At 52.6% G+C, this 113,655-nt stretch overlaps 5 protein-coding genes and 1 non-coding gene across 10 annotated transcripts; 2 read left to right on the top strand and 4 right to left on the bottom strand.

The window, feature by feature from the left end:
* Positions 1–1,121: 1,121 nt before the first annotated feature.
* Positions 1,122–3,769, top strand: CYP21A2 (cytochrome P450 family 21 subfamily A member 2). The gene is made up of 10 exons (XM_012436727.3): positions 1,122–1,320; positions 1,420–1,509; positions 1,758–1,912; positions 2,019–2,120; positions 2,209–2,310; positions 2,392–2,478; positions 2,647–2,847; positions 3,054–3,232; positions 3,315–3,418; positions 3,516–3,769. Exons 1-10 carry the CDS (start codon positions 1,122–1,124, stop codon positions 3,767–3,769), a joined length of 1,473 nt encoding a protein of 490 aa, XP_012292150.1.
* A 26-nt stretch (positions 3,770–3,795) lies between these two features.
* On the bottom strand, positions 3,796–74,022 carry TNXB (tenascin XB). Its single transcript, XM_064361217.1, has 45 exons — positions 73,837–74,022; positions 62,697–63,107; positions 60,489–62,327; positions 59,960–60,075; positions 54,230–54,386; positions 53,791–54,054; positions 52,258–52,998; positions 50,753–51,121; positions 49,452–49,748; positions 47,101–47,391; positions 46,434–46,739; positions 44,438–44,770; positions 36,549–36,854; positions 34,622–34,930; positions 32,799–33,074; positions 32,225–32,533; positions 31,493–31,813; positions 31,062–31,379; positions 30,318–30,641; positions 27,336–27,632; positions 25,031–25,357; positions 24,287–24,610; positions 21,275–21,607; positions 19,847–20,170; positions 19,104–19,427; positions 16,667–16,990; positions 15,954–16,277; positions 13,010–13,333; positions 12,266–12,589; positions 11,070–11,357; positions 10,438–10,716; positions 8,881–9,168; positions 7,597–7,917; positions 6,976–7,311; positions 6,601–6,723; positions 6,342–6,485; positions 6,031–6,150; positions 5,767–5,910; positions 5,542–5,672; positions 5,296–5,428; positions 5,051–5,202; positions 4,862–4,958; positions 4,609–4,770; positions 4,368–4,531; positions 3,796–4,091 (listed from the first exon to the last, which is right to left on the bottom strand). The coding sequence occupies exons 2-45, from the start codon at positions 63,094–63,096 to the stop codon at positions 3,990–3,992; spliced, it is 13,485 nt and encodes a 4,494-aa protein (XP_064217287.1). The 5' UTR covers positions 63,097–63,107; positions 73,837–74,022; the 3' UTR covers positions 3,796–3,989.
* Positions 64,366–65,179, top strand: LOC135268393 (actin-related protein 2/3 complex subunit 3-like). Its single transcript, XM_064361216.1, has one exon. The coding sequence runs from the start codon at positions 64,402–64,404 to the stop codon at positions 64,936–64,938; it is 537 nt and encodes a 178-aa protein (XP_064217286.1). The 5' UTR covers positions 64,366–64,401; the 3' UTR covers positions 64,939–65,179.
* A 6,185-nt stretch (positions 74,023–80,207) lies between the features above and the next one.
* Positions 80,208–91,847, bottom strand: ATF6B (activating transcription factor 6 beta). Of its 4 annotated transcripts, none has more exons than XM_012436730.2 (18): positions 91,717–91,847; positions 91,267–91,346; positions 91,085–91,163; positions 90,746–90,837; positions 89,760–89,895; positions 85,905–85,990; positions 85,630–85,765; positions 85,412–85,543; positions 84,785–84,918; positions 83,605–83,790; positions 83,426–83,517; positions 82,762–82,935; positions 82,475–82,582; positions 82,214–82,295; positions 81,939–82,006; positions 81,612–81,723; positions 81,395–81,479; positions 80,208–80,903 (listed from the first exon to the last, which is right to left on the bottom strand). In XM_012436730.2, the coding sequence occupies exons 1-18, from the start codon at positions 91,805–91,807 to the stop codon at positions 80,674–80,676; spliced, it is 2,103 nt and encodes a 700-aa protein (XP_012292153.2). In that variant the 5' UTR covers positions 91,808–91,847; the 3' UTR covers positions 80,208–80,673. The 4 variants fall into 4 exon arrangements, with proteins under 4 accessions (XP_012292153.2, XP_012292155.2, XP_012292154.2 ...); XM_012436732.2 differs by having other exon boundaries at positions 91,726–91,847; XM_012436731.2 differs by having other exon boundaries at positions 81,939–82,003; positions 91,717–91,831.
* Positions 91,848–91,926: 79 nt separating this feature from the next.
* Positions 91,927–93,895, bottom strand: FKBPL (FKBP prolyl isomerase like). Of its 2 annotated transcripts, none has more exons than XM_012436733.2 (2): positions 93,685–93,895; positions 91,927–93,443 (listed from the first exon to the last, which is right to left on the bottom strand). In XM_012436733.2, exon 2 carries the CDS (start codon positions 93,367–93,369, stop codon positions 92,329–92,331), a length of 1,041 nt encoding a protein of 346 aa, XP_012292156.1. In that variant the 5' UTR covers positions 93,370–93,443; positions 93,685–93,895; the 3' UTR covers positions 91,927–92,328. The 2 variants fall into 2 exon arrangements, with proteins under 2 accessions (XP_012292156.1, XP_012292157.1); XM_012436734.2 differs by having other exon boundaries at positions 93,767–93,895.
* Positions 93,896–95,373: 1,478 nt separating this feature from the next.
* On the bottom strand, positions 95,374–95,480 carry LOC135268479 (U6 spliceosomal RNA). Its single transcript, XR_010336796.1, has one exon. It is a non-coding gene; the product is annotated as a U6 spliceosomal RNA (small nuclear RNA).
* Between the last annotated feature and the right edge of the window lie 18,175 nt (positions 95,481–113,655).

The raw sequence follows: 113,655 nt of genomic DNA, 5'->3' as shown, positions 1-113,655 counted from the left end.
GTAGCTATCCAGCTCCTTCCTGAGGACTTTGGAATTGAGGGGGGCATGCCTGGTTGTGCTGGGAATCCACACTCTCCCTGGCTGGACCTAGAACCTGTGGACTCTCGTCCTGAGGGCAGTCATGTTCCGCCTGCACCTGGTAACACAAGAAACTTGACTGCGGAGAGAAGAAAGAGGAGAGAGGAACAGAGCCAGGAAACTGCCTGTCTCCGGGGCTTTTTCTGTTCCCTATCCTTGGCTTTCTAAGGCCACAGTGAGGTCCCCTCCCCTGCTTTCCTGTTGCTGAGTTCTGTGAAATACCCCAATTCTTACTTTTTATCTCAAACCAGCTCAAGGTGGTCTCTTTCCCTTTCAACCAAAGAAAGGTGCTCCTAGTGGCTAAAGGTACATATTCTGCAGCTAGATTTCCAGGCCCGAATCCTGCCCTCCACAACATGTGGACAATACCCGTGTTGCATACAGAGCATGGCTGTGAATTGAGTTAGTGCAGGCAAAACGCTGTCCACAATGTCTGGTACGTGCTAAGTACTCCGCAACGGGAGACCACCTCCTTCTTGGTCTTCTGGGCACTTCTGCAAGTGAAAGGAGGCACTAATAACAATCATACTGGGATACCCGTGTATACTGGAATGTGAACCAGGCCTTATCCGTATTACTCCATCTGTAACTTAAACTAACAAAAATCCCGCACAAGTCACATTTTGTTCTTCAGGCTACCCAGGAAGGCATATTAGGCAGGGACTGCCGCTTTCTCTCTAAGACAAACATCATGCCAGTAAACTGGCCCATGGTGGGCAGAGGGAGAGGGCCCAGGAGGAGGCGGACACCCATGCCTGCGCAGTTGATGAGGAGCCAGAAGGCTGATTCTGGCTGCAGGAAAAAGGTCAGGGTTGCATTTTCCTTCTTTGCTTCTTGATGGATGATCAATATTTTGAAATATGACATCCCAAGGCCAATGAGACTCGTGCCACTCCAGAAAAGAGCCACTCTGTGGGCGGGATGGTGGGAAGGGACCTGAAGGTGGGGTCAAGGGAGGCCCCCAAACAGTCTACACAGCAGGAGGGATGGCCAGGGCTCAAGAGCTATAAGTGGCGTCTCAGGGCCCTGCCGGGCGTCTCGCCATGCTGTTCCTGGGGCTGCTGCTGCTGCCCCTGCTGGCGGGTGCCCGCCTGCTGTGGAACTGGTGGCAGCGCAGGAACCTCCACCTCCCGCCTCTTGCCCCGGGCTTCCTGCACCTGCTGCAGCCCAACCTCCCCATCTATCTGCTTGGCCTGACTCAGAAATTCGGGCCCATCTATAGGCTCCACCTTGGGCTGCAGGGTGAGAACCTATTCTCGCCCTGGCCCTCACCACAGGAGGATGGCGGAGGAGGGGAGGGGGTCCTCTCTCTCCGCTGACCCTGCTCTGGCTCTCCCCCAGATGTGGTGGTGCTGAACTCCAAGAGGACCATTGAGGAAGCCATGATCAAAAAGTGGGCAGACTTTGCTGGCAGACCTGAGCCACTTACCTGTAAGGGCTGGGGGCATTTTTTCTTTCTTAAAAAAAATTTTTAAGAGATGGGGTCTTGCTATGTTGCCCAGGCTGGTCTTGAATTCCTGGTCTCAGGTGATCCTCCCACCTCAGCCTCAAGTGGAAGCCACCTGCACCTGGTGGGGACATTTCTTGGGGGGAAGAAGCAGGGGTTGGGGAGGCAGAAGATCGGGCCCTTGGCTGACCTTGGTCAGTTCCTACCCTCCAGCCCCCTACTCCTCCTGCAGACAAGCTGGTGTCTAAGAACTACCCAGACCTGTCCCTGGGAGACTACTCTCTGCTCTGGAAAGCCCACAAGAAGCTCACCCGCTCAGCCCTGCTGCTGGGCCTCCGTGACTCCATGGAGTCCGTGGTGGAGCAGCTGACCCTGGACTTCTGTGAGGTAAGGCTGGGCTCCTGAGACCCCTCGGGTCAGCCTCGCCTCTCACAGTAGCCCCCGCCCTGCCTGCTGCACACCGGCCTGCTGAGCTCACGCTCCTCCTCCACAGCGCATGAGAGCCCAGGCCGGCACCCCTGTGGCCATCGAGGAGGAATTCTCTCTCCTCACCTGCAGCATCATCTGTTACCTCACCTTTGGAGACAAGATCAAGGTGCCTCGCAGCCCCTCCGGCCCACCCCCAGCCCCTCCCCGGGCCTCTCCTGGTCCTGAACTGAAAGCTCGTCCTCCTTTTCTGGCAGGAGGACAACTTGACGCCTGCCTGTTACAAATGTATCCAGGAGGTGTTAAAAACCTGGAGCCACTGGTCCATCCAAATTGTGGATGTGATTCCCTTTCTCAGGGTGAGGAGGTGGGTCCTGGGGCGAGGTGGGTGGAGGGAGAGGCTTCTTCCCGCAGCTGCACTCTCATGCTTCCTGTCGCAGTTCTTCCCCAATCCAGGTCTCCGGAGGCTGAAGAAGGCCATAGAGAAGAGGGACCATTTCGTGGAGAAGCAGCTGAGGCAGCATAAGGTGGGGCTGTGTGTGGACGGGCTCCCCTCGGCCCACAGCCAGGGACGCTACTGTCCGCAGCATCATTACGAGGCGGGTTCTCCTGCATCCCCCAGTTCTGGGCCTGTTGCCACTCCGTGCCCCTCTCCCCAGGCCGGGCGCTTAGCCTGCTCCTCCCACGCTCTGCAGGAGAGCCTGGTGGCAGGCCGGTGGAGGGGCATGATGGATTACATGCTCCAAGGACTGGCGCAGCCGAGCGTGGAAGAGGACTCTGGACAGCTCCTGGAAGGGCACGTGCACATGGCTGCGGTGGACCTCCTCATTGGTGGCACTGAGACCACGGCAGTCACCCTCTCCTGGGCCGTGGTGTTTTTGCTTCACCACCCTGAGGTGCGCCCTGGGGACAGGCAAAACGCTCCTTCCCAGCACCCCAGTCAGGGTGGTGGGCACCCTCGCTCAGCTCTCAGCGCTGTGCTTGCCCAGAGGGGCTGCTGTCTCTTCACCGGCACTCAGGCTCACTGGGTGGCTGAGGGAGTGGCTGGACTCTGGGCAGCTGTGGGCTGGCTGGGGCAGGACTCCACCTGATCATTCCCCAGATTCAGCAGCGACTGCAGGAGGAGCTAGACCACGAACTGGGCCCCAGTGCCTCCAGCTCCCGGGTGCCCTACAAGGACCGCGCACGGCTGCCCTTGCTCAACGCCACCATCGCCGAGGTGCTGCGCCTGCGGCCCGTTGTGCCCTTGGCCTTGCCCCACCGCACCACACGGCCCAGCAGGTGACTCCCCAGGGTTGGGATGAGTGAGGAAAGCCTGAGCCCAGCAAGGTCCTGGCCAGCCTCTAACTGCAGTCCCCTTCAGCATCTCTGGCTACGACATCCCCGAGGGCACAGTCATCATCCCCAACCTCCAAGGCGCCCACCTTGATGAGACACTCTGGGAGAGGCCGCATGAGTTCTGGCCTGGTATGTGGGGGGCCAGGGGCCTGCCGTGCAAAGGTGACAGAGGCTGGTCCCCGAAGCCGCTGAGTACCTCCCCACCGACCTGTCCACCCGCCCGCAGATCGCTTCCTGGAGCCAGGCAAGAACTCCAGAGCGCTGGCCTTCGGCTGCGGGGCGCGTGTGTGCCTGGGAGAGCCGCTGGCGCGCCTGGAGCTGTTTGTGGTGCTGGCCCGACTGCTGCAGGCCTTCACGCTGCTGCCCCCCGGGGATGCCCTGCCCTCCCTGCAGCCCCTGCCCTACTGCAGTGTCATCCTCAAGATGCAGCCTTTCCAAGTGCGGCTGCAGCCCCGGGGGATGGGGGCCCACAGCCAGTGAAGGGGCAGGACCAATTCCAGTAGGGTGCCTCAGTTTCTCCTTTATTGCTCCCCTATGAGCTCCTCCCCTCCCCCCTGTAAACATAGTGCTGTGAGGTCACTGGCAGAGAAGGAGAAGGCTTCCTCCAGTGGCCAGGTGGTGAAGGCCCCTGGCTCTTCTCTTGGGGCGACCCCTCAGTGCTCGGCAGTCATACTGGGGTGCGAGAGAGGTGGGCAGCAGCTCAGCCTCCCCATGCTGGGGACCGAAAGTTTCTTGGTCTCAGCTTCATTTCCGTGAAGGGCACCGAGAACTCAAAGCCCTTCCAGTAGTACCAGCTCACTCCCTGGGAAAGGGGTGTCAAGAGAGCGTCAAAGCCAGATGTCCCATCTGCTCCTCCCGTTCAGCCAACCGCCCCAAACAGCTCCCCTCCTGACCCTCCGGCTTCATCCTGAGCTGGCCCTTTCCAGCCAATAAATCACCTGCAGCTCCCTCTGTGTGGCTGGCATGATTGCTCCCTTTTACCCAGCGCTCAGTCCCTTGCCTGTTACACTGCAGGGCTGAAACCTAGACAGGCTGATCCCCAGCCACCCCCAGTTCTGTGCTGCCTCCCGCCCCTCACCTGATGGTCCACTGTGCTCCCGTAGAGCCCGTTGAGGTTGGCGTAGTGGCAGTTCCTGTACCACCAGGCCCCTCGGTAGGAGACAGCGCAGGAGATGAGCAAGTTGTTGGGGTCCCGATCACGGGCAGAGAAGACACTGCCGCTGTGGTAGCTCATGGAGTCCCCTGGGCAGGGTGGAGGAAGGAGCCATGAGGGCCTCCCCTCCCAGCCTCACTCTCCCAACCCCGTGGCCTGTGCCTACCTGCGGTGCCGTGGTAGCCCTCCAGGTGGAGGCGGTAGTACTCCGCAGCCGAGTCTACACGGAAGGAGTCGTACTGGGCAAACACAGCCTCGTCCCCAGCCCGCAAGTCCACGCGCATGGAGTAGTCACCGGCCTGTGTCAGGCTGTGCAGGGCCTCATTGCCTGGGGGTGGGAGACGTGCTGTCATCAGGGTCCTGGTGTCCACAGGGCCCCCATCCCCTCCATAGTTTCCCAATCCCTGTGAGGCACTGACCCAGCCAGAATTCTCCAGAGATGTTCCCAAAACCATGGGCATAGTCCTCCCAGTCCCTCCAGAAGTCTGTCTGTCCATCCATGCGGCGCTGGAACACCTGGGAAGCAGGTGGGGGCACCGTCAGCCTCTGGCCCCCGGGGCGACAGCTGCTGCACTGCACAGACCCCTGGGCTTCCCAATGCCACCCACCAGCCAGCCGCCCCCATCAGTCTCCATGTCGCAAAACACGTTCAGGGGCCGCTCGCGGTTGCCGTTGAGGAAGATGGTGGTGGTCCTGGAGGCAGCGGCTCCGTTCTGCATCTCCTCCCCGCAGTCCCTGGGGAAGGGGATTCGCAGCCCACCTGGGGAGAGGAGAGCAGGGACCAGTCCTTTTCCAAGCCTTAGGCCCTGGCTGCCCACCCAGCCCCTGGCTGCCAGCCCCTGCGTCCAGGTACCCGTGGTGAAAGAAGTGGACACGGGCGGCAGGAGGCTCTCGCCCCACATGGCCTGCAGCCGAGCACTGTAGGGGGTGGAGGGAAAGAGGCCGAGCAGCTGGTGAGATGTGACCCCTGCCGGGAGCAGGATCTCCTGTGGGACAGACAAGGGGGTGGGTCAAGGGAGAGGGAGGTGGAGACCCTCTGGGTGGGCCAGAGGCAGCACTCCTGGAATCACCCAAGGAGGGGAGTTGGTCAGTGGGGCACCTGGGTCTGTCCACCAGGGGTGTCGAAGCTCAGCAGGTAGCCTGTGGGCCGGACTTGGGGCTCAGTCCAAGTGAGCAGGGCTGTGCGGGGGGTCACTTCCTTGGCCTCCAAGTCCTGAGGGGCCTCTAGCCCTAGGAGGGAAAGAGGAAAGAGGAGATGGGGATGAGGCCCATCCTGGCTTCCTCTACCTCCTCTCCCACGTCCCATTCACCCTGCAGACCCTACCTGTGGTGAAGGTGATGCTGGCTGGGGAAGTGAGGTTGGGGCCCCGCAGGCCACGCACGGTGGCAGTGTAGTTGGTGTGGAGGACGAGGTCATGCAGGGGGTAGTCCACCGCGCTGCCTGGGGCCGCAGCCTGCAGGGGCGGGGCTGGGAGTGCAGGTTGGGGGGCATCAACGCCTGCCCCCTCCATCCCCAGCCAGAGTCCAGCCTCCCCGCTGCAATCCCCACCCTGCACAGGTCCCTTCCAGAGGCCTCAGCCCTGCTCACCTCCGGGGGCTGTGACCTGGACGTCATAGGTGTCCACAGGATTCTGGGGGGGCTTCCAGTGCAGCATGGCGAATCCCTCGGTCAAGTTCAGTGCACGCAACTGGGTGGGGCCATCAGGAACTAGGGGAAGCGGAGGGGCTCAGAGGTGTCCCCGATGCTCTCTCTACTCCAAGCCTCCCCAAACTCTACTGGGCTCCTGCCTGAAATCGGAGCCTCCACCACCTCCCTTCACCCTCCCCATCCCCTCCCAACTGCCACCCATGCCATTTTCATGGCTCCCACCTCTTGCCCTGGGTCCCAGTCCATTTCACCTGTGGTGAGGAAGCCTGTGAGAGGCTCACTCTCCTCAAAGCCTCGGACGGAGACCACGGTCACCTCGTAGCGAGCGCCTGGGATCAGCCCCTGGAGTTTCTGGGTCCGGGCCCGACCATCCACCTGCACACTTTGCGGTTCCCCTGGAAACATTGGGGACCAGGGGTTACCCAGGGAATCCCAGAGTGGCTGGAAGGTGGGCAGAGTACAGAGGGGAGGCTGACATGTGAGGCAATGAGCACATGGCAAAGGCACAACCTCCGTCCGCCAGCTGGTAGGAGACTTTGAAGCTGTCCACCCGGGATGGCGGGGGCATCCAGTTGACCCTGGCTGAGGTCTCCCTGATTTCGGTGAATTGGAGGTCACGGGGGCTCTCCAGCACTGCAGAGGGGGCAGGGAACAAAGGTGCAGGCAGGGGCAGGGAGGCTCCTCCCTACGATTCCCACCTCTCACCCCTGCTCTGGGACAGGCCACCACCCCTTTCCTCTAGACCCCAGGAATGGAAGTCGCTCTGTAGACCCCTCCAAGCCCACCACCAATTCACCCGCCCCTGCCTCTGAGTGAGGCACTAGGTACCCCCGCCCCCTCGAAGTACAAAGACCCTCACTTTGGGCAGTGTTTGTGAGGCATTACCTGGGCTGAGGGTGCGGGCAGTGCCCTGGATGCTGTCGGCCTTGTGGGGCCCTCGCAGTCCATACAGCGTTAGGCTGTACAGAGTCCCCGGACGCAGGTCCCGGAGCACGGCCGAGTGCCGCGTCCCCGGCACCATCAGCTCACGCTGCAGCAGAGGACGCGGATGGGGCTCCAGGGTGCTTGGGGATGGGACCCCGAAGCGGAGCAGGAAGGAGTCGAAGGCCCCAGGTGGGGCCTCCCAGTTGAGCCTCAGTGAACTGGTGGTCACATCGGTCACGGACAGCTGGGACAGGCGGGGCCCTGGCTCCCCTGAGGTCTGACCAGCAGGGGCCGGCCCTGCATGGAATGGGTGAGAGACAAGGGATTGGAGACAGAAGCACACCAGCTTGGTGACCCGGGGAACGTTCCTTCCACCCCCTCCCTCCCCGTTTCTCCATCTGTAACCAGGGCCTTGCAGCCACAGGGGATCCTGTGGGGCAGAGCTAAAGGCCACTCGCATCCAGCCCACCTGTCCTCTCTCCCTGGCACCCGCCTCATGCTCTTTCCCTGAGACCACCGCTTCCAGGCTCCCCTTTCCCCCTTCCCAGTCACAGACTAGAGGCCGGGGACGCCTGGTGGTACCTGTGGTGCCCTCAGCTGAGACGGGCCCCAGGCGCTTCCCTTCATGGAGGCCGTAGAGGAGGAACCCATAGGAGGTGCTGGGCTCCAGGCCTGAGATGAGGACCTTGCTCTGGTCGCCATCCACCAGCAAGGCCTGGGGCTGCCCTTTCGCGTCCTCATACTGGACCACGAAGGAATCAAAGGGGCCCTGGGCCACGCTCCATGAGAGTCGCATGGAGTCTGGGGTTGTGTCGGTCACGGTCAGCACCCCCAGGCGGGGCTCTTCAGGAGGTTCAGGGGCCTCTGGGGCTAACTCTGGGGCTGGTGTGTCCTCTTCTGGGGCTGCGTGGGAGAAGCCCAGGGGAGAATCTGAGTGGGGGATGCCACGAGGCCCTCCATTTTTATCTTTCTTCCCAAAGAGGGGATTCCAGGCTTGCCCAAGGTTGAGGTGGGAAGCTTACAGGTCCTGGCCGTGGCAGCCTGGTGGAGAGAAGGGAGGAGCCAGGCTCTGCCAGTACTTCCGTCCCTGACTCTGCCAATATCCCTGCTTTGGTGCTGACTCCTGCTCAGAACCCCCAGGGCTTCTGAGCCCCAGCACCGTGGCCTGCGCCCTGCTTGGGAAGTCACTGTGGCCTCGTGACTCCTTCGAGAGCCCCTCGCTGTCTGATTCAGGTGCTCAGCTCCCCTTCCACACCCAGTGTCCTATCGCGCCCACCTCAAGATAGCACAGGCTCTGCCCCCACTCGCTGAGCTTGAGGGGCGTGGCGTTCCCTGCTCCCTTCTGAGAGAAGCTGAGGGTGGGACCGGCCGCTGAAGGTGACGGGCAAATCCCAGCGGCCGTGCCCTGGTCAGGCCTGTCTGAGGTGGGCAACGGCGAGCTCTGGCAGAGGAGCCTGCACCATAAGTGCGGCCACTTCTGTTGGTTTCTGTGACTCCGCTCATTGTTTCCCAGTGATTTTCCTCTTAAGAAAATGCTCCTGACTCATCCAATGGCAGAGAGATTTGTCCCTGTCTGGACAAGGTCACCCTTTGGGGAGGTGACAGCTGCCCCAGTGAGTAATGGGGAGCAGCGGCAGTGATGGGGCAGAGAAGGGGCTGGGAGATTGTGGGGCCCCTGCCAGGGCCTTTCCCTCCCGCCTGGCCTGGCTCCTGCTCTTGACTCCTTGACGGATGTCGAAGCCCACAGGGCCGCAGACTCCTCCTTCCTGGGCACAGGCCAGGGCGCCCCACTCCCGTCTGCCCACTCCTGCGGTCATCTTCGTCTTCAGCCCAAAGGCACAAGGAAACCCAGGCAGGCAGCCTCACCTGTCATTCCCAGGGCGGAGACCGGGCCCAGGCGCTTTCCCCCGAGGAGCCCGTACAGCAGAAACTTGTATTTCCTGCCAGGCTCCAGGTCCTCTATGGTGACCATGCGCTGGTCTGCGGCCACAGGCACTGCCTTGGGCTGCCCATCCTTGTCCCTGTACTGGACCACGAAGGAGTCGAAGGGGCCCTGGGCCACCGTCCAGGACAGGTGCAGGGAATTGGAAGTCTCCTCGGCCACGGTCAGTTCCCCGAGGCGGGGAAGGGGCTGCAGCTCCTTCTCCAGGGGAGCTGTGCAGAAGGAGGAGGGAATGCTCTTAGGCACATGCTGCCTTTACCTCAGCCCTGGCAGCTTCCGGGAAGTGTGAGGTTCTGGGAAAGGGTCCCTCCAGTGTAGCCTCAGGGACAGCTCCTTGAGGCAACACACAGGCCTGCTCCTGCCACGTCCCTCAGGAATGAGTGAGAGCAGCTCCCTCCTCCTCTGGAGGCCGCTGCCCAAACTCCTTCCTGCCCCACTCCCTCCTGCTGTGATGAGGGTGCGGTAAATACATTAAAGATCATCAACCAAGGGAGGGTGGCGGGGGTGCAGGGAGGGCCTTTGTTTCCTGGACCCCCGGCCCCTGAGCTGGGATGAGGCCAGAGTTGAGGGGGACTCCCAGGAGGTCTCTGGGTTGTCAGGGAGACACCCCAAACATTGAGAGCTGGTCTGTGTAGCTGGCCAGTGCATGGCTCCCATCACTGCCGACCTGTGACCCCCCCTTGTTCCCTTGTGACCATCAGCCTGGCCATCCGCGCCTCCTGCTACCCACACTGACCCCACTGGCCCAGGGCAGCCAGGGTGGGGCGGGGAGAAGACAGGGGCAGAGCTGGGAAAAGAGAGGGCAGAGCAGAGGCTTGTCCGAGTGCGGCTGGGGCTGTTGGGTGAGGGGAGGGAGAGCCTGTACCCCGTCCCCACAGTGAGGGTTCGGGAAGAGAATTATGGAGTTCCAGGGACCCAGGCCCCGAGTGGCCAGCTGCTCTGTCTTCCTCTGGGCAGTGACTCACGGTCCTGGGAGTGGGGTGAGGGTCAGTGACCCACCACACCCCTTCCTTGAGGGGCTGAGTCACGGCCACAGTGACACCAGGTTTTTCCATAGTCTTTCCGTAGCCAAGCCCTCCCTTATTTTCCACCCCTCGCCTCTGAGTTAGGGAGGAGGGAGAGGGATGGGAACCGCTACTGAAAGCAGCGTCACTCCCAGCAATCATGCAGGTGAGGACACCGAGGTTCTGAGGATGAAGCGGCTTGGCCACGGTCACTCTGGCAAGGGCTGGGACTGAACTGGAACACAGATCTGCTGGCCCCAAGCCTGTGTCCCTTTTATTTCCTCGGCAGTCATCGAATGGAGAAAATAATGCATATTCCTCAGAACTGCACCAGGCACCTATAGGGACCCACTTTCGGAGTTAAAATGGTTGTGTCAGGGCTGACAGAGGCAATCTCACGGGAAGGCCATAGGGCCAGCTCTGAGGGCTCAGATGAGAGGCAGCTCTGGAAAAGGTGGAGGCCAGGCTGGGGCTCACCTGTGGTACCTTCAGCAGAGACAGGGCCCAGTCGCTTCCTGCCTGCCAGACCATAGAGCAGGAACTTGTATTTCCTACTGGGCTCCAGGCCGGGGACAGTGACCTCCCGCTGGTCGGCTGCCACTGGCACCACCTGGGGCTGCCCATCCCTGTCCTTGTACTGGACCACAAAGGAGTCGAATTCGCCCTCAGGAACGGTCCACGAGAGTCCCATGGAGTCAGGGGTCACGTCTGTCACAGTCAGCTCCCCCAGGCGGGGAGAGGGTTTCGTGTCTGGTGCTGGAAAAGACAGTGAGGTGCATGGAGAGTGACGGGGGCGGGGATGGAGGCAGAGGGGCCTCGGAGCTTCCTGGGCTGCTGTGGCTCTGTGAGCCAGTCCTGGGAATGGGAGGGTGACTGGGCCAGGAATAGGGATAAAAGAGGAGCCAGACAAGAAAGCAAGTGTCCCCTGGGATGCAGGGAAGGTAGGGAGAAGGATGGGCGTGAGGGGAAGAAAGGAGCTCAGGGCCTGGGTTTCCAGTAAATCAGTGGGTGGTGAGGATTGGAGTGTGGGGCACAGAAACATGAAATTCCAACTGGCGCCACAAGGGGGCGAAGGCTCTGGCTGCGGGAGGCCTCCAGCCCTCACTCACCGGTCCTGGCCTCCACAGGGACTGGGCCGTGGCGTTTCCCATTTTGGAGTCCAAAGAGCAGGAACTTGTACTTGCGGGCCGGATCCAGCCCCGAGACAGTGACCGCTCGGAGGTCTCCACTCACAGGCACTGCCTGGGGCTGCCCCTGAACGTCCCTGTACTGTACCAGGAAGGAGTCGAAGTGGCCCTGGGCCACCGACCAGGAGAGGCCCACCGAGTCCGAGGTCACGCCTGCCACCACCAGCTCCCCCAGGTGGGGCTCCATGGGCGGCAGTGTGGGCAGGGGCGCTGAAAAGAGCAGAGCAGGCCCATGGGTCAGGATGCAGGACCCTGCCCAAGGCAGGCAGCGCTCTCCCGGGAACGGAGGGGGCATTTTTTTTTTTTGAGACGGAGTCTCATTCTGTCACCCAGGCTGGACTGCAGTGGCACAATCTCAGCTCACTGCAACTTTCTCCTCCTCAGTTTAAGCGATTCTCCTGCCTCAGCCTCCCGAGTAGCTGGGATTACAGACATACACCACCACACCCAGCGAATTTTTAATATTTTTGGTAGAGATGGGGTTTCACCATGTTGGCCAGGCTGGTCTCAAACTCCTGACCTCAAGTGATCTGCCCACCTCGGCCTCCCAAGGTGCTGAGATTACAGACCTGAGCCACCATGCCCAGCTGGAGTGAGCACTTCTTAGTTGCCTTCTCTAAAGCACTTGCTTTAGAATCTGTGCCCTGCGTTGCTGTCAGCAGCTCACCAACAGTGGTGCACTTAACCCTCGCACAGCATGTGAAGCAGCTGCCATTATTATCACCCCAACTTTGCAAGTATCTGAAGCCCAAGGTTAGGAAGCGCCTGCAAGGCTGCACAGTCACTACACTGAAAGGCACATGCAGATCCGGGCAGCTGGATCTGAAGCACTTTCTGAGCCACTAAAACACTCCTTAAGGGAGCTGAAAACCGAACAAATGAGAACACGAGCAACCCGGGGCTCCAGATCACGATGGAAGGAAGGAAGATACAACAAACAGGGCATGGACCACCCACCCATCTGACTCCACAGTCTCCATGAATCCAAGGACCAGGCAGGATCATTAGCAACACGGGAGAACAGACAGAAACCTAGAGGCCCAGTTGTAAGGGGTGCCGAGATCCAAAGGAGAAACACAGAGATAAACCTGGGGATGAGTGCCTGTCCCCCCACTCACCCGTGATGCCCACGGCGGACACGGGGCCCACGCGCCGCCCCTCATGGAGGCCGTACAGGTGCATCTTGTACTTGCGCCCGGGCTCCAGGCCCCCCACGGTGACCTCGCTCTCCTCGCCCCCGACATGCACCACCTGGGGCCGTCCATCCCTGTCCTTGTACTGCACGGTGAAGGAGTCGAAGCGGCCCTGGGGGACGGTCCAGGAGAGGCTCAGCGAGTCAGGGGAGGCTCCTGTCACTGTCAGCTCCCCCAGGAGTGGCTCCTCGGGGGGCTCCGGGGCCTCTGTGCTGGGTTCTGTGGGGCTGGGGGTCTCTTCCTCTGCAGCTGAGAAAAGGGGACACAGAGAGAGTGAGGCAGGGTCCCTGGGGGATGCCCTTGGGACTTGGGGAAAAGGAAGGAGAAGCCAAGGCTGTGACTGGGGGACCTGAGGTCGGCTCAGAGAGGCCCATTCTTGGGGCTGGGGGGTCCTGCTCAGCTGACAGCTAACACACATGACAAGTTCCAGGGTCAGCTTGGGGGACCTGGGACAGCCGCCAGCACAGCAAAGCTCCCAACGGCCCCTCCCTGCTCAGGAGGAGCCAGGGGTCAACCTCACAGGAAGGCCCAAGGGGAGGCCCAGCCCCAGCCACAAGCAGGTCTGAGGTACCGACCACACCCTGCCACCATTCCCCACCAGTCATCACCAAAGAGCAAGAGGGTGACCCTCCCACGGCTCCCACCCTGGGGCTCCCACCGTCCACTCACCCGTCACCCCGATGGCAGACACGGGGCCCACGCGCTGGCCGTCGTGGAAGCCGTACAGGTTCATCTTGTACTTGTGGTCTGGCTCCAGGCCCGAGATGGTGACCCCGTCCTCGTGCCCCGGCACCCGCACCGCCTTGGGCTGCCCGTCCCCATTCCTGTACTGGACCAGGAAGTGGTCAAACTGGCCCTCGGGGACCGTCCAGGACAGGCTGAGGGAGTCGGGGGTGGCGTCCGTTATGGTCAGCTCCCCCAGGCGAGGCTTGATGGGGGGCTGAGGGGTTGTGGTGGGTGCCACTTGGGTGGTCTCGGCTTCATCCTCTGGAGCTGCACAGACATGTATGAAGGTAGTGAGGTCCCTGGGCCCTCAGTTCAGCACAGAAAGAATGTGTCTGGGCCGGCCACGGTGGCTCATGCCTGTAATCCCAGCACTTTGAGAGGCCAAGGTGGGCAAATCATATGATCAGGAGTTCGAGACCAGCCTGGCCAACATGGTGAAATCCTGTCTCTACTAAAAATACAAAAAAATTAGCTGGGCATAGTGGTAGGTACCAGTAATCCCAGCTACTCGGGAGGCTGAAGCAGGAGAATAGCTTGAACCCCGAGGTGGAGGTTCAAATGAGCTGTGATCAAGCAGTGAGCTGAGATCTCACCACCGTACTCCATCCAGCCTGGGGAACAGACTAAGATTCCGTCTCAAAAAAAGGAAAAAGGAAAAAAGCTGGATGGGGTTGGGAGGTCAGGAGTTCGAGACCAGCCTGATTAATATGGAGAAACCCAGTCTCTACTGAAAATACAAAATTAGCCGGGCGTGGTGGTGGGCGCCTGTAATCCCAGCTACTCAGGAGGCTGAGGCAGGAGAAAAGCTTGAGCCTGGAAGGTGGAGGTTGAGATGAGTCATAATCGCACCATTGTACTCCAGCCTGGGCAACAAGAGTGAAACTCTGTCTCAAAAAAACAAAAAAATAAAATAAAATAAAATAAAAATAAGAAAGGATGTGTCACAAAACACAAAGTGCCCAAGAGCAGGACGATGCTGCCCACAGCGGCTCCAGCACAGCTCTTCTTCCTCGTCCCTCCTGTGGCCTTTCCTACCCCTCACCCTGACCCCCTGACCTCAGCCCCCACCTTACCTCCACCTCCCAACACCCAGGCCACCTCCCCCTGTCCCTCCAGCACTGCTTCTCTTCTGAGCACAGCCCCACCCAGCCTCTGCACCCCGGGCCTCCCTACACTGGGCTCTCCTCACCATCTGTTGTTCACTGGCTTCTGTCTCTGCTCCCCAACAAGCTCAGCACACCCCTCCCCAGGCCAGAGCCTGGGCGTGTTCCTGGACCCGGCCCCTCACCAGCAGCCTCAGAGCCTCTCTCCCCAAGTTACCCTGGATACCTTCCCCCAACACCTCCAGCCCCCAGTCCTGGTTTGGGCCACTGTCACCTCTCACCAGGGCCACCAACTCCCTACTGGCCTCCCTGCCACCAGGCTCCCCACTACCCAAATCCCATCTTCGGCCCCCATGGATGAGCTTCACACTGGCACAGCTGCTTGAGTCATCTCACCACAGACCTGGGCAACCACCTCCTCATCCCTGGGAGATGCCAGGCCCGGTGAGCTGCCCCCTCCTCTGCTCCCACACTTCAGGACGATTTACCCACCCCGAAAGACACCCCACTCAATCCTCAGTGCCTCTCACATGCTATGCTCTTTCTGGCCTCTGGCCTTTGCACCAGCTGTAATGATCTGACACACTTCACCTCCTCTCTAAAGCTGTCACCAAGCTAAGGCCTGCCTGGCCTCAGGTCCTGACTGTCTCCTGAGTATCCACAGGTAGGGCAGCTTAGGTATTCTTGCCTGGCCCTGGGCTTCCTGTCACATGCTCACCACCTTTGCTTTATTGCTGGTCCACAACCTGTCCCCCATGACGTTAGCCCCATTGGGAGAGGAACTTACCCATTAGGATATGAACCCTAACTCTGAGCCTAACCTCTATGAGGATTGATGAATGCAAGAAAAATTTGCTTCAACAAATTCTAAGAGTTTCCAAATCTGTTACTGGGAGGAGCTTTACTTCAAAGGTGTTCTGTGATTTGCACATAAATATTCACAGCAGCATTATTCACGACAGCTAAGAGGTGGAAGCAACCCAAGTGGCCATCGGTGGATGAAAGGATGGGCAAAGCGTGCTCTATACGTATAAAGTGAACATTATTCAGCCTTCAAAGGAAGGGCATTCTGGCAAGGTGCAGTGGCTCTTGCCTATAATCCCAGCACTTTGGGAGGTCAAGGTGGGAGGATCACTTGAGGCCAGGAGTCTGAGACCAGCCTGGGCAACATAATAAGACCCCATCTTTAGAAAAAATAAAAAGGAAATTCTGACGGATGCTACAACATAGGTGAACCCTAAAGACGTATTTAATGAAATGAACCATTCAAAAAAGACAAATATTGTATGATTCCACTTATAAGAGCTACCTGGAGTTGAGTTCATAGAGACAGACAATAGGATGGTGTTGCCAGGCGCTGGGTGAGGGGAGGATGGGGAGTGGTGCCTAACGGGCAGGAAGTTTCAGTGTGGGAGGAGGAGCCCTGGAGGTGGGTGGTGACGGTGCGCAGCGATGTGCGTGTACCTGATGCCAGACTGTATACTGGAGAGCGATTAGAGTAGCCATTTATGTCATGCGTACTTTACTACAATAAAAAACAACAAAAAAGGTGTGTTCCTTGGACCAGCGGCACCAAGATCAAGGAGAATCTTGTGAGACACGCACTGCACTGTCTGACCCTAGGCCAAGCCTGCTGAATCCCAAATCTGCCTTTTAACAAAAATCTCCAGGCATTTGCATGTAAATGAAGGAATACTCTTGAGAATATGTTTTCACGAAGACTGTAGAGGCAGCAGCGTCTTCTAGGGCCGTCTCCCCCACCCTCCTCACTCACACTCACTCACCTGTCACACCCACGGCGGACACGGGGCCCACGCGCCGCCCCTCGTGGAGGCCGTACAGGTGCATCTTGTACTTGCGCCCGGGCTCCAGGCCCTCCACGGTGACCTCGCTCTCCTCACCCCCGACACGCACCACCTGGGGCCGCCCGTCCCTGTCCTTGTACTGCACGGTGAAGGAGTCGAAGCGGCCCTGGGGGACGGTCCAGGAGAGGCTCAGCGAGTCAGGGGAGGCTCCTGTCACTGTCAGCTCCCCCAAGAGTGGCTCCTCAGGGGGCTCCGGGGCCTCCGTGCTGGGTTCTGTGGGGGCAGGAGTTTCTTCCCCTGCAGCTGAGAAGACGGGACAGAGAAGGTGAGCAGCTTCCCTGGGGGTGTCCTTGGGTCTTGCGGGGAAAGAGAGTGAAGCTGGGGCCATGAGTGGGGGTCCTGAGGTCAGCTCAGAGAGGCCCATCTTTGGAGCTGGGTGGTCCTGCTCAGCTTACGGTCAACACACACGACAAGCTCTGAGGTCAGTGGTGGGGAACTTGGGACAGCCACCAACAGGGCTCACAGGGCCCTCTCCACCCAGGAAGACCTGCCAGTCCTCAAGGAGGTGGGGAAAGGTGCAAAGGTATCATGGCTCAGGCAAGAGCCGAGGGGCTTCCTGGGCCAGTTCACCCATCACCAGAGAGAGAGGGACCCCCCAGAGGCCCACCCTGGGGCTCCCACCGTCCACTCACCCGTCACCCCGATGGCAGACACGGGGCCCACGCGCTGGCCGTCGTGGAAGCCGTACAGGTTCATCTTGTACTTGTGGTCTGGCTCCAGGCCCGAGATGGTGACCCCGTCCTCGTGCCCCGGCACCCGCACCGCCTTGGGTTGCCCATCCCCGTTCCTGTACTGGACCAGGAAGTGGTCAAACTGGCCCTCGGGGACCGTCCAGGACAGGCTGAGGGAGTCGGGGCTGGTGTCTGTCACGGTCAGCTCCCCGAGGTGAGGCTTGATGGGGGGCTCAGGGGTCATGATGGGTGCTGCTTGGGTGGTCTCGGCTTCATCCTCTGGAGCTGAACAGACACAGAGGGAGACAGTGAGGTCCCTGGGTCCTCAGTTCAGCATAGAAAGGATGTGTCACAAAACACAAAGTGCCCAAGAGCAGGACGATGCTGCCCACAGCGGCTCCAGCACAGCTCTTCTTCCTCCTCCCTCCTGTGGCCTTTCCTACCCCTCACCCTGACCCCCTGACCTCAGCCCCCACCTTACCCCACCTCCCAAAACCCAGGCCACCTTCCCCTGTCCCTCCAGCACCGCCTGTCTTCTGAGCACAGCCCCACCTGGCCTCTGCACCCCGGGCCTCCCTACACTGGGCTCTCCTTACCATCTGTTGTTCACTGGTTTCTGTCTCTTCCCCGCAACAAGCTCAGCACACCCCTCCCCAGGCCAGAGCCTGGGCGTGTTCCTGGACCCGGACCCTCACCAGCAGCCCCAGAGCATGTCTGCCCTGAGTTACCCTGGATACCTTCCCCCACCACTTCCAGCCCCCAATCCTGGTTTGGGCCACTGTCACCTCTCACCAGGGCCACCAACTCCCTACTGGCCTCCCTGCCTCCAGGCATCCCGCCACCCCATCCCCATCTTCAGCCCCCACGGATGAGCTTCACACAGGCACAGACCTGGGCAACCACCTCCTCATCCCTGGGAGACCCCAGGCCTGGTGAGCTGCCCCCTCCTCTGCTCCCACACTTCAGGATGATCACCTGCTACAAAAGACACCCACTCAATCCTCAGTGCCTCTCATGTGCCATGCGCTTTCTAGCCTCCTGGCCTTTGCACCAGCTGTGATGATCTGACACACTTCACCTTCTCTCTAAAGCTGTCGCCAAGCTAAGGCACGCCTGGCCTCAGGTCCTGGCTGTCCCCTGGATACTTGTGGGCAGGGTGACTTCAGTGTCCCTTCCCAGTCCTGGCCTGGCCCCAGGGCTTCACCGCTCATCCTTCTTTGCTTTCCTTTCTGGCTTTCTGCTTGTGCCCACAACTGTGAGCCCCATGAAAACATGAACTTGTGTGTGTCACTTGTCAGCGTCTGCCTATGAAAGAAAAAAGCAGCCCTGACAGCTGTGAGCTGTCCTTCCCTCCCTTCCCCTCAGCCAGGCCATGGTTGCTTGGGGCTGGCCCGACACGGTCTGGTCTTGGTGGTCCACTTGAACACAGACAATTTCATGGAACATCAACATCAGACTAGGCCGTTTGTCAGCAGGATGGATCAAGACAAGAACAAGGCCAGTCTGTGATCATATCTCAATATAGACAAACTCTAACATTTTCCAAAGCAGGAAAATAATCAAACATCAGCCATCCAGCTAATCTGAGTGATAGCTGCCTCTTTACCAATGCGCTTTGGCTTTGTTCTAGTCGACACCTCCCCAAAGATAAGACTTAGTGAGACGCTCGATGATAGAGTTATCCCTTCTTCCTGACAGCTTCTAATAGAGACCAAAACCTCACTTCCTTAAACCCTTTCCCAAAACACCAAACACAAGCCCAGTTCCGTAACAGTCCTTTCTAAAGCCTCTTCCTGAGTCACCCCACGGTCCTGCTGCACTGCACAGGGCAGAACTCCATCCGTTCCATTTTAGGTGAGCTTCTGGAGGTTGCAGGCTGGAGACCACTGATACCCTAAAATTACAGATCAGGACATGGAATTCTTTGTTGAATGAACAAATTGACCCACTAGAGGGAAAGACCTGTTCCTATTTCTATTCCAATAGGGGGCTTCCGGAGTGCACAGTTGAGACACTGCCCCTCACTGCCTCTGTCTTCCTTCCTGGCCCTCGGTGAGCTCCACAGAGAAAGCACACTATGAGGAATCAGGGATGCAGAAAAATTCTCTTCAACAAACTTCAAAAAATTCTAACTCCTTTGTCATGAGGAACTTTGCTACTCAAGGGGCATGATCCATGGGCCAGCAGCATCGGCGTCATTTCTTGCTGGAAGTGCAGAATCTTTGGCCCTAGCCTTAACCTGTTGAATCCCAATCTGCCTCTCAGCAAGATCCCCAGGCATGGGGACATGCAAAAAAAGCCCAGCTGGTGAGAATATTTTTGTTTTCATGAAGTGTGTAGAGAAAGCAACATCTTGTAGGACCGTCTCCCCCACTCTGCCTCACTCACACTCACTCACCAGTCACACCCACGGCGGACACGGGGCCCATGCGCCGCCCCTCGTGGAGGCCGTACAGGTGCATCTTGTACTTGCGCCCGGGCTCCAGGCCCCCCACGGTGACCTCGCTCTCCTCGCCCCCGACACGCACCACCTGGGGCCGACCATCCCCATCCTTGTACTGCACGGTGAAGGAGTCAAAGCGGCCCTGGGGGACGGTCCAGGAGAGGCTCAGCGAGTCAGGGGAGGCTCCTGTCACTGTCAGCTCCCCCAGGAGCGGCTCCTCGGGGGGCTCCGGGGCCTCCGTGCTGGGTTCTGTGGGGCTGGGGGTCTCTTCCTCTGCAGCTGAGAAAAGGGGACACAGAGAGAGTGAGGCAGGGTCCCTGGGGGATGCCCTTGGGACTTGGGGAAAAGGAAGGAGAAGCCAAGGCTGTGACTGGGGGACTGAGGTCGGCTCAGAGAGGCCCATTCTTGGGGCTGGGGGGTCCTGCTCAGCTGACAGCTAACACACATGACAAGTTCCAGGGTCAGCTTGGGGGACCTGGGACAGCCGCCAGCACAGCAAAGCTCCCAACGGCCCCTCCCTGCTCAGGAGGAGCCAGGGGTCAACCTCACAGGAAGGCCCAAGGGGAGGCCCAGCCCCAGCCACAAGCAAGTCTGAGGTACTGACCACACCCTGCCACCATTCCCCACCAGTCATCACCAAAGAGCAAGAGGGTGACCCTCCCACGGCTCCCACCCTGGGGCTCCCACCGTCCACTCACCCGTCACCCCGATGGCAGACACGGGGCCCACGCGCTGGCCGTCGTGGAAGCCGTACAGGTTCATCTTGTACTTGTGGTCTGGCTCCAGGCCCGAGATGGTGACCCCGTCCTCGTGCCCCGGCACCCGCACCGCCTTGGGCTGCCCGTCCCCGTTCCTGTACTGGACCAGGAAGTGGTCAAACTGGCCCTCGGGGACCGTCCAGGACAGGCTGAGGGAGTCGGGGGTGGCGTCTGTCATGGTCAGCTCCCCCAGGTGAGGCTTGATGGGGGGCTCAGGGGTCATGATGGGTGCTGCTTGGGTGGTCTCGGCTTCATCCTCTGGAGCTGAACAGACACACAGAGGGACAGTGAGGTTCCTGAGTCCTCAGTTCAGCATAGAAAGGATGTGTCACAAAACACAAAGTGCCCAAGAGCAGGACGATGCTGCCCACAGCGGCTCCAGCACAGCTCTTCTTCCTCGTCCCTTCTGTGGCCTTTCCTACCCCTCACCCTGACCCCTGACCTCAGCCCCCACCTCACCTCACCTCCCAACACCCAGGCCACCTCCCCCTGTCCCTCCAGCACCGCCTCTCTTCTGAGCACAGCCCCACCGAGCCTGTGCACCCCGGGCCTCCCTGCACTGGCTCTCTTCACTATCTGTTGTTCACTGGCTTCTGTCTCTGCTCCCCAGCAAGCTCAGCACACCGCTCCCCAGGCCAGAGCCTGGGCGTGTTCCTGGACCCGGACCCTCACTAGCAGCCTCAGAGCATCTCTGCCCTGAGTTACCCTGGATACCTTCCCCCACCACTTCCAGCCCCCAATCCTGGTTTGGGCCACTGTCACCTCTCACCAGGGCCACCAACTCCCTACTGGCCTCCCTGCCTCCAGGCATCCCGCCACCCCATCCCCATCTTCAGCCCCCACGGATGAGTTTCACACTGGTACAGACCTGGGCAACCACCTCCTCATCCCTGGGAGACCCCAGGCCTGGTGAGCTGCCCCCTCCTCTGCTCCCACACTTCAGGATGATCACCCGCTACAAAAGACACCCACTCAATCCTCAGTGCCTCTCATGTGCCATGCGCTTTCTAGCCTCCTGGCCTTTGCACCAGCTGTGATGATCTGACACACTTCACCTTCTCTCTAAAGCTGTCGCCAAGCTAAGGCACGCCTGGCCTCAGGTCATGGCTGTCCCCTGGGTACCCATGGGCAGGGTGGCTTAGGTGTCCCTGCCTGGTCCTGGCCTGAGCCCTGGTCCTCCTGTCACATGCTCACCCTCCTTTCCTTCCTTTGCTGGATCACAGCCTGTCTCTTCATACCTGTCTTTCCATAATGTTGCTATATTCCTTTCACTGTGAGCCCCATCAAGACAGAAACGTGTAGGAAAATGGTAGGAAGGGCGCACTTTCTAGGGCTGTCTCTTGACCTGCCCCACCCACACTCACTCACCTGTCACGCCCACGGTGGACACGGGGCCCACGCGCCGCCCCTCGTGGAGGCCGTACAGGTGCATCTTGTACTTGCGCCCGGGCTCCAGGCCCCCCACGGTGACCTCGCTCTCCTCACCCCCGACACGCACCACCTGGGGCCGCCCGTCCCTGTCCTTGTACTGCACGGTGAAGGAGTCGAAGCGGCCCTGGGGGACGGTCCAGGAGAGGCTCAGCGAGTCAGGGGAGGCTCCCGTCACTGTCAGCTCCCCCAGGAGTGGCTCCTCGGGGGGTTCTGGGGCCTCCGTGCTGGGTTCTGTGGGGCTGGGGGTCTCGTCCACAACCTCTTCTGGAGCTGAAAGGTAATATAGGGGATACAGGGTTTAAGGGAGACTTGCTTTGCTCGTGCTGTCAACAGAGGTCATGGGACCTGACATCAAACACGCTGCTCCAGAGCAGGCTGAGGGCTGGGGCTGCTTTATGTTCACCATTCAGTGACTCTTGGAATAAGCACCAGTGAGGTATCCCCGAGCCCGCGGCCGGCACTGCTGGCACAGCCGCACTGTTCAAACCTCCAGAAAGCATCTGAGACGCAGTGTCAGGAGCCAAAGTAATTCTCATTTCCTCTGACCCAATAATCCCAGTTCTGGGCATCTATCCTAAGAAAATTACTAAAGCAGGAAAAAGTTATAGGATGGAAGAATTCATGATGGGATTATTCACGACAGCAAATGTGTCAGGAACCCAAATGACCCGTGGAAGACGATTAATTTTGTAGTAGTGCTTTCACCACAACGCATCAAATAACCATTGAAACGATGACTAATGCTGGTTGTGTAGCCGCAAGGTAAATAATTACAATGTACCTGTGTACAAAAAAAAAAAAAGAGCCAAGAATTTTATGAACACTGATTGCAACTTTAAAACACGCTCTGCATGCAAAATGCAGAAAGGAAAAGTGCACAACGAACATTGTTATGAATGCCGGCAGCCGGGAGAATGCGGGACTACAGAGTCTTTCTTTCTGTTTTTCAAGCTTTCCACATAATGTTGATATATTATTTTCACTAAGAAAAGGTGGGCTAAAAAAGGAATTCTGAGCCAGGAGCAGTGGCTCACGCCTGTAATCCTAGCATTTTGGGAGGCCAAGGTGGGTGGATTACCTGAGGTCAGGAGTTCAAGACCAGCCTGGCTAACATGGTGAAACCCTGTCTCTACTGAAAATACAAAAATTAGCCCAGCGTGGTGGCATGTGCCTGTAATCCTAGCTACTCGGGAGGCTGAGGCAGGAGAATCGCTTGAACCTGGGAGGATGAGGTTGCAGTGAGCTGAGATCACGCCACTGCACTCCAGCCTGGGCAACAGAGACTCAGTCTCAAGAAAGAAGGAAACAAGAAATTCTGGGCTACAACAATTAAAAATCAAGTGTGGAGTGGGGGTGGGGTGGCAATGCAGATGGAACAGGAGGGGCAGGGGCGGGTCCCTCAGCCTGTCCTGTGTCTGTCCATTCTGTGATTCACCATGGCGGGGGTAGGAACACAAAACGGAACATCGACCAGAACAGCTTGCCCTCAGAGTGTGAATTTTCCTAATGTTCATTTTGCAATAATTTCCCTATTCCCCGTTTCCCAAAACTCAGATGGTCCTCTGAGCACGCATATGGAAATGAGGTCTCTCCCCCAGGAATCAGGGAGACCCAGTGAGAGTGCTTCCTCTGTCTGGATGGTCTTCAGGAGACCAGCTTGCACCTCACCTGGTGTCACAGAGGTGGCGATCTGCCTTGCAAGAGACCTCTCAGCAGGGCGGATTCTTCCCCGTTGGTAGGAATTCTCGAAATATACTCTAAACCAGGCAAAACCACCTGGCTGAGAATGACTTAGAAAAGGCAGCCTGACTGCGCATTTGGAATTCAGTTCACCTCATGATTCCCAATACCCCAATTTCTTATGGACTAGAAATCTTGAAATTTCTCATAATTAGAAATGAAATAAGTCACAAGAGTGACAGGGGAGAAGGACAGATGGAGTGTAAAGAAGGAGAAGACATTATATATTTTCTTTTTTTCCTTTCCCCGATTATAAAAGAAATGTTTATCATTTAAGAAGATTTGGACTATGCAGAATAGAATAATACCAAAAAAATGTGCTGGAACATTCTATTCTAGCTAACAAATCATGCCACCCGTGGGATGTGTTTCTTTCCAGTCTTCTGGCCATGCCTATTACTTTCAAATGGCTGTGATTAGCATCCTTCCAACAAGTCGGCTCTCTTTTTTCTTTTTTTCTGAGACTGAGTTTGGCTCTATCGCCCAGGCTAGAGTGCAGTGGTGATCTCAGGTCACTACAACCTCCGCCTCCCAGGTTCAAGTGATTCTCGTGCTTCAGCCTCCCGAGTAGCTAGGATTACAGGCATGTACCATCAAGCCTGGCTAATTTTTGTAGTTTTAGTAGAGATACGGTTTCACCATGTTGGCCAGGCTGGTCTGGAACTCCTGACCTCAGGTGATCAGCCTCCTTGGCCTCCCAAAGTGCTGGGATTACAGGTGTGAGCCACTGTGTCTGGCCTGGGCTCTCTTTTTTCAGCGTAATGTTATAAAGTAAGGGTCTTATGTTACAACATTTCAGTGGTGGCACAATAGCTCTTTTTATAGATGTTGCCTAAATTATTTAGTCATCCCAATGTGGTTTGACGGATTGTTTCTCTCGTGTGCATTTGTGTATGTGGTTATAACAAAGAATGTTGTGATTAAGATGGAAAAAAAGGAAAATTCTCATTAGTTAGGCTTGATGTGCACCTGACATATTTCACCCTTGGAGGTCCTCAGTGGTTGACCCTCAGAGGGAGGTCACACCAAAGTGGACAAGCAAACCACTAGCATGGGTCACAGCCACGGGCCACAACCATGGGGCACAGACGGAGGGCAGGACACAGGAGCCAAGACCCGGACCCACAGGGCTTGGCCAAAAGGCAGAGCAGTAATCAGATGCCCATGAGTGAAAGGTAGTTACCCCATGAGACCCCAAGCACTACTCACCAGTCACACCCACGGCAGACACGGGGCCCATGCGCCGCCCCTCGTGGAGGCCGTACAGGTGCATCTTGTACTTGCGCCTGGGCTCCAGGCCCCCCACAGTGATTTCGCTCTCCTCACCCCCGACACGCACCACCTGGGGCCGCCCGTCCCCGTCCTTGTACTGCACGGTGAAGGAGTCAAAGCGGCCCTGGGGGACGGTCCAGGAGAGGCTCAGCGAGTCAGGGGAGGCTCCTGTCACTATCAGCTCCCCCAGGAGCGGCTCCTCGGGGGGCTCCGGGGCCTCCGTGCTGGGTTCTGTGGGGCTGGGGGTCTCTTCCTCTGCAGCTGAGAAAAGGGGACACAGAAAGAGTGAGGCAGGGTCCCTGGGGGATGCCCTTGGGACTTGGGGAAAAGGAAGGAGAAGCCAAGGCTGTGACTGGGGGACCTGAGGTCGGCTCAGAGAGGCCCATTCTTGGGACTGGAGGGGTCCTGCTCAGCTGACAGCTAACACACATGACAAGTTCCAGGGTCAGCTTGTGGGACCTGGGACAGCCACCAGCACAGCAAAGCTCCCAACGGCCCTTCCCTGCTCAAGAGGAGCCGGGGTCAACCTCACAGGAAGGCCCAAGGGGAGGCCCAGCCCCAGCCACAAGCAGGTCTGAGGTACCGACCACACCCTGCCACCATTCCCCACCAGTCATCACCAAAGAGCAAGAGGGTGACCCTCCCACGGCTCCCACCCTGGGACTCCCACCGTCCACTCACCTGTCACCCCGATGGCAGACACGGGGCCCACGCGCTGGCCGTCGTGGAAGCCGTACAGGTTCATCTTGTACTTGTGGTCTGGCTCCAGGCCCGAGATGGTGACCCCGTCCTCGTGCCCCGGCACCCGCACCACCTTGGGCTGCCCGTCCCCGTTCCTGTACTGGACCAGGAAGTGGTCAAACTGGCCCTCGGGGACCGTCCAGGACAGGCTGAGGGAGTCGGGGGTGGCGTCCGTTATGGTCAGCTCCCCCAGGTGAGGCTTGATGGGGGGCTCGGGGGTGGGAGGTTCTGTTGGGGCTGGGACCATTTCTTCATCGTTTCCTGGGGCTGCATCAGAAGATAGAGAGAATGGGTGGACATGCCTGGTGGGCCTCCTTCTAGCTAGGGGATTCTGGGATTCTCTTAGACACACTAGGATCCCACAGGCTTAGGATATCATTTCTCTGCTTTGAATGTTCAGTTAACAGAGGACACAGCACACACTTGTGGCCAAGTCATGATGCTTGGGTGGCATCCCCATGATGCTTAGTGTGCATGCCTGGAACAAGGGTTCCAACCGCCAAGCAAATTTGTTTTACAGGACAGAATTGATGCTTTATAAGAACACCAACTAGGGCTGGGCATGGTGGCTCACACCTGTAATCCCAGCACTTTTGGGGACTGAGGCGGGCAGATCACCTGAGGTCAGGAGTTTGAGACCGGCCTGGCCAACATGGTGAAACCCTGTCTCTGCTAAAAATACAAAAATTAGCCAGGCCTGGTGGTGAACACCTGTAATCCCAGGTACTCGGGAGGCTGAGGCAGGAGAATCACTTCAACCCTGGGGGGCAGAGGTTGCAATGAGCTGAGATCGTGCCATTGCACTCCAGCCTGGGTGCCTGGGTGCCTGGGTGACAGAGTGAGACTCCATCTCCAAAAAAAAAGGAGAAGAAAAAAGAATACCAACCAAGCACAACCAAGCATAACAGGCAAGTTGTATCAGGGGGTTCATCCACCTGGGCTTGGAAATTCCACCTAATTCTGAGCATTTTTAGAAATCAATTTAGATTTTACAGCTGAGAGTAGAGAGATGAGACCACATGAGGGCATCTTTGCAGTTGAGTTGTCTCTGGATCTTGCAGTAGCTCTGCTAACTTACGGCAGAGAGCACACCTCCAGTGATGCCAGCTCTTTTGGCCTGTGTGAAATCATTGATTTCTTTAATCTTTTCTGCTCTTCAAAGGGTTTCATTCTGCCTTGATAGTGGAATTACAAAATCACCACATTTCATTTGTCTGTTCTTTTTGAGAATTGAGTCTTAAGCATTTAGGGGGTAACAGCTATAAAAGAGCTTAACGAAAGCATCAAAGAGCCGAGATACAGGTAATTAATGAAGGAAAAATGCCTTGTTAAGTTGTGCACATGACCGATATTTACAATTAAAGTAATAGTATCCATGTTAACAGAATTCAGTGTTGTTTTAAAAATAAATGGGTATTAATTCGGGGGCTTAAGGAACACATACAATTTTTCCCACTGAAATCAGTGATCATTATGAGAGTTTGCCCTAAGGGATTTTCAGAAGGGAAAGACTGCCGTTATCTCTCATTGTGTGTGACAGCCAAGTCACACTCCCACCCTTCACAGCAGGTATAGTTATTTCTTCTTTACAGATGAGGAAAAGGAGGTACAGAGAGGTGTGTGTCTGGTTTTTATTTTTGTTTTCTCGTTTTTTGTTTTTGATACAGAGTCTTGCTCTGTCGCCCAGGCTGGAGTGCAATGGCGCGATCTTGGCTCACTACAACCTCCACCTCCCAGGTTGGAGCAATTCTCCTGCCTCAGCCTCCCGAGTAGCTAGGACTACAGGTGCCCGCTACCCCACCCAGCTAATTTTTGTATTTTTATTGGAGACGGGGTTTTACCATGTTGGCCAGGCTGGTCTCGAACTCCTGACATCAGGTAATCTGCCCCCTTCAGCCTCCCAAAGTTCTGGGATTACAGGCGTGAGCCACTGTGCCCAGACATGTGCGATTCTCTTGAGGTTACACAGCTCAAATGGGCTGAGGTTATGGTCAACCCCAGGTGTGCCTCAGTCTGTGTTATTTCCCTGGTCGCCCACCTCTTCAAGAACCCAAAAAGCCCATGTGTAAAGGGTAGAAGACCTGGGCAATACCAAAGGCTTGGAGTGAAGGCACCAGAAGAACCATTCCCAGGAGCTTGGGAGGCTTGGTCTCAGCGAAAGTAAAATAAAGCCACCAGATACTGACAATAAAGAGGAAACTGAGTCTAGTTCAGGGCAGGGCCCAGTGCCCTACTGCACACTCACCAGTTAAACCAACAGCAGAGACGGGGCCCACGCGCTGGCCACCGTGGAAGCCGTACAGGTTCATCTTGTACTTGTGGTCTGGCTCCAGGCCCGAGATGGTGACCTCGTCCTCATGTCCTGGCACCCGCACCACCTTGGGCTGCCCGTCCCCATTCTTGTACTGGACCAAGAAATGGTCAAATTGGCCCTCAGGGACCGTCCAGGAGAGGCTGAGGGAGTCAGGGGTGGCATCTGTCACAGTCATCTCCCCTAGACGCGGCTTCACAAGAGGAACATCGGGGGGCTCCTCTTTGGGGGCTGGGAAAAGATAGAAACAGAATCTTTTCTCTTACTGGAAGGAGCTGTTGAGGCCCCAGATGTCTTGAATTCAGGTCAGAAGGTGGGCCCAGTATGGGCCTAACTTAAGAGCCATTTCTGATTATAATCACTAAAGTCTTTTGTAGGCCAGGTGCCATGGCTCATGCCTGTAATCCCAGTACTTTGGGAGGCCGAGGTGGATGGATCACCTGAGGTCAGGAGTTCGAGAACAGTCTGGCCAACATGGTGAAACCCCATCTCCACTTAAGTCTTCTGCGGCTTCCTATGGTCCCTCAAACATGCCAGGCAGCCTCCCACCTCAGCGCTTTGGCACTGACTGTTCCCTCTACCTAACTGTTCTTTTCCCAGATAGCTTCATGGCTCGTGCCTACACTTCCTTTAAGTCTTTGTTCAAAAGCCAGCTTCTTCTGTGGGCCTTCAATGACCACTCTATTTAAAATTTCAGTTTTCTCAATTGCAACGTATCCTCCTGATTTCATCAACAAATTGGAAAAACAACTATGAGACAATCAGGAGACCGTAGCACTACCTGGATACTTGATATCAAGGAATGATTGTTCATTTATCAGGGTACGCTAATTGTATTGTGGAATATTATTATTTATTTATTTTTTGAGACAGAGTCTCGCTCTGTCACTCGGGCTGGAGTGCAGTGGTGCAATCTTAGCTCATTGCAACCTCCGCCTCCAAGGTTCAAGCAATTTCTCATGCCTCAGCCCCGCCAAGTAGCTGGGACTACAGGCCTGTGCCACCACGCTCCACTTTTTTTTTTAAGTAGAGAGGGGGTTTTACCGTGTTGCTCAGGCTGGTCTCAAACTCTACCTCACGTGATTTACATGCCTTGGCTTTCCAAAGTGCTGGAATTACAGGTGTGAACCACCTCACCCAGCCATATTGTGGATTTTTAAAAAAAAAATTTTTTAAAAAAGAGATATAACTTTAAAAATATTTAGTGATGAAAGGACAGGATGTCTGGGGTTCATTTTTAAACACTGCAGTGGTATATCCATACAATGCAATACTGTTTGGCAATAAAAAGCAATGTAGTGGCTGACAGCAGGTGGCTCCTGCCTGTTATCCCAGCTCTTTGTAAGGCCCAGGCAGGAGGATTGCTTGAAGCCAGGAGTTGGATATCAGCCTGGGTAACACTGTGAGACCCCCATCTCTACAAAAAAATTTAAAAATTAGCTGAGTGTGGTGGCAAGCACCAGGGGTCCCAGCTAGTTGGGAGGCTGAGATGGAGGATGGCTCGAGCCCAGGAGTTTGGGGCTGGATTTGGGACTAGCAATGAGCTATGATCACGCCACTGCCCTGCATCCTGGGCAACACAGTGAGAGTTTGTCTCAACGAAAAAAAAATTCAATCAATTCATCAATCAACAGCAATGTAGTAAATGTAATACTTCTACATGTTACATCAATGAACCTCAAAAACATTATGCTCAGAGAAAGAAGCCAGACACCAAAGAATACGTATTGTGTGATTCTGTTATACTAAATATCCTGAAAAGGCAAATCTACAGAGACAAAAGTAGATTAGTTATAAACTAGGGTTGAGATAGGAATGGGTCTGGACCCAAGACTTCTTCCGGGGGTCATGGAAATGTTCTAAAATTAGATTGTGGTGATGGCAGCACAAGTAGGCAAAGATACTAAAATCAGTAAGTTGTACACTTAAAACACGTGCATTTCATGCCACATGAATTATATCTTCATAAAGGTGTTAATAAAGAAAACAGTCGGGCCGGGTTTGGTGCCTCATGCCTGGAATTCCATCTCTTTGACTGAGGGGGGAGAATCGCCTGAATCCAGGAGTTCCAGACTGGCCTGGGCAACATGGTTAAACCCTGTCACTACAAAAAATACAAAAAAATTAGTAGGGCGTGGTGGAGTGCGCTTGTAGTCCCAGCTATTCGGGAGGCTGAGGTGGGAGGATCCCTTAAGCCCAGGAGGTTGAGGCTGCAGTGCAGTGAGTTGCGACTGTGCCAGTACACTACAGCCTGGGAGACAAAGTGAGGAGACCCTGTCTCAAAAACAAAGAAAAACAAAAAAACATTCTAGTGATTCTAGCGGAGAAAGTGGGTGGGGCAGAGATGAGCAGGACTGGCCAGAAGTTGATACTTGGTTGAAGCAGGGTGTCAGGGTGATGGGTACCTGAAGTTTTCATACTATTCTTTCTGTTTATACATTTGAACTTTTGCTTAGCAAATACTTATTAATTTAACTAATTTGTATTTCAAAAAATATGTTCCAATCTCACAAAAGGAGTTCTCTCTAGAGTTCCAAGGATAAGCAGAAAGCCACAAACCAGCCAGCAGATCACCTCCTGAGAGGCCTCAGTCCCCGAGGGCCTCTCCCACATGACTGACACTTCTGGATTTGCTCTCTCTGTCCCCAGGTCACACCTGACCTGAGGCCTTAGTGAACAGTGTGGATTATAGGTTTGAGGTCTTGGGGTCCTGGGTCTCTAGTGGAGGAGATGCTGGAGGCTGCACTTTCCTAAGACCCAATCCACAGGACTCTGCAGCCTCCACTCACCCGTGACGCCCATGGCAGACATGGGAGCCAAGACCTGGACTCAAAGGGCTTGACAAAAGGGCAGAGCAGTAATCAGGTGCCCATGAGGGAAAGGTAGTTACCCCATGAGACCCCAAGCACTACTCACCAGTCACACCCACGGCGGACACGGGGCCCACGCGCCGCCCCTCGCGGAGGCCGTACAGGTGCATCTTGTACTTGCGCCCAGGCTCCAGGCCCCCCACAGTGACCTCGCTCTCCTCGCCCCCGACACGCACCACCTGGGGCCGACCATCCCTGTCCTTGTACTGCACCGTGAAGGAGTCGAAGCGGCCCTGGGGGACGGTCCAGGAGAGGCTCAGCGAGTCAGGGGAGGCTCCTGTCACTGTCAGCTCCCCCAGGAGCGGCTCCTCGGGGGGCTCCGGGGCCTCTGTGCTGGGTTCTGTGGGGCTGGGGGTCTCTTCCTCTGCAGCTGAGAAAAGAGGACACAGAGAGACTGAGGCAGGGTCCCTGGGGGATGCCCTTGGGACTTGGGGAAAAGGAAGGAGAAGCCAAGGCTATGACTGGGGGACCTGAGGTTGGCTCAGAGAGGCCCATTCTTGGGACTGGGGGGTCCTGCTCAGCTGACAGCTAACACACATGACAAGTTCCAGGGTCAGCTTGCGGGACCTGAGACAGCCACCAGCACAGCAAAGCTCCCAGTGGCCCCTCCCTGCTCAGGAGGAGCCAGGGGTCAACCTCACAGGAAGGCCCAAGGGGAGGCCCAGCCCCAGCCACAAGCAGGTCTGAGGTACCGACCACACCCTGCCACCATTCCCCACCAGTCATCACCAAAGAGCAAGAGGGTGACCCTCCCACGGCTCCCACCCTGGGGCTCCCACTGTCCACTCACCCGTCACCCCGATGGCAGACACGGGGCCCACGCGCTGGCCATCGTGGAAGCCGTACAGGTTCATCTTGTACTTGTGGTCTGGCTCCAGGCCTGAGATAGTGACCCCGTCCTCGTGCCCTGGCACCCGCACCGCCTTGGGCTGCCCGTCTCCATTCCTGTACTGGACCAGGAAGTGGTCAAACTGGCCCTCGGGGACCGTCCAGGACAGGCTGAGGGAGTCGGGGGTGGTGTCTGTCATGGTCAGCTCCCCGAGGCGAGGCTTGATGGGGGGCTCAGAGGTTGCGGTGGGAGGTTCTGAAGGCTCCTCCTCCTCCGGGACTGGACAGAGACGTGGAGAGAACTGAGAGATGGGCAGGGTATCTACGGACACTCTGCTCTCCTCTGCACTCTCCCAGCCATCTGAAAGGAGGCACAGTGGGCAGACTTCTCACCTGTCAGGGCCTCGACATGGACAGGACCCACATGCTTTCCATCATGGAAACCATACAGGGTCACCAGGTATCTGTGGTCGGATTCCAGGCCAGAGAGGGTGATGTCATTTTGGTCACCTCCTGTACGGACCATTTGGAATTGCCCATCTCTGTCTGTGTACTGGACTTCAAAGGAGTCAAATTCTCCCTCAGTCACCATCCAGGAGAGATGCAGGGTATGCGGCGTGGCCTCCTCCACCGTCAGCTCCCCAAGGCGGGGCTCAGGTGCAGGAGGGGTGGGGGCCGTGGTGTGAGTGTCCATTTCTTCCCCACGGGCTGGTTCTGAGAGACAGGTAGAGACGGATGGCTGGTCTGTCGCTGCACCCAGACTCTCAGGAGGAGTGAGGGAGGAGAGGGAGTGAGGACAAGCAGTCAGCAATCGAAGGACCAGCTTTTGCTGCACATGGGTGAATTTCAAAAGCATTGTGCTAAGTGCAAGAAACGAAACACAAGAGACTGCGTATTGTGATTCCATTACATGGAAAGTCAAAGGGCTGTCCCCATGATGATCAAAAGCAGGCAGTGGTTGCTGGAGCCTGGGGTTGGGGGAGTTGATTTTTAAAGGGACACAAGGAAACATCCTGGATCAATGGAAATGATATAAAATGGGAAGCTCAGAGATCTTATGGCTCAGCCAGACCAGGAGAGCCAGGTGGGAAGGAGGCACAGGTGTTCCAGCTGCCGCACACTCACCGGTTATGGCAATGGCCGAGATGGGACCCACGCGCTTGCCGCTGTGCAGCCCGTAGAGCAGCAGCTTGTACCTGTGAGCGGGGTCCAGGCCCGACACGCTGACCTCCCTGAGGCTGCCCTCCACGGGCACCACCTGGGGCTGCCCGTCCCTGTCCTTGTACTGGACCACAAAGGAGTCAAATTGGCCCTCAGGGACTGTCCAGGAGAGGTCCACGGAGTTCTGGGTCACGCTGGTCACCTGCAGCTCCTCCCCCAGACGGGGTTTTGGGGGACGCTTTGTTCCAGTATCGTTCGTAGCACTCTGGGCCTCTGAGATGGAGACACGGAATGGGAATGGCTGAGCTGTTTCTGGAAGGCTGGGTGACCTCGAAGGGCAGGATTGAGAGGTCTGCAGACAGGGCTTTGCATGGCTGAGTCCTGCCGGGCTGTGCTAGGGGCTTGTGCAGGGACAGGGGGAGCTAGATCTGAGTTGAATGGCTGGGGCCAAATAACGTTAATGGCAGCCACCACAAGTGACCGCCTGCTGCCTGGCCTGAAGGGAGAAGAGCAGGGACCTGCAGGGAATGCCCCTCACCCGTGGTGCCATCGGCGGTGAGGGGGCCATGGCGCTTCTTGCCCAGAAGGCCATAGAGGAGGAATCTGTACTTGCGGCCAGCGTCCAGAGGGGAGATGGTGACAGAGCGCTCGTGGCCCTCCACAGGCACCACCTGGGGCCCGTCTTTGTCCTTGAACTGGACCACAAAAGAGTCAAACTGGCCCTCAGGGACCGTCCAGGCGAGGCGCAGTGAGTCCAGGGTGGGGTCCATCACCCACAGCTCCCCAAGGCGGGGTGGGGCCCCTGGGCTGGCAACTGATGAAGAGGAAAGGTTCTTGTGTTAATTTTTTCCAAAATGACTCCTTGACTGCCTCCCTCTGGGGCTGGAAAAACCCAGAACTGCCCAAATGCCCAGTGCTTCCCCAAAATATTTCCATCACCTCCCATTCTCACCACCATCTCCATGTGGCCCACGCCTCTCTCCCCTTGCCCAAGTGAAAAGGGTCACTCGTCCTGAGTCGCCTCTGGGAAAAGATTCCCTAGCTCCCTGCCTCGTCTTACTCCCCTTTCTGTCCAGCCTCTTCCCACCTGTCACAGACTGCTTCTGCAGCAGGGTGCAGCTTCTTACAGACTTGCTCTCTAGCTCCTCTTACCCAGGAGCCCACACTTTGTGACTTGGCCAGCGTCTGAGGAAACCCAAGGGGCACAGGATCCCTGATGGGGGCAGACAGCTAGTGGCGGGGTGGGGGCAGGACACAGGAAGGTCTCACTCCTTCTCTGTTCCGTTTCTCATTCTGCACCAGCTGGCCCGGGAGAACTAAGGCACCCACAGGGCCTGTGAAGGAGCGTGGGCTGCTTGTGAGAATGAGGAGGGGATAAAGCTGGGGAGCTCAGGCAGGGAAGGGATCTGGTGTCCGCCTGAGGAGCCATCCCAGGCCTTGAGGAGGAGCTGGCCTGCTGCCTCTCTGGATGGTGAGGACGCTGACGGCATTGTTATTGCGAGTTTTCTGGCAACAGGGAGCCCCCAGGGGCAGGGGAGGGCCTGGACTGAACCCTCAGAAAGGGGCACAGCTGGGCTGGGCTCCTCTGGTTCCCAATTTCTGAGGCTCCAGGAGGAGGGCAGAGAAGGAAGGGCAGCCTCTGTAGGAGGCACATATGGGCCCAGACGCCTGAGCTAGGAGGGTGAGAACCTGGTGAGAGTCACAGGGAGACCAAAGACTCTCAGGAGGCGACGGACTCGCAAGGCAGGAAGGAGGGCTCCTGGCTCCCCTTGCCCCCTCTCCCAGCACCCCAGGCTCCCACATCCACCCTGAAGGAAGAGGCCTGGAGGGGCTTCCCTCATCCAATAGAATTATAAGAGAGGCAGAGTCAGCAGGGGACAACAGGCCAGGAACTGACCCCGCTCTCCTGGGTCCTCATCTGTTTTGTGGCTTTTCTTTTCTTTTTTTTTTTTTTGGTCTTTTTTGAGAGGGAGTCTCACTATCACCCGAGCTGGGGTGCAGTGTCTCGATCTTGGCTCACTGCAGCCTCCATCTCCCGGGTTCAATCAATTCTTGTTACTCAGACTCCCAAGTAGCTGGAATTACTGGCGCCTGTCACCACACCCAGTTAATTTTTGTCTTTTTAGTAGAGACAAGGTTACGCCATGTTGATCAGGCTGGTCTTGAACCCCTGACCTCAAGTGATCTGCCTGCTTCAGCCTCCCAAAGTGCTGGGATTACAGGCATGAGTCATTGTGCTCACCCCATGTGGCTTTTCAAATGAGACAGAGCAGGTGGACAAAGGGAAGACTTGGCTGGGGGAGGGCAGAGAAGGGTGGGAAGGCTGTGGCTCAGGCTCAGCTGCGTGGGGGCCCCTCTCACCGGTCTTTGCCTCCACAGAGACTGGGCTGCGTCGTTTCCCATCCTGGATCCCAAAGAGCAGGAACTTGTACTTGCGGGAGGGTTCCAGGCCAGCGATGGTGACCTCCCGCTGGTCTGCAGCCACAGGCACCACCTGCGGCTGCCCATCCCTGTCCTTGTACTGAACAACAAAGGAGTCGAATTCACCCTCAGGGACCGTCCACGAGAGGCCCACGGAATCGGGGGTCACATCCGTCACTGTCAGCTCCCCTAGGTGTGGCTCCAGGGGAGGCTTGGAGACCTCTGTGGCTGGGGCCGGTGGGAGGGGAGCTGGGATTTGGGAAGACAAAGAACATGGCTGAGATCTCTGAGGGGAGAACGCTGGGCTTCCAGGGCCTCAAGGGGGCTGTGAGCTGAGATGGGGATAGTCACACCTTTATTTCCAGGCCTCTAACTGAAATGCAGCATTTCCTTCAAAAACTAATATAGAAAATTGACCAGAGTAGAATTATTGTGACTTTGTCACCAACAGAAACCAGAGATTTTTTTTTATTTTCAGACAGAGTCTTGCTTTGTCACCTAGGCTAGAGTGCAGTGGCACGATCTCAGCTTATTGCAACCTCTGCCTCCCAGGTTCAAGTGAGTCTCCTGCCTCAGCCTCCTGAGTAGCTGGGACTACAGGCACATGCCACCATGCCCAGCTAATTATTTTTTTTTTTGTATTTTTAGTAGAGATGGGGTTTCACTGTGTTAGCCAAGATAGTCTTGATCTCCTGACCTCGTGATCTGCCCGCCTCAGCCTCCCAAAGTGCTGGGATTATTACAGGTGTGAGCCACCATGCCCAGCCTCAGATGTTTTCACATCACCTTAGAGTTATTGCAGAAACTTTAAAATACCTTTTATATCCATCACTGCTTCCAAATATCGTAGTTTAGTAAACATGCCAACAAGTCTTGTTATTTAATGAACTAATTAATAAGTCCAAGTATTACTAAATCACAAATTTGCATTTTTAAGTAATATTTTGGGCTGGGTGCAGTGGCTCACGCCTGTAATCCCAGCACTTTGGGAGGCCGAGGTGGGTGGATCACCTGAGGTCAGAAGTTTAGGACCAGCCTGGCTGACATGGTGCAATCCCGTCTACTAAAAATACAAAAAATTAGCCTGGTATGGTGGCAGGTGCCTGTAATCCCAGCTACTCAGGAGGCTGAGGCAGGAGAATCACTAGAACCCAGGAGGCAGAGGTCGGGGTGAGCTGAGATTGTGGCATTACTCCGCCCCGGGTGACAAGAGGGAAATTTTGTCTCAAAAAAAAAATTTTTTTGTAACTGTCTATGTATAATTGGTTCTCTTTATAATCCTATCCATTTTATTTTATAGATTTTAAAATGCTGCCTTGAGAGGAGGGCTAGGGGTTTCACCAGATGCCACAGCACAAAAGTCATGGAGAATCCGTGCCCAGGAAGCCATGAGGGGCAGGAAGGGGCCAGGAGCAAGAGCCAGGGTGGCTTCCTGGAGAGATGAAAACTCGCATGGGCCAGGACGGAACACACTTTACCTCAACAAAAAAGGACAGAAGTGGGAAGTGGCAACTGTGTCCAAGTCACAGCAGGGTTGTAAAGAGAAGAGGTGGAAACAGATGTGGACAGTTGGAGCAGGGGAGAGAAAGTCTGTGGCTGGATTTAGGCCAAATGGAAAGAAGACATTCCCCAGGCAGTGGGCAGAGTGGAGATGGGGAAGGAGCTGGAGGGCTGAGAAGGTTGCAGGCCTGGGAGGAGTAAAGGAGTCAGGGAACAGATAGACTGGCAGGGTGACCAAGGCAGGGCCTGAGGGGATCTAGCCCCTCAATGAGGGAGTGGTGGTGCCAAGGTAGGGCTGGGAGAAGGGCCATGGGGTGGGGAAGCTCTCGGTAACTAGAGACGGGGACTACCTCCTCCCATCACTCACCTGTCACGATGACCACAGACAGGGGGCCCACACGTTGCCCATCATGTAGTCCATAAAAGTTCATCTTGTATTTTCTCTCAGGCTCCAGGTTATAGACTGTGACCTCCCGCTGGTCTGCAGCCACAGGTACCACCTGGGGCTGCCCATCCCTGTCCTTGTACTGGACCATGAAGGAGTCAAACTGGCCCTCAGGGACCGTCCAGGAGAGGCCCACGGAGTTGGGGGTCACCTCTGTCGCTGTCAGCTCCCCTAGACGTGGCTCCAGTGGGAACTCGGTGGCTGGAGGGGTCTCTTCTTGTTGTGGGGCTGGAACAGAGACGGTAGGGGGCTGTTAATAAAGAAACCCCCTTTTTGGCTGGGCTCAGTGGCTCACATCTGTAATCCCAGCACTTTGGGAGGCCAAGGCGGGCGGACCACAAGGTCAGGAGTTTGAGACCAGCCTGGCCAACAGGGTGAAACCCCATCTCTACTAAAAATACAAAAAAATTAGCCGGACATGGTGGCGTGGTGGTGTGCGCTGGTAGTCCCAGCTACTCAGGAGGCTGAGGCAGAAGAATCGCTTGAACCCAGGAAGCAGAGGTTGCAGTGAGCCAAGATGGCGCCACTGCATTCCGGCTTGCCAGCTTGGGTGTGACAAAGCGAACTATCTCAAAAAACACAAAAAAAAGAACCCCCCTTTTCCCTTTTCTTATAGTAATGATGTCTATTTATTTATTTATTTATTTATATTTTTGAGATGGAGTCTCAATCTGTCACCCAGAGCAGTGGGCAACCTTGACTCACTGCAGACTCTGCCTCCCGGGTTCAGGTGATCCTCCTGCCTCAGCCTCCCAAGTAGCTGGGACTATAGGCGTGCACCACCATGCCTAGCTAATTTTTTTAATATATATATATTTTTAGTGGAGACAGGATCTTGCCATGTTGGCCAGGCTGGTCTCAAACTCCTGACCTCAGGTGATCCACCTGCCTCAGCCTCCCAAAGTGCTGGGATTACAGGGGTGAGCCACCTCACCCGTCAATGTCAGTTGCATTTGTGGAACCCACAAGATGGTTTTGATGTAAAAGGGCATTGGTCTATCTGTCTGGTCAACCATCTTTCACTAGGTCCCTCCCCAGTGTCTGAGGCTGCACTTGTTGGGGGAGAAGTGTGTCAGCCATCACTGCGACCCTGGGAAAGTGCTGACGTTCCATCTACATTCAATGACTCCAGACTTATGCCCTCTGTCCAGACCTTCCCTGAACCCCAGGCTAGTGTTTGTGCAACGTCTTCCTTGGAGGCCTACTTGGGTGTCAAACTCAACAAGTACAAAACTGAGCCTCTGAGCTTCCCGACACCTGCTCCTGCCACAGCCTCCTCACCTCAGTAAGATTACAACTTCATTCTTCCAGCTGCTCAGATCAAAACCTGCAGAGTCATCCCTGAGTCCTCTCTTACACTCCACATCCACCCTGTGGTTAAGTCCTGTTGTCACTACCTTCAGAGTCTGACCCCTCCTCACCACCTCCAAGCACCACCGGCTCCTACTGGATTATCACAAGTCTCCCAGGTCATCTCCTTCTGCCCTCACCCCCCTTCGGTCTGTTGGGTCTGCAGCCAGAAGGATCCTGTTAACACATTAGCCAGAGCCGGTTCCTGCAGTGGCTTCTATCTCACTCAGGGTGAAAGCCAAGTCCTGCAGTGGCCTCTAAGGTCCCATATTCATCTCTTACATCATCCCCTATTGCCTGCCCTCCTCCAACTCCACCCCCAAACGCACTGCTTTCCTCGCTGTCTGCAGACATCTGGGGGCGCTTCCTGCCTGCCAGTCTCTGCATTTGCTCTTCCTTCTGTCTGGGACACTCTTTCCCCGAAGACCTGGGTGGCTGTCCTCTCACCTACTTCTGGGCTTTCCTTAGATGCTGCCCTCGTGGCGAGGCCCTCGCCATCCCCTGCTAGGTTCTGCTTTTCTCCACCACTCATCACTGTCGCATACGGTGACACTGACATTTCTGTGCAACGTGTTGCCTGTCCCCCTCCACTAGAATGTGAGCTCCGCAGGCAGGAGCTTTGCTTTATTCACTGCTGTGTCCCAGTGCCTGGCACACAGTAGGTGCTCCATAAACGTCTGTAAAACAATGAGTAGTCTGCAGGTCTGGGCTCAGGACCTGCTGATCCCCACCACTCCCGCACGAGCTGTCCGGAAGGGAAGCACTCGTTAGTGAGCGAACTAGAAGGTGGTCCCAAGGGGCAAAATGGTAGAGAAGGTGGCTGGACGGGTGGGGCTCCTAAGAGCTTGTTTCTCTGGCTTCCTTGGGAGGGCAAGACAATGTTCCAGGCAAGTGACACCTGCTTAAAACGGGCTGGTGACCAGGCCTCAGGCAGACAGAAATGAGTCATGGTGGGGAGGGCAGGTGTGGAGGCAGCTGAGGGGTAGGAGAGAGCAGAGTGATCCCCGTGTATTGAACATCTGCTATGCACAGGTACCAGGCCGGGCATTTTCTCTCATTTCATTCATCTTCTAACCTTAGTTGTTCCTGTAGCATCCATCCCCTGCTCCTTTTTGCCCTCTCTGAACTTCTTTTTTTTCTTTTTTTGATATATCGCCCTGTGGCCCAGGCTGGAGTTCAATGGTGCCATCTTGGCTCACCTCCGCCTCCCAGGTTCAAACGATTCTCCTCTCTCAGCCTCCCAAGTAGCTGGGATTATAGGCACCTGCCACCACACCCAGCTATTTTTTGTATTTTTAGTAGAGATGGGGTTTCACCATATTGGCCAGGCTGGTCTCAAACTCCTGAACTTGTGATCTGTCTGTCTCGGCCTCCCAAAGTGATGGGATTACAGGAGTGAGCCACCGCGCCCGGCCGCCCTCTCTACACTTCTTTCCACAAGGGAATGAAACTGTCCTTAGCCATCAAGCTTTATTGTTGGTGGTTTGGCTTAACTGGAAAGGTGCAATTATAACGATTCATGACTCTGGCAGTCACCATGCTACATGTGGGACAGTCTTTTCCCAATTTCAAAATGTGTGTAATGAGCTCCATGCACCTATCCCGCTGACAACTGCACTGTGTGCGCTGCCAGGCACAGCCCCATCTTGGTGGGCTCCAGCTGCTTCGCCACCTTGCTGCTCTGATAATGTGCACTGAGGCCCATTTCTTTCCTAAAGGGCCTCATCTATTTTATCCAGGATGTATAAAGTACATGTTTCAAAATATCCAGCATTAGAACGTGGATATACAGGGATTCCCCAGTGGGAAGGTCTGAGCGAAAAATGAATGAGCTGAGAAGATGCCAGACATGTTACATCACCACGTCTAACCGCGAGAATAAACTGAGTGGAGTTTACTCCCTCCTGAATATGAGGAAGCTGAGGTTCCCGGCAAGGAGGTAAGTTCTTTAAGATCACACAGCTGGCTGGGTGAGGTGGCTCATGCCTGTAATCCCAGCACTTTGGGAGGCCGATGCAAGTGGATCACCTGAGGTTGGAAGTTCGAGACCAGCCTGGCCACCATGGTGAAACCCCATCTCTACTAAAAACACAAAAATTAGGCCAGGCGCAGTGGCTCATGCCTGTAATCCCAGCACTTTGGGAGGCCAAGGTGGGCAGATCATGTGAGGTCAGAAGCTCAAGACCAGCCTGGCCAAGATGGCAAAACCCAGTCTCCATTAAAAATACAAAAATTCTCACACCTGTAATCCCAGCACTTTGGGAGGCCGAGGTGGGTGGATCACGAGGTCAAGAGATCGAGACCATCCTGGTCAACATGGTGAAACCCCGTCTCACTAAAAATACAAAAAATTAGCTGGGCATGGTGGCGGGTGCCTGTAACCCCAGCTACTCAGGAGGCTGAGGCAGGAGAATTGCCTGAACCCAGGAGGCGGAGGTTGCGGTGAGCCGAGATTGCGCCATTGCACTCCAGCCTGGGCAACAAGAGCGAAACTCCGTCTCAAATAAATAAATAAATAAATAAAAATAAAAATACAAAAATTAGCCGGGCATGATGGCAGGTGCTTGTAATCCCAGCTACTCGGGAGGCTGAGGCAGAGAATTGCTTGAACCCGGGAGGTGGAGGTTGTAGTGAGCCGAGATCATGCCACTGCACTCCAGCTTGGGTGACAGAGCAAAACTCCAACTCAAAAAAAGCCAAACCAAAACACAACAAAAACACACACACAAAAATTAGTTGGGTGTGATGGCAGGTGCCTGTAATCCCAGCTACTCGGTGGGGCTGAGGCAGGGGAACTGCTTGAACCTGGGAGGCAGATTTTGCTGTGAGCCGAGATCACGCCACTGCACTCCAGCCTGGGCGACAGAGCAAGACTCTGTCTCAAAAAAAAAAAGAGCACACAGCCGAGAACAGGGGAAGCCAGGGAGGAACTCAGTTTGTCAGATTCCCAAACTCCATTTTTTTCTACTGCACCGCCTCAGTCGGTGCCTGACAGAGCCCATCCTTCCCCCAGGGACCAGGCACAAGGCCTCACAGAGCCCAGTGTTGGTCCCTGGGTCAGAGGGGCAGAGGGAGGATCACTCCAGGAGCAGCCCTGGCAGCATGTCTGGGCCTGGCACCAGCCTCCACCCTACAACCTCAGGCCTCAAGGAGAGTCACTCAGGGTGGGTCTCCCCTCTCCCTCTTCTCAGTGCTGACTGAGGCAAAGAAAACAGAGAGTGGAAAGTTCTGGAAAAAAAATCAACCATGTCATGACAAAGCTGAGCTTGGTGGAATTAAAGAAACCATGTTCTGGAAAACTATCTCTTTCTCTACTTCTACGTTTGCAATCTTGCTCCTTATTGTACAAGTTGTTTTGAGAAAGGTGTGTCTTTGTTTCTGTGAGCAAAGGGAAAAAGAGATTCCCCTCCCTGTGACCGGGCAAGTCAGCAGGAGGGTCCCAGAGGCACTGCTGCCCACTCAGCCTCTTGGGCTGAAGCCCTGGAGAGGAGATGCCCAGGCTGGTCCTGCGTGGCAGTGGATGTGGCCCTGTAACCAGGCCAGAGAGAGAGGGTGGAAGGGATGATCTTTGCTGTAAAATCACTTGCTGGATGAGTATTAAAGAAAGTTTTGTGGTCAGGAGTGGTGGCTTACGCCTATAATCCCAGCACTTTGGGAGGCCGAGGTGGTGGAGCACTTGAGGTCAGGAGTTTGAGACCAGCCTGGTTGACATGTGAAACCCCGTCTCTATTAAAAATACAAAAATTAGCCAGGCGTGGTGGCGTGTGCCTGCAATCCCAGCTACTCGGGAGGCTGAGGCAGGAGAATTGCTTGAACCTGGGAGGCAGAGGTTGCAGTGAGCCGAGATTGTACCATGGCATTCCAGCCTGGGTGACAGAGCAAGACTCAGTCTCAAAAAAAAAGAAAGAAAGAAAAAGAAAGCTTGCTTCGAGCTGCATTGATGAAGAGGCCAATGTCTTATGCACATTCTCCCATCCAAGTACTAACCAACCTGACCCTGCCTAGCTTCTGAGATCAGAGGAGACAATGGGGCACGTTCAGGGTGGTATGGCCTTAGATTCATGTGCATTCCGACGAAGCAACTGAACCAGCTAAAGGGGACAAAGCAGACCCCAAAGTAAGAATATTTATAGCAATTCTCACAGCAGACACTGGCAGCATTTTTACTTTTTGCCAGGCCTATCCTGGATGCTTTACATCTGTTAACTCACTTAACCCTCACAATAGCTCTGTGAGGTAGGTGTCATTTTGCGGACAAGGAAACAGAGACGCAGAACGTTTTAAACTTGGCTGTGCATGGTGACTCACACCTATAATTCCAGCACTTTGGGAGGCCGAGGCAGGCGGATCACACGAGGTTAGGAGTTCAAGACCAGCCTGACCAACATGGAGAAACTCCATCTCTACTGAAAATACAAAATTAGCTGGGCATGGTGGTGCATGCCTGTAATCCCAGCTAATCAGGAGGCTGAGGCAGAAGAATCGCTTGAACCCAGAGGTGGAGGTTGCGGTGAGCAGAGACCGCACCACTGCACTCCAGCATGGGCAAACAAGAGCAGAACTCCATTTCAAAAAAAAAAAAAAAGAAAGAAAGAAAGTTTAAAAACTTGCAAGAGAGGAAACAAACAGATGGAAAAACATTCCATGCTGATGGTTAGGAAGAATCAATATTGTGAAAATGGCCGTATTACCCAAAGTAATTTACAGATTCAATGCTATCCCCATCAAGCTACCTATGACCCTCTTCACAGAACTGGAAAAAACCACCTTAAACTTCATATTGGAACCAAAAGAGAGCCCGCATAGCCAAGCCAATTCTAAGCAAAAAGAATAAAGCTGGAGGTATCACACTACTGGACTTCAAACTATACTACAAGGCTACAGTAATCAAAACAGCATGGTACTGGTACCAAAACAGAGATATAGACCAATGGAACAGAACAGAGGCGTCGGAGGCAACACAACATATCTACAACCATTCAATCTTTGACAAACCTGACAAAAACAAGCAATGGGGAAAGGAGTCCCCGTTTAATAAATGGCGTTGGGAAAACTGGCTAGCCATGTGCAGAAAGCAGAAACTGGACCCCTTCCTAGCACCTTACACTAAAATTAACTCCAGATGGATTAAGACTTAAACATAAGACCTAACACCATAGAAGAAAACCTAGGCAAAACCATTCAGGACATAGGCATAGGCAAGGACTTCATGACTAAAACACCAAAAGCATTGGCAACAAATAGACAAATAGGATCTAATTAAACTCCAGAGCTTCTGCACAGCAAAAGAAACAATCATTAGAGTGAACCGGCAACCAACAGAATGGGAAAAAAATTTTGCAATCTACCCATCTGACAAATGGCTAATATCCAGAATCTACAAAGAACTAAAATAGATTTATAAGAAAAAAAAAACCCATTCAAAAGTGGGCGAAGGATATGAACAGACACTTTTCAAAAAAAGACATATGTGAGGCCAACAAACATATGAAAAAATGTTCTTCATCACTGGTCATTAGAGAAGTGCAAATCAAAACCACATGGAAATACCATCTCATGCCAGTTAGAATTGCAATCATTAAAAAATCTGGAGACAACAGATGCTGGAGAGGATGTAGAGAAACAGGAACACTTTTACACTGTTGATGGGAGTGTAAATTAGTTCAACCATTGTGGAAGACAGTGTGGTGATTCCTCAAGGACCTAGAAATAGAAATTCCATTTGACCTAGCAATCCCATTACTGGATATATAACCAAAGGATTATAAATCGTTCTATTATAGAGACACATGCACATGTATGTACATTGTGGCACTGTTTACAATAGCAAAGACTTGGAACTAACCCAGATGCCCATCGATGACAGACTGGACAGGGAAAATGTGGCACATATACACCATGGAATACTATGCAGCCATAAAAAACGATGAGTTGGTGTCCTTTGTAGGGACATGGACGAACCTGGAAACCATCATTCTCAGCAAACTGACACAAGAACAGAAAATCAAACATCGCATGTTCTCACTCATAGGCGGGTGTTGAACAATTAGAACACATGGACACAGGGAGGGGAGCATCATACACTGGGGTCTGTGGGGGGGACTAGGAGAAGGACAGTAGGGGGTAGGGAGTTGGGGAGGGATAACATGAGAAGAAATGCGATATAGGTGACGGGGATGGAGGCAGCAAACCACATTGCCATGTAGGTACCTATGCAACAATCCTGCATGTTCTGCACATGTACCCCAGAACCTAAAGTGCAATAATATATTTAAAAAAAAAAAACTTGCTCAGGGCCATGAAAGCTGGTGGTGCCCTAGTCCCCAGTGACGTGCTCTTTCTAGGTGTTCCCCTGGCAGGTGGCCTCAAGACTCCACTGGAGCAAGGAGAGCAACTGGTTACAGGGGAGCTGGGAGCCAGCAGTGAAAGGGAACCAGAGTAGGCCCCTGCCCCTCACTCACCAGTCACACCCACGGCGGACACGGGGCCCACGCGCCGCCCCTCGTGGAGGCCGTACAGGTGCATCTTGTACTTGCGCCCGGGCTCCAGGCCCCCCACGGTGACCTCGCTCTCCTCGCCTCCGACACGCACCGCCTGGGGCTGCCCGTCCCTGTCCTTGTACTGCACGGTGAAGGAGTCGAAGCGGCCCTGGGGGACGGTCCAGGAGAGGCTCAGCGAGTCAGGGGAGGCTCCCGTCACTGTCAGCTCCCCCAGGAGTGGCTCCTCGGGGGGTTCTGGGGCCTCCGTGCTGGGTTCTGTGGGGCTGGGGGTCTCGTCCACAACCTCCTGAGGAGCTGAGAGAAGAGACAGAGGCGTAAAGGGCTGCTGGCTTTGCTGCTACTGCCAACAGGGGATAGCCACAGAAATGCCCTCATGCTGCGGGCTCAGGGGCTCTGTAGCGTTTGTATTCGCCATTCAGTCACTCATGGATGGAGAGGGCTGAGACAGCCCCTACCCCATCCTGCTCTGGTGGGTTCTGTGTGGGTGATGGGTCTCCCTTCATGTCTGAGAAAGGAGCTGAGATGGGAAGAGAGGAAGCCTCTGAGGGTTCTTCCAAACCATGTTCACTGACAGCGCTGACCTCAGACAGCCAGGAGGGCAGTGAGGCTCTTCCCACCTGCACCCTCCCCACGGCACTCTGGCTGCCGCACCCCTCATACGAGGATTGGACCACAGAATGTGCTCCTGCCACGGCCTCCCCAGGCAGCCCTGCCCCTCCCTCCCCTTTGACTCCAAGGAATGAACTGCTAAGGCGGGGCTCTGGGCAGGAGTGGGAGAAAAAATTCTGGGGTGAGTGGGATCCAGCGAGGGCCCTTCCCTGGCGGGCTCTGGAAACACAGCCCTGTGGGCACCTGCTCGCCCCCTGCAGTTAGGTCTCTGCTGAGGCTCCATGGTGTGGGGAGACTGTGGCACCAGGGAAGCCAGCCCTTCAGTGACCCACTCCCTTGTACACGGGGGACTAATTTGGGATAGATTGAGGAAAGAACCGGCACAAATGACAACCCAGGGAAGGGAGGGAGGTGGGGAGCAAAAAAGATTACTGGGAAGTGAGAGACTCGGAGAAATTGCAGCTCACTCTGAAAAGGTTTTGCTGCTCCTTGCACTATGCTAAGTGTTATCCGTATGTTAACTCATGTAATTGCAACAGCTCTGTGTGGTGGTAACCATTATCATCCCCACCTGACAGAAGGGAAAGCTGAGGCACAGAGGGGTTAAGCAACTTGCACAAGGTCCGTAGGAAGGAAGTTGCAAGGCTGGTGGTGAGACTCGGGCATTGGCTCTGGGGTCTCTGCTCCTAACCACTATCCACACTATCTCTCATCAAAGAATTCACAGGCCATGGGAATGGCACCGCACAGGGAAAGGCTGGGCAAATGGAGGAACAGGCTGGGGTGCTGAGCTCAACGCAATCCCTTTGCCCTGTTCCAAGCAGGCTGGGAGTCAAGGAGTCGGGAGCTGGGAGGAGTCCTCTTCATGCTGCAAAAAGGCTGAAGAAACGTGGTGCTCTTGTCACTTGGATCTGCCACCTCCGAACACAGCAGAAATAGCAGGAGGGTGTGGGGAGCAGGTAAGAGAAGCTCAGAAGTGACCACGGCCCAAACCAGACCATGAAGGAGCCTGGTAAAAACTGTGAGGTGAGAACACAGTGACTAAATGGGGAGGACATCTGTGGGGAGACAGCCCCAGGTGGAGGGACGAGTCCAGGTGCTTCGAATGGGGGAAATAGGACCTGCCCTTGGAGATGAAGAGTAAGGCTGAGAAAGATGAGGAGCTGGAGGCTGGATGAGGGGACCTGGCATGCAGAGGACAGGAGAGCAGTGGAGGAGGACGTGGGTGGAGGCTTTGGCAAAATGAGCTGAGAAGGTGAAGGTGGAGGGAGGCTGGAAGGAGCCCCAGCCAAGTCCCACTCGCGGGATGGCGCTAGCAGGCGAGGGAGGCCTGGCAGCCATGACTCACCAGTCTTGGCCACCACAGACTCGGGCCCCACACGCTGCCTGCCACGAAGTCCGTAGAGGTTCATCTTATATTTCCGGTCGGGATCCAGGCCGGGGACGGTAACCTCGTTCTCATCCCCCGCAACAGGCACTGCCTGGGGCTGCCCCTGTGCATCCTTGTATTGGACCGTGAACGAGTCAAAGGGGCCCTGGGCCACCGTCCATGAGAGGCGCAAGGAGTCTGGGGTCACGCCGGTCACCGTCAGTTCCCCCAGGACGGGCTGCTCCAGGGACTCGGGGTGAGGGGGCTCCTCTTTCCTCTCTGGAGCTGTAAACAAGATCCAGCCAGGTGCTGAACTGGCAGCCTGGGACTGGGGCTTGGGGTTTGGATGAGATGTCACACCTACAGGGGGTGGGGGGGGTCACTACTCCATTAATTTGAATGCTGAACTCCTGGGCAGTCTGACACAGCCAGGGTATGACACACCTTCTGGGCCTTGGGGAGCTGCTGCTTGGGATGGAAGGGGCCCAGCAGTGCGGGGGAGTCTGGCTGCCCCTCAGCCCAGGAGCGGTGCCAGGATGCTGGAGTCAGCTGTCTTGCTGGGGGATTCCAGCTAGTTTCAGGCTAAAGGCAAGTATGCAGAGGGCTGAGAGGGGGTCACGTGGGGGCTGCGGTGGCCGCTACTCACCAGTGGTGCCATCGGCTGTGAGAGGCCCATACCGCTTCTTGTTCGCGATCCCAAACAGAGTGAATCTGTACTTGTGGTCAGGGTCCAGTGAGGAGACAACAACTGAACGCTCGGGCCCTTCCACAGGTATGACTTGGGGCCGTCCATCCCTGTCCCTGTACTGGACCATGAAGGTATCGAACTGGCCCTCAGGGACAGTCCACGAGAGGTGCAATGAGTCTGGGGTGGAGTCTGTCACCCACAGGTTTCCCAGGCGGGGTGGAGTCCCTGGACTTGGGTCAGTCCGAGGCACTAGGAAGAGCGGGTAGAGAGAAGGGAAGGACTTAGGTCAAAGGAGAATGGGGAAGCCAAGTCCCACATAGGGATGCTGTGTGAGGCTGTGTAGGTTGCTCACTGCACAAAAGCACACTTGCTGAGGGAGTACAGAGGGACTGAAATTCAGTCAACATTCTGCTTGCTGAGCTGTGTGCCCTGGTGAGGAGCAGTGTCCACTTAGAGGAATGGGTGCCTTCTTCCAAATGGCATGGAAGCACTGTGTGGACCTGTGTGGCTCTGCCTCCATCCACAACCCGGAACAGTAGGGAGAAAGAAGGGAGCCCAGCCAGGCCCTTTCACATGTCCACAGCCAGGGAAATCTTCCCAGAACAACCTCCACTGCTTCCAAGCCTAACTACTAGCTGGCTGCTTCTCCAAGAGACGAGAGCACAATCCTTGAAGTGTTTTAATGTGAAACAGCCTCCCTCACCTACGCTGCAGCCCTCCTCCTCAGGAACTTTGACCCGTGGGTGGACTCACCCACCTGCATCACTGACCCTTCACTCCCCAGCGGCTGTGCCATCAGCATTTCAACACACTACTGTCACATCCCTTCCCCGCATTCTGCGTGCATCTCTCTCCAGCCTCCATCTTCCCTCTTTGCTCGCATTCCCAGTGCGGATTCCAGAAAGTGATGTCTACACTGATTGTAGCCATGTCCTCGTCTCCATCGCCCTCCCAATCCAGCTTCACCCTGCCACCAGGCAGCAGCTCTCATGGAGGCCAGTGGTGACCTTGCCATTGCTAAATCCTGTGGATGCTCCACAGCCCTTGAGTCACTGTTCTGGAATCTGACAAGTCCAACCACGCCCTCCTTCCTGGAGTCCAGGACGGCACCCTCCCCGATTCTGCCCCTCCCTGCAAGTCACTCCTCAAGCTACCCTGTGGGCTCTTGTTCCTCTGCCTCTGCTCTGAGTGTAGGCCATCCCCAGGGTTCCAGTGGCCCTGTCTCTTCCCCAGCCCCACATTGCTACCCTGGCGCCTCAATTCATGTCTCCTAGGTGTGCTTTAAGGAGTAAGTGTCGTGATCCACTTAGAGAACATCTTGATCACAATTGACTGTTAATAAACGCACGAAAGATATTTATGTAAGTGTCCCTTAGATGTTGATCTAAGTTTATATAAGGCGTTGTTCCACACCTCTGCTGCTCCGTGCCTCAGGGAATGGGACTGTCTCATCCAGAATCCTGGGGGCTGCCTGGTACGCCTTGCTTTCCTTTGCCTCCCACATCCAGTCCCACTGCCACATCCCAGCCAATCCATCATTTTTTTTTTTTTTTGGAGACAGGGTGTTGCTCTGCGCAGAATGTGGATAGCATCCAGGCTGGAGTACAGTGGCACAATCATGGCTCACTGCAGTCTTGGTCTTCTGGGCTCAAGTGATCCTCCCACCTCAGCCTCTCAAGTAGGTGGGACTATAGGCACGCACCACCACAACTGGCTAATATCTTTTGTTGTCGTAGAGATGGGGTCTTGCTACGTTGCCAGGCTGGTCTCAAACTCCTAGCCTCAAGTGATCCTGCTTGAGGAGGCCTCGGCCTCCAAAGGTCCTAGGATTATAGGCAGGATCCACCCTGCCAGCCCTTACCAGCTCTTAACTCACATTTCCAGCTAGTCTCAGCAGCAGCCACAGTGCGATTTGCAAGATAAATATCTAGTCACATCACTCTCCCACTTCACCCTTCAGAGGCCCTCTAGGGGCCTTCAAATGAGGCCCAATCCCCTCAGCACAAACCAGAAAGCCCGAGATCAGGCCCTTTGGCAGTCCCACATGCCCTGTTCTCCAGCCGGAAGAAACTGTGACAGTGATTCTCCTGCTGGCCATGCTCTCCCCACCTCACTCACCGTGACTCCCTCAGCCTGCACTGAGCTTCTCAACCTCTGTGCCTGCCCCACCACTACCTTCCCTTCAGAATTCAGCTCATGCACCACTGCCTCCAAGAAGCTTTCCTGGAGCTCCCAAATGGGTTCCCAAAGCACTGAGAAGACCTCCTTCAGGGCAGTACAGAGGGCAGGGTGTTAGTGTTGTCACTCACAGGTCTTGGCTTCAGCCACCAGGGGACCATGCCTCTTCTTGCCAACGAACCCATACAGGACAAATTTGTACTTGCGGCCAGGATCCAGGGAGGTGATGACAGCCGAGCGCTGGGGCCCCTCCACGGGCACCACCTGGGGCTGCCCGTCCCTGTCCTTGTACTGGATCACGAAGGAGTCAAACTTGCCCTCGGGGACTGTCCAGCGCAGGAGCAAGGAGTCAGAGGTCCTGTCCGTCACCGTCAGCTCACCCAGGCGTGGCGGGCCTGAGGACTTCCCAGGCTTCTCCTCATCTGTGTCTGGAGTTTGGGAGCCAAAAGCAAAGCATAGTGGACTCAGTCGTTCTTTGTCTGTGTCTCCTTCCCTCTCCCCTGCCCACCTCACTCCATCCTGGATAGCTCCCTCCCTGGAAGACTATTTCCCTGCCCCTCAGCCCTCTGTGACCAGCTCTCCTGGAAGAGGGACGTTTCCCTCTCAATCTCCACTCCTTCCCTTCTAACAGTTTCTCCATCTCTCACAAGGTCTTGGTCCCTTTGCACACCAGGATCTTTGGGGGGTTTCAGGCCCCCCCTGGTTCTGCATAAGAGTTTTAGGCCTCCCCGCTGCAGCTTCAGAGGAGTCTGAAGGCTCCTCCGCCCACCTGAGCTGCTCTCTCTCCCACCACGATCTCTTCCAGAGGTGAGCTTGGGATCCCACAGAGAGGAACAAAGAGGGGATCTGAAAATCAGGTACCCTGGGTCCTGTCTTTCACTGGCCCTGCAGACCTCATCCATGTCTGAAGTCCTGATGGCTGTGGAGCCCCCTGCCCCAAGGAGCCTTCACCCCCAGCAGAAACTGGCTGATGGAACCATGGACTGCTGTCCACTGCAAACCAGGCTCCCAGGGACAAGGTGTCGGGGGCTGAGGGTCAGTGTCCAGAGGCCTTCCCATGCCCACCCTGAAAGATCTGCAGGGCAGGGAAGGATAGAGGAGCAACTGAAGAGTGAGGGCAAGGGACAGTGCAAGGAAAGCTACAGGTGGAGGACCAGGGACCTTCAGCCTCTCTCCTGGAATCTCTGTCCCACCATGGAGCTTTTTTCCTCTGCCTCTTTCGCCTCTCCCCACCTACCCTCATCATTGTTTTAAGATCCCCCTCCATTGTCTTCCCGATGAATCTGCAATCCCTTTTCTCCTACTATCCAGCGCCAAACATCACCCCTGCCCTTCCGTGGACCCTCAGTATCCATCCCACCTCTGAAGGCCCAATAGCCCCAGCTTCTTCCCCAAACTCAGGATACTGATCTGAGCAAAGTCCAGGATGTACCCATAATGCCTTGGTAGACGATAGGGTCAGAGGGCTTGCCCCCAGGAGGGACCCCACGAAGTGACAGCTCGTAGGGGGATCCAGGAGCGGGTGGAGGCACCAGAGCCTGGCGGACGTCCCCTGGCAGCAGTTCCTCATGTGCCCTCGGCCCCTCGGGAACCCTCAGGCGCAGTTGGAAGTGGGCAAAGGTGTCGGGCTGGGCGGTCCAGGCCACACGGAGGCGCCCTGTCTCATCTCTGCCCAGCACCCTCAACTCTCCCAGCTCCTGGGGGCGCTGCTGCAGGAGAGGGGCCTGGGCCCCTTGGGTCGTCGAGGGGCCTGAGGGAGGAGGCTCGTCAGTAGTCCCCAAGAGGCCAGAGGGTGAGGACCCTAGGAAGGGGCAGGGTGAGAAAGAGAGGAGAGTCCAGTATGAGAACTAGAAAGGAATCCCCAGTCCTCAGGTTCTGCCCTCCAGCCTCTTAGCAGCCTCGAGACCCTCCACTCTTCTACTTCTGGTTCCATCACCTGGGCCACCCCTCCTCCCAAAGGTCAGCCAGTCCTCCAAATACCCCCATCTACCATTCCTGAGCAGACAGGCCTGTGCTTCAGGCAGGTAATAAGTAAAATAAATTCTGCTATCCCTCATCCCACAAGGCTTCCATGACCTCCAGCCCCCAGAGACTTCCATGCCCCTCCCCACATACATCCCCCCACCCCGCAACTGGGTGGTGGTCAGGTGGCTTCCATTAGTGCTGCAGTGAGAAGCCTGGAAGAAAGACAGTGGTGTTAGAGAGGGAGGATGCAAGAGGAGAGTGGGCAGTGGGAAGAAAGAGAGGGCGTGGGGGTGGACATCCAGGTCAGGTGGCATCTGGGCCCTATGGGGGAAGAAGGGGTCCACCACCCTCCCCACAGCAGCCACAGGGTGCCCCTCCCCAAGCCCAGACATCGTTCCTGTGGGAGAGACCAGCATAAAGTGAACCAGGAGGTCTGAAAAGCAAGCTCAAGAAGCAGTGGTTTCATCCCCCACATCCAGTTGCTGCCTGATGGCACTCAGGCCACCCCCACGCAGTTCTGATGTGTCTCTTCAAGGTCAAGGCCAAATTGTGGAAAACAGTAACCACTGACCGCAGTCTTCAACCACCCTCACCACAGTGAGTCAGAGCAGGAATCACTGTTTTCAATTCCCAGCCCACTCAAACCGCTCCAGTGAATCTTTGCAGGTGCCCCAACCACATCCCCGTCTATTGCCTAAAATAGCAATCCTGAAGCGACCCGGGAACCCCAAAGACGGGGCCGCCTTGACTTTAGGCATCCACAGGATGATGCCAGGACCCTGCGGTGAAGACGTCTTCTAGGGACACTGGACTCGTGCTTTGTCCCGGGGCCCCCTGGAGCCTGAACCAGGTAGGGCCTGAAGGTAGGAGGGTGCAGTGGGGGGTGGCAGGGGCGGAACTGATGAATGCAGGCTCCAACGGCAGGTGAAGCTGGACAGGGGATGGGTGTCCCGTGGCCCCAGCCCACGCTACCTGTGGTGGTGATGAAGGCGTAGGACTTGGAGGTCTGCCCCGCCCGCACCCCGTGGACCTCCACGTGGTAGGTGGTGCCGGGCCTGAGGTCGGGCAGGCTGACGGTGCGCGTGGTGCCCGGCACGGTCAGCTCACCGCCGGGGCCCTCTGCAGGCGGCTGAGGCCGCCAGCGCAGCACCACGCGCTCGAACTGGCCGCGGAGCCCGTCGAGAGACACAAGAAGCGCGCCGTCAGCAGAACTGCCCAGCACCTCAGGCTTGGGGTGGCGGGGCGCAGCCACCCGGTCGACGCCTTCAGGCGAGAGGCCGTAGATGCCCTGGTTGGAGTCCCGCTTCCTGGTGCCGGGGTCGGGGCTGGCGGTGGGGCGGGGGCGGCGGGGCGGGGGTGCGGGGGAGCCGTCGGGGGCAGCGGCCGCCCGACGCCGCTGCAAGTATTCATGGATGTGGCGCGCCACCGACGTGTAAGTCTGGTTGGCCCGCAGTGGGTAGCCGTGAGCCCGCAGGTGGCGCTCCAGGTCCTGCACCGTGCCGCGGAAGCGGCCGAGCTCGGCCGTCAGGTTGCCCCAAGGCCGCCGTGGGGGCTGGGACGAGCTTGGCCGGGGCCGGGACTCCTCCTCGCCTTCCTCTGCGGGCCTCGAGGGCCGAGGGGGCTGTGGGGGACGCGGAGCTGGGGCTGGCCGGGACTGGGGCTTGGGGGGCGGGGATGGGGGGCGCACCTCCGGGTAACTGTAGTGGCCTGGTGCTGCCAGGAGCGGAAAAAGGGGAGGAGAACAGGTCAGTGGCAGCTCCCTCCGGCACTTCTCCCCGCGGCAGCCCCTCCTCTATCCCTCCCACCAGAGCCAGAGGCCTCTTCCCTGTGCCCCAGCCCCACCTGGAAAGAGAACGGAGGGAAATCGGTCAGTGTCCCCGAGTCCCCCCATCCCCCTCCAAGCGCACCACTGTAGGTGCCCTAGAAAGAAGAGACAAGCCCATGGGTGGGGCCCTGTAGCTGAAGAAGAGAAAGGGGAGTGGGGGAAGAGAAAATGAGCTACAGCGAGGTGGGTGTCCCCCGTCACAGGAAAAGAAAAGAAATATCCAGGTATCTGTTAAGAAACCGAGGTTTAGTGGAAAATCACTGCTGTGAGACCCACCTCCCAGCAATCCCAATCCTGAAGTCAACAGGACTGATGATCTCTAATCTGCCTAATTCCAGTCCCACAAGATCTATCAGCACAAGGCCTGTCCCTGTACCTAAATGTAAATAAGAACGTCCCTTAACTGGCTGGATCAGACAGCATCTCCTATTCACTTCTCCCCCTGGGGCGGTCCCTTCTATAGTCTAACCTGCAGCCTTCCTACAGGACTCCAGGCATCTGAGGGCTCTGTCTCCCCAGTGGCCTCAGGACAGAGCAAGGCCCCCAGCAGGTGCCTGGAGACTGCCACACACCTGCCAGATGCATTCAGAAGAGCCTGTGAGCCCTGGGCCTGGGCTCCTGAAAAGGAGGATCCAAGGCTGTGAAACCAGGGCGCTTCCCTAACCTCTGGCCAGCCATACCTGTGTTGGCCCTGACAGAAGCTGGGTAGCTGACTGCCCGGCCCCGCTCCGCTGTGACAGTCACTACATATTCCACGCCCGGCATCAGGTCAGTCAGCAGTGTCCTGTCTGCTTCAGGGGGCACTTCCAGCCGTACCCTCTGGTTGCCAGCACTGACATAGGACACCACAAATCGGTCCACCTCGGCCTGGGGACGCAGCCAGCTGAGGTCCAGTGTTGTCGGCGTCACAGCCACCACTCGGAGGTCCTGGGGCCCATCGATCACTAGCCAAGTTAAAAGAGAGGAGGGCTCAGGTGGGTGTCTGGTTCTTCAGTCATCAGCTTTCCTTTCAAGAGCCTAGCCCCCATCCAGCCCCTCCCCTCTCCCTCTGGAAGGCAGATTCCCTCTCCAGTCCGGATCTCCACCCAGGACGCCAGCCCCCGCAGCCCCAGCTCTCACTGGTGGTGATGGTCTTGGAGGCAGGAGGGCCCCAGCTGGTCCCTCGAAGGGCTCGGACAGTGACCTGGTACTCCTGTCCAGGCGCCAGTCCTCTCTGGTCATAGGCTGAGGCAGAGCTTGGAACCCGCGCTGTGAATGGGGGGCTCGCCCCCTCTGTCTGTGAGAGGGAGCACCAGGTGTTTTGGGGGCTGGCACTCTGGCCTCTGCTGCTCAATCCCCCTTATCTCTTCTTTCTCCAATTCTAAACAGTGTCAACGTGGGACTGTGTGGAACTTGGCCCTGTATAAGCTAGGGAGCACAGGCAGTAACAGCAAACATGCTGAGAGCACTAACTCCTTGCCAGCCACTGTTCTAGGCGATTTACATACGTGAACTCACTTCATTCTCACAACAACACTATGAAACAGGTTCTATTAGTCCCACTTCACAGATAAAAAAACAGAGACACAGAAGGTCAAGTATCCTGCCAAGGTCACCAACACCAAGAAAGTGCCAAGGATTTAGGCCCTGAGAGTGTGATCCCAGAATCCCCTCTCATGGGCACCCCCTGTTCATCTGCCAGAATTCCACCCAACATGCACCAGGACTCTCCCTCCAGCTTTGCCCTAGCAACTCTGACTACCTGGGCATGAGGAGGCTTCTCCTAAGCTCAGTCCTTTCAGAACAAATGAAGTAAATCAAGGATACCCCTTCAAGTTACACTTTCTCCTTAAAGGGTCTTCCTCAGCCTGAACCTCCCGGCAGATGCCTGCTCGTGGCTGTGTAATGGATTGTAACCCACATCACAATCCTCCCCTTGAGAGACTTTTCTTATCTCTTCAGCAGGCTTGTAGGCTCCTCTTTTTTTTTTTTCCTTTAATTTTTTTTTTTTTTTAAAGATGAGGTTTCACCATGATGGCCAGGCTGGTTTTGAACTCCTGACCTCAGGTGATCCACCCACCTTGGCCTCCCAAAGTGCTAGGATTACAGGTGTGAGCCACCACACCCAGCGTAGGCTCCTCAAAACAAGACCCATCTGCTCAAAGTTCCACAGATATATTTCCTGATTGTTGATTTTGTACCTGACATCATGCTGGGCATTGGAGACACAAAAATAAAATATATTGTCCCTGTCCTCAGGTAGCTCATACTCTAGTAGCTAAACATATGGCCACATCTCGAATTTTATGAGATACTTACAATCTCTATGCTTAGCAAATGCCTGTGAGAAAACAACCCTCCTACAAGTGTACATTTAAGGTATTATGATTATGTGTGGTGGCACCAAAGGAAATCTCCTGGCCCTGCTCCAGGCAGGGTCTCCTAGAGCGCCTGCTGCTAGGGAAACAGGAGGAACTGGACATCTGTGAGCATTCTAATAGTCCCACATTTCGATGCGCTGTCCAGCCAGGACAGCCGCTAAGGACGCTCTGTTCTGCTTAGCTATGTTGGCCGTGATGGGAACACCTCCGTTCAGCCAAGTAGGATTGGAAATTTCAAAAGGTACTCTCCTAAACCAAGAGAACTGTGGGGAAATCAACATAGTAAATATTAAATTATAAAACCAGATGAGAAGGCCACGTAGAGATTTCTGGGTTGAGGATGAAATAAAGCTTTGTCAGTTTTCTGGGCTGAAAAGTTTTCGTAGACACACAGGACCTCCATCCCTCTCCTGCTCACCCTGCCCTAGTATACTCCAGCCTAGGAAGCCTTGGGTTAACCTCAACTCAAGACCCATGAAATCCTTACCCTTCCCAGAATTTCTTTGTCCATTTTCTCTCTGTGCTTGTGTCTCTTTCTCTTTATACCTACCCCATCCCCACCGCCTCAACACACACACACCTTGGATGCTCCCTGATGATGTCTGGTTCTTTCAGCGAGGCAAGCCTAGCCCCAGAGTTCTCCTTCTTCCATAAGATCAACCTATATTATCCTTTAGACACGTCTTGGTTCCTCCTGAGATCCACCTAGGAATAGTCCCCTGAAAGTCCATCAACCTAACCCACGTCTCCCATGTCTCCTAGCACCATCTTGCTGGTCTGAAGCAGGCTTTCTAAACAGATGCTGACAGCTGGCTCTGCCCCTTGGTAAAGCTTGGCTGCTTCACTGATTTTTTTTTAGATGGAGTTTTGCTCTTGTCACCCAGGCTGGAGTGCAATGGCATGATCTTGGCTCATTGTAACCTCCACCTCCTGGATTCGAGTGATTCTCCTGCCTTAGCCATCCAAGTAGCTGGGATTACAGGCATACACCACTCTACTAAAATTTTTGTGTTTTTAGTAGAGATAGAGTTTCACTATGTTGGTCATGCTGGTCTCAAACTCCTGACCTCAGGTGATTCACCCACTTTGGCCTCCCAAAATGCTGGGATTACAGGTAGGAGCCACTGCGCCCGGCCTGCTTCACTGATTTTGTTCTTGGCAAGTTTTAAACCTCATCCCAATACATCTCTGTTTTTAGACTAGACCCAAGCAAAAACTTCTTGGAGGCTGCAAGGTGTTGTGTCCCAGTGAACACTTGCATGACCCTGGTTTCCAGGCTGCAGAACACACCCAGACAAGGAATATCTGAACGTCTTTCTGATTCAGGAACTCACCTCCCTCAGATTCCCTATGCTTTCTCTCACATTCATAGAGGAGCTGGCATTCTGCAGAATAGCAACATTCCTTCACTTAGTGGGCCTCAGCTTGGAGGTGCCTCAGAATCACCTGGAGGGCTTGTTGCAATACAGGTTACTGGGCTTTGTGCCCAGACCTTCTGACTCAGGAGATCTGGGGAGGGGAGTCTGACAATCTGCATTCCTAACATACCCCCAGGTGATGCTGATGCTGCAGCTCCAGGGAACACACTTTGAGAATCACTGAGTCACAGTAACAGTGCCACATATGCAGGGAGAGGAGAAACCTTCTTCTGCATTCTGAAAAATAATTCCGGCTGGGTGCAGTGGCTCACGCCTGAAATCCCAGCACTTTGGGAAGTTGAGGCAAGTGGATCACCTGAGATCGGAAGTTCAAGACCAGCCCGACCAACATGGAGAAACCCCATCTCTACTAAAAATACAAAATTAGCCGGGCATGGTGGTGCATGCCTGTAATCCCAGCTATTTGGGAGGCTGAGACAGGAGAATCGCTTGAATTCGGGAGGCAGAGGCTGCGGTAAGCCGAGATCCCACCATTGCACTCCAGCCTGGGCAACAGGAGTGAAATTTCATCTCAAAATAATAATAATAGTAACAGTAATTCCAATAACTAGGTGTGTTCCTTGATCTGGAATAGCAGAGTTTGGGCTTTGAGAGAGAAGTGCTTCTGGGAACAGGGAAGGAAAGAGATAGAGATAGGCTTCTAGGATGACAGCAGCAGCCAGAGGACAGACAGCTACTCAATATACTCTGTGCCCACAGAAATGGACAGAGAACACTTGCCAAGGCAGAAGGTACAATGCCAGGGGCCAGCTACAGAGAGTGGAAAGCATAGTGTGAGGGTCAGTAGCCCAGGCCCAAGAGGAGTGTCTGGGGAACCAATTTTACAGGAGTGTCTTCTACAGCCAGACTCAGAGAAGACCCAGAACATGACAGACACTCATACCCAGAGCAGAATGGATGAGCTAAGAACATGGCCAAGCCTGGCATAGGCCAACCTGGCACCTCCACCTGGCTCTGAGCGAGGGAGAAGGTCTAGGACTTCAAGTGGAAAGCGGCGCCTTGACAACACCAAGGATGGGTTTGTATTTATTTACTCCGAGCAGGAGACATCTGCTGCACTAAAATCTCCTCTTATCTCAAGTGTTTATTTTAATTCTTCTTTCCCTGAAGTTCTTAGGAAAGTTCCTTTTCAAAGTCCCACCCTTTCAAGATTAGAGCTATGTAAATAATGTACACAGAGAAGAAGAGTGGGAGAAACACTTAAAAATGTTAGCGGTGCTTGTTTTAGTGAGCAGCAGCCAAATTGTTTTTCTTTTCTCTAGTTGCCAAATTCTTGTCCCGTGATTAAATTATTTTTATAACCAAAAAAAAAGATGTTTAAGCAGAAGAAAAAAATCCAAGCTATCTTGGTTGCGCCACAAAGTAGAGATTTCTGCTTCTGCTTTGGCTACAGAATGAGGCGAGACAGAACACGGTAGGGGTCTGGCCTGAGGGGTATAATGAGAAGACAAGGCAAAGTGGAGTGAGGATGACAGACAGTCCCTCTGAGCTGCCCCCTTCTGTCCTAATGCCTTCTGAGGCTTCAGGTCCTGGGAGTTATTTTTACAGAGTCCTGGCTCAGCTGATGAAGATGAGGGTGGCATGGCCCACACCCCATGGCATTTGTGGGATGATTCAGGAAAACATGAGTTGGATAGTAGAAATGTCAGAAGATTTGGAGCTGGGGAAATGACCATCTCTTAAAAGCCCAATCTGCACAAAGGGAGGTCCCAATTGAGTGACCACAAGGCTTTGTCCTTAGGGTGTGCCCTCTAATTTTTAAGAGTAAGCTGGACGGCCAGGCGTGGTGGCCCATGCCTGTAATCTCAGCACTTTGGGAAGCTGAGGTGAGCAGATTGCTTGAGCCCAGGAGTTCAGGACCAGCCTGGGCATGCGACACGGAGAAACCCCGTCTCTACTGAAAATACAAACATTAGTAGGGTAAGGTGGTGCATGCCTGTAGTCCCAGCTACTCGGGAGGCTGAGGTGAAGAATGACCTGAGCCTGGGATGCAGAGATTGCAGTGAGCTGAGATGGCACCAGTGCACTCGCACCTGGACCACAGAGTGAGACACTGTATCAAAAAAACAAAAACAAAAAAACAGCAAGTTGGAGGGAGACAGAGAAAAAACTAGTTTGGGTGTGTTGATGACAAGGAGGTGGGAGATGAAGTTCACAGCCTCAAAATTATTGCAACAGCCTAGACAGCTTGGCCCAAACTAAAAAGATAACATTGAACAGGACCAAATGCAAAGGCCTATATTTAGGTGAAAAGAAAAAGTGTATATAGTTGAATGTTGTCTTCTTTCCTACCTTTCTTCTTCCCTTCCTTCCATCTTTTTTCCTTGTTAATCTGTGTTTTCTAAATTTTCTGCACTGGGCCTATATTACTTTTATAGTGAAAAGTTACTTAAAAAAACAAATATGACCAAAACAGCTGCCCGCTTGTGTGACTACAAGTTAATATATGCTGACTCTGAGAAAAGGACTGAGAAATCCAGGGTAAGCCAGTGGGCCCCGCTTTGCCCCCACATTTTGGGGGAACATGAAAAAAGCAAGAGGCACAGGAAGGTAAAGGATTCAGAGAACAAAGACTTAGGGGAAAGGGGTGAAGAAACTGGGAGGTTTTGCCTGAGGAATGAAGACACCAGGCTGGTATCCCCACCCGAAGGCCTGTAGGGTAGGACACAGGGGAAGCAAAAAGCATTCCAGCTGCTGATGAATACCCAGCTAGGGCCAACAGACGGTGTTAGAATGAGGGCAGACTGGGATTCTGCAACAACAATCACAACTGACAGTGATGACCAACAATGGACTGCACAGCCTCAGGAAGTACGGAGCTCTCTGTTGCCAGGTGTTCCAATTGTGTGGGACCAATGCTTGCTGGAGATGCTGCAGAGGCCTCAGCGCCCAGTGTCAAGCAGGCTAAGAAGGCCTTTACAGCAGCTTCTGGAACCCAGCCATCTGGATTCAACCAGTGATTATCTGGAACTTCCTGCAGGTGGTGAGCCCTGCCCCCGCACCCTGTCCTGCCCACTCAGTCTCCTCCTGGAGCTTGGCATGTCTCTCACCGTGGGAATGAATTGAATTTCATAGGCATCCACAGGGCCAGGAGCCCGGGTCCACTCTGTCCGAACTGTTGTCTCCTCCAGGAGATGCATCCTCATGCCTTCAATGGCTGGCACCTCTGCCCAAGAGAATGGGGTAGGGAAAGCTGATTAGCACAAGGCAGCAACCCCCACCTGTAGCCCCTTTCACTCAGGGACATTCAAGAGGCCCATCCCAACTTCTGCTTCTCTTTGCTAGTGAGGAATAGCTGACAGAGGGCTCAGCAAGGCTTGGGTCTCCTTCACCTTCCCTCCATCTTCTGGAGCACAAAATCTCCCTAAATGCAACTAAATGGGCCCCAACCTGATCCTCAGAGATCTGAAGGCCAGTCCTGCCCACTGGCAACCCCTGTGGTTCTGCTGCCCCTGGTGGACACTGGCTCCTCCGAATGACATGCTCTCCCTCCACTCTTCCTCAGGCTCAGGTTTTCCCCATGGCTCCTGTTCACAGAACCACTGTCCCAGAGCACATTGGGGAAGGCTGGCTGCTCACCTTCCCCGCAGTCTTCACCGGCATACCCTTCTTTGCAGACACAGCTGCCATCGCGACACTCTCCTCGGCCACGGCAGTCCCCTGGGCATGTCTGGATGGCACAGTCAGGGCCTCGGAAGCCCTCTACACACACACACTGGCCTGCCCGGCACAGTTCCCGGGGCCCGCAGCCTCCAGGGCAGGCGCTGGCTGGAGGCTCTTCCTGTCCGCAGTCCTCACCGCCATAGCCCACGTGGCATATGCATACTCCCTGCACACAGCGCCCACGTCCACGGCAGTCAGCTGGGCACGTGCGGGTGGCACAGGTGGGGCCGGTGTAGCCTGGATCGCACAGGCAGCGCCCCTCCTCACAGCGGCCCCTTCCGTGGCAGTTGGAGGGGCAGGTGCGGATGCTGCAGTCCTCACCCACGTAGCCTTCCCAGCAGACGCACACACCGTCCTGGCACACGCCGTGCTGGCTGCAGTCGCGCGGGCACCGCCTCACACCGCAGTCCTCGCCAGAGTAGTCGTCCTCGCACTCACAGCGCCCATCTAGGCAGCGGCCGCGGCCTCGGCAGTCCCCGGGGCAGCTGCGCGTGCTGCAGTCTTCCCCTGAGTAGCCTGAGTCACACACGCACACGCCGTCCTCGCAGCGGCCGTGCCCACGGCAGTCCCCGGGACAGCGACGGCTCCCACAGTCCTCACCGGTGAAGCCCGGGTTGCACACGCAGCGGCCATCCACGCAGCGCCCGCGACCGCGACAGTCGCCAGGACAGGCGCGCGTGCCGCAGTCCCGGCCTGTGTACCCCGGCCAACACACGCAGCGGCCACTCTCACAGCGGCCGCGGCCACGGCAGTCCCCAGGACAGCTGCGCACACCGCAGTCCTCGCCGCTATAGCCCGCGTTGCAAACACACACGCCGTTCTCGCAGCGCCCGCGACCTCGACAGTCGCGCGGGCAGGCGCGCGAGCCGCAGTCAGGTCCGGTGTACCCAGGCCAGCACACGCAGCGGCCGTCCTCGCAGCGGCCCCTCTGGTTGCAGTCGCCAGGGCAGCTGCGCACGCCGCAATCGTCCCCGCTGTAGCCCGCGTCGCAAATGCATTCGCCGTCCTCGCAGCGCCCGCGGCCCCGGCAGTCCCTCGGACATGTCCGCGTGCTGCAGTCCTCGCCAGCGTACCCGGGCCAGCACACGCAGCGGCCGTCCACGCAGCGCCCGCCCTCGCCACAGTCCCAGGGGCAGCTCCGTGTACCACAGTCCTCGCCAGTGTAGCCGGGGTCACACACGCAGCGCCCGTCCTCGCAGCGTCCCCGCTGGCTGCAGCCCCGAGGGCAGCTCCTCACCCCACAGTCCTCGCCAGTGTAACCCGAGTTGCACACGCAGCGCCCATTCTCGCAGCGCCCCCTCTGGCTGCAACCGCGAGGGCAGCTCCTCGTGCCACAGTCCTCGCCAGTGTAGCCGGGGTCACACACGCAGCGCCCGTCCTCACAGCGTCCCCTCTGGCTGCAACCCCGAGGGCAGGAGCGATGGCTGCAGTCGGGGCCTGAGAAGCCTGCCCGGCACACGCACACACCCTGCACACAGCGCCCACGGCCTTGGCAGTCCCCGGGACAGGATGGCCAGCCACAGCTGGGGCCAGTGTAGCCTGGAAAGCACACGCAACGACCGCGGACACAGCGACCCTGATCATTGCAGTCATCTGGGCAGGACCCGGAGGCTGATGGTGGGGAGGAGGGAGGCATCTCAGCATCTGTGGGGTCTGAGCAAGTGGGCCCACCCCAGCCTGGCTCGCAGGAACAGGCGCAGCGGCTCAGATCAAACACACCGTGGAGACTGCAGAGGCTCCGCACATCTGTCTGACCTGGAGTAGAAGAGAGAGGCAGGCCTAAGTATCTCTCCTCGGAGAGACGCTGAGCCTATATAGTGCTTCTAGTGCTCCTATGTGCAGGGGCCCTAGCCAGGCCAGCCTCATCTCATAAGGCCAGTTATGAGATGTCTGCTCCCAGTTGCTAATATACGTAATGTATGCAGCCTCTCAGGGCCCTCAAGTATCCTTTGATTGACAGGTAGCCCAGCTCTGCTCTCCAAGTTGTGTTCTATGCTGCATCCATAGCTCAGAGGGTGAGGAAGGAATGCCTTCTTCTAATTCATGCCAAGGACCTTTATTGGCTAGTAGTGCCTGTCCCACCCTAACCCACCTCTCCACCCTCTTCTGTGATCACCTGCTCACCTGTGCCAGCCTGGGCAGCAGCAGGACAACATCCCCCAGTGCATTGTTCTTTGAGCCCCTTCACCAACTCCTCCAGGATCTCTAGCCGGACCCTCAGGGCCTGCACCTCTGAAGCAGGGACGGGGGGCTCAGTGCCTGGGGGACAGCCACAGCCAGTGGAAGGGGGCAGGTTAATGCGGTGAGTGAATACCACCTGCTTCTCCCCTCCTTCCACTGTGTGCTCGTAAAGCTGAGAAGAGGGGCTTCCCCCTCCTGCCCCCACTGTGCGACCTCCTGGCTGGGGAGGGGGCCGGGGGGCCGGCAGTGTCACATTGGACCGTGAAGAGAAGGGGCCTGCTCTGGCTGTGCCCAGCAGCACCAGGAGAGCCAGGCTGGAGGTTACAGGATGCTGGGCTGGCATCTTTCAGGAGGCTGCAGGGAGAGAGGGCACATAGGAAAGCAAGTTCAAAAAGGAGACAAAGTGAATCCCCTCTTCTCTAGCACATACCCACAGTCCCACCATCCACAAGTAATCTACCCAACTCACATGTATGTAAAAATTCACATTGAGCCCAACCCTAAAGGATACCCTCCCTGGGCAAGTCTGTTCTCTACCTCTCCGATATCATTTGGTTATCCTGCTCCTCACCCCCTTTTCTACTGTGTTCCCCTACACTGGTCTTTTGTTTGTCCCCCAAGCACTATAGGCTCTCACTACTCCAAGGGCCTTTGTACCGTATGTTCTCTCTGTCTGGGATGCTCTTCACTCCGCTCTTAAAGGCTGGCTCCATCTTCAAATCTTAACTCCCAGTTAGGGCAGTCTTCCACTACTCTCCATCACAAATCCTGTTCCTGCTCCTCATGGCACTTACTGCTGCCTGAGTTATCTGTTTACCTGTTTATTACCTTTCTCTCAATACTAGAATGGGAGCTCCATGAGAACGAGGACGTCATCTATCCCAGAACTCCTGTATACTTGTGTCTGGTACATAAATGTTTTGGATAAATGTTCTATCCGACACATCAATGTTGAATGAATTAGTGGATGAGTACCTAGGGCCAATCCTTCCCCAAGCATCTGGATCCCACCTCCTTCTGTCTTCTAAGAAAACTTAAAGTGTAGATTATCTTCTCCCTCTCTCTTTCACTTACTTTTTTTTTTTTTTTTTTTTGAGGCAGTCTCACTCTGACGCCCAGGCTGGAGTGCAGTGGTGCGATCTTGGCTCACTGCAACCTAACCTCTGTCTCCTAGCTCAAGTAATTTTTCTGCCTCAGCCTCCAGAGTAGCTGGGATTACAGGTAACTGCCACCATGCCTGGCTAATTTTTGTATTTTTAGTAGAGATGAAGTTTCACCATGTTGGCCAGGCTGGTCTCAAACTCCTGACTTCAAATGATCTGCCTGCCTTGGCTTCCCAAAGTGCTGGGATTACAGGCATGAGCCACCATCCTGGCTTCTCTTTTTTATTCAGCTCCTCACTCTCAACTACATCCTTGCTTAAATATCTCCGATTGAAAAAAAAAAAAAAACAAACTCTTTTCCTCAGGACTTAAATGATCGAATATTAAGACTTATTTTAAAGGTGCAAGGATAGACAGATGAAACAGACTAGGGCCCACAAACAGGCCCACACATATGTGGTCACCTCATTCATGACAAAGGTGCCCCTGCAGTTAAAAAGAGAAAGGGGCCTGCTCTTCTGGGTTGAAACCCGGGCGCCACCAAGATGCCAGCTTACCACTCTTCTCTCATGGATCCTGACACCAAACTCATTGGAAACATGGCACTGTTACCTATCAGAAGTCAATTCAAAGGACCTGCCCCCAGAGAGACAAAAGATACAGATACTGTAGATGAAGCCATCTATTACTTCAAGGCCAATGTCTTCTTCAAGAACTATGAAATTAAGAATGAAGCTGATAGGACCTTGATATATATAACTCTCTACATTTCTGAGTGTCTGAAGAAACTCCAAAAGTGCAATTCCAAAAGCCAAGGTGAGAAAGAAATGTATACACTGGGAATCACTAATTTTCCCATTCCTGGAGAGCCTGGTTTTCCACTTAATGCGATGTATGCCAAACCTGCAAACAAACAGGAAGATGAAGTGATGAGAGCCTATTTACAACAGCTAAGGCAAGAGACTGGACTAAGACTTTGTGAGAAAGTTTTCGACCCTCAGAATGATAAACCCAGCAAGTGGTGGACTTGCTTTGTGAAGAGACAGTTCATGAACAAGAGTCTTTCAGGACCTGGACAGTGACGGGAGCTTGGGCACCCACCATCTCCAGAGCCCTGGCAGCATTTTCCAGCAAGATATACACAATCTTTTGCCTTTATTTCATAAAGTTTTATACAGAAGAGAGAAGAGCATGTCTTTACTTGAAAAACTCTTGATCAGGAATTCGGGTAGGAGAAAAGAAAGTGTGTTATCAAGGGTGATTTGAAGTTTTCTGCAGTATTAAGCTGGCGCTTAATAAGTAATAATAAAGAAATTTCTAACATTCCAAAAAAAAAAAAAAAAAAAGAGAAAGGGTGGTCTTTTTAGATACTGGTGCTGGGTCAATCCAACATCCATACATGAAAAAACAGTCATTCTCCACCTTATTTCTGACATACAGAAATTAATTTGAGATGAACCCAGGACCTAAATATGAAAAGTAAAGCAGTATCTTTCATAGCAATATCTTACAGAAGAAAAAATTTCTGACCTTGGAGTAAGCAACATTTCTTTTTTTTTTTTTTAGACAGAGTCTCACTCTGTCACCCAGATTGGAGTGCAGTGGTGTTATCTTGGCTCACTGCAACCTCCATCTCCCAGGTTCAAGTGATTCTCCTGCCTTAGCCTCCCAAGTAGTTGGAATTATAGGCGTCTGCCACCACACCCACCTTTTTTTGTATTTTTAGTAGAGACAGGGTTTTACCATGTTGGCCAGGCTGATCTCGAACTCCTGACCTCAGGCGATCTGCCCCCCTTGGCCTCCCAAAGTGTAGGATCACAGGCTTGAGCCACCGTGCCCAGCTGCAAGATTTCTTAAGTGAAACACACACAAAACCTAACCATAGGCCAGGTGCGATGGCTCATACCTGTAATCCTAGCGCTTTAGGAGATCTAAATGGGAAGACTGCTTGAGCCCAGGAGTTGGAGACCAGCCTGGGCAACACAGTGAGATTCTGTCTCTACAGAAAAACAAAAAGAATTCGCTGGGCATGGTGAGGCACACCTGTAGTCCCAACTACTCAGGGACTGAGGTGGAAGGATCACTTGAGTCTGAGAGGTCAAGGCTGTGGTGAGCTGTGATCATGCCACTGCACTCCAGCCTGGGCAACGGAGCTGACACTCTGTTTCAAAAAAACAAAACAAAACAAAATTTCAGGTCATCAAACAACATCATTAAGATAATAAGAAGGGGGCTGGGAGCGGTGGCTCACACCTGTAATCCCAGCACTTTGGGAGGCTGAGGCAGGCAGATCATGAGGTCAAGAGTTTGAGACCAGCCTGGTCAACATGGTGAAACCCTGTCTCTACTAAAAATATAAAAATTAGCTGTGCATGGTGGCACACACCTGTAGTCCCAGCTACTCAGGAGGCTGAGGCAGGAGAATCGCGTGAACCCAGAATGCAGAGGTTGCAGTGAACTGAGGTTGTGCCACTGCACTCCACCCTGGTGACAGAGTGACACTCCATCTCAAAAAAAAAAAAAGAAAAGAAAAAAAAAGAACTCTGCAAAGCAAAACAAAACAAAAAGCCACAATGAGGAAACCCAGTTTTTTAAATTGGCAAAAGACTTAAACAGGTATGCCAGAAAAGAATATAGCCAAAGGGCCAATAAACATTTTATTTATTTTACCCAGGCTCAAGTAATTCTCCTGCCTCAGCCTCCAGAGTAGCCAGGATTACAGGCATGTGCCACCATGCCCAGCTCATTTTTTTTTGTATTTTTTAAATTAATTAATTTTTTTTTTTTTTTTTTTTAGCGGAGACAGGGTTTCATCAAGTTGGCCAGGCTGGTCTGAAACTCCTGACCTCAAGTGATCTACCAGCCTTGGCCTCCCAAAGTATTGGGATTACAGGCATGAGCCACCACGCTTAGCCTATTTCATTTTATTTTAAGATAAACTCTACCTCTGTCATCTAGGCTGGAGCACAGTGGCACAATAACAGCTCACTGCAGCCTCAAACTCCTGGGCTCAAGTGATCCTCCTGCCTTAGCCTCCAGAGTAGCTGGAACTATAGTTGGGCATCACCATGCCTGGCTAATTTTTCAATTATTTTTAGAGATGGGATCTTGCTATGTTGCCCAGGCTGGCCTTGAACTCCTGTCCTGAAGCAATCCTCCTGCCTCAGCCTCCAGAGTAATTGGGCTTATAGGTGTGAGCCACTGTGCCCAGCTCCAATAAACATATAAAAGATGCACAAAATCCCTAGTCATCAGGTAAATGTATATTAAAACCATAATGAGATGCCACTAAATATCCTCCAGAATGCTTGTCGCTCTCCAAAGAGGCTGTCATTGCTCGTTATTGGCAAGAATGTAAAGCAACTGGAATTCTCATCTTTTGCAAGTGGGAGTATATGTTAGTGCAAACACTGGAAAGTTGTTTGGTAGTATTTGCTAAATCATAAGCTATAACCCAGATATCTATAACTAAATATCCAGCGGGAATGACTGCATAGATCTTCCAAAAGACATAGACAATAATGTTCATGAGATTTATTCCTATATTAGCCAAAACTGAAAACAACTCAAGTGTCCATTCATAGAGTGGATAAATTGTGCCAGAGTCATACAATGGAATAGTATATAGCAATTAAAAATACCCTATTGCTACATGCAACAACATGGGTGAATTTACATACATAATGCTGAGGAAAAAATACCACACACAAAAAGAGAACACTCTCATATACTATTCCTGAGCTACATTAAAAAAAAAAGAGACAGAGCTTTTTTAAAAAATTTTTTTATAAAACAGGGTTTCACCATGTTGGCCAGGCTGGTCTTGAACTCCTGACCTCAGGTGATCTGCCTGCCTCAGCCTCCCAAAGTGCTGAGATTACAGGTGTGAACCACTACGCTCGGCCAAAAAAAAAAAAACTTTTGAATGACTCTGAATGACACCATTTATATGAGGTTTAAAAACAGGCAGAGTTCATCTTTGCTTTTAGAAGACAGGATAGGCTTACTTGCAGGGATTATTGACCAAAAGGAGTCATATTTCTGGAAATATTTTGTGTCTTAATCTGGGTGGTTACGCAAATGTATACATATTCAAAAATTCATTGAGCTGCATACTTAAAACTTTTGCATTTTACTGTATAAAAATTAAACTGCTCCGTCTCAAAAAAAAAAAAAAAATTAAACTGTGGCTGGATGTAGTGGCTCAAGCCTATGATGCCAGCACTTTGGGAGGCAGAGGCGAGCAGATCCTGAGACCCATAGTGTGAGACCAGCCTGACCAACATGGTGAAACCCCGTCTCTACTAAAGATACAAAAAAATTAGCCAGGCATGGTGGTGGGCATCTGTAATCCCAGCTACTTGGGAGGCTGAGGCAGGAGAGTCGCTTGAACTCGGGAGGCAGAGGTTGCAGTGAGCCAAGATCGTGCTACTGCACTCCAGCCTGGGGAACAGAGTGAGACTCTGTTTCAAAAATAGTAATAATAATTAAACCTTAAAAAGCATTTCCCCAATCTCACACCCCCTCCAGACACCACATACTTCTCTCCTTTACTTCATGATCACTGTTGTCAAGATTTATTTGTATTTGGTTTTTCCATTTCCCCATAGCCCATGCATGCCTCAATCCACTCTCTACTCCCTCCGACCAACCAAACAGCACCCCCTAGGGTTTCCCAATGACCTTGGTGCCACAAAATCCAAGGGACATTTGTCTTCATCTTGCTTGACCTCTCTCAAAATCACTGGACACATTTCACCACATCTTCTCTTTTAAGACATTCTGTGTCCACGCTGACCAACATGGTAGCCAGGAGGGATACGTGGCTCTGTAACACTTGAGATGTGACTAGAGTGACAGAGTAACTGAATTTTATTCCGAATTTTTAAATGCTCCCAGATGGTTGTAAAGTGCAACAAATTTCTACTAAATTAACAGACCTACTGCTCTAGTCATCCACCTGGTACCTTCATCCAGACTCATGACTTCAATTTCCAAACTATATACCAGTTTGTAAAACAGCCCAGTCATCTTCCTCTCACTCCACGGCAATCTATCCACCTGCCTACTTAGCATCTCTACTTGGGCACCTCAAATTCACCATGCCAAAACTGAATTCACGGTCACCTTCCTGTATCCCATCCCCTCCCAGAATTCCCCATCAAAGCTCAGAGCCCCACCATTCATCCAGCTTGACAAACCAGAAGCCTAACAGCCCATTCAATACCACCATGTTTCCTTGTATCTACCCATATTTTCTCATAAACATCTCTTTAATTCATTTCCTTCTCTCCCACTTACTTTTGTTCTAATCCAAACTTCCATCCACCTCTTGCCTGACAATTGCAATTGCCTCCTGGCTGCCTTTTTCTTTTTTTGAGACAGGGTCTCACTCTGTTACCTAGGCTGTAGTGCAGTGGCGTGATCATAGCTCACTGCAGCATTGACCTCCTGTGCTCAAGCAATCCTCCCACCTCAGCTTCTTGAGTAGCTGGGGACTACAGGTGTGTGCCATCATGCTCAGCTAATTTTTAATTTATTTTAAGAGATAGGTTCTTGCTATGTTGCCCAGGCTGGCCTTGAACTCCTGGGCTCAAGCAATCCTCCCACTCCAGCCTCCCAATGTGCTGGGATTACAGACCTGAGCCACTGTGTCAGGCCCTGACTCTTCCCTCTGCCTCCACTCTTGCCCTCTACAGTCTCACAAGGGCAAACAGGATGTCTCTCCCCTCAAAATGCTTCTGTGTCTCCCTTCCAAATTCTCTTAGAACACTGACAAACAGCTATTCTCATGTGGCCCCTGCCCCACTTCACCTCCCATAACATTTCCCTCTCTCTCTCCATTCCAGCCCCACGCCCCACTGACCTTCAAGTCCCTCACACTCTCTGTGCCCCATCCCCAACCCCAGACCTTTGTATACACTGTTCCATCCGTGTGGAACACTGTTCCCTTCTCTCTTGGCCTTCTCATCCTCAGGTCTCAGCCCTTTTATTCACAGGGAAGTTTTCCTAACCAAGTCAGGTCCTCCTATCATTTGATATCACAGCATCATGTCATTCTCACTTGTAGCATTTATAACAATTTGTAACCATATATAAATAATATTTTTTATTTTTTTTAAGTCCAAAGTAATATATAAATAAATATACTGTGAGATTATTATTACTTTCTTGCCCACTAGACTATAAAGGCCATGAGGGCAGGCATGGCACCCTATTTTTTTTTCTCGGCTGCTGTATCCTTTCATCTGGCACATAATTGGTGCTCAATAAATATTTACCGACTATATGAATGAATGAAAAGTTCAATTTAAATGCAGGACTAGCATTAAAGCTGGAACCAAGGGCAGCACCAAGGTCAGGGCTAGGACCACGGACAGTGTCTGGGACTGGAAGTTGGTTAGACACAGCCAGGGCAGAGGCAGAATCAAGCCAGGCCAGGGCACATCCTGGCAGGACCAGATGGTACAAGCACTTTGGAAAACTGTTTGACAGAATCTACTAAATGTACTAAAGCTGAACACATGCAAACCCTCTGATCCTGCAATTCCACTCCTAGGAATATACCCAACACAGCAGTACTGCTCATAATAGCCTCAAACTGCAATCCACTCAAACGTTTCACATCAGTAGAATAGATTAAATAAATTGTGGCTTATTCACACAGTGGAATAAAATAAAGCAGGAATGAACTATAGTTATATGCAGTAGCGTGATGGATCTCACTAAGATGAGGTTGAACAAGAGCCAGACACAGGAAGGAACATGCTGAATAGTTCTATTTCTGTGAAGTTTGAGGAGAGGCAACATTAATCTGTAGTGCCTCAAGTCAGAAGTGTGATACTCTTGAGGCGGTGGTGACTAGCAGGGGTGTGGTGGGGCTACGAGTGTCTTGTTTCTTGATCTGGATGATGGTTACCCAGTTCTGTTTGTGGAGTTTACTGAAGCAGGGATTGGGGAGCACAGAGAGACAAGAGGTGAGGGGAAAGGTAGTGGGGGTGGGGAAGTCCCAGGATGAGACAGGAGAGAGGGCTATGGCGAACAGGAGTGTGAGGAGGCCGGTCAGGATTCAGCTCAGGTGAAGAGTTGAGGAGATGCTGAAAGGTGCCCAGCTCTTCCAGACCAGAGGCTGGACAGAGGAGGGCAGGGTCGGTGTGGAAATCCTGGCTGGTGAGGAGTAGGGGATGTGTCACTGGTAGGCGGAGGTGACTATGACACACACACACACTCCTGCCCAACACGCACACATCTCTGGCTTCCCACTTTTAAACTTTTCTACTGGATCAGGGAAAAAGGAGTTTTCAGGGCTACCAGCCATCACATTCTGCTACCAGCCAGCAAGAGACGGAAGGGGAGCTGCACAGGGACAGAGTGTTTCCACACCAGGAGGCTCCCCACCCAAGAAAGCTCAGGCCGAGATGCCAGGAATGCAGAGAGCTGCCCTTTCCTGTGCCCCTGGCCCTCTCGCAGCCTGGAGTGCAGCCTCGGGTAAGAGGTGGGCTCTGGCCTACCCTCACATCCTGTCACTTCAAGTCTAAGGCCATGCAAATCACTCCACACCATGGGAGTGCTTACGCAAACATGTGTACACACATATACTTACAAATATATTCATGTGTTCATCCACAAATACAAAATAAACATACCTGCACAGAGATACACAAATCCACCCCCAAAATCCTGCATCCTTGCAGGCACACACAGGGGTGCCCATGCACACACACACACACACAAAAAAAAAAAAAAAAAAAAAAAAAAAACCTCCCCTTCAGGTTTCCTCCACACCGAGTCATTGGGTGGCACCTAAGAAGGTTGATTTCTTGTTGGCTCCGAGGGCAGCCGTGTGAATGAAAGAACCTAGATAGTGTGAGAGGAACCAAACAGGAGGCCCTTCCCCAGTGGAGCAGAGGACACATGGCCTCCGCCACACTTCCCCCTACCCCTGGAGGCCTCTGTGAGTCATCCAGTGCCCCTCCCCAAATAATTGGATTCCTCAGCTTTCCCTCCTCGGTGCGGGGAAGGGGAGAGGGTCTTTGCAGCAGGAAGGAGTGAGGACAGCTCACCAGCTTTTCTGGAGAGCCGGTGAGACTGGACTAGAAGAGCAGCGCAGCCTCCACTGACCACACACACGGAGGCTCCTTCCCAATCTCTCTCCCTGCCCTGCTGCCACCACCCACCCCTCCAGCTCCCTCGCCCAGCTCCTGGAAGAATTCCGCTCTTCTCAGTATGGGCAAGCAAAGAATTGGGTGTCTCTTCTGTCTCCCCTTCACCATTCCCCCTGCCGCTATGTCTGGGGTGGGTCTCTGCAGTGTGTGTGTGTGTTGGGGGGGCATGGCCTCACCCTCTTGGCACCCTCCCCACAGTTGGAGGGCTGGCAGGGATGGGGGCATCCTCCCAAACTGTGACTCAGCTTCCTGGGTATTTGGTATTGTAGCCAACTTTGACACTTTGCTCATTAGGGACTGTACAGGTCCCAAGGGGTGGGTAGAGGGGCTGGCTTCCATAAGAGATGTTCCAGAGATGGGGGTTCTGGCCCCACCCCATGCCTCCCTCTGACCCTCCTGCTACACTCCCAGTTGAATCTGACAATGAGAGGTGAAGGTAGAAGAATTCTAGGAGTGAGACTTACAAGGGAATGTGGGGGTCCCAGATGCTGGGCTGGAACCAGGTGGGAGGGAGGTGTCAGGGAGGTGTAGGTTGGGGAATCCAGATGGCCCTTATTCTGGGGAGCTAATCGGCCTAGGAATGAAAACATTAAGAGAAAGGATTTCCTGCCCCCAGGTTCTGAAAATGGTTAGGGGAGCAATGAGAGACAGGAAGGCAAGTTCTGGTCCTGCACCCTAGTGGCCAGGTCTCAAGTGAGCAGAAGGAAGTTGGAGGAATTGAGGTGCTGGATCCGCAGGCACTTGGAGGCAGGGTCAGGGAAAAGAGGAGGGGCTGGAGATGCGGGAAGCAGGGGCGGGCCGGGCAGCAGCTGTGGTGTTTCCGAGTTGCTTCCCAGTAGTTCCTCTCAGTTCCACTTCCAGTTGTTTCTATGCCATGAAATTCTTTCCAGGCGAGATAAGGGGCCCGCCCGCCCCACCCGGGGAGTGTCACGTGTACTGGTGGCGGCAGGGATGGGGGTGGGAGGGGTCGGGGGTGAGAGCTCGGGTTCAGACAGAGGCAGGGGGAGCCTGGAAGAAGCACAGAGTGAAGACGGAGCCCCTGTACCCCCAGAGGCATCTCTCAGCCATCCCAGCCCTGCTGAACCGTGAGTCATGAGTGCAGAGCTCTGGCCAAGAACAAGTTTTAGGATCCTCTCTGCAGGCTCTGTGCACTTCCCAGACCTGAGAGTCCTGACTGTCCCATTTCAGTATTTCCTGAATAGATCTCCCAACTTCCCTCCCTGCAACTCTCACGCTGCCACCTAGGGAGTCCCTATCTGGATGTCCAAAGCAGCACCCTCTGGCACCTCCTGGAGCCTGGAGCCTGAAGCCCAGAGCCTGGGCTCAGCTGCTCCAGCCCAGCACTTGGGATTCTGAAAGCACTTTCCTTCTGAGGTTCAGCTGGCCACCAGCTCAGCCCAGCCCTATCTTCCCACCAGCACCTCCAGGGCCGAGGGGCTCACCTACCAATAACCACCTCTATCCTGGTTCCACCATCTGACTCCCGGAGTCCCTCGGTTTGTTCTCAACCCCTCTCAGTTGCCTGCATCCCATCCAAACCCTGACATACACTCCCCTCCCTGATATACACCACCCACCCCAACACACACATACCATCCTTGCCTCCCAGACACTCCTTCACAGGAAGCCTGGTCCCCTGACTCCCTGTCCCCTCACTCCCATAGTGAATGCACCTATCTCCTCTGTCCTGAGCAGAAGTCCTTGCCCTGGAAGCACTGCTGAGAGCTCACCTGCCACACCTTCACCTGGGGTGTGAGGACAGGTGAGAAATCCCCTGCCTCTCCTTCTGGGTCTCCCCAGAGCTCTGTTCCTTACCTGGGCAACCGGGCAGCTGCAATGCCTCTGCACCTGCTCTGTTCCCAACCCCGGGAGGGGGGCGTCTCAGGGCAGGACAGGGAAGTCTCCCTCACTTGTCCACTGCAACAGGGGCTGAGCCACAACTGACTGTGGATCTCAGTAGCGACAGTGAGAAGGAGGGAGTCTGCAGCGAGCAGGGGAGGAGAAGGGGAGGACCAAGATGAGGTCAGGGAGGGGAGCGGAGATAGGGCAGGTCCTCCCACCCCTCCCAGGCCCTCCCACATGTCACCCCTCCTCCTCTTCTCCTGCCCTCACCCCAGCCCCCCCACTCCCTGTCTGGCACCACTGTCTCACCATACCCTCATCTCAACTTCCAGCCCTGGTCTTACCTCCCGTGTCCTTTCCCTATCCCATTTTTTACTCTCACCCCAATTTTTACCCAACTTGACATCCCCCACCCTTCCTGCCATTTCTTTTTTCCCCACCTGCTGCTCCTCCTCTCTGACCCCAGTGGTTTCCTCTCAGCCTATATCCTTCCTCGTGGCCAGTCCCCTTCCCCTCCCTTCCCCATGCTCCCCTCCCACCTCTTCCCAGCCACTGCTCTAGCTTGGATCTTTGGATCGCACCCCATGTCTGTCACCCAGCGCTGGCTCCCTCATCCTCTCACCAATTCTCCCTTGGCAGTCCAGGGCAGGGAGCAGGAGTTGGGGGCAGGAGGCAGGAGACAACCTCCTTCTCCAACTGGGACTGTCTCTAGGACCCCAAGTCCCTGCCTCCCCTAGTCCCACCATTTCTATCTTCTCTGCTTATCCCATTCCAGAGCCACTTCTGCTGTCTGTTCTGCTCAGCCCCTCTCCAGTCACTGCCCCTTTGCATTCTCCCACCTCAGCAAGTTCCTAGAGAAAGAGCAGGTGAGGCTTGGGCACTGGCAGGGCAAGGGCTTGGGTGAACACTGGGACATAGAAGCCTTGGGGAGGAAGCTGGGGTTGAGGGGAGACAAGGAAGGAGAGCCTGAAGGTTAGGAGGAAGGTTTGGGGATGAAGAAAGGGCTAGAGGCAGGAGGCACACATAAGGGTGGGTCACCTGAGTAGAGGGTTAAGTGGTGGAAAGCAGGGTGGGGCGCTGGTGCCTGAGTGCTGCAGGGGAGCAGGAGCAGAGGTGGGGAGAGGAAGGCACAGGAGGAAACGGGCACTTTGTCTCTGGTTCCAGGCAGACAAAAGACTGATAGCCAGAGGACAGGGCAGACAAGGAGATAGACACACCCCATGTAATCTGTTGGGTGCTTCCCTGGTTTCCTCTTCCCATGTGCTCCTCTGGCAAGGGGCTGAAAAAGAGACTTTGCTACAGAGGAGAAATATCCCAGCTAAGTGGGAACCCACTACCCCCAGCCTCACAGTAAGGACCGAGTCTCTCTATCCTGCTGCAAACCTCACTACTGAGGTGTAACTTGGCCAAGTCACAGGTGATAGTGAAAGGGATGTGAAGGAGCCCATATGTGTTTGATTCTGCCACATGGGTGGCAGCCCAGGTGTCTGCACACCAGGTCAGATCCCCACGGTTGCAGGTATGCAGTGTTCCTGGGTCAGGGTGTGCCTGCACAGCAAATGGTTGTGGCCAGATGCCTAGTAAGCTCCATGTGGCCGAGGGCAAAGGCACACATGGGCTTTCGCGTGGGTGTCCCCGTGTGTGTCCGTGTGTCTGGGTGTGTGTGGCTGTTTTTTTCCTGGCTTTGATGGGGAGGATGAAGTCAACATCTTGCACAGAGCCAGGCTGAGCTTCCTTCCTCTGCCTTGGCTTGAAGCCCCCAGAGCCAGGAGTACGTAGCAGTTTCCCAAGGATCTCCTGGCAGGAGGTGGGCAGCACAGCAGAGAAAGGATGAGGGAGGATCTGGAGACAGTATCGCACACAGAGGGCAGAACGCAGAGTATGAATTTCTTCCGACACCTTCAGATTTCTGTTCCATGGTCATATCCTTTTTCTTTTTTTGTGTGCCCCTATGCCCTATGTCCTGGCTTTATTATTTAGGTGAATGGTCAACATAAGTACATTTGGCACAGAGTGGCCAGGGACCCCAGAGAGGAGAGCCAAAAGTCCTGGGATGTTCCAGAAGCCCACTGTTGGGGTCTCAAGAGAGAAATGTGGGATTCCAGATGTTCACAAGCTTATAAGGCATTTGGGGAAACCACTAGAAGCTTGGCAGATAGTTTCAGGTTCTGAAATTATCACTGTTTACCATTTGATTTACCCTTTGGTTTCCAGGCTCATGGAGCAGCTCATGTCTTATATGTTCACATCTTGTAAGAAAAACACCAAGCCGGCAGAGCGAGGTGGCTCACGCCTGTAATCCCAGCACTTTGGGAGCCCGAGGGGGGTGGATTACGAGTTGAGGAGTTCAAGACCAGCCTGTCCAACATGGTGAAACCCCATCTCTACTAAAAATACAAAAGTTAGCTGGGCATGGTGGCACGTGCCTGTAATCCCAGCTACTTGGGAGGCTGAAGCAGGAGAACTGCTTGAACCCGGACCTGGGAGGCGGAGGTTGGGGTGAGCCGAGATCATGCCACTGCACTCCAGCCTGGGCTACAGAGCGAGACTCTGTCTCCAAAAAAAAAAGCAAAGCACCAAGGCTTGCATAGTGTAGGTGACCAATAAATTTGAGTAACACTGAAATATGAAAGGACTGGGAGAGAGGAGGGGGAAAGATTAAGGAGCCCAGGCGTGAAGGCAGGAAAGCCCAGTGGTCAGAGCTGGGGTTGGCTTCACTGAGGTGTCCTGGGTGGTGGTAGTAGAAAGGTCAGTGTTTTTGAGAACTGTCCACAAGCTCTGGCTGTTCTCTGTATCCTCAGTCCCTGTCTCTTCAGCTCTGAGCCTCCTTCCTTGAATGATCCTCCAAGTTCCTGTCCTGACCTCAGGAAGAAAAAGGGATGAAAGATATAGAAAAGGAAAAGACAGCTATGGAGGAGAGAAGGCAGACACAGAAGAGTGTAAGGGCAATTGAGGGCAAGGACCTGAAGGATGAATGCAGGCGAACAAGAGATGCCAGGGGCTGCAGTCCAAGGAAGCAGTCCCAGAGAGGGGAAAGATAGAAAACACTTGTGTCGGGCTTCCGTTTACAAAACAGTTTCCTACACAGTGCGGGCATTAATCCCACTTTGTGGCTGAGGAAACGGAGACTCATAGACATTAAGGGTCTTGTTCAAGGGGCTAAGTTAGTGGTGGTGAAGGTGGGTCTCACCCAGGTGTTCTGATTCCTAAGCCTGTTTTCACTCCCCTGCCCAAACAACTCCAGGAAAGGAAAGGACTGAAGACTTAGGGAAGAAACGAAGTGGCTTCTTGAAGGACTTGTGCAAAGAAGGGTGGAGAACCCAGCTTTTTGAAACTTCTTTCTGCATCCAGTTATTGTGTAGATTCAGTTAGAAGAAACTGCATCAGATGGGGAAGGGGGTGGTCAACATTCCATTATTGAGAACTGGGGGTGGGATGAGGATGGGGAACACAGAATGAAAATAGCCCAGATGAAAGATGAGAGAGAACTAAGAGGCTACAGCTGAAAAGGGGGCAAGAGAGCCTCAGAAAGAAGGGTTTGGACCCTTAAAACTTCCTTTGCCTGGAGACATGGGTGTGGGGAGAAGGGAGGAGGAAGGACATTTCTATCTCGTGACAAAAGAAAGTCACACAATTGTTTTGTTCTCTGCTCTGGGGCGGGTGGGCGCCTGTATTTACCAGAGAGACCCAGGTCGCTGTGGCAACCACACATCTGGGCCCCGGAATCCAGATGTGCTGTATCCAGAAGCCATAGCAGAACGATGAGGCAAACATTAGGCTCCCCAGTCCTGGCCCCCACAGCTGGGAAGAGGACAGAGAATTGGTGTGGGAAGTGAAGGGCGTGGGGGAAGGAAGGAGGAGGAGAGGACCAAAGTGGGGGAAAAAAGGAAATAATGGAAAAGAGCAAGGAATGTGGATGAAGGAGTAGAATAGGAAATAGAAAGGGGGCAGCATGAAACGGGAGGAGGCAAGCACAGGGTCAGCGGCAGCAGCAGATGAGAAGACCAAGAAAAACAAAGTGAGTTAAAATAAAATAAAATAAGGCTGGCGCGGTGGCTCATGCCTATAATCCTAGCACTTTGGGAGGCCAAGATGGGAGGACTGCCTGAGGCCAGGAGTTCCAGACCAGACTGGACAACATAGTAAGATCCCACCTCTATTTTTACATAAAAAAAATTTTAATGACAGTGAAGCAGTGGGTGGAGTGGGGGAAGATACAAAAGAAGAAAAAACTGATGAATAACGGGTCTAAAAGAGGTCGTGATAACTGGTAATGAAATAGCAAAGAAAGACAGGAAAGAAATCTAGAAAGAGCAAGGGAGGAATGACAAATCCAGGGATGAGAGAAAATAAAAGGCGGGATCCTGAGGAAGAAAAGCAGGAGATGGTGGCACAAGGAAAGCAGAACAGAAAGACAAAGCAGGCATAGGGCAGGAGGGGCCAATGAGGTGCAGGAGTGACAGCGGCCTGGCATGCTGAGTGGCTCTGGGATAAGGCCAGAGGAATGGAGAGCCACATGGGCCTGAGGGCAGCAAGCAGCCCAGAGCCTGCCCTGCTTTCACCCTGCATCGGGTACCACACACCATCCCTCTCAATCCCTCCTGCCACTGCACTCCCTTGGCCAAGAGAGATCTGATGTCTCATTCACACCGAAGTGCCAGCTGTGCCTTGCCACTCAGCAGAGGAGCAGGATCCCCACCCCAGGGCCCCCCATCTGAGATGCCAGCACTTCAAGTACTTCCCCGAACTGGGGTCAGGAAGCAGGAAGAGCAATGGGACAATCAAACAGTGATAAACCCAGATGGGATAAAAGTGGAGCAGAGGAGAAAAGGACAATGGAGATGAGGACAGAACGGGGCAAAAGACAAGGACAAGGTGTATCTATTATGGACCAGGCACTGAGGACGTTGTCTTTCATCCTCTCATTAACCCTGACTAGGAGGTAGGAACATCTCCTCTTACAGATAAGGAAACTAAGCCTCAGAATGTTTAAGGACATCTACTAATGAAAGGCAAGGCGGCGAATCCAGCTCAGGTGATGTGCTTCCAAAATCCTTGTTCTCACTGCACTCCCTCCAGAGATAGGGCTGGATAAGGCTCAAGGACTCTGGGATAGGAAGCACAGTTGAGAAGCTGGACTGCCCTCTGGAGGGAGGAAAGGTCTAGTTCCTGGGAGCCCCAGTTCCAGGTTGCCATAGTTACTTGGTCTGTTTTTACCCCAAACACAGTAACGGGTGAGGGCAGGAGGAGGGGAGGGGGGATGCCTGGCTGGACACATGAGGTTCTTCCTCCCTCCTTCAGGCCTGGGCTTATGGCCCGGGCAGCCCCTGTCCAGTCATCTGGGCATTGAGCCCAGGCCCAGCTCATACCCTCCAGCTGACCCAGGACACTCCTGCAGGGTCAGGCTTGAGGCACTGCTGGACAGGGGCAGCTGGACGGGGATTCCTCCAGGTTGGCCTCAGACTCAATCCTTCACTTTCTCCTACTCTCCTTCCTCCTAAGTAGAATGCACAGCCTAGCCAGGCGCAGTGGCTCATGCCTCTAATCCCAAGCACTTTGGGAGGCTAAGGCGGGCAGATCACGAGGTCATATGGTGAAACCCCATCTCTACTAAAAATACAAAAATTAGCCAGGTGCAGTGGCACATGCCTGTAGTCCTGCTATTCAGGAGACTGAGGCAGAAGAATCTCTCTAAACTGGGAGGCAGAGATTGCAGTGAGCAGAGATGGCGCTGCTGCACTCCAGCCTGGGCAAGTGAGACTCCGTCTCAAAAATAAAATTAAAAAAAAAAAAAAAAAGAATGTACAGCCTTTTCTGCCTGCCCCACTCTTGTCTTTGTCTTTGATCTGGACTCTCAAGTCTCAGTCCCCTCCAGTTTAGGGCTTAGAGAATATCCTGCCACATCCCCCTTCCCTTCCAAATATTACCCCTTCTTCACCGAGGCCCCTCCTTCCTGGGCTCTGAGCCTCTGGCCCCAGCTCCTGTTGTTTGTTGGAGCTGCTCGTCCTGGACAGCAAGATGAGGGGGAGAACCTGCTTGAGAGCAGGAGACCCAGAGGCTGCTGACCCTGAAGGGCGTGGGGCCCCATCTTTCCTGTTGACTCAGACACATTCCAGGGATGTGTATCCTCCAGTCTGTCATGCCATGGGACATCACTGCTAGACACAGATATACCCCAGAGTTGCAGGGGCGGGGGCAAGGGGATGACATGCGGTCTGTGATCCCACACCCACCCCACCTCAGAGCCAGCTATGTCTTCAGTGCTTGATTCTTTGATGCTGGCCCTGGAGAAATCACTTTCCCCCAAACTCCCCATCATGAGCCAGGAAGGCAGCCACCATTCCTTCAACTCCCTCCAAGTTGTTTATTTAACAATAAAAAAGAAGAAATGCACGCACATAAACCTGTACTCCCCCCGCCACCCTCCCTTACTCCCAGTAACTAACTCCAAAATGCAAAAAGTTCCCTTGTCCCACCTGGGGACTAAATTCCCACCTCCACCTGCCAAAACAGAGCAACAAAATAAAGAATATGCAGCAGCCCACCACCCACCCCACAAGTGAACCTCACATAATCCCCTCAAAGAAAGAAGCCGGGACTGGGGGTTCACAGGAATGAGAGGAGCCCCATATTCTGAAAAGGGATGAGAAGAGAGGTGAATACCCCCAACTCAAATAAGTGCTTAACCCCCACACCCGGTCTTTCCTTTACCAATTGCCCCAAGCCTGGGGATCAGGGAAATTTGAAGCAGTCCCACCTGGCCACCCAGTACTCCCTCCCCCCGTTCTAAGTCAGCGTGAATGGCAGAGGTCAGGGATGATTGAGGTAGAGGGGCTGGTGAGAGGCCTGGTGGGCCCGGCTGGCTGCAGAGGCTGGCAAGGGGCCACCTGTGGCATTGCCTGGGGTGGGGGATGGCTGTTTTCGGAGCGAGGGGGGCACCGTGGAGGTCTTGATGTGAATCACCCTGGTGTCCATGACCTCACACTCGATCTGCATCATCTCTTCATAGTCCCCCGGGGCCCCACGGTCTGACAAGGTCTCTGTGAGAAGAGAGTTAAGGAAGAAAAGATGGGGAGGCAAACAGGGATTGGAGGGAGGAGGGGAGGAGGTTGGAAAAGTAGAGGTGAGCAGAAAGGAAAGGAAAGGGCAGTAGTGAGGAGGCAGATCCATAGTGGGAGTTAAACGGGATGGCAGGGACAAGGAGAGGGGTAGGAAAATAAAAGGACATTGATGAATGTGGGGGTCACACAGGAGAAGACATCAAAAGAAAAAAAGGAAGTGAGAGTCTAGCAGGTTCCCGGCCTACCCGCCTCTGCCCAGCCATCCACCCAAGCACCAGGGAAGGACCCTCACCCTCGTCTCCCTCCCAAAGTCTCCTGCATGTTGCTCTTCCCTCCACCCACCTCCTGCTGCTTCTCACCTGTGGATCTAGCAGCTCTCTAGATGCCTTGCTCCTTTCCCCCTTCCCCTCAGCTCTCAGGCTAGATCTCTCTATTAGAACTGCCCCCATACCCAGCAGGGAAAGAGTTACCATTGGGGGCCATGGCAGGCATCACCAGAGACATCTTGGGCCGGGAGGTCTTGTTGTGGCTGATGGCTGGGAGCAGCAGGTGATCCTGGGGAACAGAGGGGCCAGGCTGGGAGGGTGGAGGGAAAGAGGCCGACAGGCTCCCCACTCCACACCCTCCCACTGAAGATGGACTGCGGGGAACCTTGGTGACAGAGATGGGCTGGCAGGAGAAACTCACCCTTCGAAAAGAGACAACATAAAATGTGTCTTCCCGTCGGTCAATTGCATCCAAGAACGCTGGCTGTGAACGGTCTGGGTGGCGATATAGCTGCAGTTGGCCCACAGAATCCCTAGGCAGGTGAGGAAACAGAATTTGAGAGAAACTAAGCCCAGTGCTCAGTTTCTACCAGGGAAGGGGATAGGATGAGAGAAGACAAGAGACCCCTGGTGGAGGAGGGAGGTATAATCCCACTGGTGACAGTGATGACAGGCACAGGACAACTACTGGGGGTACAGCTCTTGAGAGTGGAATCTCATTTACTAAGCACCCCACCCCAACACTCACCTTTCTGGGGGTCCAGGGGGTTGGATGGGGACTGCCTTAACTGGAAGTGACTTCCGTGGCTGAGACTTCTGGAAGGAGAAGTATCTAAGGATTTGGAGAGGGTGAAGGGAAAAGGGAAAGAGCCCCTGGAAGCTGATGCCACCTCACACTCAACCCTCCACTTCCTTCAAATGATCCCTCTAACTTCCACAGTGAGATGCCCACTAGAAACCCCCACACAAGACATTTAGCCCTTATCTTCAAGTGGCCTTCCTTGAACCAGCCACCCGCCCTACCTGTCTCTCCTGGGCCCTCTGAGGGATCTTCCGCCGGACTCTCTGGTGGCGCTGGACCCAGCCACTCAGCTCGTCAGCAAGCCTGGGGAAGCGGAGGAGGCTCAGGACCTCCATGCCAGGCCGAGATTCCCACTCTCCTTGCCCACCCACAGGAGTGAGGAGAGGACAGGGAGCTCTACACTTCAGTATGTAAGCCAGCCAGGTTGACTGCAGAGACCCTTGGGAGGACAGGGGAGGATGCCCCAGCCATGAATCCCACACCTCAGGGACTCGGTTCGGTTGAAATGCCGGCAATCAGAGGAGAGGAAGAGCTGGTCTAGGTCTCTCAGTAGTAGCTCCTTGGCGCCCCTAGGGAAGGCTGTCAGGTTCCTGGAGTGAGGTAGGAAGGAGGCAACACTTGGAGACTGCCCAGCACTCCCACATCAACAAAGAAGGCAACGAAGGCAAGAGAAAGCTTTGGGTCACCGCCCCTGCCCCCCAACAACTGAAAGCAGGGAGACGACTAACTCATACCCTCAAAGGAGTGGGGATCCTCTCTTGCTCCTCACCTGAAACTGGGCTGGTCTGCGGGGCTGGGCTGGGGCTCCTCAGGGCCATGGGAGGACCCCTGGAGAGGTTCAACTCCATGAACTGGCTCTGAGAACTCCAGCAAGTGTCTCCGGGGTCGAGGCTCCCCCTTGTTCATACGAGGAGAGACGGGAGCTGAAGGAGGCTCACTGATGCTGTGGATAAAGAGAGACAGAGCACAATGAAGAATTCCACCTGTATCAAGTATCTAGTTAAGAATAAGGGCTCTGCAGAGGGACTGCCTGAGTAGCAATCTGATATACAAGCCTGAGTCTCTGCCTCTGTAAGACAGGAATAAGGATGGTCCCTACATATGAAAAGAGAGTGTATCTCCTAGAGACTAGAACTCAGTAAGCACTTAATGGTCACTATTTTTTTTTCCCATACACACACACACTTGCACACATGTACACACCCCCCACCCCCGCAATAGTCACTATTTCTACCAACATTAACACCATCACCTACTCTCCACTGGAGAAATAATGGAGCAGGAAGGGGCTAGCTAGACACACCATCAGTGCCAAGGACACCAGAATGGTTTGTGTATAAGCAGAATGAAATGGCCTCGGCCAAAGCAGGCAGCCACGAGGCTGTAAGGTGGGCTCCACCTGGAAGGTTCTAGTGAAGCAAGGAGGGTCTCACCTGACAGGTCCAAAGTTGAAGGCAATGAAGAGAAGGAAGACCATGATGCAGACCACCTTCCTGTTTCCAGATCCTAACTTGAGCTCGCTGTTCTAAGGTACAGAGAAAGAGACAAGAAAGAGGGAATCATCCCAAGGAAGCTGTGTTCCTGTGGGTCTCCCAGGGAAGACTGGTCTTACTTCAGCCAGCAGGGCCTCCAGCCGCCGCCGGAGGGCAGCATTCTCCCGGCGGAGCTGCTGGTTGTCAGCCAGTACTGCCTGCAGCCGAGCCTCCAGGCCCTGCAGATACTCTTTCTTCTTTCTCCGGGACTGGCAGGCTGACTCCCTGTTCTTGATCATTCGCTGCTGCCGCTTCAGCAGCTTTGCCTAGGCACCCAGAAGGTCAAAAAAGAGAATGACAGATGAGTTGGAGAGGGGCACTATGCTTCCAAACCCTGGCGAATGACTTACCCAAAGCTCACAGGGCCACTCCCTTGCCTTCCTGACCCACCTACACAGCCAGCTTTTTCCTCTCTACTCAAACATTCTAGGGAAGGGGCCCTTCTCTCAAACATTTCCTCCTACTGCTCCTCAGAGGTGGGAAAAGTTAGAGCGCAGGAAGAACTCTGTCCATGCCAGTGGAAACTTTTTTTTTAAAAGATGCAGGGTCTCCCTATGTTGCCCAGGCTGGAGTGCAGTGGCTATTCACAGGCACGATCCCACTACTGATCAGCACAGGAGTTTTGACCTCCTCCGTTTCTGACCTGGGCTGGTTCACCCCTCCTTAGGCAATCTGGTGGTCCCCTGCTCCCGGGAGGTCACCATATTGATATCGAACTTATTTCGGACACCCGATCGGCATAGCGCACTGCAGCCCAGAACTCCTGGACTCAAGAGATTCTCCAGCCTCTGCCTCCTGAGTAGCTGGGACTACAGGCATGCGCCACCACGCCCATTGGAAACTCTTTCCTTGGTAAGTCTTTCTTCCTGTCATCCCACATTTGTAGGGCTCAAAGTTTAACTGTTATACTGCCTATGCAGTTTATCTGATTTTCCCCTAGGAGGCTGCCTCCCTCCTTAACTAAGGCCACAAACATAGTTGTATAGTGTAGTATGACTTCTCTGCCTTTAACTTATAGAGACCAACCCCATTTCTCTATCTGCAGTCACAGCAAATCTAAAGGACCCTAAAACTACATGGAGTTGATACTCATATAGAAATAGGAGTCCATTCTGACCCCCCAGAATGATCTAATGGATCCGCTTCCTCACTTTTTGGTCCTGGGTCTCAACTCCCTCCTCATCCCAAAGTTGTCTCCACAACAGACCTCCCTCTTCCATTCCCATCACTTGCCCTACTCCTCTCTTCCCCAACACTTACATCCACTTCAGGAGGGCAGGAGTTTCCAGGCATAGGAGCAGGAACGATGCTCTTCCTCTCAGGCCGTGGAAGAGAGGGAGCCGGCCCTTCAGGCTGGACTCGAATAGCACCCTGGATGAGGACAACTGGGGACACTGGGGCAAGTGAGCAGAGGAGGTCAGAGGGCTTATGCACTGGGTGGGGTCCTTGTGCCCACACCCACACCAGAGCACCCAACGGTTGGGAGCTGCAATGGCTGTGAGCTCCCTGACAAGGTCAATCCAGCCTGCCTCCTTTGCTTTTTTTAAAATAATTAATTAATTAATTTTAATTTTTTGGGTTTTGTTTTTTTTTGAGATGAAGTCTCGCTCTGTCACCCAGGCTGGAGTACAATCTCAGCTCATCGCAACCTCTGCCTCCTGGGTTCAAGTGATTCTCCTGCCTCAGCCTCCCAAGTAGCTGGGATTACAGGCACTTGCCAGCATGCCCCCGCACATTTTTGTATTTTTAGTAGAGACAAGGTTTCGCCATGTTGGCCAGGCTGGTCTTGAACCCCTGATCTTAGGTGATCCACCCATCCTGGCCTCCCAAAGTGTTGGGATTACAGGTGTGAACCACCACGCCGGCCCTTTTCTCCTTCTTCAATACCTGGGGGTGGCTGGACGAGAGGCTGCAGAAGAACAGTGGTGCTGGGAGGCACAGTTCTGGGTGGCATCGGGACGGTGGTTAGCACCACAGGTTTGGGCTGCAGTGGCGGCTTCCGGGTAGGCAGGGCTTTCCCTGAAGGAAGGTGAGAGAAAGGAACAAGAAATGTCAGGACCATAGGTCTCTCACTAGGGATCCCAAGTGTCAGGAGGCCCCATTACCTGAGGAGCCATCAGGGGATGGGCCCATGCTGATCTGGACAGCTCCAAGTGAGGGGGCTGGGACATCCCACAGGAGGCACCCTGAAGGGGATGGGGACTCTGTCTTCACTTCCAGGACCTCCTCTCCTATAAAAGCCTATGTGGGGCATTCCAGAGATATGTTAGCCAGGAGGAGTGTTGGAGGAGAAGGAGCTGAAGAAGAGAAAGCTCTCATACCTCTGGGTCAGGAGGAACTCACTGCAGCACCTGGAGGGAGGAAGGAAGTTGGTGCTCACCTGGCTGGAGGAGTCGGCTGAGAGCAGGGAGGCCTCAGAGTTGATGGAGGAACATGGAGAGACAGGTTCTATCTTGGTCTGGACATCTGTGGGAGGCAGGATGAGGCAAAGCTGGATATTAAGTAAACACTGAAGGGTTAAGAGGGTTGAGATGGGGAAATGGGTCCTTTCTCTTTCAACCTGAAAATAAAACTCTTCTGGCCCTAGATTGAGGTCCATCCAGGAGGGGAAGCCACAGAGCTGCTCCTCTGCTGGCTCTTCATCCTGCTCTTCACCTGGTGCTTCCCTTTCTCCTTCAGTGGCTCCTCTATTTTTTCTCATCCCTGCTCAGCGATCTTCAAGGCTGTCTTTGCCCTTCTGCTTTTCCCTCTTTCTTGGTCACAGAACTCATCTATTCACCTATAATAGGCCTGGGCAGCATTCACATGGCCCAAATTCCTATCTTGCTGGATTTCTACCTCATCCTGGCCCAATGCATCTCCATGCTGACAACTGTTAAGTCTGCATCTCCACCCAGCTGCTCACCTGCACCAGATCCTGACTTCCAAGCTGCCTGCTGGTCCCTTCCATTCTCATGCCTCACCAGTCACCCAAATCTAACTGGCCCTAAGCGAGGCTTCCTGATTGTTCCTTCACACAAGTTTTCCTCCCAGGCACCAAACAGCAAAGCAACAGTCCTCTGAGCCTTCATGGCCTCCATTACATCTGCCTTTATCACTTGTTGATCACTCCATTTTAAAAAAAAAAAAAAAAGGTAGGTCCTATGTAGGTGAAATAAAACCCTTCTGAGAGCCAGATTCAGCCCACATGTCAACAGTCCACCACTGCCTCTGGTCCATACCATTCACTTTGGTACTTAATTATATATCACTAAGATTGCTTTTTAAAAGTTCAACTTATATTTTTGAATAGATAATATCGTCTTGACACAAATTCCAAAGGAACAAAGGAAAATTAAGTGAAAAAAAAAATCTTCCCTTCCCTGTCCTTCAGACACTCAGATTCCCTGCACAGAGGTAACTAACCACTCTTAAAACTATTTAACCATGGTAGAGCATGGTGCCTCACACCTGTAATCCCAGCACTTTGGGAGGCCGACAGCTGATACAGGTGGATTGCTTGAAGCCAAGAGTTCAATACCAGCCTGAACAACATGGCAAAACCCTGTCTCTACCAAAAACACAAAAAAATAGCCAGGCCTGGTGATGTGTGCCTGTAGTCCCAGCTACCTAGGGGGCTGAAGCAGGAGAATCGCTTAAACCTAGGAAACGGATGTTGCAGTGAGCAGACACCATACCACTGCACTCCAGCCTGGGTGACAGGGCAAGACTGTCTCAAAATAAAAAAGGAACTATTTAACCATGATGTATTATAACCCTCACAAAACTCCAAAAGCAAGGACTACACCTCATGCTCATTGAAGTGATGGGTAAAGTACAGGCCCTTAAAAAATACCTAAGTATGGAAGAGAATCGGATTCTAATAACACTCTCCGATGCAAAGTCACCAACTATCTTTTTGCTGCTAATGGTATTTCAATCCTTACTTTGTGCGTCTTTTTTTTAAATAACATTTATTAATCTGCTGGATATAATCTGTTTGTCCCTCCAAATCCACTCTCCATCCCTCCCTGTTCTGCTCTGAGATCAAGGAAGAACCTGAATGGACTGCATCAGTGGGTTTCCTAGTTGGAGTTCAGCCAGTGAGAGATGGTGCCAGGAGATCCAGAAGGTACTATGAAATCAACAATCAACATGTTAGCCAGGCGCAGTGGCTCACATCCTTAATTCCAGCACTTTGGGAGGCCGAGGCGGGCAGATCACCTGAGGCCAGGAGTTCAAGACTAGCCTGACCAACGTGGAGAAACCCCTGCCTCTACTAAAAGTACAAAATTAGGCTGAGTGCGATAGCTCACACCTGTAATCCCAGCACTTTGGAAGGCCGAGGAGGGCGAATCACGAGGTCAGGAATTTGAGACCAGCCTGGCCAAAATGGTAAAACCCATCCCTACTAAAAATACAAAAAATTATCTGGGCATAGTGGCGGGCACCTGTAATCCCAGCTACTCAGGAGGTTGATGCAGGAGAATCGCTTGAACCCAGGAGGCAGAGGTTGCAGTGAGCCAAGATTACGCCACTGCACTCCAGCCTGGGCAACAGAATGAGACTCTGTCTCAAAAAAAAAAAAAAAAAAAAAAAAATTACAAAATTAGCAGGGCGTGGTGGCGCATGTCTGTAATCCCAGCTACTCGGGAAGCTGAGGCAGGAGAATCGCTTGAACCCAGGAGGTGGAGGTTGCGGTGAGCCAAGATCATACCGCTGCACTCCAGCCTGGACAACAAGAGCAAAACTCCATCTCTGTGGGGTGGAGGACTAGGGGAGAGATAGCATTAGGAGAAATACCTAATGTAGATGACCGGGTGATGGATGCAGCAAACCACCATGGCACGTGTATACCTACATTAACAAACCTGCCTGTTCTGCACATGTACCCCAGAACTTAAAGTATAATGAAAAATAAATTAAAAACAAAACTAAATCTCAAAATAACAACAATCAACATGTGCATCACTGAATGCATCATCTTCCCTAACCAGAAAGCTCCTGCTTTTGCAGCCTCCATCCAGTGAATAGTAACATCACCCACCCGCAGCTACCCTAGCCACAAGCCTCTTTGACTCCTACCTCTCTCCAGTGTCCAGGAGGTCACCACATCTCATCTATTTCACATCATTCTTTCTCAAGTCTGCTTTCTTCACAACATCTGAGTATCTTACTTGATTAACTGCATGAGCCTCTTCCCTGGTCCTCTTATCTCTGGCCCTGCCCCTCTGCAACCCATTTTCTACTCTGCCACTAGAATCATCTTCCTAATCATATTGCTTCCCTGCTTAATTATTCAAAAGCCCCACCTACCCACAGGATAAAAGCTAAGAGCCCCTTAGTAGGGCTCCCACCTGGCCCTGTAGCCTCTGTAGTTCCACACCACTCCCCATATCCTTCTTATCCCCACTCTGAAGAAATGCAGGCTCCTCACACACAAGTCAACCCCCACACTGTCCTTCTGGCTAATTTCTATGTGTCCTTTAAAACTCTCGGGAAACCCTTCTTACAGAAGCATGACCCAGATCCAGCCCCAATTTGGATGAAATGTCCCCTCTTATGAGCTTTCATGGTACCCTCTAGTAATTTTTATCCTAAAATGACCACACTTGTATTGACTGATACTTGTCTTTCTACCATTACTAAATCACAGGGTTGAAAGTCAGCATGTTGGTCAAATCTTGTTCATCTTTGCATTCCCAGTACTCTGCTCAGAATCTGGCATAAAGTAGGTACTCAATAAATATTTCTTTTTTAAAATTATTGTACCTCAGATATCCTCATATCAATAAACATTTACTAAATAAACAGCTGTGAGTAAATTTGGGAACACTTTAAAAATAGAACAAATAATGTTAATTGTAGAATCTCAAGAGTTTAATATATGGTTCAAGACCAGCCTGGCCAACATGGTGTGTTTAAAAATGTTTATAAGAAAATGTTGGGTGGGGAGAATCACACAGAAAAATGTGCCCTAAACTGTTTACAAGTATTTAAAAAGTAGGCTGAGTGGCATGACAAAATACTAGGAACAAGAAAAAGAGAAAAATAATCTCCATCTCCTCAGCACAGCACTGCGGTGGCTGGGGTTACCTGAAATGTTTCCTTCCCCTCCTGCCTTCCCCCTGGTCACCTGCCATTTCCCCTCCCCACCTGTTCCATTGCCTGCACTTCCCTTCCATCTACACACATACACACACACGTACACATTCTCCCTTGGTAAAGCTGAGGGTTGGGGACAGGCTGTTATTACCTGAGGAATCATCAGAGGTGAGGCCTACATTGATCTGGACGGTTTCAAACGAGGATGTTGGGTCATCTCCCAGGAGACAGAGTGGGGGTGCCAAGGACTCTGTCTTCACATGGAGTACCTCTCCTACCCCAAAAGCCTGAGAGTTGGGGTAGGGCAGGGGGCAGAAAAAAGGGCAAAAAACAAGGGAGATGTTGAGAGTAAGAGCAAGAACAAAAGCTTCAGAAGTTTAGGGCTGACAAACCATCAATTTTTTGACATTCTGATCTGAATGGTTCTGAGCATCTCCCTAACCTGTTCATTCTTTCTACTTCATTTCTGGGAGAACTGATGAAGTTTCATGATTTTAAATATGGCCTTAGAGTGGACAACTTGGGGAAAAACAGTTTCAGAATTCTCAGCAGTTAATAACTCTCTTCTTCCCAGCCCGATATAACTCTGTATATTAAAAAGACCCCAGATCAGGCATGGTGGCTCACACCTGTAATCCCAGCACTTGGGGATGCCAAGGTGAGAGGATCACTTGAGCTCAGGAGTTTAAGACCATTCTGGGCAACATAGGAAGACCCCATTTTTACAAACCATAATTTAAAAAATTAGCCAGGCATGGTGGCATGTGCCTGTGGTCCCAGCTACTCCAGAGGCTGAGGCAGGAGGATCACATGAGCTCAGGAGGTCAAGGCTAGAGTCAGCCATGACCACGTCACTACACTGTAATTTGGCTGAGAGAGGGAGGCCCTATCAAAAAAAAAAAAAACAAAAAAACAAAAAAACAAAAACCACACACATCTTCACTGCTAAATAACCAAAGGGGATGTGGAAAATGAGGATACTAAGGAAATGGCACAAGGTGGTAGAGAAGGCCCCCACATCTCAACACCTCATGACTCACAGCACACAAATCATTTAAATCATCTCTGTCACCCATGGGTGAAGGGAATGAAGCAGAGTCCCTGCTACACACAGTAAGAGGAATTTGACTCTCTCACCTGGTTGGAGGGTTCTGTGGAGAGATGTGATGATTCCGAGCTGAGGGAGGAGGAAGAGCAGGGAGAAGATGGCTCAGATTTCACCTGAAGATCTGGAGGAAAGGGGGTTAGAAGTTTTCAGGAAGCAGAGCTTGAGAAGAGTCCAAAAAGTACCCAAGAACATGTCAGTGGTCATTCCCCCACCACAGCAAGGGAGAAGAAACAAAAATAGGGGATTGAAGGAGAGAGGATAGGCACTTATGTAGAGGTGTGAGAATATAGGAAACTATGTAGTTTCTGGGAAACTCTGGGAAGATGAGGGTTTCTGGAAAGCTGAGGGAACCACAGAGACTACCTTACCTGGAAAGATGGGCAGGAGTTCCCATGGGGGCTCAGGGGGGCTGACATCCATCCCCACGTCCAGGGAACTGCCGTCAAACTGAATAAGGGAGGATGTAAGAGGGCAGGAGTGTGAGAAAGTAGAGGTGACTGGGCTCACTTTCCACCCACCAAAGGTTAGAGAAAGACTGGGGACACAATACCGGGACATCCTGCTCCGGGCAACGGAAGAGCTGCGTCTGCTCCTCGGCCACTTCATCTAGGCCAGAATACAAGGTGCTGTCTGCAAGGAATGCTGAGTGTCAGGGGGGTCGTCCGGTGGGCCCAGCCTACAGATCGCACACAAGTCCTCACCCCATCCCTCATTGGCTCGGCTCGGCTCGGCCAGAACCACCGCCCGCCCACTTGAAAAGTGATACAACCGGAGCGCTTCAGCCCCTCCTTCCCCGACCCCGGAACAACTCAACGTTCCCGCAGGGAGCAGAGGTCTTCCCCGACTTCTGTATCCCCTTAATGCACGAGCCCCCTGCTCCGCCCTCCTTCAGATGGCGGATTCCGTATTTGCTCAGCCTTCCTCTTTAGGCCTCCGCTTCTTTCCTGCGTGCCTCAGGGACTCAGTTTGCCATAGCCCTCTCCCCTCCCCAGGGCCTCACTCCGCAGACCCCAGTCCTCCGGGCTCAGCAGGTTGTCGGTGAAGAAACGCGTCGGGTCCGCAATCTCACTGAGGAGCATTAGCTCCGCCATCTTTCCCCCCCCACCCCCCAACCATGAGACGGTTCCCAAGGCCCGCCTCTCCCCATCATCAACTAATCAGTTGAGTCTTTAAAAAAAAGGGGCGTCCCGGAAGCTGTACCGACCAGTAAGAGACCTGGATGCTGAGCACGTGAATCAACAGACGCGGATGGCTGTGTGGGCGGGCCCAATGGGAGCACTGCAGCCTGAAGTAACTTCCAGATAGTGCCGGACCGCCAAGCGCATGCGCCAAACAAGTCCCGGCGACAGCCTGGGAGATGTAGTACCCAGAATTCCCAGTATTAAGGTCCCCCAGCCAGTAGTAAGTTTAGTTTAGACAGCTTCTGTGTGTCTTCGGAGACGGATAAGCCCCTGAAAAGGGGGGCACTGGGACGACTGTTAACGTCCCCTAGGAAGCCAAAAGCTGAGAATGGGATATGGGCAAAAACCTTCCCTCTGGCCCCCCACCCCCAAATCTCACAGTACAGACGACAATTCACAAGTTCCTGTCTCTTTTAAGGTTTAACTTTTAATCAGCCAAACATCTTGCGCAGACCCTGAGCCAGCCCTGCATCCTGTTTCTTCCCCTGAATGACCACCTTTCCCAGTTCTTCCTGGGCTGCCCGGTTTTTGGGGTCTATGGCCAGCACCTTCTTGAGGTCAGCAGTTGCTTTCTCCAGGTTCCCAAGTGCAGCCTGGGCAACCCCTCTTCGGTATAAGGCCTTTAAATGGCCAGGCTCCCGCTCCAACACCCGGTCACAGCTCTGGGCTGCCAACTGAGGCTGCCCTAGCAACAACTGACAGGCAGCCAGATTGGCATGAAGGACAGTTCGTTCTGAAGGGCCAGGTGGGGGTAAAGTCAGCAGCAGCCGAAGAGCCCGTCCATAGCATCGGGCAGCTCCTTCAGGGTTCCCAGCTCGAAATAGTTCTGTGCCCCTTGCACGTTCTTCCTTGGCCAGGGCTTCCTTCTCGCTAGTCTCCAGCTCCCAGGAATCCCGGCCTTGAGTGAAGGAGGCCAGTGTGAGCCTGACAGGAGGTCCAGAGTGCCCAGGCAGCTGAAGCTCTGCTTCCTCACCTTGACACATGGACTCCAAGCATTTCTCTATGAGCTCCCCCCAAGTTTCCTCCCTCCACGGCCCTACGCCCACAGTTAGCTCTGTCCAGCCCTCTGGCGGCCCTGATCCGAAAGGAAACCCCAAAGCTAGTACCCGGCAGCAGGAGCCTAGTTTGGGTTTGTCCAAGCCATGGCCACGGATTATGATCTTCTTGACAAAACTCCCATCCGGACAGTACCAGAGATCAGAAGCTTGAAGGGCCTCTGGCATCTGACTGGTTGATCCATGAGACTTATGAGAGTCTCCTTCAGTTTCAGCAACCAGTTTTTCAGTTCCCTGAGTATTCTCTAGAATTTGGCTGGCTGAATCTGGGCTTACTCCCAGCTCAAGTGTTTCGGTAGGAGGCTGCTGACTAATCTGAGTAACTGAATGAAGGTTCTCCCGGGGGTTCTTTTCCCACTGTTGTTCCGGCTGAGAGGTGTCCTTTTCTCCAATTGTACTGACTGGTGGCGTCTCCATTTGGATGCCTGGTCCCTTCCACCGTGGGCGAACAGGTTTGGTCAGAAAGGGATAGACCAAGTTCAGGTCAGCACCTGAAAAGAAAACCAAACAATGGTAATTGTAGTGTTCTTACTTAGACCCCCTTTCTCGTCCTTTCCCATCCTTCTGAGACCCAGCCCCTTAGTCCTGAAAGTCCTCAGTTTTGCTTTCCTCCAAAAATCTGCTCGGGCTTCCCCGTTCCACCCATTCATAATTTAGAACTATAAATTCCACAATTCCCTGCGGTTAAGGTAGCCACGCCAACTACGGACACCCAGCTGGGTCAGTAAGTACCTGCGCGGCCAAAGTCCCTAGCATGGTGGCAGGAGGAGCCAGGTCATTCGAATCACCTCTCCTTCCAAAGCTAAATGCTTACTGAATACTGCCCTCGGAGCCTTGCCCCGTGCAGAGACCGCAGCCGGAGCAGTGCGGGGGACGGGGGTGAGGGGCGGAACAACTGGGAGAGATACTAACAACCTTGGAGTCTGTGAGACTCCCAATCTACTCAAATTCCTGGCAGCCAATCGGAAGGAGGAAGGAATCTGGTTAGCCCACCTATTGAGCGTGACATCATTTCCTCCGCAACCGCGAAGCTCCAGGCCTTAGCAACTGAACTAGCCCAGAGCAACCGAACTAGGCAGAATCGAACAGAATTTGGCGAGGTCGGGCTGGCCAAAGTGGGCCAACTTGGTGAGACCTTGGCTCTACTGCAAATACAAAAATAGGACTGGCGCGGTGGCCCACGTCTGTGATCCCAGCACTCTGGGAGGACGAGGCAGGCGGCTCACCTGAGGTCGGGAGTTCAAGACCAACCTGACAGACATGGAGAAACCCCGTCTCTACTAAAAATGCAAAAATTAGCCAGGCGCATGCCTGTAATCCCAGCTACTCGGGAAGGCTGAGGCTGGAGAATCGCTTGAACCCGGGAGCCGGAGGCTGCGGTGAGCCAAGATCGCGCCATTGCACTCCAGCCTGGGAAACAAGAGAAAAACTCCGTCTCAAAAAACAAACAACAACAACAACAACAACAACAAAAATTAGCCGGGCGCCTGTAATCCCAGCTCTTCGGGATGCTGAGACAGGAGACTCGCTTGAACCAGGGAGGTGGAGGTTGCAGTGAGCCGAGATCGCTCCATTGCACGTTGGCCTGGACGACTGAGCGAAACTCCATCTCGAAAAGAAAAGAAAAGTGCACGAGGCGCAGTGGCTCACGCCTGTAATCCCAGCACTTTGGGAAGCCGAGGCGGGCAGATCACTTGAGGCCAGGAGTTCAAAACCAGCCTGGCCAACATGGTGAAACCCCATCTCTACTAAAAATACAAAAATTAGCCAGGCATGGTGGAGTGTGCCTGTAATCCCAGCTACTCGGGAGGCCAAGGCAGGAGAATCTCTTGAACCTAGGAAGCAGAGGTTGCCAAGAGCCGAGATCACACCACTGCATTCCAGCCTGGGCGACAGAGTGAGACTCCGTCTCAAAAATAAAAGAGGCAAAGTGTAGAGAAGTCCTGGAATGGAGACTCGAGTGGATGTAGAGTAGAGAATGGCGGGGGTGGTGGTAAATAATAGTGGCAGCAGCCTTTTATCTGGCGACCTTAAGCCCTCCTATGCTACTATCTTTATGTTGGGAGCGCCCAGCAGGGGTTAACACCTATCAGTCCCTTGGCTCATTCAGTACGGGGTGCTCCAAGATAAAACCTCAGGACGCTTTCCAACCGGGACTGTCCCTTGGGGGAACACATGAGGCTTCTCCTTACCTTTCCTTTCATATCCATCATTGCCTTTCAAGCCCTCCTTCATCAAGAAATCTTAGTGCTTTTCAAACATAAATGTGCATACATATCACCTGGGGAACTCGTTAAATTGCAGATTATGATTTAGGAAGTCTGGGGTGGGGCCTATATGCATTTCAATAAGCTGGATAATGCAGATGCTGCTGGTCCGTGAGCCACACTTTTTCTTTTCTTTTTTTTAAATTTTTTTTGGTAAAATATGGAATGCTTCACGAATTTGCGTGTCATCCTTGCGCAGCGGCCATGCTAATCTTCTCTGTATCGTTCCAATTTTAGTATATGTGCTGCCGGAGCGAGCACCACACTTTTTTTCTTTTTCTTTTCTTTCTTTTTTTTTTTTTTTAAATAGAGATAGGGTAGGCTGGGGCGCTGGCTCAGGCCTGTAATCCCAGCACTTTGGGAGGCCAAGGCGGGTGGATCACCTGAGGTCAGGAGTTTCAGACCAGCCTGGCCAACATGGCAAAACTCTGTCTCTACTAAAAGAGTTTTGTCTCTACAAAACTCTGTCTCTACTGGGCATGGTGGCACATGCCTGTAATCCCAACTACTAGGGGGACTGAGGCAGGAGGATTGCTCAAACCTGGGAGGCAGAGGTTGCAGTGAGCCAAGATCTTGCCACTGCACTCCAGCCTGGGCAACAGAGCAAGACTTCATCTTAAAAAAATAAAATAAGGGCCGGGCGCAGTGGTTCACGCCTGCCAGCACTTTGGGAGGCCGAGGCGGGTGGATCACGAGGTCAAGAGATCGAGACCATCCTGGTCAACATGGTGAAACCCCGTCTCTACTAAAAATACAAAAAATTAGCTGGGCATGGTGGCGCGTGCCTGTAATCCCAGCTACTCAGGAGGCTGAGGCAGGAGAATTGCCTGAACCCAGGAGGTGGAGGTTGCGGTGAGCCGAGATCGTGCCATTGCACTCCAGCCTGGGTAACAAGAGCGAAACTCCGTCTCAAAAAAATAAAATAAAATAAAATAAAATAAAATGTCCGGACTCGGTGGCTCACACCTGTAATCCCAGCACTTTGGGAGGCCGAGGCCGGTGGATCACAAGGTCAAGAGATCGAGACCATCCTGGCCAACATGGTGAAACTCCATCTCTACTAAAAATACAAAAATTAGCTGGGTGTGGTGGCACGCACCTGTAGTCCCAGCTACCTGGGAGGCTGAGGCAGATGAATCGCCTGAACCCGCAAAGCAGAGGTTGCAGTGAGCCAAGATTGTGCCACTACACTGCAGACTGGGCCACAGAGTGAGACTCTGTCTCAAAAACTAACTAAATAAATAAATAAACAAAAAATAATTAAAATAAGTAAATAGAGATGGGGGTCCCACTATGTTTACCAGGCTGGTCTCAAACTCCTGGCCTCAAGCGAGCCTCCCAAAGTGCTGGGATTATAGGTGTGAGCCACCACACCCAGCAATGAACCAATGAGATTATTCTAGAATCTCATCCCATTGTCTTCTCCCCTGGCTCTATGCCCCTTTAGTTTGTCCTACATTTTGCATATATAACTGGTGTAACCTGTTCCACTGGGTGTAGCAGGTGCTTCTCCTCCTAATAGAAGACATCGAGCCCCGTTGTGATTCAGTCTTGCTTGTCCAGCCACCTACACAGCTTGGGCTACCACAGTTCTCCAGGGAAGAAGAATCCCATTATGAGTACCTCACTTTGGCTCTCTCTTCAGTTTGCTCTCACCATTGTGCCTCAGACTATCAAAACCATGCCTAGACAGCTAGAAAAGGAGATAGTTTCATCATTAGCCACAGACTTGTGTCAAAACAGTCCTCTCCCTGTTTTGAGTTGAGCCTCAGATCACTAACCTAGACTTCTTTTTCTCTTTCTTTCTTTTTTTTCTTTTTTTGAGACTCTTGGCCGGGTGCGGTGGCTCACGCCTGTAATCCCAGCACTTCGGGAGGCTGAGGCGGGCGGGTCACCTGAGGTTGGGAGTTCGAGACCAGCCTAACATGGAGAAACTCCATTTCAAAAAAAAATTAAAAATTAAAAATTAAAAAAAAAAAAAAGGCTCTTGTTACCAAGCTGGAGTTCAATGGCAGCTCGATCTTGGCTCACTGCAACCTCCGCCTCCGAGGTTCAGGCAATTTTCCTGCCTCAGCCTCCTGAAGTAGCTGGGATTACAGGCATGCGCCACCATGCCTGGCTAATTTTGTATTTTTAGTAGAGACGAGGTTTCTGCAGGTTGGTCAGGCTGGTCTCAAACTCCCGACCTCAGGTGATCCTCCCACCTTGGCTTCCCAAAGTGCTGGGATTACAGGTGTGAGGCACTGCACATGGTGACTTTTTTTTCGTAAGTTTTTTGCTGAGTCCTGAGTCAAAGTAACCACCCCTCATGGCTAACTACACTGATTCTTGGAATCCCTGGAATCCTACTGAAAATTAATCCATCTTTTCTCTCTCCTATGTTTTTACTTTCTTTTGAAATGGAGTCTCACTGTGTTTCCCAGGCTGGAATGCAATAGCGCCATCTCAGCTCACTACAACCTCCGCCTCCCAGGTTCAAATGATTCTCCTGCCTCAGCCTTCCAAGTAGCTGGGATGACAGGCACCTGCTACCAAGCCTGGCTGATGCTTGTATTTTTAGTGGAGATGGGTTTTCACCATGTTGGTCAGGCTGGTCTCGAACTCCTGACCAGAGGTGATCCACCCACCTCCACCTTCCAAAGTGCTGGGATTATAGGCATGAGCCACCGCACCAAGGTGGGTGGCTCACTTGAGGTCAGGAGTTTGAGACCAGCCTGGCAAAATGATGAAACTCCATCTCTACTGAAAATACAAAAATTAGCTGGGCATGGTGACACATGCTAGTAGTCCCAGCTACTCAGGAGACTGAGGGAGGAATTTTTTTTTTTTTTTTTAAGACAGGGTTTCACCATGTTGAAACCTGGTCAGGCTGGTCTTGAACTCCCGACCTCAGATGATCCACCCACCTTGGCCTCCAAAGTGCTTGGATTACAGGCGTGAGCCACCATGCCCGGCCTGAGGGAGGAATATTGCTTGAACCTGGGAGGCCGAGGTTGCAGTGAGCTGAGATCATGCCACTGCATGGAGGCTGAGGCGGGCAGGTCACAGGTTCAGGAGCTCCAGACCAGTCTGGCCAATATAGTGAAACCCTGTCTTTCCTAAAAATACAAAAATTAGCCAGGCACGGTGGCACACACGTAGTCCCAGCTACTTGGAAGGCTGAGGCCGAAGACTCGCTTGTACCTGGGAGGCAGAGGTTGCAGTGAGTCGAGAATCACACCAGTGCACTTTAGCCTGAGTGACAGAGTGAGACTCCTTCTCAACAAATAAATAAATAAACGAACATAGACAATGAAACCCTAAAAAAATAAACTAATCCAAATCATCATGTATGAAAATATTTCTGTTTTAAAAAATATGGCCCATCAGCCCGGTGTGGTGGCTCATGCCTGTAATCCCAGCACTTTGGGAGGCCAAGACGGGTGGATCATGAGGTCAGGAGTTCAAGACCAGCCTGGCCAAGATGCTGAAACCCCATTTCTACTAAAAATACTAAAATTAGTAGGGTGTGGTGGCGGGCACCTGTAATCCCAGCTACTTGGGAGGCTGAGGCAGAGAATTGTTGAACCCAGAAGGTGGAGGTTGCAGTGAGCCAAGATCGCACCATGCACTCCTGCCTGGGCAACAGAGCGAGACTCCATCTCAAAAAGTAAAAATAAAAAAAAATAGGCCGGGCACCGTGGCTCACACCTGTAATCCTAGCACTTTGGGAGGCTGAGGCAGGTGGATTACCTGAGGTCAGGAGTTCAAGACCAGTCTGACCAACATGCAGAAAACCTGTCTCTACTAAAAATACAAAAATTTAGCTGGTCATGGTGGCACATGCCTGTAATCCCAGCTGCTCAGGAGGCTGAGGCAGCAGAATCGCTTGAATCTGGGAGGCGGAGGTTGCAGTGAGCCGAGATTGTATCACTGCATTCCAGCCTGGGTGACAGAGAGTGAGACTCCATCTCAAAAACAAACAAAAGGAAGGAAGGAAGGAGGGAGGGAGAGAGGGAAGGAGGGCGGGCAGAAGGAAGGAAGGAAGGAAGGAAAAAAGATCTGAGAATGAAGTGGAAGATGAGCAGGCATGAGGGGAAAAGATGAAAAGGAATCTTCTTCCCCAAGGGACTGGATCCAATCCCTTCCTGTCACTACAAATGTCCTCAGCTCCCTCTCTTCCTTTGGTGTTACAGGGACCAACATCACTAATACCCCCAGAAATTGTATGAATGCAAGTGGGACATACTTACCCTGTCTTGCTACACAGAAACCTCTGGAAAAGTGAGATTCTGGGTTAAGAATGTCAAAGAGGGCTGGGTACAGTGCTTGTGCCTGTAATCCCAGCACTTTGGGAGGCCAAGGCAGGTAGATCACATGAGGTCATGAGTTCAAGACCAGCTGGCCAACATGGTGAAACCCCATCTCTACTAATAAAATATAAAAATTAGCCAGACGTGGTAGTGGGCATCTATAATCCCAGCTACTTAAGAAGCTGAGGCAGGAGAATCGCTTGAACCTGGGAGGCGGAAGTTGCAGTGAGCCAAGATCGCACCATTACACTCCAACCTGGGCAATAGAGTGAGACTCTATCTCAAAAAAAAAAAAGGTCAAAGAGACGTGGGAGAATGGAAGGACTTGGGAGACGGACACTAATTCTGCTCTCTATGATCGCAGAAAGTTAACTGCATTTTGGAACAAGTCTTTTTTTTTTTTTTGTCCTTGGCATTTTGAATTTGGAACAATTCTCTACTCCTTTAAGTCAAGAAGATAGGATTGAGGGGAAACTATATTTGATAAGTTTCTGGGGATTTACCTGCCAATATATTTACATCTCACCTGAAGTCACTTCCCTCCTACCTTCTTTCTGGGTCCTCTCCTTCTAAGGTGGCTCAGAGAAGCTGGCCATATTCTGTTATGCTCCTTGCTATATCCCAGAAGGGCATTGTTTACCTTCATTAAAGATCTAACCTGAAGCCTGGACAACTTAGAGACCCTGACTCTACAAAATAAAAATTAGCTGGGCATGGTGGTGTACTTGTAGTTCCAGCTATTCAGGAGGCTAAGGTGGAATGATTGCTTGAGCCCACGACTTGAGACTGCAGTGAGCTAGGATCACACCACTGTACCCCAGCCTGGGCAAAAGAGTGACACCCTGTCTTAAAAAAAAAAAAAAAAGAGTTAACCTGAGGCAGAACCCAAGGACAGGTTCAGAAGCTGGCTCAAGGTAGTTTGCAAGCTGGTGGTTGTTTCATCTTGTTCCTGCACACACACAGCATATAATGCTTGCCCTCTAAATGAGTGAAGTAGAATTTTTTTCTTATTCATTCAATAACCTTTATTGAATACTCAGAATTTGCTGGTGAAATATGGAGACAAATACAGAGGTTCCCCAGCAGTAATCTAATAAGGGTGAAAAGTCAGATTAGCCAATTTTCCAGATGCAAGGGAAAAAGTAGTAAGTAGCAGGGAAGTTATTTTCAACTGGGAGTAATTTGAAAAGACCTCATGGAGGGTTTCAGAGAGTTGAGCCTTGAAAGAGGGCCACAGATTTGACATGCAGAAGTAGAAGAGATTTATTGCAGGTGGAGGAAGCAGCACAAAGCAGGAGAGGCAAGGAAAGACACTAACACCCAGGATTATTCCTCTTCAGTTTGTGAGTCTCAGCTTTCCCAGGCTATTCCAATACTCCTTTGTGCTACCCTGTCACCAGGAACTGAGCCTATTGGAAGTTTTTACGCTCTCACATTCCCCTTCATTCCACACTCACCACATGGAACCATATGCTGCACTTACTCTCTTCCATTTATTATCCGCACAAGAGACAAAAATTCTAGTTTTCCAAAAGCTAAATAAATTTCCCCTTCTGTTTAGCTTTGGTGGTTTCTGTGGCTTTTAGTTTTGCTGGGATTTGTGTCAAAATTGTTCCTCCCTCCCTCCTCTTTGCTCCCAAAGCATTTTGCTGTGCTTCCCTTATAGGCAGGGTTTTCAAGCAGGGGGAAGGCAGCCTTTTTGGCAGTGAAGTGTTTAATGATAACAGTTGCTTCTTACCAAACCCTGACCATGCATTATGACCATAATACACAGCATTGTGCTAAATGTCTTGTATATATTAGGTTTTTTTTTTTTTTTGAGACAGAGTCTTACTCTGTTGCCAGGCTGGAGTGAAATGGCGTGCTCTCAGCCCACTGAACCTCTGCCCCACCGGGTTCAAGCGATTCTCCTGCCTCAGCCTCCAGAGTAGCTAGGATTACAAGCACGTGGCATTGCGCCCAGCTTAATTTTGTATTTTCAGTAGAGATGGGGTTTCACCATCTCGGCCAGGCTGGTCTTGAACTTCTGACCTTGTGATCCACCCTCCACGGCCTCCCAAAGTGCGGAGATTACAGGTGTGAGCCACTGCGACCGGCCCCTCTCACACAACTCTATGAGCTACTTATTCATTCAATCATTCAAGGAATCTTTATTGAGGGCCTCCTTTGTGCCAAGCACTGTGCTACGTGCTGGGAGTAAGGCAGTGGAAAAAGCCTTGGATCTCTGGTAACTTACATTGAATTGAAGATGATAGACAATAAAAAACAAAAGCAATAAATAAAATATAATACAATGTTAGACACTAACAAGTGCTATGAACTTGTAAAGGGTAAGGGAATGGGATAGAAAGTGCTCCCAAATGTGCATGGTGCTCTATTAATTATTGTTATTTATAGGGTCTTGCTGTGTTGCCGAGGCTGGAGTGCAGTAGGGTGATCATGGCTCACTGCAGCTTTGACCTCCTGGGTGTAAGTGATCCTCCCACATCAGCCTCATGAGTAGCTGGGACTGCAGGTGCTTGCCTCCATGTCTAGCTTTTTTTTTTTTTTTGTATAGACGAGGTTTCACTATGTTGCCTGGGCTGGTCTCAATCTCCAGGCCTCAAGCAATTCTCCTGCTTCTGCCTCCCAAAGTGCTGGGATTATAGGCAAGAGCCACTGTGCCTGGCCGTGATGCTATATTTAATCAAGTGATGAGGGAAAGCCTCCTTGTGGAGGCGATGTTTGTGCAGATATAAATGATGTAAAGGAGCAGACATGCAAATATCTGGAGGGAGAGTGTCCAGGAAAAGAAAAAGAGTACAAAGGCCCTGAGGTAGAAAGGAATTGGATTTTTATGTTAAATTCAGAAAGGAGGTCAGAGTGGGTGGAGCAGAGTGAGCAAGGGAAAGAATGGTAAGGGATGAAGATAGGCGGCGAGAAACAAGGCCAGTAAGCTTCACAGGCCATGGGAAAGACTTTGTATTTTGTTTCAAATGTGATCAGGAGCCATCAGAGGGTTTTGAGCAGGTGAATGATATCATCTGGTAATTTTAAAGGGTAGACCATATCAATAAAAAAATAGGGCCAGGCGTGGCGGCTCACGCCTGTAATCCAAGCACTTTGGAGGCCAAGGCGGGCGGATCACCTGAGGTTGGGAGTTCAAGACCAGCCTGACCAATATGGTGAAACCCCGTCTTAAAAAATAAATAAAATAAATAAATAAATAGAAGCAGAAAATCCAATTAAGGGACAAATTAAAGGACAATGGAAGCATGGGTGCTTGGATTAGGGTAGAGGAGAGTGCCAAGAATAGAGCCCAGAGACTCGCTAATATTTAAGGGTCTGGAAGACGAATAGGAGCTGTCAGTGAAGACTGAGAAGGAACAGCAGACAAAGAACTAGGGAATGCTTTCTTTCTTTTCTTTTTTGAGACAGGGTCTCCCTCTGTTGCCCAGGCTGGAGTGCAGTGAGGTTATCACAGCTCACTGTAGTCTCGACTTTCCAGGTTCAAATGATCCTCTTACCTCATCCTCCCAAGTAGCTGGGACCACAGGTGTGTGCCATTATGCCCAGATAATTTTTTAATTTTTTGTAGAAATGGGGACTCCCTGTTTTGCCAGGCTAGGCTCGAACTCCTGGACTCAAGTGATCCTTCTGCTCAGCCGCCCAAATTGCTGGGATTACAGATGTGAACCTCTGCACCTGGCAGAATAGTTTTTTCATTCTTCTTTCTTCCCCCAACCCCCCAAAATTTTAAATCCAAGCAGTACATCTGCTTGTTTGTTACATGGTTACGTTGCATACTGGTGGGGATTGGGTTTCTGGTGGTGTACCTATTACCCAAATAGTGAACAGTACCAAATAGCTAACTTTTTTTTTTTTTGAGACGTTGCCTTGCTCTGTCGCCCAGGCTAGAGTGCAGTGGCACTATCTCTGCTCACTGCAGCCTCCTCCTCCCCTCAGGTTCAAGTGATTCTCCTGTCTCAGCCTCCAGAGTAGCTGGGACCACAGGCACATGTCACCATGCCCAGCTAATTTTTTGTATTTTTGGTAGAGACCAGGCTGGTCTTGAACTGCTAAGCTCAAGTGATCCTCTTGCCTTGACCTCCCAAAGTGTTGGGATTATAGGCATAAGCCACCACACGCAGCCAAGTATTTGGTTTTCTATGTTTGAGTTAGTTCACTTAGGATAATAGCCTCCAGTTTCATCCACACTGGTGCAAAGAACATGATGTCATTCTTTTCTCTTCTTTTCTTTTTTGAGATGGAGTTTTGCTCTTGTCACCCAGGCAGGAGTGCAATGGTGTGATCTTGGCTCACTGCAAACTCTGTCTCCTGGGTGGAAGCAATTCGCCTGCCTCGGCTTCATGAGTAGCTGGGATTACACGCATGTGCCACCATGCCCAGCTAATTTTTGTATTTTTAGTAGAGTTTCACCAGGTTGGCCAGGCTGGTCTCGAACGCTTGACCTCAGGTGATCTGCCCGCCTCAGCCTCCCAAAGTGCTGGGATTACAGGCATGAGCCACCATGCCTGGCCGATTTTATGGTTTTCTATGGCTGTGAAATAATGCCTTTTTTTTTTTTTTTTGAGACAGTGTCACTCTGTTGCCCAGGCTGAGTGCAGTGTGATCTTGGCTCCCTGCAACCTCTGCCTCCTGGGTTCAAGCAATTCTCCTGCCTCAAACTTCCAAGTAGCTGGGAATACAGGCGTGTGCCACCACGCCTGGCTAGAAATAATTCTTTATTGTGGCCTGCAATTGCAAGGTGTTTAACAACAGCATGTCTGTCCTCTACTCACTAGATGCTAGGAGCACCTCCTCAGCTGTGATAACCAAAACCATCTCTAGACATTGCCAAATGTTCCTGGGGGTGGGATGGGAGGATCACCCACTCTTGAAAACCACTGGTCAAGATGTCCCGCAGGAGATATTTGGCAAGACAATGCACAGGCCAGACCCCCATGGCAGAGAACTATCTGGCCCCAAATGTCAATCAACCCCAAAACTGAGAAACCCTGGTTTAGACTCTAGCTGAGAACTTATTCCTGGAACCAATTTAGGTCCGGCTGCATTTTCTTGTGGCCCAATACCAACAAGCAGACAAACTGGGAAAGAAGGGAATTTATTGCTGTCACCGGATATAGAGAGAAGGTTGGAGATAATTCCACCAGACCAACTCAAAGTGTCACAATTTTCTTAGTGCTTATATGGATTGGGGTTATGTGCCTACGTGCAGTTTGGCATTCACTTAAGTCTATCGGTAGCTAATTTTGTTTCAACTAGGTCAGAGGCAAAAAACTTCTTGCTAAGTCTGATTAAGCTGTAAGGGCCCCAGTACCTTCAAGGCCTGTCTATTGTGGTAACAGAGTGTTCTTTCTTTCTTTCTTTCTTTCTTTCTTTCTTTCTTTCTTTCTTTCTTTCTTTCTTTCTTTCTATATATATATATATAATTTTTTTTTTTTTAAAGATGGTGTTTCTCCATGTTGGTCAGGCTGGTCTCGAACTCCTGACCTCAGGTGATCCACCCACCTCGGCCTCCCAAAGTGCTGGGATTACAGGCGTGAGCCACCACGCCCGGCCTCTCTTTCTCTCTCTCTCTCTTTCTCTTTTCCTTCCTTCCTTCCTTCCTTCCTTCCTTCCTTCCTTCCTTCCTTCCTTCCTTTCTCTCTCTCTCTTTCCCTCTCTGTCTCTCTCTTTCTTTCTTTCTTTTTGAGATGGAGTCTTGCTCCGTCGCCAGGCTGGAGGGCAGTGGCGCGATCTCGGCTCACTGCAACCTCTGCCTCCCAGGTTCAAGCAATTCCCCTGCCTCAGTCTTCCGAGTAGCTGGGACTACAGGCGTGCTCCACCATGCCCGGCTAGGTTTTTTTTTTTTTTTGAGACAGAGTTTCGCTCTTGTTACCCAGACTGGAGTGCAATGGCGCGATCTCGGCTCACCGCAACCTCCGCCTCCTGGGTTCAAGCAATTCTCCTGTCTCAGCCTCCCGAGTAGCTGGGACTACAGGCTTGCGCCACCATGCCCAGCTAATTTTTGTATTTTTAGTAGAGACGGGGTTTCACCATGTTGGCTGGGACGGTCTCAATCACCTGATCTTGTGATCTACACGCCTCAGCCTCCCCAAAGTGCTGGGATTACAGGTGTGAGGCACCATGCCCAGCCGTGATTATTATTTTTTATTTACTTTATTTTATTTTTTTGAGATGGAGTCTTGCTCTGTTGCCCAGGCTGGAGTGCAGTGGTGGGATCTCGGCTCACTGAAACTTCCGCCTCCTGGATTCGAGTGATTCTCCTGCCTCAGCTTCCTGTGTAGCTGGGATTATAGGTATGTGCCACCATGCCAGACTAATTTTTGTATTTTCAATAGAGACAGGGTTTCACCAAGTTGGTCAGGCTGGTCTCGAACTCCTGACCTCATGATCCACCTGCCTCGGCCTCCCAAAGTGCTGGGATTACAGGCGTGAGCCACTGTGTCCCACTCGTGATTATTACTTCTATCTTATCTCCTGTACAGCTTGGTGCAGAGAGCTGCCTTAGACTCTCCAATAAATCTTTTTTTTTTTTTTTGCTAGCACAGAAATCACTTTATTCCAGATGAGACTCTCCGATAAATATATTCAAAACAGCTGCCTCTGTTACCTTGACTCATCTCAGATTTCGTTGACCCAAGACAGGTCTCGGCACTAGGAATGTAAGTCTGTCTCTATTATTTTGACTTGCTCCAGCAAGGGAGAAGCCCATGAAAGTCTCCTGCTGACCATGTGTTTCATTTATAGCTTTGTTGTCTGGGCACTGATTTCCCTAGGTTTAACTATTTGCTCCATGTTAAGGCAGCACTGTGGAAATTTGTTTGTGTAACTGGGATGCTATGCAGGCCTGTCTATGTGACTGTCAGGGAGAATTGGCCTGCCACAAGCTGACCCTTGACCATTGGGTTTAGAAACTTGGAGGTCATTTGTGACTCTGACATGTGATTTAACTAGAGTGGTGGGGATGAGAGCCTGATTGAGGGAAATTCAAGAGTGAATGGGAGGTGAGAAAGCGGAGGCAGTGAGAAGTTTTGTTATTAAGTGGAGAGGGAAGTGGAACACTGAGGGAGTGAGCTGGGTCAGGGAGACTTTTTAAATTAAAAAATAAATGCATGCCGGGTGCGGTGGCTCACGCCTGTAATCCTAGCACTTTGGGAGGCCTAGGTGGGTGGATCACCTGAGGTCAGGACTTCAAGACCAGCCTGGCCATCATGGTGAAACCCCATCTTAAAAATAAATAAATAAATAAATAAATAAATAAATAAATAAATAAATGCATTATTTTATACATGTGAAATTATAATTTATATGCATAAATATATATGTATTACAAAGAATAATTATGTGAACGTCAGGTAGCTTAAGAAGTAAAATCTTGGCCAGGCACCGTGGCTCACACCTGTAATCCCAGCACTTTAGGAGGCCGAGGTGGGTGGATCACCAGAGGTCAGGAGTTCAAGACCAGCTTGGTCAGCATGGTGAAACCCTATCTCTACTAAATATACAAAAATTAGCCAGGTATGGTGGCTGGCGCCTGTAATCTCAGCTACTTGGGAGGCTGAGGCAGGAGAATCACTTGAACCCAGGAGGGGGAGGTTGCAGTGAGCCAAGATCGTGCCATTGCCCTCCAGCCTGGGTGACAGAGTGAAACTCCATCTCGAAGAAAAAAAAAAAGAAGTAAAATCTTCCCAGCAGAGCGAGGTGGCTCACAACTATACTCCCAGCACTTTGGGAGGCCAAGGTGGGCGGATCACCTGAGATCAGGAATTGGAGACCAGCCTGGCTAACATGGCAAAACCCCGTCTCTACTAAAACATTAGCTGCACGTAATGGCGCATGCCTATAATCCCAGCTGCTTGAGGCAGGAGAACTGCTTGAACCCGGGAGGTAGAGGTTGCAGTGAGCCGAGATCACACCACTGCACTCCAGCCTGGGCAACAGAGCCAGACTCCATCTCAAAGAAAAAAAAAAAAAAGCAAAAAAAAAAAAGAAGTAACATCTTCCCCAATATAGTTGAAGCTCCCTGAATTTCCCTTTCCATATTCCTTTTCTGCCAAAGGGTAAGCACCATTCTCTGAATGTTTTGCTTTTATTTTTATTATTATTATTTTTTTTTAAGAGAGAGGGTCTTGCTATGTTGCCCAGGCTGGAGTGCAGTGGCTATTCACAGGTGCGATCCCACTACTGATAAGCATGGGAGTTTTGACCTGCTCCATTTCAGACCTAGGCTGGTTCACCCCTCCTTAAGCAACCTGGTGGTCCCCTGCTTCTGGGGGGCGGTCACCATATTGATGCCGAACTTAGTGCAGACACCCGATCGGCATAGCGCACTACAGCCCAGAACTCCTGGATTCAAGCAATCCTCCCACCTCAGCCTCCCGAGTAGCTGAGACAACAGGCATGCGCCGCTGCGCCCAGTGAATGTTTTGCTGTTACTACATAAGTGAGTAGGGAAAGAATTTTTTTATTTCTTTTCAGAGATAAGGTATAATATTATAGCACGTTTGTATAATGATGGGAGTGTTGCAGTGAAGAGGGAATAAACTGATTATGCAGGACAGAGAGATAGGGGATAATTTCAGGAGTAACATCTCTGAGCAGGTGAGAGGGAACAGGATCCCGGGGTACAGAGGAGGTGGCGGGTGGGAGCAGCTCAGCCTCTCTGCCATACAGTTGCAGGTAGACTGGTGAATTTGAGGTGGGACTGTGAGGAAGTTCCCTTCTGAAAGTTTGTTTTCTCAGTGAAATAGGAAGAAACGTTGTCATCTTGTGAAGTTGTGGTCTCGGATTTGGGGAACATGAACTGTGTAGGGTAAGGTGGGCTGGCATACCATACTGAGGGCCTGCAGGAAGAAAGACCAGTCAGTATGACTGGGTTTCTCCCCAGCTGTTGAGTGCAGGTGTGGAGCAGGCACTATGAGATTTGACCAGGGATGAAAATGTATCAGACAAAGAGGGCTCAAGAGTACAGAATGAGGACTGAGAGGCGATTACCGTGTTGAACCTTGGAATCTAAACTGGCTAATGAGAAAAGTGAAAAATTGAGATCAAACAACAATGAAAAGTAATAGAGTCAGTGGATGGGAGGCCCAGATGGGGTTGAAGAATTTTTGAAATAGGGGTACTGGGGAGCAACACGAAAAGACTAAGGATGAGATATTGGAAGGGCAGCAGGTATTGGTGGTAACCAAGTTTAAGGTATGACATAGGCAGTGAGGGAAGTAGGGAGAAACAAATCACAGCAAGAGAAGGGCAGGGTACTGGAGAATCTGCATGAACATTGAAAACATAAAAATTGGCCGGGCGTGGTGGCTCACGCCTGTAATCCAAACACTTTGGAGGCCAAGGCAGGTGAATCACGTGAGGTCGGGAGTTCAAGACCAGCCTGACCAATATGGTGAACCCCATCTTAAAAAAAAAAAAAGAAAAAGAAAACATAAAAATATTCTTGCAGGCTTATTAGAAGATAAAAAAGAAAACATAAAAATAATAAAATGGGGCCAGGCACTGTGGCTCATGCCTGTAATCCCAGCATTTTAGGAGGCTAAGGCAGGCATATTACGTGAGTTCAGGAGTTCGAGACCAGCCTGGACAACATAGTGAGACCTCATCTCTATTAAAAATCAAAGGCAGGAGGCTGGTTACAGTGGCTTATGCCTGTAATCCCAGCACTTTGGGAGGCTAAAGTGGGTCGATCACCTGAGGTCAGCAGTTCGAGACCAGCTTGGCTAACATGGTGAAATCCTGTTTCTACTAAAAATACAAAAAATTAGCTGGGTGTGGTGGCATGTGCCTATAATTTCAGCTACTTGGGAGGCTGAGGTAGGAGAATTGCTTGAACCCATGAGGCAGAGGTTGCAGTGAGCTGAGATCACGCCTTTGCACTCCAGCTTGGGCAACAAGAGTGAAACTCCATCTCTAAATAAATAAATAAACATATTTTAAAAACAGCCGGGTGTGGTGGTGTGTGCCTGTAGTCCCAGCTACTTGGGAGGCTGAGACACAAGGATCGCTTGAGCCTGGCAGATTGAAGCTCAGTGAGCTATGATGCTGCCACTGCACTCCAGCCTGTGTGACAGAGCAAGACTCTATTTCAGAAAAAAAAGAAAAAGAGGCTGGGCATGGTGGCTCATGGGTGTAATCCCAGCACTTCCTTGGCTTTTTTTGGAGCTGTTACACTATCTCAACACTTTCTTTAGGATGCTGAGGGAGGCAGATCACCTGAGGGCAGGAGTTCAAGACCAGCCTGGCCAACATGGTGAAACCCCCTCTTTACTAAAAATACAAAAATTAGCTGGGCATGGGTGTCGGGCACCTGTAATCTCAGCTACTAATGAGGCAGAGGCAGGAGACTCGATTGAACCTAGGAGGCGGAGGTTGCAGTCACCTCCAAGATGACACCATTGCACTCGAGCCCGGGTGACAAGAGCAAAAACTTGGCCGGGCACTGTGGCTCACGCCTGTAATCCCAGCTCTTAGGGAGGCAGAGGCAGGAGGATAGCTTGAGCCCAGGAGTTCGAGACCTGCTTGGGCAATATAGTGAGATCCCGTTCTCCACAAAAAGGAAAAAAAACAGACAAAAAAAAAAAAAGCAAAAACTCTCTAAATAAATAAATAAATAATAAGAAGACAATGGAATGAGAGGTGGAAGTACAGTGATCAGGTGCTGAATCTTCAATTGTTGAGGGGGAATGGTGACCCAGAATCTAATTATGGGAGAGTTAGACCACCCACATAGATGTCAAAGGAGTGAAGAGCCTCTCCTAGAGGATGAAGTCTCTGTCAGTAGAGGTGCCAGAGCCAAGGGCATCCCCTGCAGAGGGAGGTGAATCAGATAGGAAGAGGATAACATTGTAACAGTTTATTTCTTCTTGAGGGAGGAGTCTGAGGTTAAGAGATCTGAGATTAAGAAACAAGCACTTATAAGGAAAAGCAAAAGAGAGCTAAATCATTTTTTAGTCATTTCTCCCTCTGCCTAATTCCTTTCAATTGAATTGAGTTCAAAGATTGGTAGAAGAGGTTTTATCTGATGAGGATCTGCAAACCAGAGATAAGCCAGATTTGACTCCTGCCTTCAAGTAGCTCACAAGGTAAAGCTGTGTACATCAAGTAATCAGGTGGGAAGAGATGAGAAAATATGCAGATAACGGGAATCTTAGATCTAGATACTTTTCTCCTAAAGAAAATTGTCCAGAGTTGAAGTTATTTTTTGGCCTCTTCACTCTCCCTGGGTGGTCCTTAAAGTGCCTGTAAACCTATGATTCCCAAACTTGGCTGCCCTTTGGAATCACCTGATCATGTCTTAAATACTGATGCCTGATACTCTTTTTTGTTTGTTTGTTTTTGAGACAGGGTCTCGCTCTCTTGCCCAGGCTGGAGCACAGTGATGTGATCACTGCAGCCTCTGCCCCACAGGCCCAAGCAATCCTCCCGCCTCACCCTCCCAAGTAGCTAAGACTACACAGGTGAGCCACCCGGCTCGGCTTAATTTTTTTTTTTTTGAGACAGAGTCACACTCTGTGGCCAAGGCTGGAGTGTAGTGTCACGATCTCAGCTCACTGCAACCTTCGCCTCCTAGGTTCAAGCGATTTTACTGCCTTTGCCTCCCAAGTAGCTGGGATTACAGGCATATGCCACACCATACCCAACTGATATTGTGGTTTTAGTGGAGACTGGGTTTTACCACGTTGGCCAGGCTGGTCTTGAACTCCTGACCTCAAGTGATCCACCTGGCCTTGGCCTTCCAAAGTGCTGGGATTATACACATGAGCCACCATGCCTGGCCTAGGCTAATGTTTAAACTTTTTGTAGCGATGGGGCCTCACCATATTGCCCAGGCTAGTCTCGAACTCCTGGGCTCAAAGGATCCTCCTGCCTCGGCTTCCCAGAGTGCTGGGATTGTAAGTGTGAGCCACTGCACTGGTCCCAGAGATTCTGATTTAATTGTTTTAGGATGTGACGGGCTTTGGGATTTTTCAGTGCTCCTCAGTGGATTCTAATATGTAACCTGGGGCAAGAACTATTACTCCAAGGAATGCTTGAAGCTCTGTTTAGACATCTCCCCAGTATCCAGTATGGAGTCTGCCGTTGCATAAATGCATAATGCTTTAATCTAACCCAGAGGACAGAGACAGACCTTTTTGCTGGAGTAAGGGATGAATTAATCTGGGTCTTGAAAGATATTATAAATAAAATTTGACCAAGTAGAGAGGCAGATGTGAAGAGGGGGAGAATGTCATGAGCAAGAGCCTAGATGTAGTCTAAAGCCTCTGAAACTTGTGACAAGCTGCAAACAATTTGGTTTATAATAGAGAGAGATTTGGGAAGGAGGGCTAAGATTTGGGAACAGCTGGGCAAATACCTGGAGGTGGGAATGATGAGTAATTCAGTATGGTTAGAAATTAGAATGAACAGAGAAGCTGGATGATTTTAAATTATGGAAGCTGTTAAAGGCCAGATCAAAATTTTGTAAATAATTGAGTAGGGAATAGGGAATCTTGAAGGGCTTTCGAGCAGTGGAGTTACATAAGTGTGTTTAGGGAGGCTCATCTGACAACAGTGTGGAGAGGTAGGAAGTAAGAACACCTGTTGGAAAGCTGATGCAATAATTCTAATTGTTCCAGCCTTGTTCCAGCAAGGGCTGGGGAAAAATTACAGATTCAAAAGACACTGTGGTGGCAAAATTGACTGGGCTTGAGAACACGCCAAAAATAAGGCAGGAGGGAAAGGGAGGAGGCAGCAAATTTTCAGATAAGGAAGAGTGATTAGGAAAATGGTCTATTAACAGACAGGGAAGCAGGTTTTCTGTGGCATTTCATCAGTTTGTTTTGGAATGTGCTGATTGTAGAGGACCAGCAAGCATAATCCACGTGGCTGTGATCTGCAGCCACTGGAAAAAACGTCTGCATGTAAAATACAGGTTGGAGAAGCATTTGATTAGCTGAGTTGAGTGATTGAGCTTTTCAAAGGAAAGTCTCAGAGAAGGGGAAAACAATTAAAGATGGACACTTAGGGGAGGGGAGGAGAACAAGCAAGGAGGGAAGGCAGAGGTGAAGATGGTTAGAGGTCTATGTGGAGGTGGGGGTGAAGGAAGGTCAGTATGTGCCTGAACCTGGGTGTGTGGGGAATTCAGGGTCAAGGGACAAACACAGAAGGGTTTAGAAGCAGCGTACTGTGAAAATGCCATTGATTTGGGATCTGGGTAGTTGGTTGCCATTTGAGAGAGAGGTTTCAGAAGAGTAGGGTGTGGATGCATATTTCAATTAGTCAAGAAGTAGTGGGTATGAAAGACAGATTCAGACATATCTCTGATAGCAATATCCCCCGACCTTTTTTTTTTGAGATGGTGTTTTGCTCTTGGTGCCCAGGCTGGGGTACAATGATGCGGTCTTGGCTCACTGCAACCTCCACCTCCTGGGTTCAAGCAATTCTCTTGCCTCAGCCTCCTGAGTAGCTGGGATTACAGGCTCCCACCACCACATTTGCCTAATTTTTGTATTTTTAGTAGAGACGGGTTTTCCATGTTGGCCAGGCTGTTTTTGAACTCGTGACCTCAAGTTATCTGCCCGCTTCCGCCTCCCAAAGTGCTGAGATTACAGGCATGAGCCGCTGCGACCTGCCTCCACTATTTTTTTTAAGGTGTTAGAGGGTGAGTGGAAATGGAAGCTGCAAACATGAATTATTATTTTCTTTTTTCTTTTCTTTTTTTTGAGACAGAGTCTCAGTCAGTCGCCCAGGCTGGAGTGCAGTGGTAAGAACTTGGCTCACTGCAACCTCCACCTCCCAGGTTCAAGCAATTCTCCTACCTCAGCCTCCCGAGTAGCTGGGATTACAGGTGCCTGCCACCAAACCCTGCTAATTTTTTATATTTTTGGTAGACACAGGGTTTCATCATGTTGGCCAGGCAGGTCTCCAACTCCTGACCTCAAGTGATCTGCTGGCCTCAGCCTTCCAAAGTGCTGGGATTACAGGAGTGAGCCACTGCACCCAGCCGTGAATTCTTTTTTTCAAGAAGTTTGGTAAGGTAGGCACGTTAAATCTGAAACATCCAAAGTGGAACCCATGATATCCACACCTCATCCCACTTCCTCCCACATCTCCTATCTCAGTGCATGGCTTCCCTTCTAGATTGTAAGCTC

This window comes from Aotus nancymaae, unplaced genomic scaffold, assembly GCF_030222135.1.
Source record: "Aotus nancymaae isolate 86718 unplaced genomic scaffold, 86718_ANA_hifiasm-v0.15.2.pri h1tg000040l, whole genome shotgun sequence".
Classification (NCBI taxonomy): Eukaryota; Metazoa; Chordata; class Mammalia; order Primates; family Aotidae; genus Aotus; species Aotus nancymaae.
This window is presented reverse-complemented; position numbering and strand designations above follow the sequence as displayed.

Bases quoted from the DNA above. Each gene is read 5' to 3' on its own strand.
- CYP21A2 (XM_012436727.3), top strand. From the start codon at position 1,122: ATGCTGTTCCTGGGGCTGCTGCTGCTGCCCCTGCTGGCGGGTGCCCGC. The intron at 2,479-2,646 runs GTGGGGCTGTGT...CACGCTCTGCAG, and splicing joins AGCAGCTGAGGCAGCATAAG to GAGAGCCTGGTGGCAGGCCG. The intron at 3,419-3,515 runs GTATGTGGGGGG...ACCCGCCCGCAG, and splicing joins GCCGCATGAGTTCTGGCCTG to ATCGCTTCCTGGAGCCAGGC.
- FKBPL (XM_012436733.2), bottom strand. From the start codon at position 93,369: ATGGAGACGCCACCAGTCAGTACAATTGGAGAAAAGGACACCTCTCAG.
- LOC135268393 (XM_064361216.1), top strand. From the start codon at position 64,402: ATGCCAGCTTACCACTCTTCTCTCATGGATCCTGACACCAAACTCATT.
- ATF6B (XM_012436730.2), bottom strand. From the start codon at position 91,807: ATGGCGGAGCTAATGCTCCTCAGTGAGATTGCGGACCCGACGCGTTTC. The intron at 90,838-91,084 runs GTAAGGTAGTCT...CCTTTCCTCCAG, and splicing joins ACTCCTGCCCATCTTTCCAG to ATCTTCAGGTGAAATCTGAG. The intron at 83,518-83,604 runs GTAAGACCAGTC...TCTGTACCTTAG, and splicing joins TGGAGGCCCTGCTGGCTGAA to AACAGCGAGCTCAAGTTAGG.
- TNXB (XM_064361217.1), bottom strand. From the start codon at position 63,096: ATGCCAGCCCAGCATCCTGTAACCTCCAGCCTGGCTCTCCTGGTGCTG. The intron at 13,334-15,953 runs GTGAGTGAGTGT...ATGTCTGTGCAG, and splicing joins GTCCGCCGTGGGTGTGACAG to CTCCAGAGGATGAAGCCGAG. The intron at 4,092-4,367 runs GTGAGGGGCGGG...CCCCTTTCCCAG, and splicing joins GGAGCACAGTGGACCATCAG to GGAGTGAGCTGGTACTACTG.